General features: G+C 49.3%; 2 protein-coding genes across 3 annotated transcripts in view; both read left to right on the top strand.

Moving 5' to 3' along the window:
* Positions 1-20,026, top strand: part of IQGAP1 (IQ motif containing GTPase activating protein 1) — a 101,554-nt gene extending 81,528 nt beyond the window's left edge. The window contains exons 27-38 of the mRNA XM_039256899.1: positions 1,046-1,186; positions 1,291-1,375; positions 2,453-2,685; positions 3,284-3,416; positions 4,426-4,528; positions 5,006-5,141; positions 5,534-5,621; positions 8,042-8,254; positions 9,227-9,393; positions 11,207-11,329; positions 15,741-15,849; positions 17,769-20,026. Of these exons, the coding sequence (XP_039112830.1) occupies positions 1,046-1,186; positions 1,291-1,375; positions 2,453-2,685; positions 3,284-3,416; positions 4,426-4,528; positions 5,006-5,141; positions 5,534-5,621; positions 8,042-8,254; positions 9,227-9,393; positions 11,207-11,329; positions 15,741-15,849; positions 17,769-17,882 (1,645 nt within the window). The 3' untranslated portion in view covers positions 17,883-20,026. The remainder of the gene's footprint in view (positions 1-1,045; positions 1,187-1,290; positions 1,376-2,452; positions 2,686-3,283; positions 3,417-4,425; positions 4,529-5,005; positions 5,142-5,533; positions 5,622-8,041; positions 8,255-9,226; positions 9,394-11,206; positions 11,330-15,740; positions 15,850-17,768) is intronic.
* Positions 20,027-36,609: 16,583 nt separating this feature from the next.
* On the top strand, positions 36,610-134,445 carry CRTC3 (CREB regulated transcription coactivator 3). 2 transcript variants are annotated; one of them, XM_039257521.1, is made up of 15 exons: positions 36,611-36,840; positions 47,312-47,410; positions 93,416-93,534; positions 101,738-101,800; positions 103,405-103,467; positions 105,777-105,877; positions 111,492-111,527; positions 113,519-113,604; positions 115,146-115,195; positions 119,773-119,990; positions 123,262-123,560; positions 128,290-128,490; positions 128,574-128,654; positions 130,658-130,760; positions 131,207-134,445. In XM_039257521.1, exons 1-15 carry the CDS (start codon positions 36,709-36,711, stop codon positions 131,413-131,415), a joined length of 1,860 nt encoding a protein of 619 aa, XP_039113452.1. In that variant the 5' UTR covers positions 36,611-36,708; the 3' UTR covers positions 131,416-134,445. The 2 variants fall into 2 exon arrangements, with proteins under 2 accessions (XP_039113461.1, XP_039113452.1); XM_039257530.1 differs by lacking the exon at positions 111,492-111,527 and having other exon boundaries at positions 36,610-36,840.
* The last annotated feature ends 7,476 nt before the right edge of the window (positions 134,446-141,921 follow it).

Raw genomic sequence — 141,921 nt, 5'->3', positions numbered from 1 at the left:
CCCTCCTGTCCTTCCCATTTTAGCCTTGCACGTCTATTTTCCTGCCACTTTGTTCGGACTCATCCCTCTCCTTGAGGGATCTTGTCAGCTCCTCAGGCTTCAGTTCCCATATGTAACTGTCACTTCCGTCACCAGAACCTCAGGGGTCACCAAGTGCCACTGATTGTGTCTCCCTAGTATCTCTCATATCTGTTCCCTTAGTCCCCACTGCTGCATCCTTGTTCATGACCTCATAATTTTTTAATATATATTTTTTAAATGTTTATTTGTATTTGAGACAGAAGGGGAGACAGATTGCAAGTGGGGGAGGGGCAGAGAAAGAGGGAGACACAGAATCCGAAGCAGGCTCCAGGCTCTGAGCTGTCAGCGCAGAACCCAACATGGGGCTCAAATCCACGAACTGTGAGATCATGACCTGAGCTGAAGTCAGGCACTCAACCAACTGAGCCCCCCAGGTGCCTCATGACCTCATAATTTCTTCATCAGGCTGTGGCACTGGCCCATCTCTTTCATCTGTGACTATCCATCATTAATTAATTCTTCATGGTGGGCCAGAGAAATCTTCCTCAAATTCAGATCGCGTATCTTTTAGTGGCCCTCTGTGGTTTCTAGGAAAATTCCAGACCTCTTAGTATTTTATTATGTATATTATGCAGAGGGCCCTCCACAACCTGGACCCTCTTTACCTTCTCATTTCTCCTTCTCTGCCTTTGCTTTGCATTTGATCTTCTTTCCTGAAAGAAAGTTTTTCTCCCATTTTCCTTCCTGCTTGTGTGTCTCTCCCACCAAACGAAGAGACTCGGGAAGCTGTCGTGTCTCATACTCCTTTCACCCTAAGGGTCTATCATAGCGCATGGCACATAGTTCTAGGTGGTCAGTTCACAGCTAGGACCTGGGTTCAGATTCTGGCCCCCTATTCTTCTTCTCTACGAGCATGAGCAACTTAACCTCATCTCTCTGGGTCTCTCTGTCTACGAAAGACGCAGCGGTGACTCATGCTGTTTCTGGCTATTGGTCTAACACACGGGGATTTTTGCTTTCCTAGCAAACTACCCTATGACGTGACCCCTGAGCAGGCTTTGGCTCACGAAGAGGTCAAGACGCGGCTAGACAACTCCATCAGGAACATGAGGGCGGTGACGGACAAGTTCCTCTCGGCCATCATTAGCTCTGTGGACAAAATCCCGTGAGTGCCATCAGTCGTGACCCCGGACAGAGCCCCGTGTCACTAGTCACTGACTGCCCTTCTGCTCCCCAGCTGCTCTCATTGAGTTTGTGTCCATCCCACAGTTACGGGATGCGCTTCATCGCTAAAGTGCTGAAGGACTCGTTACACGAGAAGTTCCCTGATGCCGGTGAGGATGAGCTGCTGAAGGTAAGAGTCTGCACGCCGGCACCGTCCGTGCCCTGCAAGCCATCCTTTGACGTGAAAGTTAGAAAACAAGGCCGACCTTAGACCTTCAGTAAGTGTGCAAGCATAGTTTCTGGCAGTAGCTTGCCATTGGTTGTGAGCTCTTGAAAGTAATTGTAAATAGCAAATGACACCTCTCTTACTACCTGTAAAGTTTCTTTACTGTTTGGCACACAGACCTCAAACAAGTAAACAAGGTGGACTTTTCCTGTCTTGAGATCAGTTTCTCCAAGTCCTGTCTTTTCGCTGAAGAGTTGCTCCCTCTGCTGGTGGCTGGGTGAATGGCAGCAGGCGCCATGGTTTCTGCTAAGGCTGAACTGATAACTCTTTCATACTTGGCTGTGCTCCTTCCTTTTTTTTCCCCCCCCTTAATCTGAACACTTTTTTCTTCTCTCTCCTAGTTCTGTGCTTTCCTACAATGAGGCCTCGATTCTAGACTTTCTATTCAGGTGAATTAAAATTTTTTTTCTTTGAATGAAACTCCAGGGGAAGTGCTGTGACTGTCCTTGAATTCTTCTGTGCAGGAGATGTGTGTTGAGTGACTTTAATTTCAGAGGCATGAACTTGTCCACCATCGAAGTCTGCAGCATGAGGCTCGTGGGGTTGGGCAGATGGCACTGTGCTAACTGGGTCGTTAGCTCTGTTTGTCCGTTTCTCAGAATGAAAGCCCAGCTATGTGATATAAGTAGCGCACGTGGGTGCAGCAGCCTGTTTGCTGCCGTGATATGTGAACCAAGGATGCCCTACATCCCTTAGCATCTATCCTTAGCCTGTCGTTTCCCCTTCCGAGGCTGCTCTTCCATTGTACTGTTGTCAGTTCTGTTCTTCTTTTCTGTTGCTCTGCATCCAACCAAGGGATGTTCGGTTCTTTTAGTTCGGACCTTGAGAGAAAGGGCGTGTGCATGCATGCATGTGTGTGTGCATAGTGTTTATTTTTCCTCACAGGACTGCCTTTTCTGGTTTTCTTTGCTAACAAAATCATCTGTGGCTTACGAGGAGGAGTGGTTTTTAACACTGTCTTTCTTCTTTCTCTGTTCCCAGATTATTGGTAACTTGCTTTACTATCGCTACATGAATCCGGCCATTGTTGCTCCCGATGCCTTTGACATCATTGACCTGTCGGCGGGAGGCCAGCTCACCACAGACCAACGCCGGAATCTTGGCTCCATTGCAAAGATGCTGCAGCACGCGGCTTCCAATAAGATGTTTCTGGGAGATAATGCTCACTTAAGCATCATTAATGAGTATCTCTCCCAGTCCTACCAGAAATTCAGGTAGGGGAAATGAACAGGGTATTTGAAAGGTCCTGTGGGCATGTTTCTATCTCTGAGAGTCAGGACAAGATTAAACACTAGAGCAGAGCTGCCCTGGGGCTCTGCTATATCGAGGACTACACGTTTGATGTGCCCAGAGCCCCTGGAGGTGATGAAGAGGATTTTGAGCCGTTAAATGTGTGCCAGTGAAATAGACTGCACTTAAGCTAACAGCAGCAGCTCCTCGTTAGGCTCGGGTTCCTTTGTCATCGGAGAAGAATTGGGGAGTGCTTTTAATATTTCTCAAACAACCAGTTGTGAGTTCAGGGCATTGCCTTAGAGATAAAATTGGTTTGCCTAATGACCTGGGTGTTTTCAAACTTTTAAATTACAGTTGAGCCATTCTTGTGGATGGAATTAAAATTGGGTGGAGGGAGAAGTTGTTAGAAGCACCCACCCCTAAGGCTGTGAGGCAGAGCAGACACGTGGGAGCTTCTGTACAGTCAGCGGCCTTGACTGGCTCCTCTTTGAACTCGTTGTTGTAGGGGTTTGTGAGATGTCCTCTCACCAGCTCCTCATGGATGCGTCACTCAGGTCTGCTTCTGGTGTTTACTTTCAGACGGTTTTTCCAAACTGCTTGTGACGTCCCAGAGCTTCAGGATAAGTTTAACGTGGACGAATATTCTGATTTAGTCACCCTCACCAAACCAGTGATCTACATCTCCATTGGTGAAATCATCAACACCCACACTGTAAGTCTTTCTTCTTTAATGACTTAATCTCATCGCCCTGTCCCTAATTGTCTGCCCTAGCTGCTGTTTACCATCTCTGGAGAGCCGTATAGCTCGCCTTCCTTTGATCTTACTGACTGTACATCTGCCTTGTTTCTCTTTATTTGTATATTAACTGTATCTACTAAGCGTCTCAAGGTGGCCCCCAGACCCCCTGCATCAGAGCCATCTGGGCTAATGGTCACAAATGAAGTTCCTGGTCCCCACTGCAGGCCCGCTGTAGCAGAGTCCCCACTGGTGGACTCCTGAATCTGACCACTGATCTAGGGACCTGATAAAAACCTGTTTATACTGTCCCTTTGGTTTGTCCTGGCCCTCTGTGTTACTTCTCTAACATGTAAAATACCCACTTTTTCCTCTGTGTCCCTTGGGTGCCCCTTTTATCCCCCCAGATTTTTATAATTAATTTCTTTCCTCTTTGAGGGTGTATAGAACAGGAAATGAGGAAATATATAAAATGTAAAGGAAATTTCAGGTGATATCATCCCTGCAGACATGCCCGAGGGTAATAGCATCTTCAAGGCTTTGCTTGAGTGCCCCTAAGATCATGACATTGACCCGATGCCCTTTTCTCTGAATTAAGAGATCCTGTCTACTAGACACTTACAGTAAGAGTATGAATGGTTGGAGGGTACACTGATGACTTTGGATATTAAAGTCTCTGGGGTTGTTATTCTCTTCCTGTGCAGGGAACATTTAAATCCCTTCTACCCACAAGGTAAAGTGAGTGCCAGTGTTTCCTTTCCATGGATTATACCAGAAGTCATTCAGCAGAGGCCGGTGTGATGCTCTTTGTATATTGCATTGTTTACTTGGGTTAGTTTGCTGAGGGTTGGCCTGTCAGTTCTTTAAACGTAGGAGCTTTGTTACCTGACCACTTCTGTGCTGTTAGGCATTGTCAGTGGGGCTGAGGGCTGAGGCTGATGGGCTGTTGTCGTAAATGGACTTGACTCCTGGGTGTTCCGCGCAGCTCCTGCTAGACCATCAGGACGCCATTGCTCCGGAGCACAACGACCCGATCCATGAGCTGCTGGATGACCTGGGCGAGGTGCCCACCATCGAGTCCCTGATAGGTAAGTTCTGACGTAACTGTTCAGAAGGCGACAGGGAAGATGACGGAGGGGTGCTGAAATTGCCACCTCGTCCGTTTCTGTACTGTTCCTGCTCCAAAGGTACGTTAGGGAAGAAACAGATCTGATCCATCCCTGTCTAGTGGAAGAAAGAGTTTTAAATGTATATATTAGACACATAACCCTATAATTATAAGTCCTATAAAGGAAATGAGCAGAATATTTTGAGAGGGAATTATCATAATTACTGTAATGATTTGTCAAATATGTATGAAATTATTTTATTATGAATCCTTTGCTTTTATCACTTAGCATATATTTCCTTTTACTTTTCAGTAATAGGTATCCTTGCCACAGTGTACGTGTTGGCTTAGTCAAGTATCTCCTTCAACCCAAATTATCTTTTCTTTGTATTAATGTCTCCTCTCTAGTATCTCCTCCTTTGTTATACTGATCCTCTGTATCCCCCCAAAACTATAGGAGAGAGCGCTGGCAATTTAAATGACCCCAATAAGGAGGCGCTGGCCAAGACAGAAGTGTCTCTTACACTGACCAACAAGTTTGATGTGCCTGGGGATGAGAACGCAGAAATGGACGCGCGGACTATCCTCCTAAAGTGAGTGCAGGAAGTGAGAGGAATGAGGTGAATATGGTGCAGTGGTGCCTTGGCCTTGGCAAACACGTCCACTTGCTCGTACCGGAAACCATCATCTTGGCATTGTAAGCCTGTCGTAATTCTGTTCACCTTGTCCATTGTATGTGGCACAGGCCTTACCTGCCTCATTTGCTAAATAAGACGCGGAAGTGAAATTTACACCTTAGAAATCCTGACCCTGGTGCCCACGCCATCGTTGTCACATAAGATAAGTCTGAGGCCTCGGTGCCTTGTGTTCACAGCGGCCCAGTGGGACCTCTGTGAGGTGGTGTGTGCGCTGCCGCCACTTAGGGCCATTCGAGAGGAAGTGGGACATCTGGTGATGTTTCATCACTTGCCCCATCTCCTTCCAGCACGAAACGTTTAATTGTGGATGTCATCCGGTTCCAGCCAGGCGAGACCTTAACTGAAATCCTAGAAACACCAGCCACCGCTGAACAGGTAAAACTTATGGGTTTCACATACGACAGCAAGGCACACGGATGCTCCCGTGATGGGCGCGTGCCAGGGTGGAGGGAGGGGCGTGGGGAGAGGGGAGAGCCAGGAACTGGTAACCTGGGGCTGTACTGGAGGGTGGTGATGCGGGCCTGCCAAGAAGGGTGTTGACCCCTGCACTGCCACACAGATGCTCTTAGGGCGTAAGGCTCATGGCCTGTGTGTGTGGCTTTGCATTTTAATTTAATTAACTGAGGCTGAATCGGTGAGTCTATCTGGTAATCAAGGGAACGTTCTGTCATTAGAATTCTGGCAAGTGCCTTGGTAGATAAAAGGAAAGTGCAGAATGTGGCTCTTAAACTCAGTGAACTCATGATCTGCTTGGGGAACTATGGTGTATATACCTGAAATAATTAGAAAATTATTAACAGTGGACTTAGGCAATGACTAAAAATGCCAGAAATTGAGGAAAGTGGCCAGTGAGGAGCAAGCCACGAGGAAGGAGTGGGACTTGAGCTGCCCTCGGGGGCGTGGCTGGCATCGGGTGGCAAGTGCAATAAGAGGCATCTTGAGCAAGGGGAGTCCACACAGACAGAGGCACAGTGTGACCTGGTGGACGTGATGTGACCAGACCGACTTCTCTAGAATGAAGGTGTGGGTGAGGGTGAGGGTGAGGAGTAAGGCATGGGGACACACCGTGGAGCCCCTGGTTGGCACTAGGGACACATGAGCAGAGCGATGTTGCCACCCTGGAGCCGTTTAGTACTGATCAGTTAGGCAGAGCTAGCCGAGCAGGCAGTGCTTGAGTAATCTAAGCGGGGGGTGGAGTTCCAGGCCCCGTTGGTTGGGGGGTGCTCGGCAGTGGGAAGGGACAGATGGGGCGCTTCGTGTTAAGACCCCTCATTTGCATTTGTAAAATGTAAAAAGTATGTCAAGCCATTTGTTTCAGATTTTGAGCATAGGAATCCTTCTTGATAAACAACAGTTGACTCAGAAGCCCAAATATAAAGCAGGAAATATTGAGGCTACTCTGTGAGCACCAGGAATGGGGCCCATTCCTGTGGGAATCCCTTAAGGCTGCACTAGGACTGTTTGAAAACCACTGTTTTTAATGAATTCTTGGCTTTTCAATTCTATGATTGATGACTGATTAGCTGTATTTGGGGGGCAAGAAAAGAATCATAACCAATACCTGCGCCTTGTTTAACCTGGAGGGAAGTTTGGGGTAGGGAAGGCGGAAGCAGCCTTCACTGAGAGCCTACTGGTAGTTTGGTGGTTTCACCTGTGTTCTTTCATTTGCTCCGCCCCCTGTCCTTGTAGGTGAGTCTTTTCAGCCTCATCTTACAGAAGAGGAGGCTAAGAGCCTTAGAGGTCACATAATTTGCCTAAGATCCTCTGCCTGCAGTGGATCAGGTTTTGTCTGATGCAGTCTTGGATCAGGTTTTGTCTGATGCCAGGGCCTATGTTCTTCACATCGTGTGGTGCGGGGTGGTCTGGACATAGCTAAAAAGGGCATAGGAGAGGGAATCACTCCAGTTTGAGAGGAATTACAAGCCATTCCAAATGTGGGCATCCTGAGAAAAGCAGTTCATAATGTAGCACCAGCACCTTAGCCACGAAGATGTGGGATCCGTAGCACAGAGATGGTCGCTGAAGTATTGAGAATGAACAGTTGCAGAGAAACTACCACGGGTCACTCGGAGGTAGCAAACCCGTGCCAGGGGCAAGGGAAAAAACGCAGAGGGTACAAGCAAGGTGAGAGCCAGGAAAAGGCACTGGATTTGGGGGAGGGGTGGTGATTGGCCATAAGGGCAGAGATGCAGAAGCCACACTGCAAGAATCTAGAGGAGGAAGGCGCCAAGACAGTGGGCCAGCAGTGCGGGCCACGTCAGGCAGGGACAGAATGGGCAAACACTGGATGTCAGCTGGGAAAGAAGAATCATCGGAAGGACCTCTCTAGATCCTGGCATCTGCAGCGTGCTTGAAAGCAAAGGGAAGCCTTCAGCATGATCCAGCCTCGACCGGGTGGCAAGAAGAATTTACAGAGCTCTGGTGTTGCGTTGGTGTGCTTTTAACATTCACCAGTGAATGAAGCTGTGTTTCAAGTGAAATTAAATGGCTTCCATGTCTCAAAATGTGACATGGGGGAAAAATGAGGGATCTTGGAGCCACTTGGAGCCCCGTCTCCTAACCACATGTCAGGATCCAGGGAAGAAGCGCTACGAGGCCATGTGACTGCCTCGGCGTGATCTCTTGTGGACGCGCTCTGTGCGGGTTCCCTGCCTGTTGGCACAGGGCAAGTTTGTTCCCTCTCTTTCCAGAATGGAGTCTCAGAGCTGTGTAAGCTCAGGCGTGGATACACTGTAAATTCAAGTTTGGGTGTGGTAAACATGCCAGCAACTTCTGTCTCTTCTCTGTCTCTATAGGAAGCAGAACATCAGAGGGCCATGCAGAGACGTGCCATTCGTGACGCCAAGACTCCTGACAAGATGAAAAAGTCACAGTTCGTGAAGGAAGACAGCAACCTCACTCTTCAGGAAAAGAAGGAGAAGATCCAGTCAGGCCTGAAGAAGCTAACGGAGCTCGGGACGGTGGACCCGAAGAACAGATACCAGGAGCTGATCAACGACATTGCCAGGGTACGGCTCATGGGGGCACTGGTGGCCTGGCCGTGGATAGAGCCGTCTTGGGGCTTGTGAGGTGACAGTAGCTCTTCACGTGACAGCATGCCTTCAGGGCACTGGCAGATTTGTGTCCTCTCCTCTGGGGAATCTGTTCTGCGTTTTCCAACATGAGGACCTCGCCTGCCCTTTGAGGACTTACTCCATGGCCCAAATCAGCAGGGAGAAGGCTCCAGTTAGAGCTGCCTGTGTGTTAGTTTGTCTTTGGTCTTAAAGAACTCCTCTAGGTCTTTTTAATGCTTCCTGTGAAACATAAATTCACATCAAGTTGGTCATGCAGTTGTTGTTGCGTGTGAATCTTCACAAGTAAGGGGCACTCGTGCAGGCTCAGAGGGTAGGTGTTCGCTGCCGGCCCACAATAGAAATACCATGCACATCGGGGAGCTTGATCACTGATACGGTAAAGTTATCTTTTCTTCCCTCTCCTGACAATGTACTTAAGGGGTTTAAATCAGCTTCACAGGTGAATTTTAACAACATGGAAGTCTATAAAAGTAACACATTTCCGGGGGCACCTGTGTGGCTCAGTCGGTAAAGTGTCCAACTCTTGATTTCAGCTCAGGTCATGACCTTGCAGTTCATGAGTTTGAGCCCCGCATCGGGCTCCGTGCTACTAACAGTGAGGAGTCTGCTTGGGAATCTCTCTCTCCTTCTCGCTCTCTGCCCTCCCCTGCTCACACACACATGCACATTCTCTCTCCCTCTATCTCTCAAAATGAATAAACCTAAAAACAAACGTTAACACATTTCTATACCTCTGAGTACAGGAGGAAAACTTGACAAGATCTGAATGTCTTTGCTAATTTTTGAACATCAGTTGCTTCCTGTTAAGGTGTGGTCATGCCAAGTGGAGTGAAGCACTAGTGTGGATGATTCAAGAAGCACGTGACACTGATCATTATCTTCCTGACTTTAACCACTGTGTCTTAGGATATTCGGAACCAGCGGAGGTACCGACAAAGGAGGAAGGCCGAGCTGGTGAAACTACAGCAAACATACGCTGCCCTGAACTCGAAAGCCACTTTCTATGGAGAGCAGGTGGATTACTACAAAAGCTATATCAAAACCTGCCTGGATAACTTGGCCAGCAAGGGCAAGTGAGTATGTTTTGTGAGAAGAACGTCCGGGGGAAAGGAAGGAGAGGCATCTCAGGTGACCTTGGAAGTTTTTACTTAAAACACGCTGGGTCTGTTTATTGCTCTCGTACTTTATCTTGTTTCTAATTGTTTGCATGACTTCCTAGATCCGTTTGTTGTTGTATGTTGTAAGTAAATAACATAGCGGGTATTTCAGGGATACTTATTTGTGAGCATCCCTTGTTCCAAAATATCCTCGCGGGCCTAGAGATCAAAGAATCATGGAAGGAGGTTAGTTAGTGCTCCCCAAACCTGGATGTCCCTTAAGATCACTTCAGGAATATACTGGACATTTTGATCCTCTTGTCTCTCTTTTACACCTCTTGGGGACAGGATCCCAGACACCAGCTTTTTCCCAGCTGCCAAAGAGGGTCTGATGCAGCCTTCCTGGTGCGGCTGCAGCCAGCGGTACACCCATTCTGTAGGGAGGGAAACTGAGAACTCAGAGGTGTGAGGTGGTAAGTTCTATTTGTAGGGCTGCTTTCCTTTCCACCTCTCACTCTTCAGTGTAAGAATTTTTGAACCTCAGAAAGGTTGAGTGAACAGAACAATAGACACCCATACACCCTTCACCCAGATTTACCTGTTTTAAACATTTTGCCGCACCAGCCTCCCTTCCCTGGCTTGCTTGCTCTTCTACCTGCTCTCTAGCTGTCTCTGTCTTTCCCTCCCTAGAATGCTGAGGTGAGGCAGGGCTGATGTGCCAGCATAAAGATCAGACCCACCCGACCCAGCTTGCGGCACTGGCTCCTGTGACCTTTTGGTGTGTCCCCTCATTCTTCAAGCACTTACTGACTTGGTCTAGGCACAAGGTGTTCCTGGGGCAACTTCTGCTTTCTCCCCCCAGGCTTGGAATTTGCTATTTCTTCAGGCATTCCTGATTCCTTCTAATGAGGAACCGTGTGTAGAGGCCAATATCTAGGCACTAGATGTGCTCATTCCCGCAGGGTCGTCATTGTTTCTAGGCGAGTTAGGGCCTCGTTTTCTGTTTAATGGCTGTGTGGTGTTCCGTTGCATAGATGGATGTAACAATCAATTCTCTAATAATAGACATTTATGTTGTTTCCAGTTACTTAAAAAATTCTGCACCAGATAACCTCTTGTACATAGGTTACTTTGCAAATGCAAGGATATTTTTGAAGATAAATATCATACAGTTGTAATTTCTCTACGTGTTGCAGTTCCTCCCATAGCAGTTACTCCTGTGCCAGCATTCCTGCCCGTTTCTTGAGAACCTTCCTTTGGGACCCCCAGATCCCTGGTCCTCACGTGGGTCTCTATTCTTCCCTCGCTTACTTTTGAAAATCACGTATCTTGATTGTCCCAATAGCCTCCTAAAGTCTGTTTCTTGTTCCTTGTCCCCACTCCTGTGTGTTTGCTACACTGGCTTAAAATTTTTTTTAGTTACTTATTCTGAGATACTTTTTTCCCTGCACAGCTAAGGGCCAGTACAGTTCCTTCAGGAAGCGTTAGTACCCTGCACACTTATAGGCACGGGGGTGTTGAGAAGGACCCAGAGAGATGACACAGACTGTCAAATTCACATGGGTTTTCAAATACAAATAAATTGAAGGCCAAAGCAGTTTAGTGATGTTTCACCTGTTTCTGTTCTGCAGAAATATTACTCGGGCTAATCCTAACACTTATTTGACATTTTAGAATCCATGTTACTTCGGCTTGTGTAGGGGAAGTCTGTTTTCTGGCCTCTTACCCATGAATTACCAACAGGCTTGTAGTTACTGATAGAAAGTGACATGAGGTGATTTTCTTACAGGGTCTCCAAGAAGCCTAGGGAAATGAAAGGAAAGAAGAGCAAAAAGATTTCTCTGAAATACACAGCAGCAAGACTACATGAAAAAGGAGTCCTTCTGGAAATTGAGGACCTGCAAGTAAACCAGTGAGTACTTACTGTTTTGTTTTCTATCTTGATTTTGTCTCTGCACTTATCACATCTAATTCCCTTTCTTTCTATTACCTGCATAGTTGTTTTCATATCTTCTATTTATTTATACATCTGTTTAGGTGCAGCATTCCTAATGCTCAGAGTTAATTTGTCTGTCACAGAAGAGAAAGTATTAGTTCCTCTTTGTTGTGGAATATTTGCCTGAAACCGTGTTCACACCTACTTCTGTTAGCCCCATCTTAACTTTTTTTTTTTCCCTTATTTTTTTCTTTTAAATGTTTATTATTTTGGTGGGGGCAGACCTCAAGCAGGCTCCGCACTGTCAGCACAGAGCCCAACGCGGGGCTCAATCCCATGAACTGTGAGATCATGACCTGAGCTGAAATCAAGAGTTGGACGCTTAACCAACAGCCCCTAGGCGCCCCAGGTTTTCCTCTTTAGAGCAGGAAACCATTTTGTATTCCTTTTCTGTCTAAACCAAGAATAAAGAAGAAGAACAAGAAGAGGAGATTACGTTATTCCACCTGAGGCTAGGAGTCAGGGACTTCCCCTGATTCTCTCCCCTGGGAAGGGCCAGCCAGCGCTGCACAAAGCTTCTGGGTCTGGCCTCGCTGTCGCTGTCGTTAGCAGGCGTTTGTTGAGTGTCTGCTCAGTCGGCCCTGTGACCTTACACAGCTGAGCCTTCTGATTTTGTGTCTGTTGACACAACAACAACTTTGTTTAAAAAGAAACTTGAAGTTTTTTGATCCTAAAATAATATGCATTCATTACTGAACTTTGGAAATTGGTGAAACATAAAGAAATAGAATAAAAGCATTTCTAATTTCACAAGCCACAGATAGCCACAGAAATAATTAGTGCATGCATGTTCTATGCCTCTGTTCACCGAAGATTATCTAACTATCCACTTATTTATCTACCTAGTATTTTTTTAACATATATTGTAAAAATAGTGATGTATCCAATTTTTTCTCATAACATTTTGAGAATTTTTCACATTCTTTGAAAGCCTCCTTTATTTATTTATTTATTTATTTATTTTACAAACAGTTTATTGTCAAATTGGTTTCCACATAACACCCACTGCTCATCCCCACAAGTGCCCTCCTCCATGCCCATTCCCCCCCCCCCCCCCACATCCATCAGTCCTCAGTTTTTGTCAGCATTCAAGACTCTCTCATGGTTTGCCTCTCTCCCTTTCCCCCACCATTTCCCCCCTTCTTCTCCCCCTTGTTCCTCAGTTAAGTTCCTCCTAATCCTCCTATATGTGCAAACATATGATATTTGTCCTTCTCTGCCTGACTGATTTCGCTCAGCATAACACCCTCAAGGTCCATCCATGTTGCTACACGTGGCCAGATTTTATTGTTTCTCATTGCCATGTAGTATTCCATGGTATAGATAAACCACATCTTCTTGATCCATTCGTCCGTTGATGGACACTTAGGCTCTTTCCATGTTTTGGCTATTGTGGAGAGTGCTGCTATGAACATTGGGGTACATGTGATCCTGTCCATCAGCATTTCTGTATCCCTTGGGTAAATTCCTAGCAGTGCTATTGCTGGTTCCTAGGGGAGTTCTGTTGTTAGTTTCCTGAGGAACCTCCACGCTGTTTTCCAGAGGTGAAAGCCTCCTTTTAAATGGCCACACAATGCTCCATATTGTAGTTGAAAACCATTCACCTGTACGACATTTAAGTTGATTTTACTTTTTACGCTATTACACTTGTGGTGTGTCTTTATATGTAAATCTTTGGTTTTTATTTCTATTTTTTATGATAGATGTCTAAACATGGACTTTCTGCTCAAAGTATTAAAATTATTAAGTTATTATTATTATAAAAAACACAAGACCTAACCTTGACTATTGTAACTTTTTTTTTTTTAATGATTTATTTATTTCTGAGAGAGAGAGTGAGAGGCAGCGTGAGCAGGGGAGGGTCAGAGAGAGAGGGAGGTACAGAATCCAAGGCAGGCTCCAGGCCCTGAGCTGTCAGCACAGAGCCCGACGCGGGGCTCGAACCCACAAACTGTGAGATCATGACCTGAGCTCAAGTCGGACGCTTAACCAACTGAGCCACCCAGTCGCCCCTATTGTAACTATTTTTAAGTGTCAAGTTCAGTAGTGTTAAGTGTATTCACGTTGCTGTATAACAGCCGTCCAGAACCTTTCATCTTACCAGACCAAAACTCTACCCATTAGATAGTAGCTCCCCATTTCCTCTCCCCCAGCCCCGGACAACCACCCCTCAACTCCCTGTTTTCATGTATTCGACCCCTCTAGGCACCTCATATAAGTGGAGTCATACAGCACTTGTCTTTGTAACTGGCTAATTTTACTTAGCACTGTGTCCTCATGGTTCATCCATGTTGTAGCATGAGACAGATTTCTTTTTAAGGCTGAATAAAATCCCACTGTACATAGATGTACCACATTATGTGTCCATCAGTGAACATTTGGGCTGCTTCCACCTCTTGGCTACTGTGAATGATCCGCTGTGAATGTGGAAGTATAAATATCTCTTTGGGATCCTGCTTTCAGCCCTTTTGGATTTATACCCCAAAGTAGGATTGCTGGATCACATGCTAGTTTTTTGTTTTGTTTTGTTTATTGTCAAGTGGATTTCCATATAATACCCAGTGCTCATTCCAACAGGTGCCCTCCTTCATGCCCAATCACATGCTACTTTTAAGTTTTTGAAGAACTGCCATACTATTTTCGATAGCAGATGAAAAAATATATATAGAATTTTGCAGTAGTGTCAGAAATGTATATGGAAATACTTACTACTTTCTTGCCATTATTGAATAGTAAAATAATTTTCAATGTTTTTGAATTCAGAAATTAAAAGACAATACCTAATTTTATTTAAAATTTTTGTTTAAACATTTTATTTAGTTTTGAGAGACACAGACAGAGCGTGAGCAGGAGAGGGACAGAGAGAGAGAGAGAGAGAGAGAGAATTCGAAGCAGGCCTCCAGGCTCTAAGCTGTCAGCACAGAGCCTGATGCAGGGCTTGAACCCACAAACCATGAGATCATGACCTGAGCTGAAGTCAGATGCTTAACTGACTGAACCACCCAGGTGCTCAATTTTATTTTTTTAAATAGAGGGTTTTTTTGGGAGGTGGGGGGAGAGTGCACGCAGGGGAGAGGCAGAGGGAGAGAGAGAATCCCAAGCAGTTTCCACGCCTAGCAGAGCCCATCTTGGTGCTCGATCCCACAACCCTGGATCATGACCTGAGCTGAAATCAAGAGTTAGATGCTCAACTAACTGAGCCACCTAGATGCCCCTAGTATCTCATTTTAAAACTTGGCTTTTCTTAGAATCTAGGTGTGTGTGTGTGTGTGTGTGTGTGTGTGTGTGTGTGTGTGTGAGAATCATGGCTTATTATTTGTATTTTCTCTGGTCACTTTTCAGTTGGGGATCTTGGTCTTTTTGAGGTTTTTTGTGTTGAACACTTTATGCACTTTTCAAGTCTGTCTCACATTTATTCTCTTTTCTCTTTTTGTCATTATTTTCTACTGTTCAAATGCCATCCATTTTTTTGCCTCTTTCTCCTTTTTAATTTGTTATGATAGGCTTAGAAACCAAATAACAAATCAAACTGGTTAAAATAAAATTACTTATCACACAAAGTGCCTTTAAGGAATGACCCCGGAGGACCTCCTGTTGAGTAAGATGTGCGTGTTCTAGTGTGTGGACTTTGTGACCCCTCTCGCAGCTTCTTTGTGGCCGGTTTTGCATCACTCATGCCTCTCAGCTCTGTTCCTAGTAGACAGGTTTGCTCCGTAGTTGAGTTCTAGAAATTTGGGCTGATGCACTTGATCACCCAGGGAACAATGGGCTCCTACCTTCCTCTGGTGCCATGAAATTCGCAGGCATGTGACATGTTAAGAATGAGCGGTACCTTCAGGATTTTCCAAAATGCTGGCACTTGGTTCGTTTATACCTATAGCCTCTCCTCTCACGGTTCTTTTTGTTCTGACCCTTTTTCCTTACGCTCTTCTCGTAACCCTCAAACACGCCTGCATTGACACGCACACCTTTCATCCCTCTCCTTCCAGGACAGTAATCTGTCGTTAGGTTTCAGCAGTGGCCACAGGGAAGGCCGAAAATTCCTGTGACGTCATGCCTTCGGCAGCCATCATGGCATTCCTCAGGGGTTCCCCTTCAGTGGTGTGCGAGGCTGCGGGGGCGTTGCCTGCCTCTCCCCAGGTCTCTGGCGTGTGGCGCTTAGAGTGGCAGCCCCGCGCTCCTCCACCCACAGAACTTTTGGACCTACTTGGACCTTTATTCTGTACCCCCGTCACTCTTGAAGATTGTCAATCTCCTTTCTGCGTTTCATAGAATATTGTTACCGAGAATGTAAAACTCATACCCTCACGATGTTCTGTTTAAACAGGTTTAAAAATGTTATCTTTGAAATCAGTCCAACAGAAGAAGTTGGAGACTTTGAGGTGAAAGCCAAGTTCATGGGCGTTCAAATGGAGACGTTTATGCTACATTACCAGGTGGGTGTGCGCCCCGCAGAACCAAAAGCTCTGTGGGCGAGCCAGTTGTGCTCTCGTTGGGGCAGGGGACCCGGGTGGGGACGGCCATGCGCTGGGCTCCATACGGGAGGGAAGGAGCCCAGGGGCCCCGTGCTCTGCTGTCCCTGGTCTGTATACTCTCCAGGCAGCTCCGGCAGATGCCTACGTCTCCGGAAAGCTTTTACCTCAAGCCTCAATTTGTGTTGCCACTAAATCAAACTGATGCCTTGACCTTGAACAAAATGCTTAAGTGTTGTTTAAGTGTAGAAAATTGTAAGCCTACTCAGTAACTTGAAATCTTTTCTCTCATTTTGATTTGAGGTAGGTGCTTACATGTGTGTTTCTGACAAGGCGTGTGTCAATTGTATCTTTGGAAACTGAATCCCATTTTAAATTCGGAAAGAGCGGTGCAGTAAATCATTTTATAACGTAATTTTACCTAATTTTTATTTTGAAATATCTCTAGTTTTTATGCATTGGAAAAGCTCTGGGCAACGCGAGGCCTCCTGGGTGCTGCCCTGAGTCCTGCGGCCTGTGTGTCCGGGCCGGTTCCGGCCCGTCATCACACTGCCACTCACTGTCACGCTCTGTGGGCCTGGCAGGCACCATCTCTGCACGTACTGACCCCGCATCCGCTCCTTTATTCCTCTGTCATTTCCGGGGGGCAGGGGTGGCTTTCACATGTGTGCCCACCTCCAACCAGCAGCCCCAGCTGGTTCCTCCTTCGCCTTCATAACCTTTGGAGGTGCGTCTGTTGACTCGTCAGCTGTTACCCCTCACCCCGCAGATGTGGGCTCCCCACAGGCCTGCAGTGTGTCTTTGTGTCCTTCTCAGTGCTGAGACCCTCGGCATGTTAGCCGAGCCACGGTGAACGGTTGTGGGAGGCGCGTGCTCTAGTTCTTACACAGAGGATCCTGTCCTGCCTTCACCTCACCAGACTTGCGCGGGCCTCAGGGAGCGCGTTCCTCCGCACACATTCACGAAGTGTGGAGCGAGTACCGGGCGCCGGGTGTTAGGTCGGGCAGTGACGGGGCGGGTGACACACCAGGGCCTTGGTTCTCATGGAGCTGCTAGGATTTTTCTGAAAGATGAGTTGGTTGATCATCCGGGTCCTTCCAAGCTCTTTGACTCTTACTTTCTCATCACCTCTGTTCTGAAGTTTACAGGTGAGACCACTCAGGCTTCCTAAATTTGCTGTGGACAGTGGAGGGTGCTGGGAAGAGCAGGGGCTTGGCCCTCAGATCAGATCACTCCGGCCGCCTCTGTACTGTTGGACAAGTCTCTGAGCATCTCTGAGCCTCACCTTTAAACTTGGGATAATCACACCTATGAGATTTTTATCAGGACTTAAAAACACACTAATGTGATTACATAATGATGAGCACATAGTAGGCACAATAAACATTTTGTCCTTTTCCTTCTTGGCCTTCCGAATATAAAAGCTTTCTCATGTGAGATAGAAATGAAGACTGTACCATCGAGACAACATTGGTGGCCTCATCTTGTTTTCAGTGATGAGTTTATTTTATCGTAGACTGAAATGCCTTCACCTTCTCCAGGCGCCCCATCGCTTAGACAAACTTAGAGACACGTTAATGTAACTTCTGAAAGAAGTAGCATGTGTGATAAATGAGCCTGCTGCTTTTTCTTTCCATGTTTTGTGCATTTGGATATGAACCACGTGACCTCTTCACTCCAGTTTAGCAGAAAATTCTGTTGACCAGTGTGCCCTGTTCCTTGAGCTATGGGGGTGGTTGTGCGGTGGACAGGCCCGTCAGCGGGCACTTCTTCCTCGCGCCATATTCCACATCTGTCCTTCCTCACTCATTGTGGGTCCCTTCCTGCACCGCGTCCTTCCGTGTTCCACAGACCTGACTCACTGTGCGTGTTTTCCCGAACAGGACCTGCTGCAGCTTCAGTACGAAGGCGTCGCGGTCATGAAATTATTTAACAGAGCTAAAGTAAATGTCAACCTCCTCATCTTCCTTCTCAACAAAAAGTTCTACGGAAAGTAACCAGTTGCTGCCGCCGGCCCCAGGGGAGCCAGCGGAGAAGCTCGCCTTCCTCGGCTCCGTCTTTACTCAGCGGAAGCAAAGGCCAGCCCCCAACAAAGCCTCAACCCGATGTGCTCCCAGCGCCACAGTTTTCCCTCCTCCCGCTCTCCTGGGACGCCTGCCGCCCCTTTCCCGTAGTGAAATTGTATTTCAGGCTCAGTCTGACCCTCCCGTTCCTTCCTTCTCCTCTGTCACATAGGAAAGAGTGGGAGCCCCGCTAAAATCTCCCTCGGTCGCTCCCGTCCCCGAGCCCGCATTGCTATATCGTACGCTCTGGTGTCTGTCCGAATCAGCAACAGGGTTGGTAGGGTTTGATTTCTCGTTGTTTGGAAGTGGGAGCGTCAGCACTGGTGAGACACATGCTGTAAGGCACGCGACCAGCACGTCAGGTCATCTAGAATTCATAGGTTGTCATTTAAAGGTGCAGTTCCTCTATGTCTCCATCCCGACGGTCAGGTGGAAGGACCCGGGGGCTCCCTGGGCCTCCTGTCTGTTTTCCTCTATGCGCAGGAGCTACAGAAGTCACCATTCTGTGCTCAAAGGAAACGTTTCTAGCAAAGGGGAGATACGGTGTTCAGATTGCACCGTTACGTTTGAGCAGTGCTGTTGGGGGAGCGCTCTCGCTAGTGGGTGGGACGGTCCCGCCGATACAAGCCAGCTCTCCGGGCAAGTTCCCAGGGCTCTGCGGCACCCGCTGTCTCCGCTGGTGCGCAGAGGTGGGCTCCGTCCCCTCCGTCCCCCAAGGCGTCCCCTTTGTCCCCGTGGCCAGGGGACAGATGAGCCCTAGCATAGAATGTAATTGTCTTCAAAACTGTTTTATATCTTGAGTGCCTTATTAAAGTGTAGATTTATTTCTTAAAATGTGGGTGATCAGAATTTTGAAGATTTATATAATGCTTTAAAAGCCTTTCGAATACTGTAAGAAAGGGGTTTTTTAAAAATTGGCTTATCTGTATATCTGAACTCTTAAAACTTATAGCTAAAACACTAGGATTTATCTGCAGGGCTGCAGGGAGATAATTCTGCTTTAAATAGACTGAGTCAAAACCAAATGAAACCAACCAACTGATGTTAACTTGGTATTAACATCTTCTTTTTCCCATTTCTCTCTCTCGTCCTGCTGCCCACGCTGCGCCTGTATCTTACGAGCTCCCATTTTCTGGGGTTAGTCAGAAACCATTGAGTTCTAAACTTTGAATTTAGGAAGCTTTTATTATTAGGTAAAAAGTCATGTACTTAAACAACAACAATAACAAACTGTTTACCCAGGAAAATACATTAGAAATCATGCTAAAGTTTAACAAAATAAACTTACATGAAAAAATTTACAGATGTATATTAAAAGCCAATAACCTGTTTCGTTAATAACAAATTATGCGGTGTGTCCCTGTTACAAAAGGAGCCGCTGGAGATGTGTTTCTCACAAGAGACTGTTTACACGGTCAGGTCAGCCGTCGTGTGAATGTGAGTTGTCCAAGCCCGCACGCTCCAGACGGGAAGAGGTGAGGTGTGGAGCGCGTGACCCGAGACTCCACCGGCCCGACCTTGTTTCTTACTGTATTTTGGAAACTCATTTTTTGGTAGACATTTTCCTCAGATCAAAACCAGATGCTATTACAAGTAGCATCACCTCAAAACCTGGGACCAAAGTGTCCAGCCTTTTCCCTTAAGAGGATGCCCATCCCAGGCGCTCTTTGGGCCTCACAGGCCACACGCACCATAGACCATGAGCAAAGTTTACAACTCCTGTAATGACATACAACGTGTTAACTGTTTGTAAAGATGATGGTGCCCTCGAGACAACCTCTAACACAAAATAGCACAAAAGGCGCTTGGAGATTTTGCTGGTGACCGTGTAGAATTATGGTCACAACAGCATCAAAAAGGCCCCGCGTGAACTCAAGTCAGGCTCCGAAGACCTTTTAGCTCTTCCTACTTCTATTTATTAGCTGTGGCGCCCTCTGCCCTGTCCCTCCTCCCCCTCGTCTGCCGCCGGCTGTCGTGACATTTATCATGAACATACTTCCAACAATTTGGACTGCCCATCAGATTGCTGCACACAATTGCCTTTGTATCTCTGTATGAAATAAAAGGTCATTTGTTCATGTTTGTGTTTATTTTTCTCAGTTTCATTGTTAGTAGTTCCTGTTGAACAGCGTTGACTGGAGCAAGACCTAATGGATTGAAAACTGCCTCGGTCTTTCTGAGGGAGCAAAGCCAGGTCAGCTGTCAGACCGCTGGCTTGTCTCTAAGTGGCGTTTGCCAGGGGAGTTTAGCCTTTTTAAGGTGTAATAACTGCTTCACGTAGCCTGGACCTGAAACGACGTGGGGGCGGGGAGAACACGCACCACCTCTGATTGGGGACACTCGCTGCAGCGTTTGCCACTGTCCTGTGAACACGGCACACCAGGTGTGGCCACGCGGTCACAGGAGACCCCTCGGGGCCCTGTCTGCTCCGTACCGGTCACCAGAGGGGACTGGGGGAAGTCGCGTATGGACAAAGTAAACAGCAAAAGGGGAAACAAGAAGTGGCTTCCTTTTAAGTAAGGCCCCAGGGGACAGCCTCACTTAAAAACACAAATGTGTATGTAAGCATCCTGTTGTGTTTATAAACTGTGGCCAGACTCTATTGGAAAATTAGGGACTAGGAAAGAAGAGAAAAACCAGAATAATTCCCCAGTAAACAAGTGAAAAATGGGAGAAGATGGCATGATGGGGACGGTGATGTGCGCGGGCTCCCCAGCCAGCAGCCTCCGTCCTTGAAACCACTTCGGCTCTACGTCGTCCTGCAAAGAAATCAAGGGAGCCGGGTGCTTGTCAAGACCTAAGATGTTAAATAAGGAAACCACACAAAGGGAAATAGGACGGGAAGCGGGCACCTCAGGTGATGCACTTGATCTTAGCCAAAAGGCCGAGAAACGATCGTAGCCCAGGTGATGCAGGTGGACGCACGTGTCCCTGGAGGCCCCGCGTCTGTGCCTGTGCAAACCCACGACGATCTGGGGACAGCTGCACCCCTCCGCGAATTTCAGGTTTGACAGCTGCTTTATTTATAATGTTTAGATTATGAAGTGTGTGATTGCCAACATATTGTGGGTTTCAAGATCAGTTATTTCGCTTTGAAACCTATGAAACAGAACCCCTGATCCTCTTTTTTTTTTTTTTTTTTTTTAATACTCCCTGCTCACCGCAGCGAGGGTGGCCACACCTGTCGCCATATGTCATGACAGTCTGTTGCCTATACTGTACTTTCCGTCCCCATGGCTGACTCGAGCAAGTTTGTACCTCTTAACCCCCTTCATATCCCCCACCTTCCCTCAACCAATTTGTTCCCTGTAAGAGTCTGATTTTTCTTTATTCATTTGTTTTCTTTAGACTTCACATGAGTGAAATCATAGAGTATTTGTCTTTCTCTGACTTATTTCACTTCGCATGATACCCTCTAGGTTCATCCATGTTGTCTCAAATGGCAAGATCTCACTCTTTTTATGACTGATATTCCATTGTGTATATACCATGTTATCCATCTGTCGATGGAAACTTGTGCTGCTTCCATAGCTTGGATATTGAAATAGTGCTGAATAACTGAATAACCACCTCTGGGTTCTCTATTTTGTTTCATTGATCTGTCTATTTTTGTCCCCTATCCATTTTTTAAACTTTCTAAAAAAAAATGTTTAGTTTTTAGTTTTTTAATTTTTGTTTTATTTATTTTTGAGAGCGAGAGAGAGACAGTGTGAGCAGGGGAGGGTCAGAGAGAGAGGGAGACACAGAATGTGAAACAGGCTCCAGGCTCTGAGCTGTCAGCACAGAGCCCGACGCGGGGCTCGAACCCACGAACCGTGAGATCATGACCTGAGCCAAAGTTGGACGCTTAACTGACTGAGCCACTCAGGCGCCCCGTGTTTCCCCATCTTGTAATTGCTCAAATAGTTCATATGTTTGAATCGGGTGCCAAACAAGATATACACATATTACATTTACTTGACAGGTCTTTTAAATCTTTCATCTATAACTTCTCTCTCTTTACATTTATTCATTTTTGAGAGACAGAGAGAGACAGATTGTGATTGGGGAGGGGTAGAGAGAGAGGGAGACACGGAATCCAAAGCAGGCTCCGGGCTCTGAGCTGTCAGCACAGAGCCCGACGCGGGGCCCAAACCCACACACCGTGAAATCAGGACCTGAGCCAAAGTTGGATGCTTAACCAACTGAGCCCTCCAGACACCCTACTCTCTCTTTTTAAAAATCTTACAGTTTGATGTTGAGCCCATGGAATTTCTACATTCTGGATTTCTTATCTTTGTGGATATCATTCAGTTTCAACATTTTGGCAGGAATATTTCAGAGTTCTTACTACATCACACCACAGGCTTATCTTTTCATGATGTATATAAAGACTGGTCATTGGGTTCAAAGTTGCCCATTTAGCCTGTTTTCTTAATAAGTTTCCCATCAGCTTTTCATCATATATCCCATGGATTTGGCCAGCTCTGGTAAAGATGGCCTAGATTTCTTATTTACTAGGAGTTATAAAATAGTGATATTCCAAGTCCAACATTCCTTCTTCATTTATCAGTCAGAATTATTCTAAAAAGAATTTTCTGTCATCAACTATTTGTTTACCTTGAAGAACATTCATACAAGAAAAGATGATAAATACTTGTTTCTCTCCCTTTATTTACCAGTTTTCCCTAACACCTTCCAAAGATGACCGGTGAGGGGTTTTGTTTTTTTACTTTTTAACTTTTTATGATTCCTGGAGTTTTTATAAGATTACGTTTATTGATTTTGAGAGACACATAGACCGTGTGAATGGGGGAGGGGCAGAGAGAGAGAGAGAGGGAGACAGAGAATCCCAAACAGTGTGGAGCCTGATGCGGGGTTTGAACCTATGAGCCATGACAGTTGCCCAACTGACTGAGCCATCCAGGTGCCCCGAGTTTTTATACATTTGATGTCTTTCAATCCACTGTAGATTCTTTTTAATGCTCATATTGTCTCCGGCCAGTAGAAGTGCCTTCGCGGTGACGGTGACTTGTCACTTTTGGCATGACTCCAGTAGCCTTTGGTGGCTCCTTGCTTTCTGGATATGTTTCACTCTCATCTTGTTTTTCTCACCACAGACCTGGAATCAACCATTTCTCCAGGGAGCCCCGGCAACGTTTAGTGGGAAGCGAAAGTAGGGAACACGGCCTGGGTGCTGGGAATGCTCCCCACTCTTACGTTGTCCTTGTTTCTAAGCTTTTTCAATGAAGCAGTTACTTTCGTTTATTTTGTTTGAATAATCTCTCTGTCCAACGTGGGACTGAAACTCACGACTCTGAGAGCAAGAATTACATTCTCTACCAACTGAGCCAGCCAGGTGCTCCAATGAAGTAGTTAATTTTTTTAATGTTTATTTTTGAGAGAGAGAAAGAGCATGGGGGGAGGGGCCGAGAGGGGGAGAGAATCCAAAGCAGGCTCTAGGCTCTGAGCTGTCAGCACAGAGCCCAACTTGAGGTTCAAATTTGTGAACTGTGAGATCGTGACCTGAGCTGAAGTTGGACCTTAACCAACTGAGACATCCAGGCACCCCTGAAGTAGTTACTTTTAAGAGAATATTTCCTGAGGTGCCTGGGTGGCTCAGTCAGTTACGCATCCAACTCTTGGTTTTGGCTCAGGGTCATGATCTCTCAAGGTCGTGAGTTCAGCCCCGCCTCAGGCTCTGAACTGACAGTGCGGAGCCAGATTGGGATTCTCTCTCTATCCCTCTCTTGCTATACTTCTGCTACTGATGTGTGCTCTCTCTCCCTCTCTCTCAAAATAAATAAATAAACTTTAAAAAGAACATTTCCTGAGTTCATAACAAGTTTTTAAATAAAATGCTTTTAATATATACAGCTTTCTGGGGTACCTGGGTGGCTCAGTCGGTTAAGCGTCCAACTTCAGCCCAGGCCATGATCTCACGGTTCATGGGTTTGAGCCCCGCATCAGGCTCTGTGCTGACAGCTCAGAGCCTGGAGCCTGCTTCGGATTCTGTGTCTCCCTCTGTCTCTGACCCTCCCCTGTTCACGTTGCCTCTCTCTCTCTCTCAGAATAAATTTTAAAAAAACATTTGAAAATATATATATACAGCTTTCTGAAAGGGAAAAATTGATGCCCTGATTAGTAGCATTTGCCAATTCCGTGGAGTCAGTACTTCCCTGTCGATGACTTTCAAGCTTGCTGACACTTGTCACTGAATGCAGAGTTTGGAAAAGAGGCTGACCCTCAGTTCTCATGAGCTAGTACTAAACCACCAATCTCATTCCAGGAGTAATTGGGAGTAATTATGGATTTTAAGAAGAACAAGAAGAAAAAAAAAAGAAGAACAAGAAATATTCAGATAAGTACTTGAGACACATGGAGGAAGAATGGGGATGAGGAGGCAGGACTCAAGACGGCGTGCGCTAGGTACAGTTCGTGTGCCCTTCCAGACCCTCTCTCCACCCTCACTGTCCTCTGTGTCTGGGGAAGCTGGCCACAGGGGCTGTGTCACTGTTTCCTGCCGCTTTCTGGTTGTGTTCGGCCCACAGCGGGCATCACAAGGAGATGGGAGGCTTAGGGGGCCGCAGGGTCTGGATTTCTTCCAGGTTACATGCATGGCCTGCCTCTCCCTACCCAAGGCTGGAGCTCCTGTCAGACAGCTCTCTCCAAACACCCACCCTCTGCCCTGGGCAGTAAGCAATCCCTTTCCCAGTTCCTGTTCTAAATAGCCGCAGGGGAGCATTATCCCGAAACCCTGCTTTCTTTATTAACTTTCCTCCAAATTGCCAGTTTGTGTGTGCCTTCTGTTTCCTGCTGGGACTCTGATACACAAGTGGGCCAATTAAGGTCTCAATTAGCGAGAGATTGGGCGGCCTGAAGTGGATAATGATCATTAGGATGGACAGACATGAGAGAATTCTGGGGGTAGTTAGGAAGTAGGGGTGACTTACTGGCTGTCAGGGACATGAACCCTGTGGGACAGTGCCCGTCAGGGCTCCACCCGCCATATTCACCATCAGGAGGGTTGCGGAAGGGCTATGTTCCATCATCCTACAGGCAAGTCACAACAGAATCATATCAAAAAATTTTGAGAAGTCCCATGAGAAACCTGTCTAACTTCTTGTTACCTGGCTTCCCCCAATGTATTTGACATTGGAATCTGATCCCTCACTTTGCAGGAAACTCCTGTGTTAGCCACCTGTGAAATTCGTGTTCCTCAGGCCACACTCGGAAATGCTAAGCTTTTAATAACTAGTAAATATTACTTCGGAAACAAAAAAGCAAAGATGTGCATTTGTATCCCACATTTGCTAATGGGTTTTGGATTCCATTCTACATTTCAAGTTTGATCAAATTATGTCTTAAACATGTTTGACCTTAAATTGTACCTATATATTCTCTATTTTGCCCCAAACTGTCTAGGAAATAACTCCCATGTGAATATGTAAGCATTTGCACTTGATAAAGATTGCACTTATTCATGGCCACTGACCTTTGCCTCTGAAGAAACACATTCCCAATTGCAGTAGGTCCAGACACAGATCTGGATGGTTAACGGAAAAATCTGGAGGAAGGGGTTGAACAGACACATAATAGAAAGGATGACGTGCTAGGAATTGAAGGGTAACTCCTCTCACAAAAAGACAGCTAAGAAAGAATGAGCTTCTGAAAATAGAGCCAGCGCTCAAACACCTGTTTCCATGAGAAGAAACCAGTATTATTTGAAGAAATGGCTGATTCTGGGCCTGAGCAGAGAAGTGCTAGATGAGCCTAGATCATCTTGCTGTGTCCAGAAAGGAAAAAAAAAAAAAGCCAACAACTAAAAAATGGATGGGGACGTGTTAAAAGGACACAGAAGCCAGCTTGAAGGTCAAATTGGATAATTTAAGTACAAAAATAATAACAGTAGTGGATCATATCCTACTGGATAAAGTAAGAATTCATTAGCCCATTCTGAGATAAACACATAGGGGAAGGGCAAGAATCACCAACAGATGCTAAAACTAGTGAGTGCGCATTGAATAATGAGGTATTTATCTAGTGTCAAAGTCTCTCCCTTCAATAGTCTTGCTGATACAGAGGGAAAAAATAGAAACTGACGGTGGAGAAAACTGGCAGACGTCACCTTAACCAAATGATCCAAGCTTGACATCAGTAACAGGACAACTTGACATCATCTGCCTTCTGACTGATAAATTTGAGAAGAACACAACATTGTCCCTGTGTTATTCCTGCCCAAAATGCAGAATCTGAAACAAACCATGAGAACATACAAGATGAGCCCTAATTAACGGACATTCTACACAATAGCAGGCTCGTCGCTTCAAAAATTTCCAAAGTCATGAAAGACATAAAAATGGAACGACAGTTCCAGATAAAAGATGCTAAGAAACATGACAACTGAATATAGTGGGTGATCTGAGATTTCCATTTGCCATAAAGAGTATTACTGGGACGGGCACCTGGGTGGCTCACTCAGCTAAGCATCTGACTCTTGGTTTCAGCTTCAAGTCCCACATTTGGCTTGGTGCTGACAATGTGGGTCTGCTTGGGATTCTCTGTCTCTCTCTCTCTCTGCCCCTCCCCCTCTCGCAAAATAAATAAACTTTAAAAAATAAGTAAACTTATAAAAAGGAATATTACTAGCACAGTTGGTAAGCATTTCAATAACATCTGTAGATTAGATAACAGTACTGTATCAATGTCAATTTCCTGGTTTTGATAATTACACTGTGATTATGTAAGAGAATATCCTTGTTTTGTGAAATAAACACTAAAGTATTTAGGAGTAAAGGGGTATATATCAACTTACTCTCAAATGGTTTAGAAAAAAATAGAGAGAAATGATAAAGTAAGTGCAGTAAAATCCTTACGGGATCTGGGTAAAGAATATATGAGAAGTATTTTTTTTTAAGATTTTATTTTTAAGTAATCTCTACAGCCAACGTGGGGCTCGAACTCACAACCCCAAGACCAAGAATGGCATGCTCTACCGAGAGCCAGCCAGGTGCCCTTTGAATTCTTTATTTTATTGCAACTTTTTATTTCTTTTTTAAAAATATTTATTCATTTTTGAGAGAGGGAGAGACAGCATGAGCAGGGGAGGGGCAGAGACAGGGGGAGGTGCAGAATCCAAAACAGACTTCAGGCTCTGAGCTCAGCACAGAGCCTGATGCAGGGCTTGAACCCACAAACAAGAGATCATGACCTAAGCCAAAGTCAGATGCTCAACTGACTGAGCCACCCATATGCCCGTCTTGCAACTTAAAAAAAAAGTGTTTATTTTGAAAGAGATCACACACTAGCAGGGGAGGGAGCAGAGAGGGGAAACAGAGAATCCCAAGCAGGTTCTATGCTGTTACGCAGAGCCTGATGTGGGGCTCAAACCCATTAACCATGAGATCATGACCTGAGCTAAAACCAAGAGTTGGATGCCTCACCAACTGAGCCACCCAGGCGCCCATGAAATAGAAATTGACACAGAAGGGCGCCTGGGTGACTCAGTTGGTTAAGTGTCCAACTTCAGCTCATGATCTTGCAGTTTGTGAGTTCAAGCCCAGCATCAGGCTCTGTGCTGACAGCTCAGAGCCTGGAGCCTACTTTAAATTCTGTCTCTCTCCCTGTCTTTCTGCCCCTCCACCACTCACGTTTTCTCTCTCTCTCCCTCTCTCAAAAATAAACATTAAAAAAAAATTTTTTTAATCTCCACTTTATTCAAATTTCCCATTTTTACCTTTTTTCATTTTTCTGATCTAGGACTTCACATGACATTTAGTTATCATGTCACCTTAGGCTCCTCTTGGCTGTGACAGTTGGAGTTTCAGTTTTTAATGCCCAGAGAGTCCCAAGCTAGGACCCTCAGGTCCTCAGGTGTGTTGGGAAAAGCAATCTTTTATGGGACCTGAGCATTCTCGGACATTCTGGTCGGTCGTGCTGCAAATGCAAACCTCTGATCCTTCTGTACTGGCCCATTTCTCAGGGATGTGTTTGCAGCAAGCAACTTTGAGAGATCAAGTAATGCCTTCTTCTGGCCGAAAGAACAGGTTCTTTCTACTGTAACAGAACCTGCTGCGTGTGGGGGCACCCATGTGGGCCCTCCTGCAACCCCCCTGTGGGGCTTGATGGGTAAGGGGAATTGACACAAAAACGATGCTTGTGCTGTTTGCTATGTCGTGTGTCTCACCCAGGATCTCATGCATCCTAGTGAATCCATGAAACAGTAACAGATTACTGCAGCTTGTAAGCAAGGTAAAATTTCAGCCTGCAAGAGTGAAATCTACCCATTGGCAAAGGTAACAAAGAAGCTTGGCTATTTCTGGCTAGGCTCCAGGGAAAACAATCCCCTTAAGAAACCAAAAACGTGGGGGCACCTGGGTGGCTTAGTCGGTTAAACGTCCGACTTTCGCTTAGGTCATGATCTCGCGGTTCGTGGGTTCGAGCCCCGCGTCGGGCTCTGTGCTGACTGCCAGCTCAGAGCCTGGAGCCTGTTTCAGTCTGTGACTCCCTCTCTCTCTGACCCTCCCCTGCTCACGCTGTCTCTCTCTCTCTCTCTCCTAAAAATAAATAAAACATTAAAAAAAAAAAAAAGAAACCAAAAACGTGGATCTATATGTGCGTGGGGTCTGCATTTATAGTATCCATGTAATGAAATCCCCATGTCTAGTAACTGATTCTCCTATATAGTTCATGGAACAAAGCAAAACATCTCAGTCATATCCCCATTCCCTAGGATTCCCACAGGAAAAAAAATAAAGCACCCTATAGATGAAAGCATAGTAAAAACTTTAGGAAACAATTTACCATAAGCAAGAGTGAGCAGATACAACAAACAGAATCAGAGCTCCCCACACTTGAGCTAATAGAACTACATGCTGAAAGAGAATATAAAATTAGTATAAAGCCATAAAAGGAATAAAAAATAAGAAAAGAACAGGACTCTAAATAAAGATCAGGCAGACTTGAAAAGATTAGATGGGAAACAGTTTTTAAAAATGATAAAATTAAACGGATGGGTTAAGCAGCAGGTTAGATAGAGCTGAAGAGAGGAGTTACTAAAGTGGAAGATAGATCTGAGGAAATTACCCAAAATGTAGCACAGAAATAGAGTGGAAAAATGTGAACGGGAGGTAAAAAGAAATGAAAAACAGAATGAGAAAGTTTGATACGCATCTAACTGAACTTTGAGAGGGGAAGAATAGAGAATATAGAGAAGAAACAGTGTTTGAAGAAATTTTTAGAAAATTTGCGAGCACATTTGAAAGGTGGGTAGCAAAGTCTTCCAGTTGTTCTCCAGTATATGTTCTCCCCTCATCTAATGCAGTGGTCCTCAGAATGAGGTCCCAGAGCAGGCAGCATCAGCATCACCTGACAGTCGTTAGGCACATTCTCAGCCCCATCCAAGAACTACTGAATCATACACTCAAAAGTGGGGCTCAGGAATCTGTGTTAATAAGCACTCCAGTGATTCTGATGAATGCTAAAGGTGAGATCCACTGTTCCATCATAATAGAATCCTGATTTTTAGCCTGGAAAATGGCTTTCTTGTATTTAGATGTGGCCATGTAAGTTCTGTTCAATGGGATGGATATAAAAAGAAGTTCATGTAGCAGCCTCTGAGAACCTTCTTCTAGAGACACAGTGCATATGCCCTTTCCCCCATTCTCATGTTCCTCTATCTTGCTCTTAGAATGTTGATGCCACCACATTGCACCATGAAGTTGAGGTTGTGAATGGCAGAACAAGATAAATACTTTGACTTCCTTCCTTCCTTCCTTCCTTCCTTCCTTCCTTCCTTCCTTCCTTCCTTCCTTCCTTCCTTCCTTTCTCTCTCTCTCTCTTTCTGCCCAATGTGGGGCTTGAACTTGCAACCCCAAGTTCAAGGGTCACATGCCCTACTGACTGGGTCAGGCAGGTGCCCCAATAATACCTTGACTTCTACATGGGAGAGAAATACCTTTCATTCTGTTTAAGGTCACTTTTTGGGAGATTTTCTGTTACAGTGAAATCTAATCCTGATACAGGTCTTCAGATAGAAATATATGGAGTTCTAAATAAGATTAACAAAATCCACAACTCAGCATATTGTAACAAAGCTATAAAGTAACCAAGACAAAGAGAAAGATTATCTACACAGGAACAGCAATTAAGCTAAAAGCACCAGCACCAAAAGAATTCAGAAGATTTTTTAAAAGTCTTCAGAGTTCTGAGCTTTTGAATAATGGATACCCATAAATCCGGAGCAAGGCACTTACGAACTTTATCAAACATGAAAAGGTATGAGAATAACTTAGACCAGGGTCAGCAATCTACAGTCAATGGGCCAAATCTGTCCCACTCTCTGTTTTTATAAATGAACTTTCATTGGAATGCTGCCACATGGATTTATTTATGTGTTGTTTATGGCCGCTTTCCTGCTTCAATGGCAAAGGTGAATAGTTACAAGGAGATAAGACCCTATGGTCTGCAAAACTTAAAATACTTAGTATTTGGCCCTTTTCAACAAGAAGTTTGCTGACGCCTGGCTTCAACAAAGGAGACATCTTAGTGACTGTGAATTCCCAGTGTTTTCCTTCTGTTCTTCATAGGGAGATGCTTGGGGAGGGCAGGGGTGGTCAATAGGCCTGAGGAGCTTCAAGCTCCCAGGTTTGTAATTACACTTCCGGTGGCCACATGAGCATCTGGAAAAAACTTGGGTTACAGCAGCACACACTATCTGGGTCCTGATTCTGGGTCCAGGTTCAGGTCTTGAAATTCTTTTTTTTTTTAGATTTATTTATTTATTTTGAGAGAGAAAGCATGAGCAGAGGAGGGACAGACAGGGAGACACAGAATCAGAAACAGGCCCCAGGCTCTGAGCTGTCGGCACAGAGCCCAATGATGGGGCTCGAACTCACAACCCGTGAGATCATGATCTGAGCTGAAGTCAGAGGCTGAACCGACTGAGCCACTCAGGCACCCCCAGGTCTTGAAAATTTTGGTGTGCCCAACTTAACGCCACCTCTCCTTGCCTGTGCCTTATCTTGTCACTTTTGTCCAGGTAGGGGCTTTCTGCTGGGAGGCCTGGCCATGGCCCACCACACATGGACCAATTGTAAGTGACAAAGGGAAACAAAGAAAGCTGAAACCAAAGTGCCTGAGAACCAGGGTAAAGGGGAAAAGCTAAAAAGAAGCAAGAGGATTTACATCAAAGGATCTCAGACTGTGGACCAGAGGCACCAGAGGAGGGGAGGGACAGGGCTGAAAACACAAATATTCCCTGAAAGTGTGTACAGGGAGTAGTGAGACGCCCAGATCCCCTCCCTGATTGCTCAAAGCTAAGTGACTACTCCTTTCCTCCGTGACTGTAGACAGGAGGTTATACTTCTAGGAAGACTGAGCCAAAGAGATTCTAGACTTTGGGCAAGGAGTGAGGTGCCATCTGAAAATGGGTTGAGAGCAAGTCAAGTAGTGAGACCCTATGTCATTTTCCCCACTGGGTTCTCAGAATGCAGCAGCCAGGCTTATTGTCCTGAAGGGTAGACTGGAAGATTCCTCAGGCAGGAGAAACTGACCATCTAAGATAAAACAAAACAAAACCGATCCTACGGGTACTGTTATCTGGGAGACAGGCAACGAAAACTGGATTTTACTCAATTTCCCTATGGTGAGTTCACAAGTCAAGAAGCCCGGCACATGCACAAAGAGCTTACAGTCAGTTGTTTAAAACCAAATGGTACTTGTTCTTTCTTATTTTTTCCTGATGTTAATAGTAATACATACTTGTTTTTAAAAATTGGTATCATTTAGAAATGTGTAAAGCCAGGGCACCTGGGTGGCTCAGTCTGTTAGGCGTCTGACTCTTGATTTCGGCTCAGGTCATGATCTCATGATTCATGAGTTCGAGCCCTCAGGTGGGCTCTGTGCCGACAGCATGGGGCCTGCTTGGGATTCTCTCTCTCCTTCTGTCTCTGCCGCTCCCTGATCTCTCTCTCAAAAACAAATATTAAAAACAAAAAGGAGAGAGAAAGGAATGTGTAAAACAAGATAATTTTCCCAGTGGTCCTTACATCCCCAAAGGCAACTATTATTAGCCATATCTTGATATGTTTAGACAAATTTTTCCATTTAAATATAACTGGTCCTGGTTTGATTCCTGTAACAAAGGCCAGAATAACAAGGCTTTAAACAAAACTGATGCTTATCTCTCAGTCACATAATGGTCTAGAAGCAGTCCAGAGCTAATAACTGTGATTCCACAGTGCTGGGGTCCCAGGTCCCTTTGCTACCATTGTTCTGTCATTCTCAACATGTAGTTTTTATCTAATGGTCTAAGATAGCTCCTCCGGATCTAGTTACTACATCCATACTGCAGCCAGTGAGACGGTGAGGAGAGTCCACTCCTTTGTCAAGTAACTGCTGGAGAAAGTTGTCTATATTACTTCTGCTCACACTCTATTGGATGGAACATAATCACATGACCACACTTATTTGCAAGGGACACCCTATTGGATGGAACATAATCACATGACCACACCTATTTGCAAGGGAGAGTGGGAAATGTAGTCTTTAACTGGCTTTAGTTGGGTGATGCTAAAAAACCCTAAAGGTCAGGTTTTTTGTTTTTGTTTTTTAAATAAAGGAAGCAGGGGAGAATGAGTATTGGGAGACAACTGGCAATCTCTGCTACAGAATATTTAAAAATACTATTTAAAAACATGTTTATTGGGGCGCCTGGGTGGCTTAGTCGGTTAAGCGTCCGACTTTCGCTTAGGGCATGATCTCGAGGTTCGTGGGTTCGAGCCCCGCGTCGGGCTCTGTGCTGACTGCCAGCTCAGAGCCTGGAGCCTGTTTCAGTCTGTGACTCCCTCTCTCTCTGAACCTCCCCTGCTCACGCTGTCTCTCTCTCCTAGAAATAAATAAAAATATTAAAAAAAAAAGTAAAAACATGTTTATTTCCAGAAACAAGGAATCTATACATATTTAACATCTCTCTTTAAATTATGAATTTGGAGTAAAAGATCACCAGATATTTGGGGAAAGCCTCTAGATGAAGATCAACATGAACAAATTAAGAAACCGAACTCAGGCAAAACAGAGGCAGACAATGGAAGGAGTAGAAGAAAATGTAAAAGCAGAAACAACCTGTAATTAATAGCACATCTATGACATGAGTTCAGGATGCTATCAGAAAAGAAACATTAAGAAACCAAAAAAAAAACCTCTTAGAAATTAAAAATATACTCATAGAAATAAAAGTTGAGAAAATGTCTCAGGAAACAGAACAATAACAACAAAAGGAAAAGAAAGAAAAAATAGAAGAGAAAATGTAAGAAAATTAGAAGAGCGATGTAGAAGATATATTAACTGACTGATAGATATTCCAGAAAGAGAGAACAAAGTAGATGAAAATCATCAAAACACAAGAGTTTTTCAGAACAGAACGGCACCAGTGATGAGTTTCTGCACACATACCGCTGCCCGGCGCAGCGGACAGCGAAAGCCCCGCACCAAAGCACGTCGTCGTAAAACATCGGACTACCAAGCCTGCAAAGAATGGGGAGGAAGACAAAACAAAAACAATACCGGCCCTCAAAAACCAGGTCAGCCACAAAGAAAACAGAATGTGAATGGCCTTCTCAATAGCAACCTGAGAAGTGAGAAAACAGTGAAGCCATACCTTCAGAGATCTAAGTGAACAGGCTCTCCAGCGACCCAGACGGTTCTTAACCAAACTGTCAATCAAATATGAGAGTAAAATAAACACACACACACAGACGCACAGTTGCAAGGATTTTATCTTTCTTCTTATTTTTTTAAATTTATTTCTAGGAGAGAGAGAGAGAGAGAGAGACAGCGTGAGCAGGGGAGGGTCAGAGAGAGAGGGAGTCACAGACTCTGAAACAGGCTCCAGGCTGCACTGGCAGTCAGCACAGAGCCCCACGCAGGGCTCGAACCCACGAACCGCGAGATCATGACCTAAGCGAAAGTCGGACGCTTAACCGACTAAGCCACCCAGGCGCCCCAACAAGGATTTTATCTTTCATGTGCTTTCAGGAAATTATGGGAGAATGTTCTCCACTAGAATGAAGAAGGACCTGAAGCAGAGCACATCTCAGGGTGCAGGAAGCAGGTCAGAGGACGGGGGTGATGGGTGATGGGACAGGGGGGACAGTGTCACCACGACGACACTCAGTAGACCCACAGAGCAAGCAGTGCAGGGTGGAACGACATGACAAAGTACTCCAGGAGAGAAGCACCCCCCAGACTGGCCATCCACACACTCAGTGATGTCTTTCACTGTTCTACTGGAGAGTTTGGTAAGGAATTTGCAATGGGTTGAGAGAAATGTAAGCAAATAAAAAACAGAGGCTGTAATTAACTAACCCCCCCCCAACCGTATAAAAATGGAATTATAGTATGCTACATAAACACTGACTTATCAAGAATGATCCATCATATAACCACATTGAAAGAATGTGAGCAGGGAAGATCATATTTTTGTTGAGGATACAAAATAGCCAGGCATCCCTTTCCATAATAGAAAATGAATACTTAATATCTAACACTGAAAAAAAAGAAACTCACAAAACAGCAGGACAAACTTACTTACAGTGGGAATTGGGAACTGCTTTTTAAAATTATAGGCCTTGTAAAACTACTGCTAAACAATGCACAATTATTTGTTTGATTAAAGAATTAGAAGTGATCAGGCTAACCATAATAAGAATAGAAATGGAATAGAATACCTTCCAAATGACATAAGGAAATATGGAAATAAAAACCAGTCATTCTGCACAATAAAATGGAGGTATGGTGGAGAACTGCCTTGGTGAATTGGTGGAGGACTATGGTGGTTAGTTCCGTACCCATTCATTCCAGTGTTCGACTGCGCCTTCCTGCATTTCAGAAGCTGGGATTCTGGATGTCACTTTGGGCTCTTCCAATCAGATTTTCTCTCTGATTTGATTTCTAAGGTGAAAGCGAACCAGGGCCTGGGTGTGTGCTGTTTCTGTCTGTGAGTACGGCTGGGGAGGTGTCTGATTTCTCGGCAGTGGCGTCTTATCAAGACAATAGCTGTAAGGGTTTGGCTATAGGGACAGCTTTCCAATTCAAGTCGGTAGCTTCCAGATTTCAGGCTCTTTTGGTGGCCTAGTTCTGCTCTCAGAGTCTCAGAGTGGCTCTCAATATCACTCCTGAATGTCCAACCTAGAATCTTCACCCTCCAGGGAAATCCTTAGGCCATTTTATACCCTATAGTAAATCCTTTTGTACTTAAAGTTTCTAAAATGAAATCTGTTCTCTGAAACTGAACCCAGAAAACATAACAGGAATGCAGACTATAAGAAGAAAAAGTATGGTCAATGCCACAAAATAAGTAGAAGAATTCAGTTATAATTAAAATCAATCCAGTCATAATTAATAAAACAAGTTAAACTCTAGCTAGTAGAGATACAGTCTAGTACTAAAAATTCTAAACAATCCGGCTGGCTATATGCTCCGAGACATGAAAAATCGAGATACTACCACACAACAGTTAAACAGAAATGAATGTCAAAAACATAATAGGAAACGACAAAGGTTGCAAAAGACTATTCAGCATGATGCCATTTTTAAAAATTAAAAAACAGAAATTGGTACTCAGTGCGGTTGGCAGGTCCGCGTATCATACGTAATAAAACTATAAAAACACGAGTAGAATGATACGCACGACATGACCAGGGAGGAAAGAGAAAGAATGAGGGTGGGGCCTTCGTTAGAGCTAAATTTATATTTCTTTCACGAATACCAAGTAAGCGGAGCGAAACGTGTTACGTTTAATCTCGAGTGGGGGGTGGGGGGGACGTGGGTGTCAATACTGTTTTCTGCACGCGCCCGCACGTCTCCGGTGCAGCCTGGTTGACAAAACACAGCCCCGCTCGCAGCGCTGCCCGGGCCAGCCTTCTGCAGGCGACGTCGCGGCGGAGCAGTCGCGGACGGCGGAGTGGGGACAGCGGGGAGGCCGGCACCTGGCTGCAGCCGGGGGTGGGGGGTCGAGAGGGGCCTCGGCGAGAGCCCGGAAGAGGGGCGCGGAGCCCGCACGGGGCGAGGACGGCGGCTCCAGGGTGCGCACCCCGCCAGGTGGCCGGGCCAGCGGGGATGCAGTCGGCGGCCGTCCCTGCGCGCGCCCGGGCGGACCGCGAGCGCAGCCCACGGAGGGCGGGCGTAGGCCCCGCGGCGCCGGAGCCGCCGGAGGGGACGCTCCGGCTCCGGGCGCCCAGGCGTCACCCCGGCGGCGGGGGTGGGGGGGGTGGGGGAGGCAAAGCGGCGGAACCGGGCGGGCAGGGGGGGGCAAAGGGTGCTGGAAGCGGGCTCCCAAATCGTAACGCGACCCCCGAGGCCAGGATGCCCCCCTCCCCCCGCGCGGCGGCCCGCCGGTCACGCCGCCGCTCGCACGCGCCGGCGCCGGCGCGCTTTGCAGCCGGGGTTCGGTCCGGGGCTCCGCGCGCCCGGGCCCGGCCGGGAGCGCCGGCTGCAGCGCCCGGGCGGCGGGGCGGCGGGGCGGCGGGGCGGCGGGCCCGGGGCCGGGCGGCGGGCGGGCCGCGGCGAGGGCGGGGCCGGCCGCGCGGGGGCGGACCTCGGCGCGCTCCCGGCCGCTCGCCGCCTGCGGGGCCGCGGCGGCTCCTCTGCCGGGTCGCGCCGGAGGACGGGCCTTCGGGCGGCTGCTCGGGCGGCCTGCGGACGGACGCGCGGGCCGAGGCGCCGGCCCCGCGCCCGCCGTCTCCCCCCCCCACCCCCTCCCGCCGGGTCCCGGGCCCGCGCCATGGCCGCCTCGCCGGGCTCCGGCAGCGCCAACCCGCGGAAGTTCAGTGAGAAGATCGCGCTGCACACGCAGCGGCAGGCCGAGGAGACGCGGGCCTTCGAGCAGCTCATGACCGACCTCACCCTGTCGCGGGTGAGGGCCCCGGGGCCCGGGGGGGGGGGGCGGCGCGGCCGCGGCCTCGGCGCTTCTCGCGCCCGCCGGCCCCTGGCGCGGCCCCGCGGAGGCGGGAGGGCGGCGGCGCGAGGGCGGCCTGAGGGGGAGGGCGGACGGAGCCCCGGGAGGAAATCGCCAACGGCTCGGAGGCGGCGGCGCGGCTTCGCGGGGCTCCGCACATCCTCCGCCAGGCAGCCCTGGTGGCCGGCGGGGGCGGGGAGGGCCGCGGGGCCGGGGGCCGGGTGCGGGGAGCCGCAGGGGGGGGGGCTGGGGGGGGAGGCTCGCGTCGGGGGCTCACGGGGGGTGTGTGTGTGTGGGCGCACCGCGTGCCGAGTGAGGCTCCCCTCTGCCCCCCGTGGAGGCGCCGCCTCGGGCCGCTGTGCCGCGCTCAGCCCGGATGTGCTCGGAGGACCGGCAAGGTGCACGGCGTCGCTGGTGACGGAGGAGGGTCCAGGCGGAATGAGTAAGGCGCGGGCCGCGACAAACACCCGGAGGTTGGGAAACCGTGGAGTGAGGCAGTGGAGGATGGAGAGCCAAGGGGAGTGTCCGCGCAGGGCCGCGGGGAGGAGGGTCAGCGGGAGCCGGCCAGGCCTTGAGGCTCCCGAATGCTGACCTTGAAGGATCATCGCGAGCGGCGGGGAGGATCCGCGGATGCGGGGCGGGGGGCGGGCTGGCGGCGCAGCTGAGGGCCGAGCGGCTGCGCTGCGGGTCCCCGCTCGCTTCAAGCGGCTGCAGACACGTTGTTCTTTTGGCCAGTACACTGTTTGGGAAAACTTGTTGAATCTGTTGCCAGAACTTTTTTTTTTTTTTTTAATTTTTATTTATTTCTAGGAGGGAGAGAGAGAGACAGCGTGAGCAGGGGAGGGTCAGAGAGAGAGGGAGGCACAGACTGAAACAGGCTCCAGGCTCTGAGCTGGCAGTCAGCACAGAGCCCGACGCGGGGCTCGAACCCACGAACCGCGAGATCATGACCTAAGCGAAAGTCGGACGCTTAAGTGACTAAGCCACCCAGGCGCCCCTGTTACCAGAACTTTTTAATTGGGAGATTTTCATATAAAATAAATCCTTCTTTTTTTTTTCTTGCTCTTCCTTTTTTCCCCTTCCTTTCTCTCCTTTTTTTCTCTTTTTTTTCCTTTTCTTCCTCTTCCTTTCTCTCTTTTTCTTCTTTCAAAGAACCTTCCTTTTTTCCCTCTTTCTTTTTCTCTTTCTTTTTTTTCTTTTCCTTCTTCTCTCCCGTCTTCCCTCCTTCCCCAGTCCCCTTCTCCTTTTCTTCTTTCCATTCCTATATGTTTCTATTTCTATTTTTTTAAATTTCTTTTTTATTTTTGAGAGTGAGAGAGACAGAGCATGAGTAGGGGAAGGGCAGAGAGAGAGGGAGACACAGAATCCAGAGCAGGCTGCAGGCTCTGAGCTGTCAGCACAGAGCCCAACACAGGGTTCGAACTCACCCACCGTGAGATCATGAGCTGAAGTTGGATGCTTAACAGACAGAGCCACCCAGGCGCCCTTCTATCTCTATTCCTGTATTTAAAGTTAGGAGAGCTGGAAGCGGCCATCCTGAATCCCCATATGACAGCTGCCAGCTGGAGCTGGGCGGTGGTTGCCCCTCAACGAGCTGGGCTTCCCCAGTTGGTCAGGTTCACACCACACCCCGTCATGAGCTCCCACGCCAAAGCTAGGTGTTGTTTGCCACGTATATTTTTGATGGTGTTTTCTTTTCATGAAGTGAAAGGGAAATGAAATATTTCTTACATTTTTATGCTAAGAAAAATACACAGAGAGAGAAAGAAGGCCGAGGATTTCAGTAAATTTTTTTCTCATGCCCTGACTGGCTTCCCTCATTTATTACCCGCCTGGTTTCCACAGGCACATACATGTGTGACCTTGGTTAGACCCAGGGATGGGCTGATGAGCTGAGAGCACATGGAGAATGGTTGGGTGAAAGCTGAGGCTTAATACTGTTGTGTGTTGTTCAGATCCAGAGTGTGTGTGTACAGATACATGCACTCTGCATGTCCGTGTAGCTGGGGTTGATCCAATCTCTCATCCGGTTCATGAATCCTCTTTTTTATTTTTATTTAAAAATTTTTTGTGTTTTTATTTGTTTCTGAGAGAGAGACATGGCGTGAGCAGGGGAGGGTCAGAGAGAGAGGGAGACACAGAATCTGAAACAGGCTCCAGGCTCTGAGCTGTCAGCACAGAGCCCAATGCGGGGCTTGAACCCACGAACCGTGATATCATGACCTGAGCCGAAGTCAGATGGTTAACCGACTGGGCCACCCAGGTGCCCCCATGAATCCTCTTTAAAGCATTCCTGATAGGAGCGCCTGGCTGGCTCAGTTGGCGGAGACTGCGACTCTTGAACTCAGTGTTGTTAGTTCTGGCCTCACGTTGGGTGTAGAGATTACTTTTAAAAAATAATAATAATAAAAATAAAGGATTCCTGATAAATGAAGCCATGAGTAATATGTAGACTCTTTTTGTTTGTTTGTTTGTTTTTAATGTTTTATTTATTTCTAGGAGAGTGAGAGAGAGGCAGCGTGAGCAGGGGAGATTCAGAGAGAGAGGGAGTCACAGACTGAAACAGGCTCCAGGCTCTGAGCCGGCAGTCAGCACAGAGCCCAACGCAGGGCTCGAACCCACGAACCGCGAGATCATGACCTAAGCGAAAGTCAGACGCTTAAGTGACTAAGCCACCCAGGCGCCCCTGTTTGTTTGTTTTTTTAAGTTTATGTATTTATTTTGAGAGAGAATGCATGTGCAAGAGCAGGGGAGAGGCAGAGAGAGACTGAGAGAGAGAATCCTAAGTAGGCTCCTTGCTCTCAGCGCAAACCAGACCGTGAGATCATGACCTGAGCTGAAACCAGGAGTCGGTCAACCAGCTGAGCCACCAAGGCGTCCCTGTATGGACGTTTTAAGGCAGATTTTTTTTTCACAGATCCTCAATGTTCATTTAAATGAGTTTGGTTATGTTACGTAAGTATATTTAAACACAAACTTGTACATAAAGCTCTTTGATTATAGCTGTGGTTTAACCATAACTAAGAGACATGGACAAAATAAATTCACTCGATATTAAAAATGCAGTAAATTCAAATTAACATCATTAATTTGATGTGACAAATGCTAATTTGCTGAACTTAGTTAAAGCTCCCAGTATGAATATGATGCTAACCCCTAACAGTTCAGATTTTCTTGGGTTTAGCAAGGCTGATCAGGTGTGCCCATTGGGATACCCAGTTCACCCACCTCTTTTCCCTGTTCTGATCACTACAGAATTATGTCACTTTGCCCTTTACCTGGGACAGTACATCATTTACATGTTAGTTCCTCCTGTGTTCTTTCTCTGGTACCAGTTTTCAGGGAAAGTAATACTACTTGGGTCCACTGTGTTTATTTTTTTAATATATATTAAAAATTTTTCAAAAGTAATTTCTATGCCAACCTGGGGCTTGACCTCACAAACCGGAGATCAAGAGTTGCATGTTCTACAAACAGCTAGTGAGGTGTCCCAGGTCCGATGTGTTTATTAACACAAAGGCAAATGATAACACTGAATTTGCCAATTGATATTTGCTTATTTAAAAATTTTAAGGATTATTTTCATAGTGAAATTTATAAAACTAGACACTTCTCATAGAGAACTCTTAGATTCCCCAGGCGTATATCTGTAAACCTCTAAGGGCCCAAAGATCCCAGATGGGGAAGAATCCATCTAGTTCGTATTGGTCACTGGATGGCAGATATACTGACTTTCCATTATCAGCGCATGGCAGACATCAGTAGTGAATCTAGGTATCCTCTCCTCTCTGAACCTGTGTTGGGCTCCAAGGCATTCTCTGCATTATCAGAGCCAGTCCTTCGAGTTGGCGTTAAATCCTGTTTGCCTAGTAGGTGGGATAGACTAGATTATGGAGAACATTTCACTGTAACTGGGGGCTCAGCCTTATTAGGAAGCAGTGGGACTATTTGGAGAGGAGAATGCTATAGGAGGATTACTTTCGTGGTGGTCCTTGGGATGGTACGAAGGATTAAAACGCGGAGGCAGGTATGCCTGGAAAGAGGCTATTCCTTTGTCCATTCATTCATTGGTCAGTACTGGAGTCCCCACCACGGTTAATGGGGTGGGGGATGGAGGTGAAGACTTGGCGCTTTGCTTCAAAAATCTTATTAATTTGTTCATCAAGTGCTTATTGCATCCCTCGTGTGTGTCGGGGTTTAGGATGGACGCTGGGCATATAGTAGCGAGCAAGCAAAACAGTCTCCTTGTGGATTTTCGGGATTAATGGAGAAGATGTTCCTCTGACAAGTCAGGACACGTTTTGGTGAATACTGCGGGAGGGGAAGCAGGTGTAGCTCTGGGAGCGGATGGTAGGGCGTCCTTCCCCCCTCTAGTGGCCTAAGAGATTAGTGGGGTGGGGAAGCCATTTGAGGTATGTGCTTGTGTGTTGAGGGAGGGAGAATGTTTCAGGTGTAGGGAACAGAGGCTCAGCCAGGGGACAGAGATGGTGATTTGAGATGAGGCGTTCACAGGGACCAGCTTGTGGAGACAGGATTTGGGACTTGATACTAAGGACAGTGGCAAGTCAAGGAAGGGGTTGAAGTAGAGGCGATTTGTGATGCCTCTGGCTCCAGAGTGGTGGATAGAACAGAGGAGAAGGTGGCAGAGAAAGCATTTGGAGGTCGTGATGGCCCAGGAGGTGTGAGGATGGCCTTGACACTAGGGAGGAGCAAGAGGGAGGCAGAGAGGTGAACAGATCGATACTTAGGAGCTGGAAATGATGAGACATGGCGGGTGGTTGATCCCCAGCTTTCAGACTTGAGCCATTTCAGCGTATCCTCTATAAAGGGGGGCATGGGAGCGAGCGAGGTGGGGGCAGAGGCTTCAGGGTCAGGAGGCGGTGAGGGTGAGGTGCCTGCGAGGCACGGAGGTAGAGCCGGGCCGGCAGGCAGTTGTTCACATGGTCCTGAAGCCACATGAGGGTCTCCGTACAGGGGGAGTGTGGACCACTGATAGAAGAATGGGGACCTTTGGAGTGTAGTTGTGGTAGTAGATTCAGCCGCCTAGGAAGAATTTCTAGAACACGTCTTGCTAATTGGTGAACTAAATTCTAATTTGATCCTTGCACGGGTAGAAGGGTATATGTGTGCCCAAATGTGTCTTTTTTTTTTTTTTTTTAAAGCTTATTTATTTTGAGAGGGAGAGAGTGCGTGCATGAATGGGGGAGGGGCAGAGAGCAAGGCGGGGAGAGAGAGAATCCCAGACAGGCTCTGCCCCATGGTCAGTGCTGGGCCCATTGCAGGGCTCAGACTCATGAACCACGAGATCATGACCTGAGCCAAAGTCAGATGCTTAGCCAACCGAGCCACCCAGGTACCCCCGGAATGTGTTTAAAAAAAAGAAGAAGAATCGGAACCAACAATGAATGTGGGATTTTACATGAAAGTCCGGATTCCAGCTTATTTTGAAAAATGAAATCTTCTAACCACACTCGCCGTACATTTCTGCCTGGAGCTGTGCTGTGGCCTCCCCCACTAGGAAGGGCATGGACACGCTCTTTGCCACAGTCCGCACCGCTCCCTATGGTGCTCCTCACGGCAGCGCCGGCCACTTCCCCTCTCTTCTGCACGTAGCACCTGCAGGCATATGGTGTGTGAGGCCTGCTGTGGAGGGAAAGGCGGAGAGGGGGCCAGGAGAAGCCCCGGGGGCTTACAGGGAAGGTGGAGGAGGGGAGCTGGCATAAGAAGACTGAAGAGCAACCAGAGGGGAAGGCGAGAAAGGCAGCTGAGCCCAGTGCTGCTGACTCAGTCTGACATGATGAGGGACGTGTCTTTTGGTCCAGTCAAGGGGAGGTCACTGGTGATCTTGGCGGGAGCCACTGCATTCACAGGGTCCTGGTTGGAAAGGAGGCTGTGAGGCATTGAGGACCAAATGGAAGGAAAGAGAGACAGGATTGCAACCTTGTTCCAGAAGTTTGACTTTGAAGGACAACTTGTAGGGCTGAGAAACCACAGGGTAAACACGGCCCATCAGCCTGGAGCATTCATTTAGCTTGAATGTTTGGGGAGAATAATTTTTATGTCAAAAGCAAACAAATATTAGACGTCTTCTGTAAGCAGCAAGGCCTCTAAGGCGGGAGTGAAGACCAGACATACTGGATTGGGGCTAATATTGAGTGCTGTCTGTTTGCCAGGAACTGTGCTGACTCCTTTACATTCAGTATCGCCTATGGTTTTCACAAAGACCCTATGGAATGCATGTCTAGAATAATCTTTAGTTTGCAGATGAGCAAACAGGCCTGAGAGGTGCGCTTGCATGGCTGGTTAGTGACGGAGCTGGGATTTCAATATGGCTGTTCCGCTGAGTGTGTCTCCGCTGCTTCCCCCCGCCACCCCCCGCTCCTCCCCGGGGAAATGATTGCCCTGCTTGGCTGCATGTGTTGAAAATGCTTTCCACATTGAACTGCTATGATCCTTTTGTCAAAAATCAATTGGAAAAAAAAGTCAATTGGCCATATATTGTGTGGGTCTATTTTTGGACCCTTCTGTTTTCTTGCTCTACACGGCTCTCTCTTTGACAGTAGCACACTGCGTGGCAGTAGCACTGCTTTATAGTAAGTCTTGAAGTGAGGTAACTTCAGTCTTCCAACTTTGCTCTTTAAATTTTTTTTTAATGTTTATTTATTTTTGAAAGAGAGAAAGAGAGATAGACCATGAGTGGGGGAGGGGCAGAGAGAGAGAGGGGGAGACACAGAATCCAAAGCAGGCTCCAGGCTCTGAGCTGTCAGCACAGAGCCTGACGTGGGGCTCAAACCCACAAACCATGAGAACATGACCTGAGCCGAAGTCAGACTCTTAACTGACTGAGCCACCCACGTACCCCTACTTTGCTCTTTTTAAAAATTGCTTTGACTACTATAGGTTGGACATTTGCACATCTGTAAGTTTTAGGATTCTTTTGTCAGTTTCTATAAGAAGGCCCACTGGGGTTTTGTTTGGGACTGATTGTTAGGAGACTTGGCTCTCGTTTCATACAGATGTAGAAGGGCAGTCCACCCAAGCGTGTAACTGTAAGCTAGGGGCCGCTAACCTACAGGGTGAGGCGTGTCCGGAAAAGGAATGACGTAAGTGGTAGCCGATCTTGGGCCACAGTCGAGGAATGGCAGGGTGCCGTGAGGTCTTGGGCAAACACGATAACCCAAGCCCTGCGTAGGGAGGCGGTCGCTTCTCAGCTGCGTGCATTGTGGCCACACAAAAACGCGCACTCAGCGTTGTTTGATCTTTCAGCCAAGAGAAGATGGAAATCCAGATGTTTATACAGTCTTCCAGTGGGAAAGTGAATGTTTAAAGTATTGAGTGGGTCAGTATCCTGTGGGTCCACCAGAACTCTCTAGGCCAAACGTGGACCCTGGCCTGCCAGTGTGTGACCTCTGCCTTAGGCTACTCATTCTTTGGTGCTCATTTTCATCATCAGTGAGCATTATGGTGTTGAAGACAGTCTCCAAGGCTCTTTCTAAATCATTGACTCTGGATTTCAAAAGAGGAAAATAGCAAAGTTACTCACAGGTTTAGGAGGTAGTTGAGACTATCAACAGTGATGATAATTCTTTGAGAGGTTGTCCAGAGCATTACATTTTCTATCCCACTGTCATGTCTGTTCTCTCAATCCACACATTGTCTCTGTGAAGTAGACGGCAGAATAGTTTACCCAACCACGTGGGAGCTTCGGGTCACACAGCCAGGCCTCCGAACTCCAAACCCAGTTCTCTTTACTGTGGCGCGAAGTCTCTGAAGGCCGTAATAGGCGCTTGGGGCTGGGGACCCACCGTGGGAGATGGTGAGAGGGCCTGAGGCTCAGTGCGAGGCATGCCTCTAGCTAGATTCAGAACTTAGCTCGTTGAAGCGTTGTTGAAGCGTTGAGGCTTTCGCGCAAGAGTCAAAGCCTTCGTGAGCCCTCTCTGCAGGCGAGCACTTTGGCACATACTCATCTTGGTAAGACTGTGACTGGTGCGGTGACACACAGTTCAAAGTTTTTGTGTAAGTGAATAAATGGATGGATTGACGGAAGAAGGAATCAAAGGCTTTAGATCAAGAGGTCCAAGAGTCTGGCCTAGAGACTATCGAGGATAGAGAGTCAGGTGCTTCTTGGAAGAGTTTCGAGAATGTTAAGATCAAAAGCGGAGACTTTATTCTTGTAACTCAGCTGATAGATGGAAAAGGCTCACTGTGTCTTGGCGCTCAGATCTGGGTTTTGATGACTAGATTACAGCTGTCTCCCACTGCAGTATGTTTGAGAAAGTGAATATTGTGGGTATAAGGAAGTTAAGGCCACCAAAGGGTTTTGTATGCCTTTAAAAGGTCCAACCAGATACAGGCTTTTATCTTTTGGGAATGCATGTTGAAATATGGAATGATACGACGTCTGGATTTCTGTCGGTGAGGGGCGGCCTGAGTCGTGGAGCTGGCAAAGGTCAATCAAGACTGGATTCGGATAATCGTGGGAGCTGGATAGATGGGCTTTCCTTGTACCCATGTCTATTTTGTGTATATTTGAAATTTTTCATAATAAATGTAAAAACTAAACAAAACCTGTAAAAAACTAAAAAAAACTAAAGAGAGAGTGAGCAGGGGAGGGGCAGAGAGAGAGAGGGAGAGAGAGAATCCCAAGCAGGTTCCACACTGTCAGCTCAGAGCCTGACTTGGGCGATAAAAAATAACTTTATCTGTAAAAGCAGGATAATATGGGCTTGGTGGTTGCGGAAAGAGTTAGGGATGAAAGGGGCAAAGCACATGAGGACAGCATCTGGTACTTGTCATTATTATTAGACAAAGGGCCTCATAATGAAAGGGTAAAACCCTGCTTGAGGGTTCCCACCTACTGTGTCTTCTCTACATGAATTCTAAGCGCCAAGGGTTATATAACCACAGAGGTCATTTATTCTTTTAGAAACAGAACCCTTACAGACCAAATTGGTCCACCTTGGGGTTTCCAAGAACTGTAACCAGTTCATTGCCTTTGGGACTATGACGCAAGGAAGAGCTTGCAGAGGAAAAGGCGCATGAAATCAGTGGGGTGCCATTTGATACCTGTCGAATTGGCCTCCACATTTGCCCAGTTAATGATGATCTTCACCATTAGTGAGTTTTGTATGTGGAACAGTTTTCTCACATACACGTGGGCTACCCCGTGGGAAATCATTGTGGCATTCTGTACTGAGGGCCGTCTAAAGGCCCGTACCCAGAGACTTAGTACCCACTCTTTGGCATGCATCTAAAGACATAATGGAAAAGAAGAAATGTAATATGGCCGTTCAAAAAGGTTAATATTATAGAAAAGATTTCAGATGTGGGCCTGCAAGATCGTAGCTGATGATTACCACTATGCAGCTATCACACATGGAGATGGAGACTGGAGAAGAGCATGTAAAAGGGAAAATAGTTAGATTCACAGAGTGTGGCTTAGTTTTCCTTTAAGAAAGTCTTTTACTGGGGCGCCTGGGTGGCTTAGTCGGTTAAGCGTCCGACTTTCGCTTGGGTCATGATCTCGCGGTTCGTGGGTTCGAGCCCCGCGTCGGCTCTGTGCTGACTGCCAGCTCAGAGCCTGGAGCCTGTTTCAGTCTATGACTCCCTCTCTCTCTGACCCTCCCCTGCTCACGCTGTCTCTCTCTCTCTCTCCTAGAAATAAATAAAACATTAAAAAAAAAAATTAAAAAAAAAAAAGAAATTCTTTTACTGCTGTTAAAAGATTGTGCCTGCGCACCTACACACATATTCAAAGACCTTGCAAAGAGCTTACTATTACAGTGCATGAGACATTTGGAACATGGGTGAATCCTTCCCCAAAACAGGCTAATCAAAAATCAGAAAGTGGGGCACCTGGGTGGCTCAGTTGGTTAAGCGTCCAACTTCTGCTCAGGTCATGATCTCACAGTTTGTGGGTTGAGCCCCACATCGAGCTCTCTGCTGTAAGCACAGAACCTCTGTCTCCCTCCCTCTAACATTAAAAAAAAAAAAAAGAATTGGAGAACCTGAGTGGCTCAGTCAGTTAAGTGTCCGACATCGGCTCAGGTCATGATCTCATGGTTTGTGAGTTCAAGCCCTGTGTCAGGCTCTGTGCTGACAGCTCAGAGCCTGGAGCCTGCTTTGGATTTTGTGTCTCCCTCTCTCTCTGCCCCTCCCCCGCTCATGCTCTGTCTCTCTCTGTCTCAAAAATAAATAAACATTAAAAAAAGGATTAACTGGATGTACATACTGTGGAATATTACCAAAAAAAAAAAAAAAAATCAGAAGGCACCCGAAACCTGAAGGTTTTAGGTAGAAAAAGGTAGAAAAGAAATTGAAACCAAGACTTTTGCCCTTGAGCCTTTTTGCTACAGAACAACAGACACTGATGCTCCTTCCAGATCTTTGCTGTCCTCTCTTAACTGCCTTGAAATCTCTTTGTTTCCAGGTCCAATTCCAGAAGCTTCAGCAGCTCCGCCTTACACAGTACCATGGAGGATCCCTACCAAACGTGAGCCAGCTACGGAGCAGTGCACCGGAGTTCCAGGTACCACCAGATCTTTCCTTCCTTCAGCCTGCAATGGGTGTAAAAAAAAAAAAAAAAAAAAGAGGTTGTCCTTAAAAAGATTAGATCTCGAAGGCTGGAGTTCAGTGTTCTTTTGGGAAGTCCACCATTCTTTCTCCTGGCTTCCGCAGCATGAGATAGTGTTATCTCACGAGCTAGTGGTTTAAGGCTGCACTGTCTCATAGAACCATGAACCGTGCCATGAGCCACACATATAATTCAAACCTTTCTAATAGCTGCAGTAAAGAAAAAGAAACAGGTGTAATTTTAATATTATTTAAATGTCTTCGTTATTTAACCAGTATCTCAGAAATACTATCTCAACATATAAGCAGTGGAACAAACACAAAGGAGATGTTTCACATTCTTTTTTAAGTCAGTCTTTGAAATCTGGTGGGTGCTGTGTGCTTACTGCCCATCTGCGTTCAGACTCACCAAGTTCACTGCCTTCATGTGGTGGTCTTCTGCCATCTTGGACAGGACGGATCGAAGGCACAGATACGTGGTCTCCTTTGCACTTAGATTAGTGCAGTGTCACAGGTGCGTTCATCACTCCTGTCGGTGGGGAGTCTTGTTCAAAACAGTGTGGAACTGATACTTCAGACAATGGTATGCGATACTGTTGTTAAGATCCAGGGGAGACTTAACTTAGATACCCTAGTCTCTGAGAAATCAGGAGCCTGTCTAATTAGACAATTTAAGATTTGGTGTTAAAGTTGGAATATAAACCTTGAGACAGAACGAAAGTTGTTTATTTGGATGCCTCTCGATTGTCAAAGTACTGTCTTCTTTCTTTGTTGTAAAAGCCGGGTTCACTTGTTTGATGATGTCCCATAAGGCGAAAGTATTATTTAAAATAGAGACTTTCATTTTGAGAGTGCTAATAGGAGCTCTTAAATATGATGGTTATTAGAAAAAGTACAGTATGAACATGTTGTACCTTATTACACTGGAGTCTTGTTTTTACTATATTGACGTTGGAATCTCGCTGTAGTGTTGCCCACTTTGGGGCATCTACCTCTATAGATCACGTGATCTTCTACATGGGGCCATTGGATTGTTCGGTATCCAGATGAAGTGGAACTGTGCTTTATGCTGGGTTTCATGCTTCTGAAAATAGAACACTGTTGAGTGTTTTGATTTGGTTTTGGTTTGGTTTGCTGTGTCTGAGATCCTGGTTTTGTGGTACTTTATAGTCAACTTTAGAGGAATACAGAACTTCCTAGCCTGCCCCTGTCCTGTGGCCATGGGGAATGAATAGGACAGAGTAAGAGCCCTTGACTTTCTTAAGATTCTTTCTTTGGATACTGTCTTTGCTTTGAAACAATCACAAATTTACAGAAAAATTGAAAGTTCAGTACAAATAACTTAAATTTTTTTTATGTTTTTATTTTATTTTTGATAGAGACAGAGTGCGAGCTGGGGAGGGGCAGAGAGAGAGGGAGACACAGAATCCAAAGGCTCCGGGCTCTGAGCTGTCAGCACTGAGCCTGATGCAGGTCTCAGACTCACAAACTATGAGATCATGACCTGAGCTGAAGTTGGATGCCTAACTGACTGAGCCACCCAGGCGCCCCACTTTTTTTTTTTTTTTTTTTTTTTTTACACCCCTTGAGAGGATAAGTTGCTAACCTGATCCTCTATCAACCCAAAATATTTCACTGTGTATTCTCCTTAAGCAAGGATGTTGTCCCTCATAACTAAAACGGAGCCATCAAAATCAGAAAATGAGCAGTGGCACGTTCTTGCCATCTGCTCCCCAGACCCCGTTTGCGTGTGGTTTCAACGCATGGCCTATTATGGCCCTTCTAGCAAAAGGATCTGGTTCAGACTCACATGTGTTTAGTTATTGTCCTCCGTCTCCTTCAGTTTAGAACGGGTTTTTAGTCTTTTATCTTTGACAATTAAAAATGTGTATTATTTTATTTTATTATTTTTACTTTTGTGACCTGGCCACTTTCGAAGACCACCAGCCAGGAATTTTGTAGAATATCCCCAGTTGGGGTTTGTCTGACGTGTGGTTTTGGTGGGAATGGCATGGAAGTGACCCTCTTGCTGTATCCCCTTGAGGGGGTGATTTTCATCTGTCCTGCTACTAACGGTGTTCACTTCGATCTGTGAAGGTGGCATGTGCCCAGCTTCTTCGCATTAAAGTTTTCCTTCCCCTTTGTGATGAATAGATGCTTTGTGAGGAGATACTTTATCCTGCTCCTGATCAAACTTCTTTACATCTTTTTATTTATTTCTGTTTATCTGGTTTTGTGGCTTCTTTAATTCACTGTGTTAGAGTCTCTATTACTGTTACTTTGCTGCCCACATTATCCCCGGTCGGGCCAATAGAGGCCTCCTTCCTGGGATTCTTGACAAACTGAGAAGAAAAAGGAATCCCAGGAACACAGATTTAAAAAAAAATTTTTTTAATTTTAAGTAGGTTCCAGACCCAGTGGCAGGGCTTGAACTCATGACCCGGAGATCAAGAGTCACATGCTCTGCTGACTGAGCCAGCCAGGCACCCCCAGGCTTTTTTTTTTTTTAAGTAAACTTTTTTGAAGTGTAATTAACCTGTAATACAATTGACCTGTCTTAGGCATACAGTTCCGTGGTGTATAATCACCGCCGTAGTCAGGATTCGGACCAGTTCTGTCATCCCCCAGAAGTTCCTTCATGTCCCTTTGTGATCTGGCTCCACGCCCCCACCTCCAGCCTCTGGAAACCACTGCTCTGTCGCTTTGCCTGTCCCAGGGTATCCTCTAAAGGGAAACAAAAGCATGCAATTTTACGAGTTCTTCTTTCACTGAGCAGATTGCATTGAGAAGCGTCTGCATTGTGCATGTGTGAGTTTTCCAGAGCTGCGGTTACAAAGCGCCGTGAGCTGGGTGGCTTACGGCAGCAGACATTTCTTCGCCTGCAGTCCTGAGGCTAGAGGTCCGAGCTCAAGGTGTCAGTGGGACCCTGCTCTTGGAAGGCTCTAGGAAGGGTCCTTCTTTGCCTCTTCCTGGCTTCTGTTGGTTCCCAGGTGCCCCTTGGCCCATCGCCGTTCACTCCAGCCTCTGCCTCTGTTCTGCCAGACCTTCTTCCCTGTTTGTATGTGTCTCCGGGTCCAAAGCTCCCTCCCCCTTCTTTTTTTTAAACGTTTGAGGTTCTCTGATTCTGTTTCTTTTATTATTATTGTTATTTTTAATGTTTCGTTTATTTCTGAGAGAGAGAGAGAGGTAGCGTGAGCAGGGGAGGGTCAGAGAGAGAGAGAGAGACAAAGAATCTGAAGCAGCTCCAGGCTCTGAGCTAGTTGTCAGCACAGACGTCAACGCGTGGCTCGAACCCACGAGCCGTGAGATCGTGACCTGAGCCGAAGTCGGACGCTTAACTGACTGAGCCACCCAGGTGCCCTCCGCCCTTCTTTTTTAAAGATACTGTCACTGGGTCAGGGGCCCACTCGAATCCAGTATGACCCCATTTAGTTTGATTATATCCGCAAAGATTCTGTTTCCAAATAAGATCACATTCACAGGTACTTAACCTTATCTTTTCAGGGGAACTTAACTCCCTGCATTGCATTTATCTGGAGTTTATTGCTTTTAATTCCATTATATGGGCGCTAGGGTTCCTTTATCCACCCATCAGTTAACGGGCATTTGGATTACTTCCATACTTCGGCAGTTGTGCACAAAGGTATTCACATATAGTTTCTGTGTAAATCCCTGGAGCGGAACTGCCGGGGCACATGGCAAGCATAGCTTCAACCTTACAAGAAGCTGCCAAACCGTTTTATAGTGCGCCTGTGCTGTTTCACATTCCCACCGGCAGTGTACGGGAGGGTGCCAGCGATTCTGCCCTGCTTTCCAGCACTTTGTACTCCAATATTTCAGTGGGTTTTTTTTAATGGTGACAAAAACACAACATAAAATTTACCATCGTAACTGTTTTTAAGCGTACAGTTCAGTAGTGTCAAGTATATTCCCGTGGTTGGGCAACCAGTCTCCAGAACTTTCCATCTTACAAAACTAAAGCTCTGTTCTCATTAAACAACAGCTCTCCGCTTCCTCCTCCCTCCTCCCCCCCCCACCCCCCCGCCCAGGCCCCCATAACCAGTGTTCTCCTTTCCGCCTCTATGGATTTGAGTACTCTGGGCGCTTCCTGTAAGTGGAATCCTCCAGTACTTGTCTTCTCCCGATTGGCTTATTTCACTTAGCACAGCGTCCTTGAGGGTCATCCATATGGTAGCACGTGACAAGATTTCCTTTTTAAGGCACAGTAGTATTCTGTTGCATGTAGAGAGCACGTTTTGTATATCTGTTCACCTGTCACGGACATTGGGTTGCTTCTGTGTCCAGGCTGCTGTGAATAAAGCCTCTGCGAACAGTGGTGTGAAAATGTCTCATAGACACCCTGATTTCAGTTCTTCTGGGGGCACACTCAGGAGGGCCTTGCTGGATCAGGTGGTAATTTGATTTTAAACATTTTGAGTAACAGCTCTGTCGTTTTCCGTTGTGTCTGCACCGTTTTACGTTCTGTCCCAGCAGTGCACGGGGGTTCCGGCTTGTCCACAACCTCCCCAACACTTGTGTTCTGCTTCTGTTTGTTTTATAGTCATCGTCCTGATGGCTGTGAGGTGGTGGGATTGCAGTTTAAAAGATTTTTGTCATTCTAGTGCATATGTAGTGGTATATTATTATTATTTTTTAATGTTTATTTTTGAGAGAGAGAGCAAGCTGTGGAGGGCCAGAGAGAGGGGGGCCAGAGGACCTGAAGAAGGTTCCCTGGACTGACAGCAGGGAGCCCAGTGCGGGGCTTGAACTCACGAACCGTGAGATCATGACCTGAGCTGAAGTCAGACGCTTAACCTGCTGAGCCACCCGGGTGCCCTCGTACCACCCAGTCTTGATTGAAAGCCTTACCTTTACAGGCAGGCTTGGAATCCGATCGTGAGAGTCTTCCAACTTTGCTCTTTTTTAAAATGTTGTGTGGTTTATTGTAGTTCCTTCATTTATCCATAGCACTGCAGGGTCAGTTTGTCGGTTTGTACAGAGAAAGCCTGCTGGGAATTAGACGGGGTTGCATGCGATCTGATATCAGGTTGGAGAGAATTGACATCTCAATGATAATGAGTCTCCCAACCCATAAACGTGGTGCAGAAGCACAAATTTTGATTCGAGTTAAGTTGCTTATAATTATTTACTTAGACACAGTTCTGTCCCTTTTATGTCTGTAGATCATTTGGAGTTTACCAGATGTTTTCCCATCCATTATCATACTTGATCGTTACTACAACGTTAGTTCGGTCACCACAGTACTGTTTTAATATTGGCGACAGAGCAGTTTTCTATCCCAGTGGAAGATCTCAAACACATTCTTTTCCTTTAACGCGTTGGGCCATTTTACAGAGAACAGAAGCGCATCGGATGTGCAAACCAGACCTGGCTTCTCAGGCTGCCCCTGATGGTCCTCAGCAAGGGGCGGGCCGTCAGTGGGGGGGTGGCTGGAGTCAGGGCTCTAGGCAGGGCCTGGGGTCTGTGCCCCGAAGGCCTAGAGGAGGAGGTGGCACTGTCTTCTCCGAAGGCTCGGCCTGCGTCTCTGGGTTAGGGGAGAACCAGCCGTTCTGCAGCTTGGGCCCAGCCTGCCTCACAGCTACGGCACCGCCTGGTGTGGGGCCCAGCCGTCAGGTGGCTGCAGAGGGGGCTTCAGTCTGTGGGGGTCCGGCCATCCAGCCGTGCTTGCAGCATCTCCTAGCCTCTGTGCCACCTGCCTTGTCCTTTCTAATTGCATCACTAAAAACTCATGGCGCTTTTTACATTCATTTTAACAAAATTGCATCATCTTGTTGATAACTGAGGGTTTAAAAGTTCTAGCTAATTCAGGGAACAATCTGATAGCCAAAGGGAGAAAGCCGTGCTGCATGGCAGTAAAGGCATGGAGGGCCAGGTCCAGGCCGGCGATTTCCTTGAGGCCTGCTGCCCATGTGAGAGCGTATAATGAGGCCTTGAATGTGCACAGTAAGTATGGGAGAAGAGCAGAACTTCTTTGGCTGCTAGTTCAGTTTTCATGGCTTTCTTTTCAAAATTTTATAAGATTCTTAAAAAAAATTACTAGCAAAAGATACTGTTATCAGTCAAATTCCAACAAATGGAAAACATCAGTAGTAATATTAATCTAAAATACTATTGATAATAGCCAGCATTTAGTGAGGACATGCTGTGAACCATACACTTCATTAAACTTTGTGTAGGTGATTTAATCTTCACAAAACGCTTTGGGACTATTGTTGTCTGGGGCTCATCTCTTCATTTTTCTAGGAGTTTTTGCTTTTTTTTTTTTTTTAATGTTTGTTTTTGAGAGAGAGATAGAGGGAGAGAGACAGAGTGTGAGCAGGTCAGGGGCAGAGAGAGAGAGAGCGGGAGACACAGAATCTGAAGCAGGCTGAGCTGTCAGCACAGAGTCTGATGTGGGACTCGAACCCATGAACTGTGAGATCATGACCTGAGCTGAAGTGGGATGCTTCACTGAAGGAGCCACCCAGGCGCCCCACGGAGTTTTTGCTTTTGATGATCTGTTGCTCTGTCACTTCAGCACATGAAACTTGAATCATGCCCAGATACGCAGAAAACAGGTAACATCCCTCTTCATGCTGTGGCTTTCTCTTTCGGTACTTTTTGCCGAGACCATAAATATTTTTAAGAAAATCAGCATGTTTACCGCATATGTAGTTTCGTATCTTGTTCTCTCACATCATAAACACTTCCTCACATGTTTCAGTGGTCTTCAAAAGCATAATTGCTGGTGACTTAACGATATTCTATGACACGGATGTCCCACCGTTTACCTGCTCCTTCATCATTGGACATATTGTTAGGTTGTTTTCTCTATTTGTTCGTAGGACGTGTGTGTGTGTGTGTGTGTGTGTGTGTGTGTGTGTGTTGATCAGTAAATGGAAAAGGGAAAAATTGAATTCAAACATAATTGACTAAATTGTAATCAATAATTTAAAAAAAATCCAGCCACTTGATCAAACATTTAAATCTTTATTTCATATGTTATCAGTGCTAAGTTAGAATACACAAAGGGAAAAAAAGATTGCATTTATAATAGCTTAACAATATGTAAGTAGGTATGTATAAAACATGTTGTTTTACTTAAGAAACTTAAAAGAATTGGATTTAAAAAAAAGTAAGGCATGAGAGAATATTGCCTTCACTTTGAAAATCTATTGAAAGTTAGGAGTCCCTCCTGAGACAGATATATCCACACATACACATGTTCTGGTACACTTTCTTTCTTTCTTTTTTTTTTTTTTAATTTTTTTAATGTTTATTTTTGAGGGAGAGGGAGAACGCGTGAGAGTGAGCAGGAAAAGGGCAGAGGGAGAGGGAGACACAGAATCCAAAGCAGGCTCCAGCTCTGAGCTGTCAGCACCGAGCCTGATGTGGAGCTCGAACTCATGAATCTTGAGATCATGACCTGAGCTGAAGTCGGACGCCTAGCCGACTGAGCCCCCAGGCGCCCCTGGTTCACTTCTTAGAAAACGTGTCATTAGGGAAGATTTCAAACATCTCAAACACTCATTTTTGCATGCATTTTGATCCCATGGGAACACTGTTGGCCTAAGATGATTTATACTTATTTATAAGTTTGTATTAAATATTTAAAAAAATCACTTGCCCTAACTTCCTGTGCCTGGTTTTCTGAATCTGTAAGATGTATCCATAGGAAATCGTGGACAGCGTTTCAGTTAACTGGGTACAAGGCTGAACAGGCAGAAGGAAGTTATTTGAAATCTTTGCCTTTGCTCCCTTAATCCTCAAGCAGCCTGTTAGCAGCTTTTGAAACCTCCTGTGTCCTCATGTGGAAAATCCAGTCCTGTCCACGTATCTGAATGCCAGATCTTGAGAGCTGCTTCTCTGAATTTCAGAGGAGTAGCATAAGTAGGGTACGAGTTCAGCATGTATCATCCAGACACCTTCACTTCCTACAGCCAGAGCTCATCTCTCAGCTCTGGCCGCTCTGCTCGTCCTCACTGAAGGCTGGGACGGCCTGAGAAGACCTGGGGGGCAGAAACGGGTTTGGATGGAGCACTGAGATCTACCCGCCCACCCCATGGCACGAGGGACATTCCCGGCCTCCGGAGCTGAACTCCAAGCAGGTGAGAAGCTAGGCCATGAAACAAGACAGATTGATTCTCACTGAGTCTCCTCGCAGACTGCGTAGGGCAGGATGAGTAGATGAACATCTTGTGTCCTTCGTTCCGAAGGGAAGAGCTGAGGTTCCTCGCTGCCACCGTGAAGGCTCTGGAGCGGCTGCAGACCACCGAACCCTGGGTCCCCCTAGGCACAGCACAGAATTCCCTGAACTGTGTGATGATAATGAGGATCACTTGATGAGCATTGGTACATGGATTTAGTGAATGCAGAATATAAGCAGAAGGGCTTTGGAAACTGATGTCCAAATCTACTGTCAGTCATTAACACAAGTAGTGCTTAGAGACGCTTTCGAAGGAGGAAGTTTGTGTTAACCACTTTCTACTCTTTTTGTTCAGGCCTCTCCTTATTTCCTCTCCCCACAACCCCAAGGCCTACCCTCTCCATGTATGGTAGGCACTCGCAAGAGGTGGCTATTTACGTTTAAATTAATGAAGATGAAATTTCAGAATTCATTTCCTTAGGCACACAGCCCTGTGGCTGGTGGCTCCTGGCCTGGTGGGAGCATCCTCATGCTGAGCTCTGGGACCCAGTCTCAGCCCTGGCCAGCCTCCCCGCCCCCTTCCAGCCCGCCCTCCTCTCCTTCATCAGCCAGGCAGATTTCTCTGCCCTGGCTAAAGTGCTTATTTGGATTATAAGAAAAGCATTCAGATTAAATTGCATACAAAAAAAATTGTAGCCTTCTCTGAGGCTCTGAGGCGCGTGCATTTCAAAAGAGGATGCTTGGGGGTGTCCTGGGTGACTCAGTCTGTTAAGCGTCCCACTCTTGGTTTTGGCTCAGATTGTGATCTTAAAGTTCGTGGGTTCAAGCCCTGCATCGGGCTCTGTGCTGACAGCATGGAGCTTGCTTGGGATTCTCTCTCTCTCTCTCTCTCTCTCTCTCTCTCTCTCTCTTCCTCTTTCTCTGCCCTTCCCCTGCTCAATCTCTCTTTCTCAAAATAAACATTAAAAAAAAAAAAAAGAATACTTGCCAAATCAAATCTCCAGTGGGCAGAATTTCTCACAATGAAAGGTGGCAATTAATCAGAAAGCCTGTGTGGAAGGGCTCATCCTTGAATGATAGCACGTGTACACACATGCACACACACGTGCACACGAGTGCATACGTGCGTACACATGTGCACACACACGGAGCACATGGGCATCCAAACGAACAGACCCACCTGGGGACGGCTTTGTGTTCTGCCCCCTTCCCCCTCCAGAGAGCAGTTCACTACTCTTCCTTTTCACTTCTCATTAACTGACCGGCCGATAAATGATAAATAAATTCAGCACATATTTCCCATCCAGGTACTAACCAGGCCCAATGCTTAGCTTCTGAGATCAGATGAGATCGTGTGCATTCAGGGTGGTATGGCCGTAGACGATTCAGCACATACATATATATTTTAAATAGTTTATTGTCAAGTTGGTTTCCATATAACACCCAGTGCTCATCCCCACAAGTGCCCTCCTCCATGCCCATCACCCCCCTTCCTCTCCCCCTGACCCCCATCAGCCCTCAGTTTGTTCTCAGCATTCAAGAGTCTCTCATGGTTTGCCTCTCTCCCTCTCCCCTACTACTTTCCCCTTCTTCTCCCCAGTGGTCCTCTGTTAAGTTCCTCCTAATCCCCCTGTACGTGCAAACATATGGTATCTGTCCTCCTCTGCCTGACTTACTGCGCTCAGCATCCATCCATGTTTCCTTCTTTCTCACTGCCATGTCGTATTCCATGGTATAGATAAACCACATCTTCTTGATCCATTCGTCAGTTGATGGACACTTAGGCGCTTTCCATGTTTTGGCTGTTGTTGAGAGTCAGCACATATTTTTTAAGCACCTGCTACGGTGCTTCTGTATGAGGCGCGGGAAACAGAAGTGACTACGTCGTCCCCTCCACCAAAGATTGCCGCCCGGTTAGCCCTCGCTTGGCCCCGCCAGCTCTGTGACCTGAAGGTTGGTGGCTTGCATCCGACCACTGCCCCTCGCCCATAGCAGGCTGCCTGACCTCAGCCGTGAGTGATCCCAAAGGGTGATGTCTTGAGTCACAGATGAGGGAGTGTCCACAGAGGCCTTGAAGCTGCCCCTCGTACCACCTGTCCTCCTTCAGACAGTCTGTCTGTCTCTGCCTTCAGCCCCCGGCTCCTCATATTTCCTGACCATCCCTCATCACTTCTTTTGCCCCCTAGAGCTTGGGCAGTGACACGCGGGGTGAACTGGCCACCAGCCTCTGCTTGTGCTGGGCGCTCCCCAGGAGAAGGCTCCGGTGTCAGGAGGGGCCTGTGTCCTGGCCTGTGACCCTGGGCACGCCCTCCCCTCTCTCGGCCTGTTTGTTCACATGGAAAGTAGGGACAGTCGTATTTACCCATAGATGATGGGGGCATGGAGGCATCACCAAGGGCTTTGAGCTGGAGTGAGCCAAGGAAGCTGGGAGGGAGGGCTGACTCCTTCCCAAGTCCCTCACCGGCCCCTGGTTATGTGTGCGCATTCGGTGCAGCCCCGTGGCCTCTGTGGCACAGTCATCGTCGGCTCAAAAGTTAAAAGTGGGAAGGAATTTTGTTCCCAAGGTCATAAACCTTAGCCAGCGTGGCTCTTGGGTACAGCACGCTCTCTGCCAGCCATGGAACAATACCCTTTTATCCCCATACCAGCAGATATAACGGGACAGGGCTGTGACCTTCTGCATGAGAGATAGGAGACGTTCACACATTATTTTAGCATGTTTCATTCCCAGGAAAGATTTCCACAGATGACTAATACCTATTTTATGTTATGTCTTAGTTTCTTTTTTGGAGAATGACATTTTTCTGACCTTGTCCCTAAATTCTGCTTAGGAGTCCGAACCTCAAACTGCATGCATTTTGCAACCATGATTTTTTTTTTTTAACTATTTCTGTGTTTGATTTGCTCACTGGTTTACCTTTGACTTCTGACTCCCCAAATCATCTCTTCTGCTTGAGGAAATAGTGAGACACACAGAAAGGGGCTTATTTAATAGCTTTGGAATGCACATCTGTCCCAAAATAGGAACTGTGACCAAGACTATGGTAGCCGTATTTTTAAAACAGACTTCGGCAGTACTTTTCCCTTCCTCTTAATCTAATGCAACGTATCGAATAGCAGACTTACGAAGTGAAAGAGGAAAGTATAGAACTCATGAATCTCTAGCCGTGGGTAACGAAGGTCTTTGAAATGGTGCAGGGGGCAGGGAACCGCGGCCTCACACACCAAATGACAAACATCCGCACCCAGGGGCACTTGATCACGGAGGCTGGAGCTTTGCCGCGTTCATTCCGCCCTTCACATGCTCCTGGTTATTCACGCCCTGGAGGGTCAGGCATAGCACGGGGCTCCAGATAGCGCTTTTAGCGAGCACTTGTGTGCCGGTAGTTCATTTCCGTGCCAGAGAAGTTGCAAGAGATGGAAACTTCTGAGAATCCATCTGTGGGATGAAACAGCGGAAAGTGCAGCGAGGACTAAACGCGCCAACATGAGCTTTGTTTACAAATCCAAGCTCTAGGGCAGGGCCGCCTGGGTGGCTCAGTCGGCCGAGCATCTGACTCTTGATTTTAGCTTAGGCCATGATCTCATGGTTCGTGGGTTTGAGTCCTGCGAGTCTACACAGTACGATGGCTGGAAGGCGAGACTCCGATTTTCAAATCCGCTGCCTCCCTGCTGTGCGGCTTTGGGCGGATCACTTAACGTCACCCACTGCCTCAGTTTCCTCAGCTATGCAGGGGGGATGGCAACAATGCTAACATCAGAGTTTTGCTGTGAGGAATAAACGAGTTCATGTACCTAACAGTCTTAGGGCAGAGCCCAGCGCAGGGGGGACTGTGTGGGGGAGTCTGACTCTCAGGATTATCACCGCCCCATGCACCCCCCCACCCCCCCCTCCCCGCTAGCCTCACCTCTGGAGCTGCTCCTGCACCGCCAGGCCTGTTCCAACCCCTTGTCTCTGCATGGGCAGAGTAGGGGTGCGGGGGGAGCTCCCTCAGGGGTGGTGAAGGGGGGAGGCGCTGGGCCTGGAGTGGCAGGAATGTGCGGTGGTCACTGCTGCCGCCACTGCGGCGGCTCCCAGCCCGGGGGCGCGCCACGCTGTGAGACGTGTCACAGGTTAACTTGTTCCTACTGACCGCGGAAAACCTGCAAGGTTAATGTGAGTCAGGAGAACACGTTTTCAGAAAGCCATTAGAGCTACATCAAGGTTGTCCCCACCATATCGTCCCTGCTGGTCACTCCCATTTTGGGAAGCGGAGAGTGCCCACGGAAGGCAGCTCTGCGCCCCCAGGGTGGGGCACAGCCCAGGGACACCGGTTGGAACACGGGTCCAGCATCCCAACGCTGAGTGCCCTGTGTGGTGGCAGAAAACGTGTTTGAGAACCGCTGGTCATGGGGTGCCGAGCTGTCCGCCACAGAGGGCGCTGCACACACTCTCTTGGTCATGCTGTTCCACGTGACGAAACTGTTCCCACTGCTTGCCAGACTGCAGTACCCAGAGCCGAGCCTTCTTATCCTGTCCAGACATGTGTCCATGCAGGGAAAATACGTATTTGACTGTTGAAATCACTTTTCTGTTATAGTAAACAGCCATTGTAACTTGTCCTGATTTTATTCATTAAGTAATATTTATTGAGTGCCTGTTATGAATGAGGTATTATTGGATTTATGAGGATCATTAAGAAAATATCCATTTAAGAAGCTTATAGCTAAGCTTGATGGACAGGTCACAGACACGGGAACTGCAACTGAGAAACATTGATTCTAGAATTCTTTTTCTTCTTTAGCTTCAATGTTTAAACTTTTACATTCAGGAAAAGTAATACATTGTATATATTTACAGCTTGTTCTGAAAGTCTTTATTCATTATAAAAGCAATACATGCTCATTGCACACCATTTGGAAAATATGTAAAAATTAAAAAGGAACAGAAAAAATACATTGTCAACAAAAATTACCACTTTAATGTGTTTTTTTTTTAAGTTACTTTCAGGGGCTCCTGGATGGCTCAGTCGGTTAAACATCCAGTTTCTGCTCAGGTCGTGATCTCACAGTCAATGGGTTCGAGCCCCACGTTGGGCTCTGTGCTGACAGCTCAGAGCCTGGACCTGCTTCAGATTCTGTCTCCCTCTCTCTCTGCCCCTCCCCCGCTTGCATGTGCTCTCTCTCTCAAAAATAAATAAACATTAAAAAAAAAGTTATTTTAATGCAACTTGTACATAGGTAATCTCTATATTTATACCGTTTTTTTTCATTTCAGCCATTGTGTAATCATTATTTCTCTATGTTATTAGAATAGTTTATAAGTATAATTTTAATGGCAAAATATTTCATCATATATGATTTATGACCACTCCCTCTATATGTTGGACATTTTGGGTTGGTTTCAATTTTTCTTTATTATAAGCAGTATAATAACAAACACCATGGTGTATAAGTCCTTTGTATTTGCGATCGTAGATTTCCACAGGTGGGACTGTTCAGCCAGAGTAGAAATATTTGTGAGGTCATTAATACACGTGCCTTTGGTGCTTTTTGGCACAGATACTTAACCTAACAAAAACATTTTTTTGCTTTGCTTTGAATATTCATTACCTTAACTGTAAGAGATCCTAAGCCTTTGCACATGCAGCATTCTGCGTGTTGACTATTCCAGAATGACTCCAAAGTTCATGACATAAAGCAGTTTGCGTATTTACTGAAGCACAGAATCAATCCCATGGGCCTTGGGGCTGGTGTGGCAGTCCAGCGCCTCGGCCGCCAGCGCCTGTGGATGCCCGGTTCCTGCTTCGTCGGGCTTCGTGGTTTCCTGCAGCTGCTCTCAGACATCGCCTTATCAATCTGATTTTATTTTTAATATGGAGAACTTTTGTGAAAGCTGAAATGGCTGTTCATCGATGGCGTACACAGGCATAGATCTGTATCAGAGAAACGGGACCCAAGGCAAACCCAGGAGTTTGCACAGGTATTTCCATGTTAACAAGCATGAAGATTTGCAAAAGTCCTCTCCTCTCCAGTTGCTCAGTAGTAGGTGTGAAACTGTCATTTCGGGTAAAGAAGTGCACTTTCATCTTTAGTGCCGGTGGAAGAAATTATGCTCTCTACAGTAACTCGTGAAATGGTTCTATGTGCCTTTATAAGAAAGCATGAAAATAAATACTCAGATGAAACCCTCAGACGGTGAGCCGCTCGGGATATTGTCCCCTTCCTTGCTTTAATTTTAAAAGAAGTTCTTTGTATTTGGGTGGGAACATCTTATCCTCCAGCTAGGAAAAACAGAGCGTGTGTAGAATGCAATTTCATCAACGTCGAGGAGTCTGAGAACGAGCGCAGGGAAGGAGACATTGCTTAGGCCGATCACACTAATTCTGCTTAACCTTGCACTTGTAAGCGCCCACCTCCCAGGCCGCAGACCAAGAGCAGCCTCCCCCTCAGCCTTTCATCTGGGCTGTTGCTCCCTGAGGTTGCTTCCCCCCCTCTTGTCGGGCCCCCACCACTCTTCTGGCTTTTGTTTAGCAGTCCGCTGGAAAACTGGCACCCCAACTCTTCTCCTCCTGGGACCTGCCCTTCACCCCTCCCCATGAGGGTCCCAGACACATGCAAGTCTCTTTTGGAGGGACTCGGGTTTTTGTTCACCTGCACCTTTCACAGGGTGATTGGCCTGGTGGCCTGCCTACGTTCAAGGCCTAGAATCAGTCTATCATACCCCAGCGTCACCTGATGACATGGCCGTGGGTGCAGATGGAGTCAGGTCCGTCTGGGTTCTGGCTTCCGTCCCAGCCTGCTGTCCCAGCCGGCCGGGTCCCCTGCCCCCTGCCCCCTGACCGGCCAGCCTGTCGCCCGGCCATCTCTAGGACCCAGCCCCATCTGAGGGAGACCCGCTCATCTCTAAGACCCGGCCCCATCTGAGGCAGAGGGACTGAGGCTGCCTCCCACTCAGGAATTGGGCTATGAGGCCCCGTGTTGGCTTGCGCCTTGGCTCTGACAGCTGGACTCTTGTCTGGTGCCAGAATCCCATGGTAACCTGCTCATGTCCCTGTGCCTGGTTTTTTATCAGCTTCCCTCCCAGGGACTGACGTCCTGATCCAAAACACAGTGACCGATGCACTTTCCTGATTTTGCCTCTCCAACTGGAGTCCAGAGCGTGCTGGCCCTCTCACTCGTCTGCAGGGCCTGTGGTCAGGAAGCCTCTGTTCTGGACACTTCTCCCAGCAAATGGCAACTCCGTTCTCCCAGCTCCTTAGGTCCAAACCTTGGAGTCATCCTTAACTCCTCCCCGAGTGTCCCACTGCACATCTGAGCCTTCAGCAAGTTCTTGGTTCCACATGAAAACTATGCCCAGACTCTGACTGCCTGTGGTCTGAGCCACTGTCTTCTATTCCCTGGACTCTGGCACAGAGCCTCCTGTCTGCCCCCCTGGCTTCCGTCCTTGTCCCCTTCCACGTCTTCTTGACAGTGCCATCTCAGTGACCCGTTTAAAATAGGAGCCAGGGGCGCCTGGGGGGGCTCAGTCGGTTAAGCATCCAACTTCAGCTCAGGCCATGATCTCACTGTCTCTGAGTTCGAGCCCCACATCAGGCTCTGTGCTGACAGCTCGGAGCCTGGAGCTGCTTTGGATTCTGTGACTCCCTCTCTCTCTCTGCCCCTCCCCTGCTCACTCTCTCTCTTATTTTTGAGAGAGAGAGACATCAAAAATAAATAAGCATTAAAAAAGGTATCTTAAAATAGCCAGACCATATCACTTGTCTTTCCAGAACCCTCCAACGGCTTCCCCCTCACTTGGTGCAGAGCCAAAGTACTGAGTGCAGCAATACCCGGAAGGGGGCCCGCTCAGCTCCCTGCCCTCACCTACTGCATATAGGTCTGCCTCCTTCCTCGCTCTCTCCCCTCGAGCCACGCTCACCCTTTCCTCTGTTTGAAGCCTCCCTAGGATCTCTCTGCCCAGAACACTCTTCCCAGGACAGTGGACAGCGGACAGCGCGTGGCTCCCTTCCTCCCGTCTTGGGGCTTTGCTCCGCCGCCTCCCATCAGCAAGGCCTCCTCTCTCTCAAATTACAGCCCCCTCCCCGCTTTCTCCCGCTCAGCCCTTTCTCCTCCTTACTGTCTGACACACCGTATGTTTCTTTTATTTTATCTTCCTGATACCCGTCTCCTCACCAGTCTGCATCAGAGTGTAAGCTCCATGCGGGCAGGGGCACTCCGGTTCACTGCCTGATTTCCCAGGTCTGGACCGACGCCCGGCCAGGGTACGAGTTCACTGACTCTCTGTGGAATGAATGCGTCAGAGAGTTGAAGATTTGCCAAGTGGCAGCACTGACCACCCCTCCCCCCTGCATTTTATATGCATTACCCCATCGCGTTCTCACTGCACCCTTGCAGGAAGGTCCTTTTGTGATTCCCGTTTTGCCCGCGAGGAAAGCTGAGTCCTTGGTTAAGTGGCTTGACTTAAGAGGGTCCAAGCTATGACACAGCTCTCCCGGTGGGGCGGCGCCATCGGAGTAAACACAGGCCTGTGTTCAAGTCCCAGACCTGTCAGTTACTGGTCCAGGTAGAAGCTCTTCAAGCTTGAGTTCAGTCAAGAAATATGGGTGGTTCTCTCTTAGGTGGAGTGAGATCCTGGTATCTTCATGGGCACTTTCTTGATTGGTGGTCTGAGGATGCTATTTTTTTCACATATTTATTGGCCATTCATGTTTCTTCGGGGAGTTTCCTGTCCATAACCTCTGCCAACCTTTCTCTCTCTTTCTTTTCTTTTTCTTGTCAAATTGCAGGAGTTGTTTGTACATCAGAGATACAAGTTGTCCTGTGTGTTACAGAGTTTCCCTCCCACTAACATTAGTCTTTTAGTAACGTTTTTGGAATACTCCTTTTATTCATATAGTTAGAAGCCCAGCGTTGGTGATTGGTCCCATCAGTGAGAATACAGATTATTCATTCAACAAATATTTACAGAGTGCTAGAACCTTGTGGGCTATTCCCTCAGCGGGGACAGCTGTAAATCCTTTCAGCTTTTAGTCTGCGTCACTGATGGTGGCTCGCGGCTTCAGTTTTAGCAGATTCTTGAAAGAGAATGTGTTTTCTTAGAGTCAAGTAGACCCAAACATTTCCCAGACTTTGGCCACATAATCAGAAATTTCAAAAGAGTTCTGGAATTTATGGGCTTGGCTCCAGATGGTCAGGCATACGTTGTCTTCTCTGCTGGGCTCACCCCACCCTCCCTGCAGCCAGGCAGCGTGAGCAGGGCGGCTGATGACTGCCTCGGACGTGCCCTGTGGGGCGGACCGCGGGGCAGCCTCACAAACCAGACGCACGATTCGTGCAGTCCGAACCCGAGAGGCTCTGTGCAGTCGTGTGACGCGACGGGCTGCACGTGCGTCCTCTGAGGCCTGGCTGTCGCAGCCCCCGGGGAGCAAGGCCGCCCGCCTGCCCGCCCTGCAGGTCCAGGGTGGGTCTGAATCACGAAAACATGTTGACTGTCACCTATGCTCAGCCTCCACTTCCGTCTGTGGGGGTGTCTCACATGAGAACCATCCCGTTGGCCACCGGGGTCGCAGCACAGCCAGTCCCTCGCACACCTTTAACACCACACACGCCCTTGCTCTGAAGAAGCAGCTTCAGGCAACCTCTTCCACGGGTCTCTACAGCCTGCTGCCCGGCACGTCACAGCAGACGCAGTGTTCACGTTCACGCCGTGTCCCAGCACGGGGCTTCAGGCGTCAGGCCGGGGGGTATGGCTCCTGGGGTCACCACTGGCTTAGCACTGGGACCGTAGACAAGTTCCTTGACCTGTGTCTGCCTCCACGCACCCATCTGCCGTGTGGCCGCTCCGTGGTACCTCCTGGAAAGTTGGCGTGAGGATTAAACGAGTTAATGCGTGCGTGTCCTCAGAACCACACCCAGCACGTACTTATTGCTCAATAAATGGTGCACAGTTCCTGCTGCGCGCTCTCCCGTCGGGCCGACTTCTGGTAGCTGGGCCTGCCGGCCTTCTGATTTCGCCTCAACAGGCCGTCGGTACCACGTTCCTCCATCTCCCTGCAGGCACCCCTCCTAGGGCTGGAGACCTACGCTTTGGCTATTTTTATAAAGCTTCTTAAATTCCAGACAGGCCGCTTAGATCCTACCCATTCTTTTCTGACTAGCTGAAAACACGTTTACTGAAAGTCCTCCTGGGCCCGTCGTGGGGTCAGCCGGGCTATGCATCAATGAGGGAATCCCTGGAGACAAGGCAGGCCCGGGGCAGGGGTGTGGTCGGGAGGGGGCAGCAGAGCAGCCCCCGTCCCTGGATTCCCTCACACTTCGGCTCTAGGTGAAGCTCAGATCATACTGATTCCCTCTTCCCCAGGCCACCCGTGGCCGGCCAGGTCGTACTGGAGAGGGAGGAACGCTATATGTAGAGCAGCGCTGCGTCCAGCTAAACCGGCTGCACGTCCTCACCTCTTTATGGGGAGGCCCGGGAGGCTCAGTCAGCTGAGGGTCTGACTCTTGGTTTTGGCTCAGGTCGTGATCCCAAGGTCTTGAGATCAAGTCCTGCGTCGGGCTCTGTGCTGAGCGTGGAGCCTGCTTGGGATTCTCGCTCTCTTTCCCTGTGCACCCCCCTGTCCCCCGCTTGCACATATACACACACACACTTTGTCTCTCTCAAAAAAATATTATAAAAAAAATAAAAAGATAAAAAATTAAGTTCTCACAATTTTTTGGCCGTGGAACCCGCCAGAGTTTTGTCCCAGTTCCCTGCAGTTTCACAATCATCAGGACCAGCATCGGCCCCTCTGTTATGAAACAGCCAGTTTTCGTACTTTAAAATGAGGCCTTACTTGTTTATGATTACTTTGGACGATTTCCAGGAGTCACGGTAACATCTGTGGAAGATTCTCCACCGCCCTTGATGCCAGACACCAAGAGTGGTTCCCTCTTCAAAGGCAACAACGGTCTGTGCTTCAAGGAACTCCCAGGGATGGGAGTCGGCTGCCCGGACGGCAGGGAGCTAACTAACGCCTGGCCCTTTTCTGTCCTTTCCCCCAGCCTCCGGGGGTGTGACTGCAGAAAGCGCTCTCTCCGCCTCAGAGGCGGTCACCTCGGTAACCACCTGCTTTTATGCTGGTTAGCCGGGGTGCAGGGGTGCCGCAGGCCGTGATGCGACAGTGTAGCGGCAGGAAGGAGGACCCAACGGCGTGTGCGCCCTGTCTCACCTAATCCTCCTGTCAGCCCTCTGACGTGAGTGCTGCTGTCCCCATTTCACCGCTAGTTAGGAAGGTGCCCAAGGTCACACAGAAGTGACAAGAGTCAGGATTCAAACCCAGATTCATCTTTCCCAGGCTTTTGGTCTTTCTGCAGATTAGACACGTACGGACTCACAAAATCACAACGTGTTCACTGAGGAAAAGTGTCCTGGACGGATACCTTTTGCTCGTCGCCTGGGGCCATCAGATGGGCAGCTCAGTGTGACCTTTGCTTGGTTCCTCTAGATGACACTCTGTTCACTCCCTCAGCCACCGGAGATGTCTTTTTGCTACTTTAATCCTACTTTCGGTCCTCTCCTGACTAGCAAGGAAACCTCTCCTCAGGGAGCCTTGCTTCCTGCTGAACTAGGATTTTCACACTGGAGCTTCGTCAGGAAAGGCCGGTACTGGGGCACTAAAACCGGGGTGCGGGGGCGGGGGGGAGGGGTCAGCAGTTAGCGAAGGAAGGAGCAGGCAAGTGGGGTCCAAAAGATTGGAGTCAGAGTGTGTGCGGGGGTGTGTGTGTCAGTAGAGCAGATGTGGCCACACAGGTTGTGACTCGTCGTCGACTGAACCTGCCAGGATGCCTTTGGCCTCAAGAGCACAGGGACCCGAACTTGAATCAGAGGTTGTGTTATGTCTTCTTAGAATCTCTCACCCACCATCTTTTATTCATGGAATTGCCCAAGAGAAGCGTGCAACTCGTCTGTGCCTGTTGGGTCTCAAAGTAGTTTTGGGGGCGTGAGTTTAGAATTAATTAAGTTAGAGCTATCATTTAGAAGGTTTGAACCAGCTTGTAAGTTAAAATATAACTCAAAACAAAGCAGAGAGAATATTAAAGGGGAAACACTTATGGGAAGCCAAACAGCCTCGGCTGGCCTTCTGCCAATAATGGACGGCTCTAATTTAGAACAGAGATCTTTCCAGGACTACTTGCCCTGGCAGATGAATCAGAATTCTTAGAACCAGAATAGACCCTGTAGCTCTTTTGGTGCAGTACTCTCACTTTATAGGTCAGAAAAATTGAGAAGTAAGAAAAATTAGATAATTAGTTTAATGTTAACTTAGCTAGTATAGTAAGTGCCTGGTGCTAGACTCAAAACCTGCTTACTTTTTGGCAAGTTTTTCAACCACTTCATCTCATTTGAGCAACACGTTTGTCCTTTGTTTCTTTCTTTTTCTTCTTTTTTTTTTTTTTGATATTTTAATGTTTTAAATTTATTTTTGAGAGAGAGAAAGAGCAAGTAGGGGAGGGGCAGAGAGAGAGAGAGGGAGACACAGAATCTGAAGCAGGCTCCAGGCTCTGAGCTGTCAGCACAGAGCCCGATGTGGGGCTCGAGCTCACGGATCCGTGAGATCGTGACCTGAGCCAGGGTCGGACGCTTAACCGACTGAGCCACCCAGGCACCCCTGTCCTTTGTTTCTGAATGCATTGGAAAAGGAAATTTATCCCTCCCTCCCTCCCTTCCTCCCTCCCTTCCTCCCTCCCTCCCTCCCTCCCTTCCTTCCTTCCTTCCTTCCTTCCTTCCTCCCATCCATCCATCCATCCATCCATCCATCCAAACAGGATTACCACTGTTAGTATTAGTGCTGCTACCACTTCCACTCCCACTGTTGGTGAAAATGTACTGAATTCGTACCATGCACCAGGCACTATGACTAAGTGCTTTGCACACGTTATTTAATCTTCCTGGTACCCCCTCCCTGCCTAGAGGTAGGTTCTGTTACTGTCCCTATGTATGGGGGACACAGTGGAGGCTAAGAAGGATTAAGCAACTTCCTTAGATCCCACAGCCAGACTAGAGCCAGATTTCACGTCTGGGCCCTTCGATTCTGGAATCCACGCTTGTAACCACTGGCCGCCCTACTGGCAGTTTTTGCCGCATCCTTCTTCAGTTGGGTCACTAAAACAGAACACTTTTGTCCGAATGCAGAAGTTGAAACCTGTTGAGGAAATTCAACCAGAGTATTTCTTGAAGAAAAAAGAAATCATTTCCTGGATTTCTTCATTCGTTAGCCCTGTGACCTCATGAGGGCTGGGACTAGCTGCTCTCTGGCCTCCGCAGACCGGAAGGCGGCGGGGATTGTCCCGGAGGATCTCCGGACGCTCTCTGCAGGACCAGGCGCTTGACCATTCTCTTCGGTTCTCTTTGCGCCACATCAGGCCTTTAAGCCTGTGGAGCTGACCATCCCAGCTGTTGAGGACAGACAGGCTGCAAAGGGCCCAGGATGCATCTCTGCAGTTACCGTGGGCGTTCTTTTCTTTCTTTTTTTTTTTTAAATATATTTTATTTATTTTTGAGAGAGAGATAGAGACAGCGTGAGCAGGGGAGGATCAGAGAGAGAGAGAGGCACAGACTCTGAAACAGGCTCCAGGCTCTGAGCTGTCAGCACAGAGCCCAATGCGGGGCTTGAACCCACGAACCATGAGACCATGACCTGAGCCAAAGTCGGACACTCAACCGACTGAGCCACCCAGGCGCCCCTCTTTTCTTGACTCCAGTCCGCTTTCACCCTGTCCTGTCCACTGTCAGAACCTTGGCCCGGAAATGGCAGCTCACAGGCTGTCTCTGACCTTTTGAACTTGGGAGTATCTGCCGTGGGTAGAAAAACCAGGAGATGGGGATTCACCCAGCGAAGAAGTCTCTGGGAATATGTTCGTTGCCGCTATAGCCATGACACGTGGATTAAACCATGAATGAGGTACCCGAGCAGGCTTGGGCAGCAGATGGACACGGGTTAGACAGCTTGGGTTCGAAGCCTCCTCTCCACCCTCCCTGAGCTTTGCACCGGTTCACAGGGTCATAGTGTTTAAATGAGATGGTGCATATGAAGTGCCTGGTGCGATACTTGGCACATTGTAGGTGCTGATAAAGGTTGATTCTTATCAAAGTAACCATTTAGCCTTTTTGCTCATTAAATCAGGAAGAAACTTTGAGTTAAAACTCAGGGCTGGTGAGGGAATTTGCACTGCGCGCCTTCCTACAGCCATTGCCAATTGGTGGACACCTTTTTGAAAGCAGTTCAGGAATGAAGAGTGGTTATTCAGCATGCAGAGTGTCCCAATAGCCTCACCCCTCTGTGAATCCTGCTTATGGGACTCCATCCTGAGGGAGTATTTTGAGGTGGGGAAAGGAAACTTTAGGCCTGATAGTGTTGCAGAATTACTTTTCATTGTGAATCACTGATCGGAGTAAAATACCTCAGTACAGTTTAAAAAGTTTAATGGCAAGGCTCTGCAGCTACCCAGGAAAATGTTAAGCCAAAAATGTAAAAGGAGGTAGAAAATTGCTGTAGCCAGTGGCTATAGGAGCCTACTGAGTTTTCTTTTTTCTTTCTTTTTTTAAAAAATATTTTCCAATTTTTATTTCTAGGTGTTTGTGTTCCTCTTCAGTATTTGGAATTAACAGAACATTTCTTAAGTGCTTTTATTTATTTTTGAGAGAGACAGAGACAGACAGACTGAGCGAGAGTGGTGGAGGGGCAGAGAGAGAGGGAGACACAGAAGCTGAAGCAGGCTCCAGGCTCGGAGCTGTCAGCACAGAGCCCCCCCCCCCCTTTTTTTTTTAACACCATGAAAAGAAAAAGTAGTCTCAGAAAGGCACCTGTCAGAAAGACCCTGGAGATGAATTAGCCATGTCCCAGCAGCTGTATAACACTCTGTAGGCTGGGGACACCTCGGAGGGGGCTCTGTCTGTTAAGCGTCCGACTCTGGCTCAGGTCATGATCTCACGGTTCTTGAGTTCAAGCCCTGGGTCAGGCTCTGTGCTGACAGCTCAGAGCCTGGAGCCTGCTTCAGATTCTACATCTCCCTCTCTCTTTTCCCCTCCCTCACTTCTTCTCGCTCTCTCTTTCTGTCTCTCTCTGTGCCTCTTGGTCTCAAAAATAAACATTAATTTTTTTTTTTAATCTAACAATGAGCAAACATAGAAGCTCATCCCATGCGTTGGTCTCTCTCAAGCTCTACTTTTGGGTGGGGGGTAAGGGCCAGGCGTAGTGAGGGATGAGGCAGGGCTCTGAGGATTCACTTGTATCTTATGTGGGTTTCTCTTCAAACTCAGTAGGGAGGTGGGAAGGATGTGTGGGCATCAGCGTGATCGCTCTCTTGCCCTCACTGCTGTTATGAGGCCTCCTCCATGAAATCCTTAGCAGTTTCTTCAGTAACGCAGACACGCCTTATATTAATGTTCTCACGCTGCTTTATAATGGTAATTTGGGGAGTAGAACAGTAAGTTTTCAAAAGGCACCCAGTAGGCTGTAAACTAATTAGTAAGTGCGGAGTGAAAGTCCCCAGGGAGGAGAGGTAGGTTAGTGACGAGAAAGGTCCTGGGATGTCTGTGGTCTGTTGGACATGTTACTTGATTGCAAAAACAGTAATCTTTACTTTGGCTGGTAAAAGCCTCATGTTTTCACAGGGTGCAGCAAAATGTTCTCTAACCAAAATGACTGTGTCCCAGGGGTCTTGTCAAAATATCTGGCTTGGGAATACAGCCCTGAAAAAACACGCCCAGGGAGCATAACTACTGGAGGAACACTGTGGTTGCGTTTAGATGGTAGGATTGAATTCCCCCTTCCCTCTTCTGTGCTCCTAAATTGTCTGTGATGTGGTTATATCTCCTTTCTAATAAAAGTCCAATGTGACAAATAATTGCTGAATATCATCTGTGTGTCAGACTTGATGCTGGAGATTGGACAGTGACCCGGACAGGCGTGGCTACTGCGGGGGTTGGGGGCACTTCAGTCTGGTGGGAGGGGCAGATGGTTTTACAAGTCATTGTGAGACTGTGTGATAAGCCCGGGGCAGAGGGGTTCTAGTGGGCCCGACGCATCTCTGTGGTGCCTAAACCGAAGGTGGGGGTGGGGGGAGCACGGGGAAGGCTTCCTGGAGGAAGAGGTGTCTGAGCGGGGACCTGAGGGCCATATAACTCAAGGCATGGAGTGGGTGGTGTTCCAGACAAAAGCAGCAGCGTCTGGCAAAGCTGAGAGTCAAGACAAAGTGTGTCCTGTGTGACAAACTGGAAATTGGGTGAGACTGGAACAGAGAGTGAGTGTGAGAGGAACCATATCACGAAGGACCTTTCTTTGCCCTTTTTTTTTTTTTTTTTTAATTTGAGAGAGTACAGGCGAGGGTGGGAGAGGGGTAGGGAGAGAAGGAGAGAGAATCCCAAGCAGGCTCCCTGCTGTCAGCACAGAGCCCGACTCGGAGATCACTCGGAGCTCAATCTTGAGATCATGACCTGAGCTGAAACCAAGAGTCACAGAGCTCGACCTCAGAGTGACATCATGACCTGAGCCGAAACCAAGAGTTGGACACTTAACCTACTAAGTCACGCACGTGCCCCAGAACCTTGTTTTGTTCCTAAGGAATTCAGATTTTGTTCTAAGGGCTATGTAAAACTATTAGAAAATATTTATTAGCTGGCCTGCTTGTTCGCTTATTTATTCTACGAAATTAAATTTTTTAAAGATTTTTATTTTTAAGTAATCTCTCCGGGACCCAAACCCACAACCCCAAGATCAAGAGTCCCATGTTCTACCAACTGAGCCAGCCAAGTGTCCCCCAAATTAATTTTATATGAAAGTAATAACATGTTTGTTACAAAAACTCAAATAATATAGAAGCATATAAAATGAAAAGTACAAATTTCTCTTTCTCTACTTCACACCCTCCCTTAATCCTAACCCCAGAGGTACATACCTAAGTGTTTCTTTAGCAGCCTCCCAGAAGTTTCCTGTGTATACGCAAGCATATATTGTATGCATATATATGCTCTTGACACAAAGTGGAAGTATGCCATTCTAAATAACTTCCACTTTAAAAATAAAACATGAATATCTTGGACATTTTTTTCAGATTAGTACATAAAGATGTATATTCTTTTCAATGGGTGTATCATAAGTCTTTATATAGGTATCCCATTATTTACTTAACTAATTTCTCATTTATTTATTACTATCTTTTTAATGTTTATTCATTTTTGAGAGACAGAGACAGAGAATGAGTGGGGGAGGAGCAGAGAGAGAGGGAGACACAGAATCAGAAGCAGCTCCAGGCTCTGAGCTGTCAGCACAGAGCCCAACGTGGGGCTCGAACCCACAAACCATGAGATCGTGACCTGAGCCAAAGTCAGACACTTAACCTACTGAGCCACCCAGGAGCCCCTCATCTTTACTATTTTTAAGTGTACAATTCAGTAATGTTAAGTATATTCCTATTGTTATATAGCCAATCTCCAGACATTTTCGTCTTGCAAAACAGAAACTTTGTACCCATTAAACAGCAGCTCCCTATGTACCTCTCCCCACCCCTGCCACAACTAGTCTACTCTTTGCCTTTGAATTTGATTCCTCTCGGTAACTCACAGAAGTGAAATCCTACAGTACTTGTCTTTTGGCGACTGGCTTATTTCACAAAGCAGATCCTCAAGGCGCGTCCATGTTGAGGCATGTGACAGGATGTCCTTCCTTTTTTAAAGCGGAATAGTGTCCCTTTGTACATACCTGTCACGTTTGGTGTCTGTTCGTCCAGCCATGAACATTTGAGTTGCTTCGTGACTAATGCTTCCATCAACCCAGGCATGCAGATATCTCTTCGGAATTTTGCTTTTAATTCTTTCGGATGTGTACCCAGAAGCAGGATTGCTGGATCATAATGAGAATTCTGTTTTACGTTTTTTTGAGGAGCGACCATACTGTTTTCCATAGTAGCTGTACCATTTTATAATCCCACCAACAGTGCAGAAGGGGTTGAATTTCTCCATATCTTCACCAGTACTCATTATTCTTGGGGGGCGTGGGGAGCATCATAGCCATCCTACTGTGTGTGAGGCGCTACCTCACGTGGGCGTCCGCAGTGAGTTGTAGTCCTTTACTGATCACTGACACCGAGCTTCCTTCCATGTGCTTGCTGGCGCGTGTGTGCGTATTGTCTTTAAGGAAATGTCTGCTGTCTGTTCAGGGTGTATCCATCTTTTCAGTCTTTGCCAGTCTAGTGGGTAAAAAATGGTATCTTGTTTTATTTGGCATTTCCTTAATTATGAAATAAATGTATTAATTTATTCAGCAAATAATGTTGAGTGGCCCTTATGTGTCTGGCACTGTTCTAAGGACATCCTAAAAACCAGGTTGACCATCTCTGTATGATTCTTTGGCCGTTTGTATTTCCTATTCTGTTTTCAAGTTTATGTTTTTAAGTCTCCTGCCTCTTTTTCTGTTGAGCACTTTGTTTTTTTATTGGCTTGTAAGAACTCTGTTCTATATTGAGGAAATTGGCTTTTTGTATATTAGTTTTCTCTTGCTTTGTAACAAATTGCCACAAATACAATAACAATTGCCTTTTGTTATCTGATGTTCTGTAGGTCAGAAGTCAGGCTGCAGCTTATATGGGTTTTGTGCTTTCGGGTCTCCCCTGGCTGCAATCCAGACGCTGACTGGGGCTGTGGTCTCATCAGAGGCTGAATGGGGAGTGTGCTTCCATACTCCTTCAGGTGGTTGGCAGAATTCATTTCTTTGTGGTGGCAAGACAGTAGCATCACTCTAAAAAATTTTTTTTAAGTTTATTTACTTTTTTAAAAATATTTTTATTTATTTCAGAGACAGAGAGAGAGAGAGAGGGAGAGAGTGAGCGAGCGAGCGAGCACGAGCAGAGGAGGGTCAGAGAGAGAGGGAGACACAGAATCCAAAGACAGGCTCCAGGCTCTGAGCTGTCAGCACAGAGCCCGACGTGGGGCTCAAACCCACAAACCGTGAGATCGTGACCTGAGCCAAAGTCAGACACTCAACCGACTGAGCCACCCAGGCGCCCCTAAGTTTATTTACTTTTGAGAGAGAGATACGAGGAGGGACAGAGAGAGAAGGAGACCGAGGATCTGAAGCCAGCTCTGAACTGAAGTCAGCACAGAGTCCAATGTGGACTCCAGTTCACAAACCATGAGATCATGACCTGAGCCAAAGTCAGACACTTAACTGACTGAGCCACGCAGGCGCTCCACTCATATTTTGTTCCAATGCTATTATTACTTTGGAGTTTATTTTTTATTTTTTATTTTTTAATATTTTTTATTTATTTCTAGGAGAGAGAGAGACAGCGTGAGCAGGGGAGGGTCAGAGAGAGAGGGAGTCACAGACTGAAACAGGCTCCAGGCTCCGAGCTGGCAGTCAGCACAGAGCCCGACGCGGGGCACGAACCCACGAACCGCGAGATCATGACCTAAGCGAAAGTCGGACGCTCAACCGACTAAGCCACCCAGGCGCCCCTGGAGTTTATTTTGATGTGAGATTTGAGACATAGATCCCACTCTTTTCCTCTAGGATTAGTCTACTGTCTCAATTCTTGAATAGTTTGTTCTTATATGGTTCTTCCTGTTTTCTTGCTTTGTTCCATTGATATGTCTCTTTATTCCTCCATCCCTTTCACATCAGTATAGTTACTATGGCTTTGTAAAACTGGTTTTAACTTTAATATTTTTAATAGATATATTCATAGGGTTCAAGGTTAAAGAGGATCAAAAGAGTATATAAGAAAAATATTCCTTCCATCTCTGTTCAAGATACTCAGTTCCCTCCATAAAGGCAATCAATGTTGTCATGTCTGTTTATTCTTTCAGGGGTATTTTTAGACATCGGCAAATGTGAACCCGTAACCCACTTAATCTCACCCTTTTTCCCAGAAGGTAGCTAACCTACACATTTCTGTACCTTGCTTCATTCAGCTAATATTAATATATCTTGGGGACTTTTCCAGATCAGTTCACAAAGGACATTTTTATTCTTGTTTTTCTTTAATACTCTGTTTATGGATCTCTTTGTGGATCTACCATAATTGATTCTACTATTTCTCTAACTATAAGCATTTAAGTTATTTACGTACTTCTAAAAAATACATACGCTGTGCTTCAGTGAACAAGTTAAAAAATTTTTTTAATGTTTATTTTCTGAGAGAGAAAGACTGTGAGTAGAGAAGGGGCAGATAGACAGGGAGACACAGAATCCAAAGCAGGCTCTAGGCTCTGAGCTGTCAGTACAGAGCCCAATGTGGGGCTTGAACTCACAGATCATGAGATCACGACCTAAGCCAAAGTTGGACAGTCAACTGACTAAGCCCCCCAGGTGCACTTCAGTGAACAAATTTATACACATACGGTTTTATTACATGCAGATACAGCTACAAAAAAAAATTCTAGAAGTGGGATCTCTGGGGCAATGAGTGTGTGCATTTTTTAGTTTTGGTAGATGGCGACAGGCCTCTCTCCCTGGACGCTGTAGCAATTTACATCCCTGTCTGCTGCATACGGGAGTGTGTGTTTGCCCACATCCTCCCCAGCTCAGTGTTTTATCAAACTTTTTGATCTTTGTCAGTCTTATAGATGAAACATCATGTTTCTGTGTAGTTTTAAATTGCATTTCTCTTTTTATGACTGAGATGCATTTTTTCCATATTTATGAGTCACTTGTATTATCTTTTCTGTGAGCAATCTAAATCTTTTGCCCCAAATTCTTTTGGGCGTTTGGTCTTTTTCCTATTGAGTTTTTAGGAGTTAAGTATTTGAAAAAGGAGACGTTTATCTATGATTTTTATCTTTTGGCTTTCTTTATATCGGATGCTTTTCCCAAGCAGACATCTACATTTTTTTTTTTTTTTGCTTTTATATTTATTTTTTGAGAGGTGGTCGGAGGAACAGAGAGAGAGAGAGAGAGAATCATAAGCAGGCTCTGCGCTGTCAGCATAGAGCCCAATGGAGGGCTCGAACTCACAAACCGTGAGATCATGACCTGAGCTAAAGTCAAGAGTCGGATGCTTAACCAACTGGGCCACACAGATGTCCCATACATTTTATTTTTAATGCAGCAAAATCTAATGTTTTTAAATGGCCTCATGCTATATTATTCTTTGTTTCTTGTAATACTTTATGCCTTCATTTCTAGATTTAAAGTCTTTGATCCTTGAGGTGCTTATGCCCATGCAGGGCAGTCATGCAGTGTGGACCTGACTTAATTGTTTTGCTTCGCCTACCAGCTGCTCTAACACTGTTTGTAATCGTCTTTTCTCCACTAATTTATAATGCCACTTTTGGGGGCGCCTGGGTGGCGCAGCCAGTGGAGTGTCCGACTTCGGCTCAGGTCATGATCTCATAGTTTGTGAGACTGAGCCCTGCGTTGGGCTCTGTGCTGACAGCTCAGAGCCTGGAGCCTGCTTGGGATCCTGTGTCTCCCTCTCTCTGCCCCTCCCTTGCTTGTGTTTTGTCCCTCTCTCAAAAATAAACATTAAAAAAATTTTTTTTTTAATAAATGCCACTTTTATCACATACTAAATTCCCACGTGTTTTGATTATATTTTGAGACTTCCTATTCTTTTTTTATTGATTTATATGTCTATCCATACACCAGAATCTCACCGTTTTAACTGATTTTTGCAGATTTATGTTACATTAAAAAAATCTGGTAGGGTTAACTCACGCTCATGGTTTTTTTTCAGTGATGTTTTCCAGGCTATTCTTGCATGTTTATTTTTCCGGGAGAACTTTAAAATCAGCTTGCTGGGATCTTTTTTTTTTTTTTTTTTTTTTTTTAAATCCTGTCATTAAGGGGTTTTACGCAGCTGAATAATTTGATCAGATTTGTATCATAGGAAGATTACTCTGACAGGACATGGAAACCGGCTTGGAGGAAACAAGATTAGAAACAAAAAGACCAGTTGCAAGGTAGTTGCAATAGTCCTGACCAGAGTGGAGGGAGAGGGAATTGAGGAGGGAGAGGGAATTGAGGATAGTTGTGGGCCTGGGAGGTGTTGAGAGGGCCAGGGTGTCTGGGCTTGGATATGTCTGGGGTGGGAAGGCTTGAGGGGTGGTGCTTAAGGATGACCCCGAGCGTCCTGGGTCAGACGGCTGGGTGGTGCCATTTCCAGAGATTCAAAACAGATGAAATAGGGCTGGTATTTGGAGGAAGATGACAAATTCACTTCTTTAAATATATTTTTTTTCCTAGTGTTTTATTTATTTCTGAGAGAGAGAGACGGTGTGAGCAGGGCAGGGTCAGAGGAAGAGGGAGATACAGAATCTGAAGCAGCTCCAGGCTCTGAGCTATCAGCACAGAGCCCAATGCGGGGCTCAAACCCACGAACCATGAGATCATGACCTGAGCCGAAGTCGGACGCTTAACCGACTGAGCCACCCAGGCGCCCCAACAGATTCACTTCTAAACATGCTGGGTGTGCAGTGCCTATAGGCTGCCCTCGAAGAGTTGCCCCGGGGCTGTGGAACACACACTGTGCAGTGTGCAGAGAGCTCTGCGCTGGAGAGAGAGCTGGAGGCAGCTGTGAGAGCCCCAGCGTGCCGAGGGTGGTCAGGAAGCCCGGGAACGGCAGAGTAGACTGCAGAGAAGCTCCCAGAGAGCCAGGAGGCGTCACAGGGAGCCTGAAGAGTGTTTTTACAAGAGAGTAAATTGTCACTACGTTCAGATGCTACTGAGAGGTGGAGTAATTTAGGAGCTGAAAAGTCTAGTTGGATTTAGTAACAAGGAAAGTCCACAGATATCTGGGGATAAGTCAGCGGGGTGAGTGGAATTGAGGGAGTCCTGGGGGTGACCCCTTCTTCTTGAAGCTCGGCTGCAGAGAAGAGAGGAGACCCGGGTGGATAAGCCAGTAGAGGGGTGGAGGGGTGGCATTCTCTTTGAGGACCAGGTAATGCTGAGATGGTTGTAAGGGCTTCGAGAAATCGGCCAACGAGAATGGTCTAAAAGAGATGATCCCGGTACAACGTTGGAATTTGTTCTCTGACAGTTTTGACTTTTTATTTTGTTGAGTTTTCTAATACCTGTGTTTGGCTCCTACTCTTAATTTTTAGAACGTAGACAGAGAACAAAGAAATTGGAATCAGGTTTAGAAATGTAATTGGAGGGGTGGCTCAGTTGGTTGAGCGTCCAAGTTCGAGCCCCGCGTCGGGCCCTGTGCTGACAGCTCAGAGCCTGGAGCCTGCTTCAGATTCTGTGTCTCCCTCTGGTTCTGCCCCTCCCCTGCTCACACTCTTTCTCACCATCTCTCAAAAGTAAATAAACATTTTTTAAAAATGTAATTGGAGATTAAGTTTAAAAGCAAAGTACAGAAAAGTGTACAAATATGCCACCGTTTATGTAAAAAAGGAAGGGCAGAAGTAATGCGTATTCTTATTTGCTGTGCATGTGTAATCCATCTTTGGAAGGCATCCCAGGAAACTAATAATCAAGTTGTGCATTTGGCGGCAGGGACCAGACAGAAGGGGATCAGGAGTTGGGGTGGCCTCTTCGCTGTCCATCTTCATATGTCTTATTCAAGAATGTGAGCATGGTACTCAAGTCATTTGATCTAAGCTGCTTGGTTTCTTTAAGAACAGCGGTTCTGGCGGAGTCTGAATTTTTAGTGACTGACAGCTCTCTTGTCTGTGATTTAACTGTTCCTCTACCTCCCAAACCCACTAGGAAGCAAACTCTTGCTTTGTGCTGTGAGGTGTGGATCTTTGCCCTTTGTCCACTCTTCCCCACAGAAACCGGCACCCTTGGGGAGGTGGACGAGGACTCTTGGGTCAGGGAAGAGGACTGTGGCCTGGCACTGCCTGGCGCTACTAGCCACAACTTGACCAAGTGGACTGTTAAGGGTTTTGCACCCGATTCCACCCTGGGCACCAGGGAGCAGTTCTCCTAGAATTCAGTCTATTCTGACACTGCCTACCTGCAGACGCCATCAGATCCCACAGGATAGGGGCTCCTTCCCACCAGACCGCCTCCCCCCCGCCACGCACATACTTCAGATGCTAGCTGCAAGTACAGGTCTGCAAGTTACCTACAACTTCTGTCCAACTTGGCCACCAGTCTGAGGTTCTTATGACCTCCTCCCTCCTTGGATTCAATTAATTTGCTAGAGGAGCTTCCAGAACTCAGGGAAGCACTACTTATGCTTGCCGGTTTATTATATAAGGATATGATAGAAGATACAGATGAACGTCCAGATGGAAGAAAGGCACAGGGCGGGGCGCCCGGGTGGCTTAGTCGGTTAAGCGTCCGACTTTCGCTTGGGTCATGATCTCGCGGTTCGTGGGTTCGAGCCCCGCGTCGGGCTCTGTGCTGACTGCCAGCTCGGAGCCTGGAGCCTGTTTCAGTCTGTGACTCCCTCTCTCTCTGACCCTCCCCTGTTCACGCTGTCTCTCTCTCTCTCTCCAGAAATAAATAAAACATTAAAAAAAAAAAAAAAAAAGGCACAGGGCAAGGTGTGTGGGCAGGGGCCAGGAGCGTACGCCTTCTCAGAGCGCTTCACTCTCTCCAAGTCTCTATGTGTTGAACCCCATCCTCTGGGATGTGTACAGAGGCTTCCTTACTGGGTATGATTGATTAAATCATTGCCTGCCGGTGACTGATACGACCCCCAGTCCCTCTCCCCTCGAGGGAGATGCAGGGGAGCACTGAAATTTCCAGCCCTCCAACCACCTGGTCGACAACCAGCTGTCACCCTTGGGTGTGTTCCAAAAGTCACCTAATTAACATAAGAAAAGACACCTTTGTTGCTCTCCTTAGTTAGGAAATTCCAAAGAGCTCTGTGCCAGGAATAGGGATGAAGACCAAAAATCTGTTATAAATCAGAATATGGGTTATGAACCTGGTTTGTAGGGAAAGGAAAGGAAAAAGCAGGTCAGTCATTGTCCTGACTATCCTGATACAGGCACAAGTCTCACACTGGCTCTCCCCTTCCCAGCTGTGGCACATCCCAGTGACAGTCCTGTGACTCTCCGTCTCTCAATGATCATTATAACACTATTCCCCGGGAAATGAAAACAGGATTTTTAACAAGATATCTGCACCCCCTATGTTAATCGCAGCATTATTCACAATAGCCAAGATGTGAAAACAACCCAAATGCCCATTCGCAGATGGATAAAAAGATGTGGTCCATGTGTGCAATAGAATATTATTATGCTAAGTGCCGGCAGTCAGAGAAAGACAAGGACCACACGTACCACTTCTGTGTGGAACCTAAAATAATGAAACTTGTGAACAACAGAGAGCTAAATGGTGGTTTCCAGGGACTGGGGGTGGGGAGGCCAGAGTGACGGTGTGTAAGGCTGCGCTGTAACGGCAGTACATGAGGCCCGGAGCTGTTCCATGCAGCCTGATGAGTGTAGGCAGTGCTGTCCTGCAGCTCTTAATATGACAGATAATGGCCATCACGTTACAGTATATGAAATGTATCTGAGTAACACGCTGTATACTTTGATCTTACACAATGTTAGCTGTCATATTTACTCAATAACAAAATAAAAATAAGTGTAGACATGAAACAGATTCTTCCCTGGGACTCCAAAAATTTTCAAAAGATCTCAGAAAATTTCCCAAGAACAAACAAGCAAAATACACAGCAAATGGAAGGAAAAAAAACTCCTGTAGCATTGCTTAGTACGTTCATTGTGGCTTTACAGCAAATATCCTAATTAGTGCACTGGTTAAACATATTTTAGTTTTAATCTCGAGTTTTACAGTCCATGCTGATCACACACCCCTGCTGTGGAACATCAGATGAAATACAAAAAATCACCTCAAATGTTGAAACCCCACAGAAATAACCAAGGTTTCCTTTTCTGCTTTTTAAGGTACCAGATACTGAAGGATATGTTTATTTATTTTTAATGTTTATTTATTTTTGAAAGACAGAGTGGGAGTGGGGGAGGGACAGAGAGAGAAGGAGATGCAGAATCCGAAGCAGGCTCCAGGCTCTGAGCTGTCAGCACAGAGCCCGACATGGGGCTTGAAGCCACGAACCGCGAGATTGTGACCTGAGCTGAAGTCAGACACTGATTGAGCCACCCAGGCGCCCCACCGATAGGTTTAGTTAAGGCCGTGTTAATGGTGCCTAATCTGAGTCAGCTGAACTCTGTCACTCTTCTGGTGCCTGAAGAAGCCAGTCGATGGCCATGTTCTTCTCCGGGTTGCACAGATGGGGACCCCGCATGGGATCGGATCATTAGCTTTATTAGCTTCATTGCTGGCCACTCCTGGGAACACAGTGGGACATCCATCCCCACTCTCCCCAGGAGCGAGCCCGTCGGAGCCTGCGTGGGCAGGGCCAACCTGGCTGACCCCTTCCTTGGAGGGGACAGACCCTCTGCTAGGGCTGAAACCTCGAAGCTGTGGGCGCGGGCGTGGGCTGGGAGCACCGGCAGGGAGCACGGCCGCCCATCCAGAGCAGGGGAGAGCACCTCTCATCAGGTCAGGCCCCCACACTGGGGTTTCCCCTCCCTGTCTGTAGGCAGAGGCGGCCACTTGCACAGAAGAAAAGCCTTCCTTTTATGAGTCCTGCTAAGCTTTCTGTTCGGTTGACAAAGGGAACCCAAACCTGGTCAGCTCAGTCTCCCAGCGAGCCGCCCAACTCATTTGCAACTTTCACTCAAATTAAATGAAGAACTTGCGCGTGTGCGCGCGCACACACACACACACACACTCCCTGATATATTCTTCCACTTTTGTGGCTTGCTTCCTTGTGGAGAAGAAAACCGCCTTCCAGTGATGAAATTTTAGAAACGTCTCCTCTGGGCAGATTCCCTCCAGAGATTACCCCAGGGACGGCCCACAGCTCAACTTGAGGGGGAACATACCAGAAGCCTGGCTGCTCGAGCGGGGAATGGCTGGCCTGGGAAAGTGGCGGTTCCAGTCTTCCGAGTGGCTGGTAGGGGCCCCAATGCCGCGCTGTGGCCACGGCTGACCTAATACTGATGACTGTGAGTGCGGATGGACGGATGGACGGATGGACAGGATGCCGCGTGTGCCTCTTCATGAGCAAGTGATCAGATGAGGAAAAGTACCCTAGTAGGCTCTTTGAAATTGAAAACAGGATGTCTTTTTTTTTAAATTTAACTCCATATGCTTTATTTAGAATTGCCTTGTGCTATTAGAGCTAACTAAATATACCAGATTATTTTATTTCCCCCCAAAACATTTTCTCATGATATTTTTCTAGTTTCCTTGTGAAATTATACACTTATTTTGTCTTTTAAAGTCATGTAGAAACAGTATTTTAGTAATGCTTTTTGCTGGCTGTGTGGTAGAAAACCTAGCCTCTTGCATGTCTCTAGAAATTCTTGAGGTAAAGCTAAAAAAAGGCACCCTTAATTTATTACAGGGCCACCTTATAAATTTTTAAAAATTAAACTTTTTATTTGGAAATTTTAAATGTACCCAAAAGTAGGAAATAGAATAACGAGGCCCTCCCCCCTTCTGCTCATCACCAGTTTCAGTATTCTGTCCAGTTTTATTGAGATACAGTTGACATATCACATTATATTAGTTTCAGTGTACAACATAATGGTTTGCTATCTGGGTATGTTTTGAAATGGTTACCACAATAAGTTCAGTTAACATCCAGCGCTTCACAGTTACATTGTTTTTTCTCGTAATGAGAACTTTCAGGGTCTCTCGCAGCAACTTTCTGATGTACAACAACTTTCAGATGTACAACACAGCGTTGTCAACTCTAGTTACTATTGCTGTACATGAGATTTCCAGAACCCACTTAACTAAAACTGGAAGTCTATACCTTGTGACCACCTTTACTCATCACCCGCCCCCCCCCCCACCTCCCATCCCCTAAATAATTTCCAACATTTTGTCAGCTTTGGCTTATTTACCTTCCTCCCTTTTTTTAAATTCCAAATTACAGATTTCCTCTAGACTCAGCGATGTGTCTCACCAGGTTTCGTCGCGGGGGGTATACGGGGTGTGGTCTGGGATGCAGCCAGACTGAGGGGAAGGGGAGGAGGGTGGTTGGTAGTGTCAGGTAGTGGTCCATTGGTTACTTCCCTTCCCTGTCGCAGGAAGAGGCCCTTGATGGGATGCAGCGAGGGCCAGGTGCCTTGCCCCCTTTCCTGCTGGCTCTGAAGTACCCCCCTGCCCGTGTGGCCTCTAGGCCAGCCTCCTTTGCCCCGTCGCTGCTCGCGTCTTAGCTCGCAGAAGTATAGTTCTTTGTATCGTTGTTGTCATCAGAAGTAGCAAACGAACTTTTTCTGGAGGAAATCAACGGGCAGACCCAGTGTGATCACATCAGCAGCAGAGTTAAAGGTCAACCTGCACCCAACAGAAGCCCCCCGCCCCCAAACACACGCCACCAGGCAGGAGGGTGGGGTGGGAACGCTTAAGACCTCTCCCCATGTGGGGGCTTTCTGGAAAGATAGGAAGAAGCTTTTAGAGACTTGAGCTCTGCATTAGCCCTCGTCATGCCCGTGCTCAGCGCTGAGACCCAGCGGGGAAATTCCTCACCTCATTATGGAAGGTTGTAGCCATCCGCAAGAGCAGAAAGGACACAATGACAGGCTCACATAGAGCCGGCACCAGTATCCGTAACATTCAATGTTTTGTCACTTAAACTTTCTGATCCTGCAGACTAGCAGTAAGAGAGTGTCGTAGCCCCAGTCTGGGCACCTTTGTAAGTTACGTACACATACACTCTGCTGTTCTGTCATGTTCACAAAAGGGGGAAAGCAGAGGGGGAACAGCTTCCATTTTCTTCTATCTCCCCTGTACACATCCAGTGTACCCTCCATGTCTTCTCTCTCCTACAAATCCTGCGTACCCCCCAAGTCTTCTCCCTCCCCGTGCGCATCCTGCGTACGCCCCGTGTCTTCTCCCTCCCCGTGCGCATCCTGTGTACCCCCCGTGTGTACCCCCGTGTCTTCTCTCTCCCCTGTACACATCCCGCATCCAGTGTACTCCCCGTGTCTTCTCCCTCCCTATACACATCCTGTGTACTCCAACAGCCCCCCCCCCCCCCCCCCGCCGCAGAGGCCTACATTCTACTCTGGAGCCCAGTTACTTGGAAACAATGACAAGCAGAGCAGACATGTAATGGACCCCCCTGTGGGGGACGCTGGGATTTGAGAGGGAAGACACTGGGGACAGGTGGGGGGGGGGCAGGATGAGGGAGCTCACTGCATCCGCGGGACGTCATCCCCGCCTCTCTAGATGAAATGTGTCCGTGCCCGGGACCCTGTCCCATCTGCCCCTTCGAGCCCCAGCTCCACACTCTGCGTGTCTTTTAGGCTTTGCTACTTTGACAGATTATTTTGCCTGAGACCATTTTGGTTGGTTTCCTTTTCTGTGTATTTGGACCTTTGCTGCCTTAAAAAATGTTTTTTTCTGTCAGTTTTTAGAGTAATCCTTTAGCTTCATTTATCTTCCTAACTTTACTCCCCTTTTACCTTGGATTTAACAATAAGGATGAGGAAGCACCCACACGAGGTCCATGTCCAGCTCCGCCCCCACGCAGCTTCCTTTCCCTTCGCCGCGGGGTTCGCTTGGTCCTCTGGAGACTGGATCCCAAATTTGTTTGGTCAAAAAAGGCACAGTCTCCATGTTACAAGACACACAAACACCGAAACCCCCTACACTGATTCAGGGCTCTGAAGGTCAAATGACCCTTCCAGCCTGGATGGGATGAGCCCGAGGACGGGGCAGTGCTGGCCGACGGCTGGAGTTACCGTGTCCTCAGAAGCTAGACGCTTCCTGGGGGTGGACTCAGGACCTCGCCCTGCGGCCCGTGTCTGAGCGCCAGCTCCTGCCCAGCTCTGGCTCCGCAGAGGGCCGCGGAGGGGCGGGGGGCTGACCCTGGAGATTTGTCAAGTAGTTTGGTTTGCTCTTTAAGCAGTTGTAGGCTTTTTTTGTGTTTTGTTTCTGTTTTTGTTTATGGTGATATAATAGAGTCGCTAATCCAGCTACGAAATCCTTTTCATTCTCTTCAGTTTATAAGGTAGAATGAAAATGGTCCCTTGAACCCCAGGCAGTGAACTCATAGCCTCCTCTTTGCTGTGGGCGGGCCTCCGGGACTCCTCATTACGAGAACCAAGGGGGGCGCAGGCTGGAACGGTCCCCGGCCGGGTTCCCAGGAGACGCACACTTGTCCTTTTGTTAGACTTGCCCTTTTAAAAGAAGACGCCCGTCACATCTTCCATTAAGGGCACTGAAAAGCCCTGCAAGCCCACGGAACCTGCCTCGCCACCCCCATGCCCTGAGTCCCCGCTCTTCCCCGAGAGAGCGGTCTGTTCCGTAGGGGCCAGGCTTTCCTGCGTTCACCAGGAAGCAGAGAAGGACTGAGCACCGTGACGGGCGGGCGGAGGTGGTGCAGAGCTCAGCAGTGGGTGTGAGTGTGACTCCAGGCCAAGCACCAGCTCGCCTATCTCGGTTAAACTGCCAGCCCGTCTGCTCTGCGCTCTGCTCTGCGGGGAGGAGGAAAGAACTCTGCTCGGGAGGAGGGACGCAGATGTGAGCTCACGTAGGTGGAGGAATTTAGACTGACTGAGGAGGCATTTTCATCCCATTGGAGGAAGCTGTGAGATGGTCGGTAGATAGCCTCAGGGCTTTTAGCTGACCTTGTAGATGACAGGAAGTTAGACACCTCCCCAGATGACACTGCCGGACTGAATAGCTAGTTGTATGTGGTCTTTATGCTGCAAGACGGTCAGATATCTCAGCAGCGCTGTCATTCTTTAATCCAATCTTAGTTCTTCAGTTGATTTATTTGAACGTAATTTCATCTGGAAAATCTCTCAGTAAAATCTTTTTTATTTTTGGCACGCCTGGGTGGCTCAGTCGGTTAAGCATCCAACTCTTGATTTCAGCTCAAGTCATGATCTCACAGTTCATGGGATTGAGCCTCACATCAGGCTCACTACTTGTCAGTGTGGAGCCTGTTTGGGATTCTTTCTCTCTCCCTCTCTCTGCCCCTCCCCCTGCTTGCTCTCTCTCTCTTTCAAAATAAACATTAAAAAAAAAAAATTTTTTTTTTTAATGTTTATTCATTTTTGAGAGTCAGAGTGTGATCAGGGGAGAGGCAGAGAGAGAGGGAGACACAGAATCTGAAGCAGGCTCCAGGCTCTGAGCTGTCAGCACAGAGTCCAACACGGGGCTCGAACCCATGGACCACGAGATCATGACCTGAGCTGAAGTCAGACACTTAACCCACTGAGCCACCCAGGTACCCCTCAAAATAAACATTGAAAAAAATTTCTTGTTGACTTCTTTCCTGTAGCATGCCAGCAAAAATCCAGTCACACTCGCAAACCTGATTTCACGTAGGCTACTTAGCAGAGGAGGCAAAATGGTGAGATAAGGATCAGGATCCAGACTTCAGCTTTCCAGCTAGTTTGCCACTAGCTGTGTCGCCTTGGGAACATCGTCTCCTCCTTCTGGGTCCTGGCTCCTCCTGTGGAGAAGGAACACGTGGAACTGGGGGCCACTGTGGCCACGTGGCCAGCATCCCCTGTGTCCTTACTTGTGAAGCTCGCTCTGATGAGCCGGCAGCCCCGGTCCCCTCCTGTCACGCATCCCCACTTCATTCCTGCCTGCTGCGGGGGGGGGGGGGGAGGAGAGGGGGGGTGTTCATCAGGCTTGAGTGTGATGGGAGACCCCGGGGCTCCCTGCTGAGTGCTCCCCTTGAACTGCTTCCTGGTTCGCCGCTGAGGTGGCTAAGGCTGCCGCCCGGGGCACCCCTGGTTTAGGCAGGTGGCTGTCCTTGTCTGTCTCCGTGTTGTGGGAGCTGCCGGCCCAGACATACTTCTAGTGTTGACAGTGGTGTTCCAGAAAAATCCATGCTGCCCTTGCAGGAAGTTTACCTTTTCTCCCACAGTCCGTAGCCACCACACGTGCGGGCAGAGTTGTCGGATCGAAAGCTGTCTTACTTAGCATTGTTTCTGTTTGGAGACCAGCGGTGCCCCCCTTGCTAAAGACGCAGAGGCTGCAGCAGCCTGGGTCAAGGCTTGTCGAAGGGACCATCCTGGGGTTCTGCATGTTTTAAGTCATTTTTTAATGTTTATTTTTGAGAGAGAGCAAGCGAGCACAAGCAGGGGAGGGGTGGAGAGAGGAGGAGACCAGAATCTGAAACAGGCTCCAGGCTCCAAGCTGTCAGCACAGAGCCTGACGTGGGGCTCGAACCCACAAACTGAGAGATCCTGACCTGAGCCAAAGTCACTTAACTGACTGAGCCACCCAGGCACCCCTTAAATACATTTTTTTAATGTATTAAAACTTCTTACAATGCAAGAACATACTTGGTCATCCAGCATTTAGGAATTCCTATTTCACTCGAGAGAATTGGCAAATTCCAATTCTCCTGTTTTTAATAATATTGTACAGAAATACAGCCCTAAGCTAGGATTGATCTTCATTGCAAGAAAGAAGAAAAGTGTGGCTTAGTCCTTCACACATAAAGAATACACTGTAACATCTACAGAACGTGTGTGTGTGTGTGTGTGTGTGTGTGTGTGTGTATAGAATATACCGTGGGATACTTTTACTAATGATAATCCCCTTGAGGGGACAGTAAACAGCTCTCAGACTTGAGCTCAGGTCATGACTAATCAGGCCTTAGTAGGAATCTGCTTGTGGTTTATTAGTCACGTGGAAAGATCCGGGGTTTCTGATTAACCACGAGCTGCACGCTATGCCAACAATGCGGTACAGCTGCTAAAAGAGTTAATGCAAATACAGGTCACACTGATAGGTCAGTAGTGCCTCCTCAGAGGAAGTAATTTTCCCCCTAGGAGGGGTAAGGAAATTCTGCCGCACCTTCTCAGCCAGTCACCCCCGCCGCAGCTCTGAGAGGGAAGTGAGGTGGGCAGCAGGTGCGTGCTCACGCCCACCAGAAGACACCTAACTGAGGTCTTTGTCGCTGGGGGGGCCGCCCAGCCTGGGACTCCCTGCCATTGGCCCTGGACTTCTCCCCAGAGACGCGCAACTCTGCTTCCTCTGGAAGATTCCCACGTCCTGTGTCATCTCAGCGAGCATCGGCCCCTGCTCCCCACGCCTGCGGCCGCCCAGACGCCTGCACCCCTGCTCCAGTTCGCCGTCCACGTAGAGGTGCTTTCGGGAGCAACCGGGAGCTGCGGTCCTGCATGGGGAACCTGAGGCCGAGGGTCCGCCCGTGGCCGAGCACTTCTCAGCAGCACCTCAAACTGCTTGGGGGCTGCCTGCCTCCTTCCCCCCACAGCCCAGCCACAGGAAATAGGCAAAAGTTGGCTATAGCTGGTCTCCTTGCCAACTCAGGAGCCATCTTTACCCCCAACCTCTGAACTTGAACCCACCTCATCGCCCTTGGCCTTCGAGGTCCGTGGAACCTCCACCGTGGTCTGCCTTCTTTCTCTCAGATGTGGCGACTGGAGCCCAGAATCCACCTTTCCCCTGCCTTGCGTCACCGCTCGGTCCCTTCCTCCTCCCACACGCAGCCCCTGGCAGTTAGGTCACAACGTGGAGCGGGATTGATGGCTGACCCCTTCGCTGCTAAGGTTCCCAGGGGAGCCTCCCAGGGCTGAACCTCGTCATCGGGCCATTGACTCAGGCACACCTCTACGTTGTGTCAGGCGGCCACCGAGAGCGTGGCCGTCGGCCATGTGCCCTTCCCACCTGCTTTCTAGTGCCCCAGAGCAAACCATCCCCAAACAAACAGAAAGGTAAGGAAGCCCAGCTAAATTCTGAATTTTCCCACCACGAGCACTTGGAACGTTATCAGACATCGTCTCAAATAGATTCTCCCCGTTGGGTGTTTGCCCTTGCCTTGCTGGGGCCCTCGGCGCGTGCTCGGCCCGCCCGTGGGTAGCCCGGCACCGGGCCCCCCGCGTCAGGGTGGAGGTCTTCTTCCTTTAGTGTCTGCATCCCGTGTTCTGAGACAGGATGGTGTCAGCAGAGCCCAAGCCCGGGGCCGTCCTCAAACCACGGGGACGCCAGTTTCCCAAGTTGGGAAGGAAAATGAGACTCCGCACCTCACGGTGGCCTCTCTTCACTGTCACTATCATCTTAGCTTTGCTGTGCTAACGACCGCTCCCCTAACTCTGGGATTTGGGGCTGGCGGCTGCTTTCCTACACATTATCTTCTCCTTGATAACTGAGGCTGAGGGAGCAGCCCTGTTTGGGTCGTGAAATTCTCAGAGCAGAAGGAAGAGAGTAGGGGAGTGTCTGTTTGGACAAGTGTGTATCCTGTCTGCTCGTGAACCGTGGGCCAGAGCCAGTCACATGGGGCCCTGCCGGCGTTCTGTCTGTCCAGCCGTTCGTCCCAGGCAGCAGCTTGCAGAGGTGACCCACGTGGGCAGCAGATGGGTGCCTCACGAAGATCTCGCCCCTTGGGGGTGCTTTGGGAGGCTCAGAGTGGCGGGGAAGCCCCTACCAATCGTGCTGCCTGTGCTGTCCAGAAAAGGACTCTGGGGGGTGGCCTCACCTTTAGCAGGATGCTTCTCAGTGCCCAACCACCCAGACATACTTCTTAATTAATCGTCCTTCCGGTGCCCAGTATTCTTAGGCTGCTTGGGTGTCCTAAAACACCACAGGCTGGGGGGCTGACCCAGCCGAAGTCTCTTTTCTCACAGTTCTGGAGGCTGGACGTCCAAGATCAAGTTGTGGGCAGGGTGGGTTTCTGGTCAGACCTCTCTTCCTGTCCTCACACAGTCTTTCCTGTGTGTGTGTGTGTGTGTGTGTGTTCCTGCTGGCTCTTCCTCTCATCAGGACACCAGTGCCATTAGATCAGAGCCCACCCTCAGGACCTCACTTAACCTGTATTTCCTTCTGTGTCCACATGCAGCCCCTTTACGGCTTAGGGCTTTAGCCTGTGCATTGGGTGGGGGAACAGGTCGGCCTGTAAGGCCCAGTGCCTGGTGCCCTGGGATAAGGCAGCTTTCACACGCATCATCTCATTTCGTTTTCTCGACAGTCCTGTGAGGAAGTTATCAGCAGCATCATGTCCACGTTACAGATAAGGCAATGACTTGCTATTAAGTAAAAGATTCTAGACTGGAACTGTTTCTCTGACTCCAAATCACATGTTCTTTGAATTGCAACATGGAGCGTTGGCCTCAGTGAAGGTCGGAAGTCAAATACTGTGCACCTGCTGAAAGGTTACATATACAGACAATTGTGTACAAAGTAAACAGTAAATAGGTACAGGAAGTAAACCACAAGAACGTATGTGCTGTGTGGATACAACCCTTGTTAAAAAAAAACAAAAAACAAACACAACCTATGGATAAAACTTGAAAAGGAACTGAAAGCATGAAGTACTTGGCCTTCTATTTCTTTTTTGTGTTCAAGCTGACCTAAGGAATACATTTTTAAATCACAGACTCTCAGCTCTCAGCAGGCATAACACCATAGTGTTTCACAGGCTTCCTCTTCTGAGTCTTCTTAGCCCCCAGCTTCCCGCACGGAACACCTGCTCGGGCTCATTTCATGAGCAAGGCGGGTACCTGTGAGTCCAGAAGGCTGAACAGCCCAGTGTAGTTGGGAGGAAGATCAGCTACTCCAGGGGCAGGGGACTGCAGGGGTGTGGCGCTGAGCACGAGAAGAAAATATCAGATGTTAGCAGAGACCATGCCAGGCAGCAAGACAGGACTCGGGCTCATGCATTTGGTTAATGCAGAAGAGGCGAGTAGGTAGCAAGTATGTGTGTAAGAGGAAGGCTGCAAGGCGTTCCAAGAAGTCTCCGCTTTTTTGGAACCCCTTCTAAGGCTCCCCAGCCCCTCCTCTGTAAGGTTGGGCTCCGTGCTCTGAGCCTCCCAGCTGAAATGTGTCTCCAGGTACATTTAACATCATTGTCGTGAATATCGGTCCTATTACCAGAGAATCCTCCCTTTTACCCTGGAACAAAGTCATCTGTCCCTCGTGTTCCTATGCTGTGGGTATGCATCCTCGTGATTAACAAAGGTATTTCAACCTGTCACTCCCTGGAAGAATGTGCTGTATTGTCCGAGATCAACACCCAGCTTACCCATCACAGTGGCTGTTTTTCTTGCCTTCAGAAGTTGTTCCTCACCAGGGCCTTTTTTTAGGAGATAACAGATTTGGGTTTAAAAGGAAATTAGACGGGGCACCTGGATGGCTCAGTCGGTTGAGCGTCTGACTTCGGCTCAGGTCATGATCTCACAGTTCATGAGTTCCAGCCCCACGTCGGGCTCTGTGCTGGCAGTTTGGAGCCTGAAGCCTGCTTCAGATTCTGTATCTCCTTCTCTCTCTCTCTGCCCCTCAAGCGCTCTCGCTCTCTCTCTCTCAAAAATAAATAAACATTAAAAAAGAGAGAGAGGTTAGAACTCTTAGACTCAATTAGCTTAGACATTTTATCAGCCCACTCAGGAGAAATAAGGGGCTTTCCCAAGTCCAATGTGAGAAAGTCCATGTTTAACAAAGAAAAATTAACCACCAATTCATAGCTAAAAGAAGCAGCTCCCCTATGAAAACATCGTCTGTTTTAGGATTCGTTTCAGAGCAAGCTATTTATATATGATTCAATTTACATTAAAGAAAATCTGTTTTCATGTATTTCACAAACACATACCTTGCATAATATTGTATATACATTGTCCGCACATCATATATGTGATACAGTGGTCAAACCTAGCACTTGGTCTTTGACAACCCAAAAGATTGCCTTTTATGATGCCAGTCTCAAAAATGTAGAGAATGTACACCCAAGGATGCCTGGGTTGCTCATTCGCTTAAGTGTCTGACTCTTGATTTCGGCTCAAGTCATGATCTCATGGTTCATGAGTTCAAGCCCCATGTCAAGCTCTGTGCTAACAGTGCAGAGCCTGCTTGGGATTATCTCTGTCTCTGTTTGTCTGTCTGTCTATCTCTTCTGCTTGCTCTCTCCCAAAATAAATAAAGTTTAAAAAAAAAGAAGAATGTACCCAAGCCTCCCTTAAGAAAGGATCTCGGATTTATTGACGACGGATTTATCTTGAATCTGTTTAAATTTTCATTTATGCCATTTTTGGGAGTAATGAATTGCACATTTTCCACTTGTTTTGAGGTAGCATTCTTTTTCCAGAACTGAGGGATTGCAGACTCAAATGTCTAAAGTAGTAAGTCAGTCGGTGGTCTGGTGTAAGCATTAGAAGCACGAGAATGGGTGTCCTGCCTACGGAGAGCAGCCACTCTTGGTTTCAGTCCATTCTGCCACGTGGGAATGTGGGACTGGTGTGGCCAAGGTGTTCTGATTTGTCCCTAGAAGTCTCAGACCTGAATTTTTAAACATTGTCAATTCGATTGGAAATTTAAAAAGACTCTGTGCAGAAGAAATAGCCCCCAGTCTGTAGGTATCCTGTTTTATTTCTGGATACTGTATCTGTATTTCTGGATATGATATATATCCATGTCTCTGATGCTTGTATTACTGGATACTGTATCTGTATTTCTGGATGCTACACACACACACACACACACACACACACACACACACACACTTCTGGATACTGTATTTCTGGATACTATAGGTATCCAGCTTACCTCTATCTGAAATAGACCTCTTTTGCGTGTCACCGTACTTCCGAGTGTCTGGGGTATGATGTATGAACCTGTGGTCCCGCCTCCTAACTGTGACAGCTTTTAACATATCATCAGCTCAGCTTTCACCTTCGCACATGGAAGGCTGTGATCGGTCACTCCGCACTCCTGCGGAAACAGCCCCATGTGCTCTGCGACCATGGTTACCTAGACTCGAGGCACGGTCAGAAACTCTCGTAAAAGATCCGGAATCTGCCTTGTCATTGGTTGCTGCTGCTGGGGGTGAGTGGCGATTTCATGGTCACAGGCCGACTCCTGTCCCTTCTCTCCACAGCCGTCCCTGCACCAGGCTGATAGCACGCGCGGGACCCGCCACCACGGGCTGGTGGAGAGGCCCGCCAGGACCCGCTTCCACCCGCTCCACCGACGGCCTGGGGACAAGCCAGGACGACCTATATCCTTTCTTGTTGTCTGAGGGGAGCGTGGCTCCTGAAAGGTCTGAAACGTTTTCAGGGTTTCTCTTCCCTGTACTTCCCCTTTGGCCTCCAAGCCTTCGTTTTATCTGATGAAAGGAGGCAATAAAAATAAACGAGTTGGAAACTAGAAACATCTCTACAGCTAAAAATCGTGGGTGTTTACTTGATGAAAACGGTGACAAAGCTGAGTTGGGTGACGTAACTGAACATAAAGAAAACTTGTAACTCGGCCCCGTTGTGAGGCCCCGTCAGGATTTTCTCCTGAGGTCAGCCACAGCAGTTAGACCCGACTTTGAACCAGGTTAGAGAGGCTTGGTCTGTTTAGTTACAACAGATCCACAGAAATGTGACTTATTTTTATTTCTGCTGACCCGGGGACCCCGGTGTGACAACATACGGAAGAAAGTTCATATGATCTTCTATTTATGGAGTTCCAAACTCAGTAAATGACGCCTACAGTATAAAGTTAAGAAAATTCTCATGCAGTGTCTACGCCAAGTCCTGCGCTGTTAAGTAGGAATGAAGAAGAGGGAGATTTCAAAGTCCCCCGATGATTTTGTTGATCAGGGGCTGGGGGGTGGGGGGAGCAGTCACCGCGGGGCCACCAGCGCTGTGCTCAGGGCTTTGGGGACACAGGGCCGAGCTGGGTTTTGTGGGAAAGGACGCGGAAGCAGCGTGCCGGGAGGCCCCGAGCTCTCCCTGCGGCCCCCGTTCTGGGGTGGAGGAAGGCACAGGAAGGCGGGGTGCGTGTTGCTGCACAGCTGGTTCCTGGCAGTGATGGTAGAGCTGGCTTCTCGAGAAACCAGGAAGTGGGGGAGGGCACGCGTGTTTGCCGAGCACCTACCCCTGCCAGGCACCGCGCCGGACCACTTCTGTGTCATTTCGTCCTCACAACTCACTGAGTATTTCATGCTTTTTAACCCCTGTTTTCCGAGGAAGCCGAGCGTCAGAGTCGCTTGTCCCAGATCCCCACTGCCGACGTTGGATTGAGCCCAGGTCAAGCAGGCTCCCGGCCTGGGCCTCTTCCCTCCCGCCAGCACTCGGTGGGTCGGCCCCGGGACCTCCATCGAGAGAGGCCCCGTTGGCGGGGTTGTAGGATGCACAGAGGGGACGCACTTCTCTTGCCCCCGGGGTTCCTCCAGCTTCCTCTTTGGAGGCAGGGATAGCGACCCCAGGGAATGCTCACATCTCCCCCCTCTCCGGCCCCTGGGGATGCCCCGCATTTGGTCCACGACAGACCCTGACTTCTAGTTTGTGTATTATGTGACGGCTGTCAGGGAGGGTGCCGCTGACGGCTGATTCTGCGGATTCCCTTCTGGGACGTGTAATAACCCCTATGCAGAACACGAGAATCCAGACGATTCTTCAGCTCATGTGCTCGTGTGGGTGGAGCAGGGACATTGACCCTCGCCGAGGCTGCTGGGAATTTTCAAGCAAAAAACTTTTGAGTGTTCCTTTGCTTGATTTAACAGTATGTCTCCTTCCAATTTCTCCATTCTCTTTTCCTCCTGCACGTGTTCTCTGTAATTAGTGTAATACGTATATGACATATTTATAGCCATATATATAAACACATATATACTTGCAACTATCTCAGAGCCTTTTTGCAGCAAGTATGGTCTAAGTGTATACATATGCTTACAAGGGAATAACTTAGGGAGGAGGGGATTGAAGGACAGTGACAGAGGGCACTGGTCATTCACTTAAAAACAATGGCGTCTGACTTTGGCTTAGGTCATGATCTCATGGTTCATGGGTTCAAGCCCCGCGTCCAGCTGTATGCTGACAGCTCGGAGCCTGGAGCCTGCTTCAGATTCTGTATCTCTGTTTCTCTCTGCCCCTCCCCCACCTGTACTCTGTCTCTCTCTCAAAAAAAGTCATATACGTTAAAAAAGTTTTTACTAGTGTCAGGCCCCGCTGAGACAATGTAGGTATAATGGCGAGCAGAATATGGTTGCATACGGTGGTCACTGCACAGTGGGCTGAGCTGTAGTCGAGGCAGCTCGTAGGAGAGCAGCCGGGACCAGTGATGGGGAGGCCAGAGAAGGCAACTTGGCGGTAAATCTGAGGCTTGCAGGATGAGCCACCAGTAAGGGGTGGCTCATCCTGCAAGGATGTATTCGTGATGTATTCGTGTACACGGCAAATATCTACAGAGTCCCTTCTCTGTCCGAGTACTATTCCGCGCACAGGGGAACAGGCACTTGAACAAGACATGTCCCTGCGTTGGTGAGTTTGCAGTCTGGCGGGTGGGGGGGGGGGGCGGTCGACAGCACACAGGTGAAGAAACGATTACAGAAGATAATTGCAGACGGTGGTAGGTGATGCAGAGAGAAGACGACGGCTGGAGAGGGAATGTTCCAGGCAGAGGGTGTACCCTGTGCAGAGTCACGGAAGGGGGAGGCTGCACCATGTGTTCAGGGAACTCTGTCTCCTCCCAGGTGACTTATCACAGCGTGTAACCTGACCTCATATATGGGTCCCCTTGTGAGAGCAAGCAGCAAATACAGGTCACCTTCAAAGGGGAGGGGAAGCAAGAGCTAAATTAACACACAGATAAAGATCATCACACAGTACAAGTCTGATCCACAGACTGAGAGACTCTCTCCATATTCTCTTCTTAAGCGCCACCTAACTAGGGTCCGGGGACTGGGCATCTGCTGATAACAAAACATTTTCGAGCTCAGGCCTGTCCGTTGGTGGACAGCGCGTCTCTTCTGCGGTATCAAGGGACCATGAGCAACTCGTGAAATATAGGAGAGGGATCATCTTACGTCGAAGGTACTAATATAAATCAGAAGAACTTGGCCTTTCGGGCCACATTCAGTTGATTTTTAAATAACTTGCTTAAAACGGTGGCCTTTCACACAGGTCCTCTGTTACCTCCTTAATGGCTGTTGCCCATTTCTGTCATTTGAAAGTGTTAACACCAGTTTGAACCTTTGGTAGAACACAAAGGAAAAAAACGTGTCCAGAATTCTCTTCTTACAGCTGTTTCTTGGCTCGGAAGTCGTTTTCGGACAGGCAGACCAGCCTAGACAAGGGTTCGGCACTATGCTACGATGAGCTCACACAAAACGAACATTGTTTAACAAATATTCCAGCTTCCTCCCCGAGTGGGCAGCCAGCAGAGCTCCGGCCCGGGGAGATTCCTCTTGCAGCGGGCGGCTGTGGCCTCAGAGAAGGCTGCTGCGGTGGGCTTTGCCGCTGGCACAGGCAGCCACCACAATCACAGACCAGGGCCCCGTCCAGCTGGGCTCCCGCCCGGGGCCGCACTCAGTAGGCGGGAGAGGCGCCGCCTGGTCCCTGGCTGGGGCCTGGGCTCGCGAGTCCGCACAGAGGCTCTTCTGCGTCTCCGCGGCTGCCCGCGCCTTCAACAGCCCTTCTCACTCCTCGGGCAGCGGACACGATCCCGGACGCCAGCGTGTTGCATTTCTGAACAACTAGCATAAATTTACGGCAAATATAATATCATCTCAGACCCATCATAACGTCGAGAATGCAGGGGACACGCTGAAGAATCCTGGAAAATGCCTTCCTCTAAATGTGTTCTTAGAGAGAAAAAGAGATGTGTGGAAAGTTTCTGATTTAAATTCCCAACAAGGCTCAGGAGCCTGTCGCATCTGGGAATCTAGCGTGAATGGCCGTGACGGGGCGCCTTAGGACCTGCCAAAGCTGGGAATGGCTGTCCTCGGACAGGCCTTGCTTTGACTCTTTTCGTGCAACGAGACAAGAGTTTTAGGACGTTGGTTTATAGAACACTGTTTTTTTTGACATGCACGGCCTGTTACCTTTGAGGAAACACTACACTCTCCCCTGCCCCCTGCCTCCCAGGAGCTTCACAGTTTCCATTAGGGCCCTAACAAACCCTGCAGTTAAAAACCTTCTCTTCGCCCAGGACTAACAAAGCGTATTTGATCACAAAACCCAGTTTTTACCCAATACCCACTAGTGATTTCCATCTTACGGGACAAGGAACTGGCTGATGTTTAGAGTTTTCTCAGGGGAGAACATGCAGACTTCACAACTCCACATGCCGCCTGCCCCTTGTGTGTCAAGGGAAGCGGTGCATGAGGACTTGGAAAGATCCCCCTCAGATTCGTTCCTTCACGTGTGATTGAAGCTGCGTCCTAGCAGGACATAGTCGCAGGCAGAGCAGCACAAGAGGAAGTAGCCTGCTGGCGAAGATGTGGTCGAGAAATTAGGAAGGAACCAAACTGTCCCGCATCTGACCCTGGAAGTCGTCGTGGTGGGTGGGTTCCGTGAACACGGACGGCGAGCGCACCTGCCCCGCCGGCTGCCTGCCCCCCATACCCTGCTCCCTCGTAGGCCCTGAGCTCCAGAGGCTAGGAGAGAAGATGGCCGGCCTCCAGGCTGCCTCTAGAAGGCTCTTCCTGAGCCCGCCCCCAGGTGCGCTTACCACATGGGAACAGGAAGCCAAAAGAAGAAGCCGGGCTGTGCTTCTGAGCCACGAGGCGGGGAGACAGGGTGGACGTGTCTGGAGCTTCTGCGGCTGGGTGACCCCACCCATGGGTAGATGGGCCAGCAGATGTCCTGTCTTATCAGCAGAAGAGCTACTCCCCTTCCTTTGGGGAAGAGTGACTAAGAAGCTTCGCCCTGACGCTGCCCACGTGGAGGGGGAAGGGGTCCCTCTGTCAGCGGACTGAGGCAGGAACGCAAGGAGCTTCCTCTCGAGGATCGCAGGCACGTGGGGAGCACGTCGCGAGGGTAGACACGGATGGAGGAAGACAGGAGCCGACCCGAGGGAGGAGCGGGATTGGGGTCCCGATAGAGGTGGAAAGTACTTTTGGTGGCAGAGCCAAGCAGGCCGTGGGAGACTTGGACTTGGACTTGGCGAACTGTTGGCAGCGGGCGGGTCCGGGTTTGTGGGTCACTGGACCATGGGTGCCGGGTGCTGGTTGGAGCCAGAGGCCGGGGCGGGACTGACCCCCAGGCGAGCTTGGGCGGGCCTGGTCTATGTGTCCTGGGCTCTCCTCCCCCAGCCTCCCGCACTGCCCTCCTGCATGACACCCTGCGCAGTTCTGAGGCCCTTGTCCCCGTCCGGTCCCTTTGCGAGCCACGTGGGCTGAGAGGCTGTGAGGCCATGGGACTCAGGGAGCATCAGGGTCGGAGGCGGAGGAGCAGGAGGAGGTAGCAAAAGACCTGAAAAGGAGTGCGCGGGGAGGGGGGCAAATAGAAAGGGGCACAGTAACGTGGGGACTTTTTAACCTAGGCTGACTGGCTGGGGGTGATGGCTGAGAGGCTGGTCTGGCTCGTTCACATCCCGTTGCCGGCTGCTTCTCTGTTGGCAGCTGGTAGGGACACCACAGTCGTTTCTTGAATTCATGGTAAATTCAGGTTTACAAACGAGGGTATTTTCCCATCTTTAAGTTGTCCTGTAAGACACGTCAGTGCTGTGGACCAGTCAGAGCAACCTGAATTAAAGCTTCTGAAATCTTTTTTTATTTTTTTTTTATTTTTTATTTTTTTTAAATTTTTAATGTTTTATTTATTTTTGAGAGAGGGAGACAGAGTGAGCAGGGGAGGGTCAGAGAGAGAGGGAGACACAGAATCTGAAGCAGCTCCAGGCTCTGAGCTGTCAGCACAGAGCCCAACGGGGGGCTCGAACCCACGAACTGTGAGATCATGACCTGAGCCGAAGTCGGACGCTTAACCGACTGAGCCACACAGGCGCCCCTATTTTTTTTAATGTTTATATATTTTTGAGAGAGAGAGCACAAGCAGGGGAGGGGCAGAGAGAGAGGGAGACACAGAATCGGAAGCAGCTCCAGGCTCCGAGCTGTCAGCACAGAGCCCGACGTGGGGCTTCAACCCACGAACCATGAGATCCTGGCCTGAGCTGAAGTCAGGCGCTTAACCTACTGAGCACCCCCTAAAGTTTTATGTGCCCCTGAAGCTCCTGAGATCTTAAGAAGTGAGCCTTTTCTGGGTGTGCCTTCAGTTGACTTCAGCTGTGAGCCAGTGATACTAGCAGTTCTCTTGATGCCAAGTAGCTCTTGAGTTGTTAAATAGTCAATAAATGATATGCACCAGCGAGAACTAAGAATGCTCAGAGGGCACATCTTTTGACTTCTGCTGCCTTAACCTCCTCATATTAAAAATCCCAGCTGGGCCCGGTGGTGGTGCGCCTGGGCCCCGGCCCTTCGGGAGGCTGAGGGGGGCATGGCTGGAGCCCAGGGTTTCAGGGCTGCAGCAGCCAGGCTGGTGGGGCGTCCACGCTGAGTTCCGCATCAGTGCAGGGCCTGCCCAGGGCGGCGCGGCGCCGATCCGTAAGGGGATTGCATCCGTCAGCAGCCTCTGCACCCCAGCCTAGGCGAGGTAGTGAGACACCTGTAAAAATTAATTTCAAGAAATCACTGCATGCCCATGCTGTTAATACACATCAGAAAAGTTAACATGCCAACTTGAACCTCACCATTGAAGTAATCGGTGGCGGTCGTTACGTTACTCTTAGGCCACCGCGTGCTGAGTTGTATCAGTGGCACGGCCTCGAGGACCTAGGACGGCGGGCCGCTGAGAGAGACGGGGACTTCCTGCGTCCTGACACTACACTTCTCCCAGTGGAGATCCATCAGACTCCGTGGGAAGGGGAAAGACAGGTGCCCGCAGGTGGGGAGACGCGGTGCCTCCTCGCCAACAGCTCCGTCCTCCAAGGCTCTCATGGCCTTCGTCTCCCAGGGGGCCTTCTTCCTCGCGGTGGCCTCCTGTGGCATATTCTAGCCTGCACTTGTGTACACGAAGCCCCATCGTTACTGTTGAGGAAGTGTCTCTCTTTTGAAAATCATCTCTTCTACCGTGTTGACTTAGGTTCAGAAAGAGGCTAACTGGAGACGACAAGACGAACCTACAGAAAGTGGATCTTGTGATCATAATGCCTCCCCCGGCCACGGAGGCCCTTCACATCTGGTCGTTCACTGGGGACGCCCAGGCCAGGCCTGCATGGCAGCCCCCCGCTTCCTCCTGAGCCCGCATGGGTGACAGCTTCTGTACAGAATCATTACGGAGTTTGTAGCAGAAGAGTGTTATGAGTGAAGGTGTTTTGAAGAGACTGTTCTTTTTTTTTTTTTTTTTTAATAGTTTATTTATTTCTAGGAGAGAGAGAGAGACAGCGTGAGCAGGGGAGGGTCAGAGAGAGAGGGAGTCACAGACTGAAACAGGCTCCAGGCTCTGAGCTGGCAGTCAGCACAGAGCCCGACGCGGGGCTCGAACCCACGAACCGTGAGATCATGACCTAAGCGAAAGTCGGACGCTTAACCGACTAAGCCACCCAGGCGCCCCTTGAAGAGACTGTTCTATGGGTGTAAATGAACTAAACGCCTCTGCCACCTTCGGCGTGTATATTGTCGTGTCACATCTCTTTCTCTGCTTCTCCGTGCATCCGGAATATGTCCCAGAGCATGCTAGGCCCCAGGAAGAAAACAGAATTTAGAAAACAGAGCCCCCAACCACCCAAGGAAGTTAACATTTCTCCATAAATCTAGTGCAGCTCTCTTTTGGTTATAAGTAATAGGAACCCTCAGCTTGACAAAAAAGGACACTCACTGGCTTATGTCCCTGGAGGCCCCAGGGCGCTATCCAGGGGTTCGCACAACAGCTCTGACACTGGATCCGCGACGTGTCACCTCTGTGCTGACTTCCTGCGTGTACAGGCTTTCTCTCCCTGCCGACACCGACGCGGCTCTCGCGCTTACCAACTGAGGGCACTCTGTTTTTCTCCTCAGAGGCAGCCTCTGGCCTCGCTTCTGTCAGGAGCCCATCCCTGAGCCAGTCACTGTTGCCAGGGCAGTACCTTGACTGGAAGTACTGAGCCTGGGTACCATCTCATGGCACAGAGGGGCTTGGGCACGATGACAGCCTTACCAGGTTTGGGGTGGAGGGTGGAGAGAGAGAGCTTTTGAAAACAAAGGATGCTATGCAGGCCAAAAAAAAAAAAGGCACACAGACCCCACACGTGAATCGTACAAAGACTGCACTGGCTGGAGGAAGAGGCTTTCCAGAGGCGGTTTAGGAGAGAAAGCCTGGAGGAAGAGCTGTCGGGGTAGAGAAACAGACGAGAACCAGAGCAGAGCCCCCTTGTGTAACTCTCCGCGATTCTGGCATCTATCTTCCTTCTGCTTCAACCTTCCATTAATTTTATTTTTCCTTTATTAAAAATTCCACTTTGATGGTAGTCCTCTCGGAGCCAGTTACTCCCCACAGCCTCTGGATGAGAGTTGGCCAAGGTAAGCCATCCGTATTTAAAAAATGTTTTTAATATTTGTTTATTTTTGAGAGAGAAAGAGACAGAGCGTGAGCGGGGGAGGGGCAGAGAGGGAGACACAGAACCTGAAACCGGCTCCAGGCTCTGAGCTGTCAGCACAGAGCCCGGCGCGGGACTCAAACCCACGAACCGTGAGATCATGACCTGAGCCGAAGTCGGACGCTTAACCAACGGAGCCCCCCAGACACCGCAGCAGACCGTATTTTAAAAAGATTTGATGGGCACGTGTTTTTTGTCGATGGTTCCACTTTATTTTATCCACCTTGAATATTGTAGCGATTTCTAGTATAAATCCTAGAATTTTGTTTTCTCTTACAAAACTTAGGTCTTCCAGGAACAATCATAGGCTTTGTGGAAGTCTAAGATGAAAAGTAATTTTAAATAAATCTAGATCTTCATATTTAAAATCCAACAGAAACACATTTGGACTACATCTACCAACAGAATATTCTGATTGGGTATTCTTCTGTTGGAGATGTGGAAAAATAGGAGAAATAAGCACCTTTGCTCAGGGTGTCCTCATAAGCCATTGGAAGGAATAAAAGACTTAAGAGGCTTTTAAACTGTAATTTACACAGTGGATTTGGTTTAGAGTCTCTGAGTATTTTTGTATACAGAGGGCACATACAAAACAAAATAGAGTGTTTTTTAATATAGCAAGTAACAGAATATGAAACCAACTGAAAAGGCTGGCATATCCATTGTGTATGTGGTATCATTTCAGGTTACCGGGTCAGATTTAGGAGACATTTGAAGTGTACACATAAAAAAAAAAAAAAAAAAAAAAAATTCAGCTCTCTGTGTTGAGGTTGACTCTCCAACTGCCCTCTGGGCAAATCCTGACTAAGCTCATAACCGTGAACAACGTAGTCAGGACCCGGGAAGTCCACATGAAGATGAGTAACGGGGAGGGGGCCGCTGCCCCCAGGAGGCTTTCAACTGCCCTCAAGAATTCTGGGATGCAAGGTCATGGATAAATACAATACTACATTTTAAATCATAAAAAGGCATTTCTGAACTGATATTTTGAAAACTTGTATCTGAGAAAAAAAAATGTCTTCAGCTTCCCAGAGCCCTGGGATTAGTTAGATTGATATTTTCATACACTGGGCAGCTGTGTGTTCCTCTTCACGGCTGTCTTCCTGGGAATAGTGTTTTTGCTTCCAGAACTGCCAGGTCACCCCCTCCACAGACACTCGGGGGGTGTGCTGAGCAACACGTCTTTTCCCCCAGAGAGGAGTCGGTCATAGACTGGAACTATTTCAGAGGTGCTTATTTCCCCTTTTTAAGATAAAACAAAACAAGACCTCCTTAAATGCCCAGGGGATCTGTGGTAGTTTTTAATCATCGAAATCAGGAGTCCTAGGAAGTGGAGAGATCACTCGGTCTGACCTCATTTTAACGCTGTTGAGCAAAACGAACAAGTCACGGAGCCTTTGAAGTGACTGTCCCTGAGGTTGTACAGCCAGGTGAGAAGACCCAGTTCTCAAACTTGGGCCCCAGGCTCTCCTTTGCTCCTGTGGATTTTGAATGTCTTTTCTTTCTGTGTCATCCTGTTCTTTAAAGGCAGCAGCATCTTTGGAAAGAAGAAAAGCACCCTGGGTTCAGGCTGACCTCTGCACTTAACAGGTACCTGGGTCGATTGCTGGTAGAAATAAAGTTCAGAGAAGACCAGTTGATTCGATTGTCCTGCTGTTCATTAGATACTGTCCAGTTGCTGGAGGATATTCGCATCAGATGTGTTTGTGTGAAGTATTAAAAAAAATGTTTAAGGTCTAAATCTCCCACCATTTATTGAATGTCTGCACAGGCAGCACCGAGCACGTAGACAGTGTGAGAGCCTGAAGTCCCAGGCGGGCTGCAGGATTGGCTCTTGCTGTGCGACCTTGAGTGAGTTATTTAACTTCTCTGTGCCTCAGCTTACTCACCTGGAAAAGGGAGATTATAATACCTGTACCAGCAGCTGGTTGTGGGGATTAAACAAGATAAATAAGAAACCCCAGGGTGGGGGGTGGCATTAGCATTCAGCCAGAGTTGGCTTAGCATCGTTGATCGCTTTGCGCCAGACTGCAGCGCTAAGGGCTCTACAGAGGTCATTTTCTTCAATCCTGACAGCATCCTTCAGGAGTGAATATTATTTTCTGTTTTAAGAAATTAAATGACTTATCCAAGGCAACATAGCTAATGTGTGGTGGTACTGGGATTAAAGTTAAAAGTTCCTAGTGCAAAGTATAACACATATACCAAAGAGAGAAGAGTGACGGGAAGTCCGCGTGCCCACCCTTCAGCCTCGGCCTTCGTCCGCGTGCTGCCCGGCTCCTTTCTTCTGATCCCGCTCTCCTGCCCCCTCCCACCACCGCTAGACCGCGTATGGCATGTGTAAATATCTCTAACAGGAAAGGTTGAGACGAAGAACCTCTTTTAAAGAAAACACAACTGCACTGCCATTTTTATACTTAACAAAATAACAGTGATTCCCTGATATTATCTAATACCCAGGCTAACTTCACATTTTCCCAGTTGACTCTGCGTTTGACTGACATTCTCTTGAGCCTCTCTGACTCTGTAAAGGAGCCGGAATCCGCACCACGGGGCGGGGGGTGGGGTGGGGGGGTTCTCTAACCCCAGGGTCACGCTCCCTGATGCATCCTGCAGGTTCCGAACCACCCGTGCCCTCCTCTGAGCACAGCACCGCCACGGCGCCCAGTCAGGCCACGTGGCTGTCTTGGCCACGTGAGCCTGTCACCCGGAACAGACCACAGAGAAGCATTTTAGGCTAATTGGAGGTCTGTCTCAAGCAGCAGGTAGTTTGACCCTTGGATAAGTAAATAATCATCTCCTAAGAGTTAAGCTATGCAGCCCCTGGAAATGTCTGGGAGCATTTTAGAAATTCACTCTACATCAGGGGTCTCCAAACTGCCTGTCTCAGGGGTCCTTTACAATCTTACAGACCGGTAAGGTCCTCAGAGAGTGTTCGCATAAGTGGCTGTGCCTGTTGACATCAACCTATTGCTACTGGACATTAAATTGAGAGATTTACAAAAGATACTTGTTAATGTAAAAATAACAAAGTAGCAATAACGAACTCCTCACGCGTCTACATAAAAAGATGCCTTCTTCTAGGAGGCACAGTTATATGTATATTTTTAATGTTTTATTTATTATTTTGAGAGTTAGAGAGCAAGTAGGGGAGGGGCAGAGAGAGAGGGAGATACAGATTCTGAGGCCGGCTCCAGGCTCCGAGCTGTCAGCACAGAGCTGGACTCAGGGCTTGAACTCATGAACTGCGAGATTGTGACCTGAGCCGAAGTCGACTGAGCCACCCACACGCCCACAGTTACCTTTTCTAAACCAGAGAGGAGTTTACTGAGAGGAGCAGCATTGCTGTGCCTGTACAACCCTCCCCAAGACAGAGCTAGCTGGGTCCTCTTCATGACCCCACAGCTGCTGCGCTCATGACGAGAGCGAGGGCGGAAGGGCAAAGAACATGTAGTATTATTTTCAAAGTCATCTTGGCCCTGCGTTGTCCCTGGAAGGGCCGGAGGGACCCCGCGGTAGGAGGCCCTTCACACAGGAGGAGTTATTTTCAGAAGAAGAGGCTCTGGGTCCCAGCGGTCTCTGAGTTGCCAGGGAGAACAGGAAGTTCCTTAGGGGAGGCGATGAGTCCAGGGTCTGCGTTGTCGAAGTAGACCGTGACTCCGTGACCCCCGAGTGGCAGACTGTAACGGGTACAGACTGCCATCTTTTTGGGCGTGGGCCATCCTCAGAGGCTATAGTTTGATGTGAGGGACTTCAGGTAGGTTCCAACCCCTCATCTTAACGGATGATTGTAGATTCCTCATTCCTGCCTTCTCTCCTGTGGGTAATTTTCAGCAAAGAATATTGCCTTCTTACTAAGGAAAAATGGATTTTCAGTCAGACTCTCTCCTCCCCCTTAGGACCAATTCTGATTCTGCCCTTCACACGAGTGCTCTGAGTGCCAAGCCCCAGGACCCCTATGGAGGAGGGGGCCAGTCGGCCTGGCCTGCCCCATATATGGGTAAGACACTGCGAATAGCCTCTGTGCTTTCCCATTCTGTCTGGAATGACACGAGCTCCAGGTTGGCCTTCATTCACCTTCCTCCACCACGTGAACCACTCTGATGTGTCTTCCTGTTCTCTTCTCTTCTTCTCTCCCCTTCCCTCACCTACCCGACCAACTCCCTTGGCTCTGTCGCCATTTCTGTGGAGCCATCCTTGACCTCCCTCCCTTTGCCAGCCCACAGCTACCCATGACCTTCTGTCCAGAGTTCCTCCATGCGGATGCCTACCTTGGCCTCCTGACTGCCTTTCTCATGAGTGTGCCTCTCCCTCTCTGCTCAGTGTAGGTTTCTCGAAGTCGGCATCTTAATGCTCTCACCTCCAGCACGGGGCCCTCCGTGTTGAAGTGTGGGAGAGGCTGCACATGCACAGAGCACTTGCTGGAACAGACTCTAGGTGCTGACACCCCACCTGCCGGGTTCCCCTAAGACACTTTCCAGGCCTGCCTTTCCCTCCGGGGTTGATGATCAGGTAGGAACAATGGTCTTGAATTGCCGGTCTCCTGTGCAGATTGGCTCTTATCCACAAGCGGTTAGGGCCGTATGTTTGGTCTCCAAACAGGAGCATAAATAAACCTTGGTCAAGATAATACCAGCTTTTCTGGTTTTCTTTATTTTTGAGACCACGTAAACCCAAGATAGTCTCTCTTCCTTCCAAAGAGAACGCTCAAGCTCTTATTTCCTTGCACACAGTAGGGATGGGATTCAGTTAATAATAATCGTTGCCATATTTGCTCCCTTGGTGCAGTTCACAGATGGCTGCATTTGCCCAAACATTCATTTACATTTCAAGTGTGAGATGGCTGAGAGGTGCTCTGGGCCACCAGGCCATGTCTCCACCCCTGGGAGTGTGAGCATTGAGCTGGCGGTAACGTGGGGACTGGATGGGAGCCCAGTGCTTACAGCTGAGAGAAGTGGGGCGCACGGGGAGATGCGGCAGTTTAGCCCCCAGAGAGGCATTGATGGGAGCAAATAAAGCCCAGAAAGGCAGAGGCTGTGACCAGCAGGGGTGCCAGCAGGTACGACAAGGTCCCGGTCCTCCTGGACCGAGAGGGGCCAGAGTGATGGATTTTCGCCCTCGCAGTGTGAATAAAGTGCTGCACTTCTGCCCCGTTCCTTCATTTATGTCGTCGTCCTCTCCGCGAAGTTTATGCTTCCGCAGAAAGGGCCGAAGTTCTTGAGAAAAGGAGGAAATTGTAGGTAATTTTAAGGAAAGAGCCTCTCAGGCCTGCGTGCTGAGAGGAAGGAAAGTAAGTGAAGAAGGTGGTTAATTGAGTGGGGTAACCTGGGAGGGAAGAGGTAGGAGATGTCCAGATCCATCCGAGGACGGAAAGGCAACAGAGTGGAAACATTGATCCTGGGTAGACAGAGCGAGAGGGAAAGCAGAGAGAAAGAAATCCTGGAGCAGAATTTCTCGGTTGACCTGAGAATCAAGGTGGCCACCCGTCTGCAAATCAGCAGGTGGAAATGGTTGGGCCCTGGTGCCTGACAGCGGGGAAGGCGGGCTGACCGCCGGCGCGAGCCTCTGAGCTGCGTGCCTGCTGCTGTGGCGGCCTTGCAAGAATGGCATCGCTCAGAAACACATCCAAATAAGGATGTGTTTACATGGGAAAGCCAGTGTGTTTAAAGTATTCTTCAAGTCTCCAAGGATGGGGCTTATTTCTGGAGAATTCTATTTGTTGGTGGGAGCTATTTTAAATAGTTTCATGTATTTCTCCCCTGTAATTCATTAAAGTTTTTCATTTTCTTTCCTTTTGGATTTTAAAAATATCAATTAGCTTTGCAAAAAGGTATTTCTTGGTATAGGAGCAACCAAATAAAGTAAAGGTTTAAGAAGTGATGGGAAACTGTAATTGAAGCCCAGGATCTTAGGCTCCGTAGCAGAAGCAGTAATAAGTGCTCTTTCCCTGGGAATCCTTCCTGAGCGTAATGATGTAGCCTCAGTCCATGTTCCCACTGTTTTTCTTTGTTGGTTTGCTTGCATGCCGATAAGGGAGCATCTGCTCTTACTTAACTACATGAGCAATAAACTATGATCCATCCATGAGCAGGAGTTTTGTCCCCGGAGAATGAAGCCGTTAGTCTGATACATGCTTCGTAATTTTCATAATGGTTACTGAGTTGTATGACAATTAGGCATCAATGGTAAGTGGTTGATGTAAATGACAGAAATAAACTTATACAACCAGACAAGACTTTTACAGTTTCTCTCTTCGTATTTAATTATCCAGAACCTATGAAGAGAAGCGTGAACCATTTCTCTGGCAGCAGGTGTGCTTTGCCATTTCACAGGCACACAGCCTGGCAAGCAGAAAAGCCTGGCTCGGTCTCCCTAGCCTAGGACTGTCCCCTAACTGCCTTAGGCTCCCTGGCTCCCATGTTGCTGGCGGGGGGGGGGGGTGCTGGAGCGGTCCCTGTCCTTTCCGGGACCCAGGAGTGTGTGGGAATCGTCTTCCATGCACCCACAGCTATAGATAGATGCTGAGTTGTACCAGCTTTGGGAACTGCAGCCCTGAGCCCCTCCCCTGGGAAAGAGGCATGGCTTGGACCTCCGGTGGCCTTTCTGCAGGCAGATGCTGTGAGCTGCTCCGTTTAGGAGAAGGTCTCAAATGCAGATAACCCTGAAGGAAGTGAGCCTGTTAATGACCCTTTATGCTTGGGGAGGAGGGGCAGGGCGCAGCGCCCCAGGCCTGCAGAGGGGCGGAAGGCGGCACCCAGATGGCAGGAGTGTCAGGATGGACGGGGAGGCGGCAGGGACCCAGCTTTTGCCGCACCTGCCACATCCCTGCTCAGCCCGCCTAGCCGGTGCCAGGAGTTTAGATGCGTCCGGCGTGGGCGCGGGCAGAGGAGCGCGGCCTGGGTTGCCCTTGGGAGGTCAGCCCTCCGTGGCTCTGAGGCCTCCAGGGTGCCCGGAGCACAGCTTGGGCCTCGGTCATTGCCATCCCCAGTGGGACCGCTGTGAGTGTCCTCTCTTTCCAGATGTCCCAGTCACAACGCGTTCCCTTTTTCAGTTTTAGCGCTTTGTTTATATCCTACGGTATTTTTTTATTCCTGTAATAAAAAATCCAGGCTTGGGTATTTTGGTTCCGTGTTGGGCTGGTGCTAACACATCCATTACTGCTGCCCCCGTCCTTCCCGTTACCCGGACTCTGAAGCCGGAGCCTGTCAGTAGTTTCCCCCATTCCCGCAGCCCGCGCACCGGCCCTCGGAGCACCTCTCCTCTGCTCCCCCTGCCCGGCCCCGCTTCCTGCTTGCGTGCGCCAGTGTCTGGTTTCCCGCCTGGCTCCCCGCCCGCGGGCTCTCTCCGTCCCAGCCTCCTGCTCTCTGCTGCCAGGACGCTCTCCCCAAAGCACGGCCGTGATCCCGCCACTCCTGACCCCTGCATCGCGCCCCGTCACTGGCAGACTCCTTTCGTCCAGCCTCACCTGCCGTCCCCCCATCTTGTGCTCCGGCCGGACACCACGCTGGTCCCTTTTGTGCACACTGGCCTTGCCTCCCCTTCCCACGTCCCTTCTTCCCTGTCCTCCCTCCCCTCCCCTCTTCGTCCCGTCTTTACACTGGGGCGTCCCCTTTGCCCTCACTCCCCAGTGTCAAAATCCCTTCACAGGCCGGAGTTCTAGCCCCAGAACTTGCTAGCAGAGCCATCTTGGGGCTGCTAGTGGCGGCCGTCTCCTAGGCTGCTGTGAGGACGGCACAGAGTACCTCACGGCGCTGGGATGCCCAGCACCTAGTAGCTGAATAGTAGTGTTTGCTCTTAATGTTATCATCCTCGTCACTATCCTTCAGGGCCTTCAGGTGCCTCCTCCTCCAGGAAGGCTTCCTTCTGTTTCAGTCTGATGGAGAGGAGTGGTACCAAGGATAGCAGGGGGGTGGTATCTCCCTGCCACTCAGTCTCACAAGGTAACCCTCTGTCGGTTCCCCGTGCTCGAGGGCAGGTCAGCCTCACTGATGGAGCCCAGGGTGGTTGGCGTCTTGATGACAAAGAGATGTCGCAACATAGCTCACCAGGTTGCCGCATCAAGCTTGGTTTATTATTTGTAACGGGATAGTCACTGCTTCATGGCCAGGATGGTCAGGTTCCCGGCCCTCTCCCAAGATGAGGGTCCCCAAGGAAGCCAATGTATGAGTCAGAAGGTTCTCTCCCCTCCTTCTGACACTGCCAATTTAGAGCCACACCTTTTGTGTCTCTGCACCGCATTTCCCAGTGCTCTGCTCACCTGGCTTCCCTTGGGCGTGTCCAGTGGGGATTAAGTGTAGCCTACTCCGCGTCCCTCAGAGAGCAGGTGAGGGACTGTCCGGGGAGGTCCTCGGAGGTGATCGTTAAAACCAGATTCCTGGGCCCATCCTCACACCCTCTGAATCAGTCTCCGAGACGGGCCCAGGAATCTGCCTTTGTAACCGGCTTACCCAACTCTTGCCGTGCACCAAAATAAAGTCTTCAGTCACTAACCTAGATTCTGTTTCTGTGGGCTGAGAGAGGCCCTGTCTCAATGAGTGAGCTCGATTTGTCCACCTATCCGCGCTCCTTGGGATTCTCAGCGTTGCCCTGCCCCGGGGCCCCACCGAAATCGGCCGTCTTCTACCTGTTTTGGAGAACTTGCCTCCACGTTCCAACTTCTCCCCTCCACTCTCCAGCCTGGCGGCGCCTAGCCCTCACTCAGTGCGGGAACTTGATGGATGCAGGTTGAATGCATGATCATCAGACATTTCCTTTAAGCTGCAGAGGCTCATCAAGTTAACTGAGAGATTGAACTTTCTCCAGAAACTTAACTAAACTTGATGCACATAAGCCTATTTAAAGACTTTGCGCTTAAAACTCTGTCCTGATTTTACACTAAAAACTCAGTCTATTTCATTACTCCAGGGAGCATGGTAACCTGCTGTTCTTGGCATGATTCGTGGGTTTTTGCTTAGAGCAGTGGGAAATACTGTAGTTTGTTGTCTATGCTATTTTTTATGGATTAGAAATACTGGACTTAGCCAGAATTTATTCCCACTCAAATGTTTTAAAACTTTGTGAATAGCTGTTATATACACTACTTCAATTGAGACTCCAGATAAGTCTCTTCTGAAAATAACTTGACTCTTTGCAAGCAATATGTATATAACAACGCACAACGTGGAATTTCTGGTTTCTCCCATTAGGTACACGTGGTAAGTGTGAAACAGTCCCGTAGATTTTTGGATTTACCTGCCCATCTCACACTGCCCCACCCACAACATGGGTGAATTTTGATCTGTATTTCTTTACTTTGTGATTTGAACAGAGGTCCTCAGACTTTGTACTTGTCCTTCTTTCAGGATAGAGGCAGTAAAAAAAAAAAAAAAAAAAAAAAAAAATTAAGATGGAGATAATTTTAAAGGAAAAGAAAAGTAGAAAGGAGCCAGCTTAAATAACTCCTGTCTATTTTAATTTTAGTATAAATGCGAATGCACCTTGGGAGGCGCATGGGTGTACCAAAACTGCCTTAGAGTTTTCAAAATTCTATTTCAAATCAGAAGGAGTCACTGATTCTTAGCTACATAAAATTGAAAGTACCACATAAAAGTGTTTTTTTTTCCCTCTCCCACCAGGTTTCTGTGACGGTGAGAACGATGTACACGGGGAAGGTAGGAACTGATTTCACCTGCTGGTGCTGAGCCAGCCACTGCCCGCAGTCTGCGTAGCCTCCTTTCCCCTCCGAGCTCTGCCTAGTCCTGTGTCACGACTTCCCCAGACGCTGACAGCAGCTGATCGGCTTTCTTTTCAGGAGGCTTTATAAAATCAAGGCGAGCCACGAACAAGGGCAGGACAGGGGGCCATGTAACCCTGTGACCGTGTAGGTCACAGCCGTTGTAACCACATGAAAACATTAATGAGTCCGTCACTGAAACCACTAGTTGTCCCAACCCTCTTTCTCAGCTGTCTCTTTGTATTCAGAAAGTTCTGCAAGCTTTGAGGCACCTGGCTGCCTCAGTCCATGGAGCACATCTTGATCTAGGGGTCGGGAGTTTAAGCCCCACGTTTGGGGTAGAGATCACTTAAAAATAAAATCTAAAAGGGCGCCTGGGCGGCTCAGTCGGTTAAGCGTCCGACTTCAGCTCAAGGCCTTGATCTCGCAGTTTGTGAGTTTGAGCCCCGCGTCCGGCTCTGTGGTGACAGCCCAGAGCCTGGAGCTGCTTCGGATTCTATGGCTCCCTGTCCCTCTGACCCTTCCCCTCCCCACTCTGTCTCTGTCTCTGAAAAATGAATAAACCTTAAAAAAATTTTTTTAATAATAAAAAAATGTCTAAAAAAAGAAAGTTTTCAGATAGGTGCAAAGAATGTGAGAAAAAGGCAAACTGCAAAGTGAAATTGCCAGTTTTGCAGAAGATACTGAGTTTCACAAAGCCAGCTGACCTTGAGATCTACTGACAGAGGAGAGTGTGACCCAGTTCATTGATTCATTGAGCACCAGGCGCTGTTTTCTTTCTCTGAACCTTTTTAACCTGAAACTTAATTCGACCAAATAAGCTTGTCAAAAGAGAGTGGCTCGAATAACAGGATTAAGAGGGACAGCCTCCCCCCCCCCCCCGCCCCCGAACACTGGTTCAGCCTAGAATATCCAAGCCGATATGGCGGCCGTGTTTCTGGTACCCAGGAGGTCGCCTGTAAGAACCTGCGTCATTCTCAGGATTTACTCTGCAAGTTTGGTCTCTGTTTTGAGTGACTTCTTCCTGGGGCCTCTTATACTCGGGTGCACAGCCTGTCCTGGTGCGGGGCCACGATAGTCACACGGGAGCCTCTGTGGCCACCGAGAACAACAGCAGTTGTAGTTCTGAGCTGACATCAGCGGCTCTCAGGATGAATCCCCTTTCTGACATCAGATCCCTCAACCCCCGTCTCCACTGGCCAGACTGAGGGTGTTAACCCCCCCCCCCCACCCCCGCCCTGTGTGGTCCCTGCTCCCAGAGCTGTTCAGCGCCTCTGCCTCAAACCCTCTGGACTCTCAGTTCCCCTCCACCCACCGCCCCCAGCCCGCAGGGGGCCTGCTGGTGGGGGGGGGGCCACCTTCCATGCTATGTCCCTCTTCTCTTTATCACCCTCATTTCGTCCCCCTCCTGGGACACTGTGGCCTCTCCTCACCTCGCTGCCTGCCGGCTTCCACACTCTCCTTGCCCAGCTCTCAGGGTCTCCCCTCCCCCACTCTGACCTTGACCTTCTGAACTTTATTTCCTTACGCCAAGCTCCATTGAGAAGAGTAGCTCCACTCTGTAGCTGCCCACTGTTTCCTTGCTTCTAGGCCCTTCTTCTCATCTCTCTCTCAGGAATGCCCTTTCCTGTGCCCCCCAAAGGCTCTGCTGGGTGCCCAGCTGCAGAGGCCCGCACTGTCCCCTTCCTGTCTGCCCGTCAGCCACTTGGCGCCCTGGCTCTCACAGGCGGCCCCTTGCTGCACCTTGCAGTCCTGGGTTGAACCGTGTCTTACTCATCCGCGGGGTCCCCGCAGTAATGGGCAAAACCCCTTCTTCAGTAGTCAATACATACGTGTTTTATAGATCATTTTTTGCAAAGATGATTAATTTGGCCAAAGGCAGCATGGTTGCCTTCTAAACACAGCAAGTATTCCTTTTTCACCTTTTAGTGCTGTCTTTCCCTGGCCCACTGAAGGAAGAGAGCCTGCTAAATGTCCCCAAGCCACTGCCCAAACAGCTGTGGGAGACCAAGGAGGTAAGGGCTCGTCCTTGGCCGTGTGTGTTGTCGCTCAGTATTTGCGCTCCCGACGTCAGTGTCTGGTCCTGCAGTGGGGAAAAGAGGAATTGAGACAAAAGGAAGAGAGGACATCAGGGGGCAGAGATGGAAGAGTATCTTAGGGAATGGTGGCTTCAACGGAACCACAGTTGTGCTGATGAGCCAGGTCCGCGGTCTCCTGGCTTGTAGTTTTCATTCTGAAAAACCTGTGTGTCCTTCTCACCTCATTCGAGTTCCTAAAAGCACAGGCACCTGGTTGCTGCTAGTCATGGCAGATACTTCTGTTTTATAGCCAGACCTCCTCCCTGTCACCAGCTTCTGTCCCCCTTTCTTGAATACAGGGTGTTTGACCTGAGTCCTCAGGGAGTCGGCAGATAAGTCCCCTGTTTTGTGATTTCTGTGAGCCTCTGAGTATTGGCGTGCGCAGCTGTGCTCGCCGACCTCGGCGCGGTGCTCGCTGTTAACTGCCCTGACTGTGGAAGCGGGGAGTCCCTGGGTACCTTTCTTCCCGTAGGGAGGCGGTGTTGCCTTTGAAAGAAAACAGTTCGTCTGTCCTGGCCGCTAGTGAGACTCTATTCCCACTGCTTGTACTGACCTAACTCTCCCCACCTGTTCAGGGTCCCCTGGTCCAGTTCCAGTTTCTTCTGCCAAATCTATCAAAGTCTTCGTTAGCATTAAGGGTGGGCTAGAAAGGGCTTTTGGTGGGGGGGGGGGGGTAAAAGCAAGATGTACATGATGTTTCATCTTTTTTGGGATATAATTTAAAATTCACATAACTTAGAGGAGAAGCAGCCACACTGTCATCATGGCTGCGGGGAGGCACAAGCGGGTTTGGAGGCTTTTATTGGAGGACAGGCGTGGCCTCTCCAGCAGAGGGACAGCGGTACCCCCTCTCCCCGGAGTTCTGGGGACGGCTCTCTCTGGACAGGGGTCCTCACCCTGATTCTTGGGGCTGTGCAACCCTCTGTAAATCATTTCTGGGACAAGAGCAAGTCAACAGTGACAGATGAGGTTTTTCCCCAGCATCTATTTATCGAGCCCCTACTGCCAGGCATCTGCTCTGTCTCTGTTTCTCAAAAATAAGCAAACATTTTTTTTTTTTTAATTTTACTAATGTTCTGCCTCCTCTGTGCCGGGAAAAATCTAGTCAGAACAGAAATGTCTGGGGGTCCCTGGGTGGCTCAGTTGGTTAAGCCCGACTTCAGCTCATGTCATGATCTCACAGCTCGTGGGTTTGAGCCCCGCATCGGGCTCTGTGCTGACAGCTCAGAGCCTGGAGCCTGTTTCAGATTCTGTGTCTCCCTCTCTGACCCTCTCCTGCTCATGCTGTCTCTCTCTCTCAGAGATAAATTTAAAAAAAATTTTTTTTAATTAAAAAAAATCTGCCATGTGAGGGTGCTCCTCAAAGCACTGGCTCTCCTTGCACTGACTGGAGCCCCAGGACACTTGACAGACACTTTTTAAAAACTGGCGTCTGACTTTACAGTTTGTAAGCCCCGATTTCCATTGTCTCTCCCCAGATTCAGTCCCTGTCAGGGCGCCCTCGGTCCTGTGATGTTGGAAGCGGCAGGTAAGTAATGTTCCTCCAGTTCGTGGCTCAGAGACTCTCCGGAAGGTTCTCCCGGAAGGAGAGTCTCATTGCTTGGTCACAAAACCCTGGGAAACTCCACTTGTCATGTGCGAATGGAAGTCCACTGAATTTTCTTAAGAACAGCACCTCCCTTTGGTACTCCCATTTCATATGTTAAAGTCATTAAGTTACGTAACTGTAATAGCAAGTAAAACCCGCCCTAAACGCGCTCGGGAGTGACCAGCACGTGTTGGTAAGCACCCGGCCCCGCTGTAGACGCAGGAGCGGAGGCCTGTGGAGTCGGGGACAGTGGCCAGGGAAGGGGACAGCCTCCGTCAGCCTGGGGGCCTCCTTGCACAGAAGGTGGTTGAGAGAGTGTCTCTGAATGCACTTTGTGCCACTGAAACGTATGTTTATGAGGGATAAATTTCACGTGAGGTGCATTTTACCCCAATTTAAAAAATTAACCGGAAGATGAATGCATAGGAATAATTTGTGTTTTTGAGACCACTAATTCGTTAGTGTATTTTGAAGCGTACAGCTTTACCCCCTAAAAGGTTTGAGAGCGCTCACAAACACAGGTAATGTAGCAGCATTAATGCAGGAAGTTCATGAGGAAATGGGGGCTGTGGACAAACAAGGGTCTGAGAGGAATAATGAACCCCCCACCTCAACAGGCGCCCCTCAAACTGGCCCACGAGATGGGGTCCCGGGTGCACACCGGCAGACCCCAGGGGACCCAAGAGGCAGTGTCCCCACAGCGCCCCTCAGTGCTGTCCCACCACTTGGCACCAAAATCACCTGAGAAGCAGCAACTCTTTCCGGGTCTCAAAATACTGTGGTGTGAAAACGGGACCTTTGCATGGCCTTCCTGAGCACGAGCACACGCTTCAGGGTCTGTGGATGGAGTAAATCTACTTCAGGCCGTCCTTCATCATTCCCTCCCCAGCGAAGCTTTCTGTGTGCTTTTCATAGCAGTTCATTCAAGACACTCCCTACAGAGTCCCCGGAGTGCGGACTTTTTTTTTTTTTTTTACTTTCTTTTTTTTGGCTAGTTAAACATAAACTCGTGTAATTAGCAGTCCACTGAGCTGAGCTGAGGATTGACCTTCTCTTCAAAAAGTCAAAAAGCTTTGCAGGACCCATACCCGGATGGAAGACCAGCACCCCTGAGGTGCAGGCCGTCCCCACAGAGAGGGGGCGCTTAGAGTTTTATGGAAAGGGCCAAGACTTTCTTCAAGAACCAATTCTGGCTCACCCCTCAGACAGCCGAGTGATCAGTACCCCAAAGGCCCACGGTACAGCACGAGGCTGCGGCGTGTTGGCCACCTCGCCACCCCCACCAGAGCTTTAGAGCAGGTGTTTCTCAGATACAGTGTTGTTTTCTTGCTCTTACGTTGGGGGCAGAGTTCCATTCGGTGACTCTTATTCATTCAGGTATTTGCTGACCCCCTAATTCTGGGTGCCGGGCTAGAGCAGTGAACAAAGCACGTCGAGGAGCTGAGGCCCCCGTGCAGAGAGACAGGCAGGGACAGTCGGGCAGATAAATATGTCACGTGTTGGTAAGCACACGGGGGAGGAAGACAGGGTCGGATCGGCAAGCCCTTTCTTGGCTAAGATGCTGTGCGGCAAGAACCTGGGATGAGCTGAAGGGGAGCATGTTCCGGGCAGAGGGAACAGCCAGTGCAGAGACCCTGAGGCAGGCCTGTGCCTCGAGGACACGGAGGCTGGCGTGTTGCGTGGGACTTGAAGTCAGAGTGGTATCAGCAGAGGGTTTTGAGCCAGGGATGCCCTTACCTGCCTCCTATCAGATTCCCAAGAGGACTGCGGCCGGTACTAAGAGTGTTTGGAAAGTTACGACTTGTATTTCCCTCAGCCAGCGAGAGAGTGCTTTGAATGTCACCAGTGACCTGCTTCACGCCAGCCGGTTATTCTCTCCGTCCCCGTTCCGAGCCACGGGGCCTGTTCCCCACTTCCTCCCACTGCCGTCACTCCCCCCAGCCACCGCCCATGGGTGTCTCTTCTCTCCGCCCCAGAGCCCGTCTGCTCTCAGGGTGATCAGCTCTGGGTTCCTGAGTTCCTTCCTAGTCTGTGACCTTTAACCCCATGACCGGTCTGCATCCAGCCATCTGAAAGACAAGGTTCCACCGTCAGTCTCTCTACAACCAAAATTACCTTCCCTCCTCATCCATCACATTGGACACCTTTCCTTCTTCCCCATTTCTTTCCAGGCCTCCACAGTTAAGCCCCCTACCTGTACCCAGGAAGGGAGGCCACCCAGAAGGAACGCTCAGCCTCCCTCCTGCCCCTGATGCCCCTCGCCGTTCTGTTTTCGTGGGGTCAGAGACACCGGAGCCCTCCTCTGGTTCAGGGCACGGGCCTCTCCGAGGCCTCTCCCTCCTGCTTACCCTTCCGTCTCCTAAGTGTTCGGCCCTTCCCCAGCCCTTCTACTAGGTTTTTCTGTCCATGTTTCAATGTGCTTATTAAGGAGTCTGCACTGAAAAACCCTTCCTTAGCCCTGAGCTCCCTTTCCCTCCCTCCCATCCTTCTGTCCTTCTCATTTCCAGAATTCTTAGCCACTCTTTTGAAAGAGTATTTACTGTTGAGTCTTCTTACAGCCAGTCCGCTCCTCAGCCCACTGTGGCCTGGCCCCCGGCCCCGCCCTTCCTCAGGAGGCATCTCTAGTACATGTCCTCTTACGCTGTGGCGACTCCGCGTCTAAGACAGAATTCGTTATCGTCCCCAGAGCACCTCCCCTTACCCCCAGCCTGCTCGTACACCCCAGTGTCCCCAGGCCAGCGCCCCCGTGCCGGAAAATCCGGAGTCCTTCTCGAGGACTGCCTCAGGTGTCTCCAGACTCCATCCGGGTCTCCCCATCCCCACGGGCTCTCTCAGTGTCGCCTGGGACCACCCAGCAGCGGCCACCACTGACCTCGCTGCCCCCAGGCTCTGCTCCTTACGCGCTCTCCCTCCGCCGTCTCTCAGCCACGCCGTCCTTGGAATGATTAGGTCCCCCTGCCGCCCCCACCCCCACCGAGCCTTCCACTGGCGGCTTGTCTGTCTGAGCCTCCTGTGCTCTCTGCCTGCCTATCCAGTCCTGCCTCCTGTCGCCACCGCCTCTCCTGAACTTGACCTTCCTGCGGTATTTCCTGGGGTATCTAAATTCCTTGGGCAGCTGTGTGGTTTCATGCTTCCCTCCCTTGCCCAGGCTGTGAACTCTGCCAGAAATGGTTTCCCAACCAGACGCTCTGAGTTCCTGGGCCTTCGAACTCAGCCAAGAGCCCCCCAGGGAGTCCCTGCACCCCCCCCCCCAGCCTGCTGGTTTCCCCTCCACACCTTATGCCACCAGGCTCTGTCGCTGCACTGCAGATTTGTGTTATATATATGGCTGCGTCCCTGCTTTGTCTGAGCCTCTTGAGGCCCGACGCCCACGGCTGGCCCCTGGGAGGTGACGTGTTGACAGTGCCTTCCCTGCTCTTGCCCAGCGGCGCTGTCCTCCAGCCGGTCTCCTCTTCGTCAGCCCACGCTGGACCTGGACCACGCAGGAGCTTTCTCACCGGCTCTCCCTGCCCTGCTCCCCACTCCCCTACGCCGTCCTCCACATGGTAACCACGGTGGCATCTCTGAGGTGGCATTTCTGCAGCTTATGCTGGACTCCCGACTTCTCACAGACCCCGGTCCGGACTCGTCAGCACATCGTCTTACCCTCGGGCACTTCACTCCCCTCCTACCTCACCTGCCACCCACCCGTTCCCAGCCTCTGGCCTGACTCCCCAGCCCATCCCGACATTGACAGCTCCCGCCTCTGTGTCTGCCGTGGCACGTGTCCCTAACGGTCCTCCCCACCCCTTATGAGCCCCGGCCCCGCATGCTTCCCTCCACACGGCAGTTGGTGGCTTCCCCCCGGTCTGTGTCTCCTGCCTGCCTGTGAGCTCCCAAGAGCGGTGCCCTCAGACCCGGGCTCGCAGCCGCTCCCGGGGCCCCACACTTCAGAGACCCCACTCCCATGGAGTCTGGCGTCCAAGGGGCCCCTGGGGAACACGCCGCCTGCCTCAGGGGCAGGGTGGGGGCGGGCATGTGGAGTGTGGCCGGGGCTTGGCCTGCAGGCAGGGATAGCCCCACGGGGGCCTGCGGTGTGGACCAGGCCGCAGTGGACGAAGGAGCACAGCCACCGCCCGTGTGTCCCCTGCATCACTGCAAGGAACTGGGGGATTCTCTATTTGAATCTGACTTTCCGGGCTGTCGAGGTGTCATCTGTCAGGACAAAAACATAGAACATAGTTCATGGAAGAGTTTGTTCGCTTGGGCGGGGTGGTGCCTGGGTGGCTCAGTCGGTTAGGTGGCCAACTTCAGCTCAGGTCATGATCTCTCTGTTCGGGAATTTGAGCCCCGCGTCGGGCTCTGTGCTCACAGCTCGGAGCCTGGAGCTGCTTCGGATTCTGTGTCTCCCTCTCTCTGTCCCTCCCCCTTGGATGTTTGATACCCACTGCCTTCATTCGACAAGTATGTTCTATTCCCCAGCAGCCAAATGCACTTTAGAAAATAATCTCTCTCTCTCTCTCTCTTTTTTTTACCAGTGCTTTTCCACATAATGGTCAAAACATAGGCCTCTCACCCTTCCTGGGGACCCTGAATACCGGGGGGTCACTGCCAGACCTAACCAACCTCCACTATTCCCCGCCTGTGCCAGCCTCGCTGGACACCAATGACCACATCTTCGGTAGTATGAGCGTGGGGAATAGTGTGGGGAGCCTGCCAGCCGCCATGACTCACCTGGGCCTCAGAAGCTCTTCCGGTAAGTGTCCTCCGCTCAGTAAGAGCCGCGCCCACGTAGGTGCCCTAGTGGCCCCAGTCCTAGGTGGTCCCCAGCCAGGCAGCCTGTTAGTGAGTCGTTTGATGAGAATGATTGCTTCTAAGTTAGAGATAGTTATGTATCTGTCCCAGTAGCTGGGACAGCTGGCATTTCCCTTTGGTGGTCTGTTTTTGCCGGATTGGCTGGGCTCTGGGGCACTCGGCTAAACCTCGTCCTTTACCGTCTTCACCAGCCCGGCTGTCCCTGGACTGGGAGAGTAGGCGGTATGAGTCCAGAAAAATGTGTGCTTTCCTTTCTGTGTTCACTGAACAATGTTAATGGCTCTTAATCAACATGTGATAGTGTTTTATAATTACGGCTTTCTCTCTCTAGATCCCTCTAATTTCCCGTTGGATTTCAAAAGAGAATACTTTGAATTTTATTTTATTCATTACTATTGTTTTTTAATGTTTATTTTACTTTTTTTAATGTTTGTTTATTTTTGAGAGAGAGAGAGACAGAGCACAACTGGGGGAGGGGCAGAGAAAGAGGGAGACAGAATCCAAAGCAGGGTCCAGGCTCTGAGCTGCCAGCACAGAGCCCGACACGGAGCTCAAACTCACAAACCACAAAATCATGACCAGAGCTGAAGTCAGATGCTGAACTGACTGAACCACCCAGGTGCCCCTTTAATGTTTATTTTTGAGAGAGAGTGTGAGCTGGAAAGGGGCAGAGAGAGGGGGGAACAGAGGATCTGAAGCGGGCTCTGCTGACAGCAGAGAGCCCGACGCAGGCCTTGAACTCATGAACCATGAGATCATGACCTGAGCCAAAGCTGGACACTCAGCCCGCTGAGCCACCCAGGTGCCCCAGAGAATATTTTGAATTTTAGAAAACCTGTAAGGGATACAATGAAAATATTTGATACTAATAGATAAATATACTAAATAGAAATCCACCACAGTTTAAAATTATTGGTTCAAATTTTCAGAGGTGCTTAAAGATGCAGGATGTGGCTCTAGTAAAATGTTGCCATCGGGGTGGGGGGGGGCACCCGGGTGGTTCAGTCTATTGAGCGTCTGACTCTGGCTCAGTTCATGATCTCACAGTTCCTGAGTTCAGGTGCCACATTGGGCTGTAGGCTGTCAGCGCAGAGCCCACTTCAGATCCTCTGTCCCCTCTCCCTGCGCCCCTCCCCTGCTCTCTCTCTCTCTCTCCCAGAATAAATGAATAAACTTTTAAAAAAAGGATTAAAAAAATGTTGCCATGACGTGACTTGGGTCACCGTTCAAGTTTGGGCGCCCGCGGCTCAGATCCCCATGTTGGAACATGACTAACTTTACTTGAGCCTCCGCAGATGCTCTCATCCACATCTGAGGCGGGTGTTGACCCCGTACTCCCAGGGCCGCGCTCCAGCCTCCGGCTGTAAGGGTCCCAAGGGCTGTGGTGTGGACTGTCGCCTCTGGAGGGGATCCCCGGTGACGGCCCACCAGTGGGGAAGGGCTGCTGGTTCCCACTGTGCGTTCAGAATCCCCCGCTCGCAGGAGAGAGGTCCCCTTCAGGATGGGCGGCTGGAAGATTCTCCGATGCTTGTGGCAGTGCAGCCATTGTGCCCCAGAATTTTAGAATTGATTTCAGAGATTACCCTTACTTGCTTACTTAGGTCATTATCCTGCCGCTCTGCTTCCGCGTGCTTGCTGAATTCTGTCAGTACAAGGGTATCCAAGGTCACCTAAGTAAAGCAGCGTCGGCACTTAGCTCTCTGGGGTCTGGAGGCAGCCGGCATTCCCCGGGGCAGCCTTTGACACTTTGCTTCAGCTGAAAGTCCTGTGTTTACCACTATCTGCTGTTTTTCCCAAAAAAGCATTATTTTGTGCAGCACGTTATGAGAACCAGTATCAAGTTTTTATATAATTTCTAGGGACTCCTTAAAATGCGTGGTATATGAAGTTGAATATATATGTATATTTTTTAACATCTTTGAGCTTTGCTTCTGAACGAGTAGATTTGTTTTCTAACCCCAGTTCACATCTTTAGCTCTCATTCTTTCTTGAGCCAGCAGATCCCTGGCCTTTCTGTGGAGAGTTGCACTGTGGGATAGCTATGTAGTTTATCAGAGACAGCCTCTCTGTTTTTTTCAAAGTTTATTTATTTTCAGAGAGAACATGGGGGAAGGGCAGAGGAAAAGGGAGAGAGAATCCCAAGCAGGCTCCAAGCTGTCAGCACAAAGCCCCGACCCAGGGCTCGAACTCACGAGCCATGAGATCATGAGCTGAGCTGAAACCAAGAGTCGGACACTTAACCAACTGAGCCACCCCAAGCGCCTTTGTGGCGGGGGAGAAAAAAAGCATTTTCCAGCAAAGAATGCTTTATTCTGTCATTGCTCCATTACGGTAACTTATATCTAACACTGATTTTTTTTTTTTTTTTGAACATAAAAGAACACACAGTTACATTCACCCCGCCTACCGGTACCGGAATGATGTGCTGAACTTTGAAACGCGGCATTCCCATTTGAGATGCACAGTGGCATGGTTAAGTCACGGAGCAAGGCCACTCTGTGCCAGGTCCCATGCCAAGGCTCCGGCAGGATGCAGGACACAGTCCTGGCCTCATGTAACTCAGGCCTTGGCAGCCTGTGTCATGGAAATGCCTTTTCCCAAGCTCTCGCTCATGCTAAAATTCACTGCTCCTCCCCCCAAATAAAACAAAGCACCAGCAAAAACTTCATTTTCCCTACATGGGAGTAGACTGTCATGAAAGGTTTCTGGGGAGCCGGAGAAGCAAAGAGAAAGCAGGAGACGTGGGAGGGAGTCCCTTCCTATGCTCCTCTGGGGTGTTCGGGGTATAGACCGGGTCCCCGTCAAGGCGGCACCCCAGAGCCACAACTCAGGGAAAGGAGGCTCTCTCAAGGCAGCGCGGGGTCCGGGCAGTGTCTGGGACAGCGCGTCCGGGGCTCTAAACAGAATGTGTGCACAGTCTTTCCCCGGGTGGGGGCGGGGCACGCACACCCCTGGCCTTGCTCACCTCGCCCAGCGGCCGCCCCACGCTTCCCGGAGCACAGCTCACTGTCACCCTGCCGCCGCCAGCTCGCAGCCCAGTGCTTCGGTCCCCCACCGCGGGCACGTCAGACCCCAGTGCAGTGGGGGCGCCACCCAGGAGCTCCCCGCGGGCAGAGCCGGCCTCGGATACGCATCGCGGGCACCAGAGGGAGCTTTCCTGCATCTCGGGGACACGAGAGATTGTGGCGAGTAACTTGTGACTTGTCCCGCAGGCCTCCAGGGCTCTCGGAGCAACCCCTCCATCCAGGCCGCACTCAGCAAGACTGCACTTTCATCCTCCGCCAACAGCCACCCACAGACACCAGCCCCCAGCGCCTCGGCCCTGCACCCCTCCCTGCGGCTCTTCTCCCTCAGCAACCCGTCTCTCTCCACCACGGCCCTGAGCGGCCCCGCGCGGCGGCGGCAGCCCCCGGTCAGCCCCCTGACGCTGTCCCCGGGCCCCGAAGCGCATCAGGGTTTCTGCAGACAGCTGTCGGCCAGCAGCCCTCCCAACCCCTATCCTGCCGCCCAGGTGAGAACCAACTCTGCACCGAACACACCGAGCAGAGTGTAAATAACTCAGCACTGCTCGCTCCCTAATGGCTTGTTTGTTGTGAAGATCACCGTTTCCAGACGCACAGCCGGCAGTCACTGACCCCCAGGTAGGGCATAGAGAACACAGCCCAGACGTGTCTAAGATGGCTAGGGGAGACCAGGCTGGGGTGGTTTTGTTTTGTTTAAAAAAATTTTTTTTAACGTTTATTCATTTTTTTGAGAGACAGAGAAAGACCGAGCATGAGCAGGGGAGGGGCAGAGAGAGAGGGAGACACAGAATCCAAAGCAGGCTCCAGGCTCTGAGCTGTCAGCACAGAGCCTGGTGTGGGGCTAGAACTCACAAACTTCGAGATCATGACCTGAGCTGAATTCAGACACTTAACCGACTATACCGCCCAGGCCCCCCGAGGTTGGGGCTTTAAAATTGGTGTGGAAAATGACCAGTAACTGATGCTGTAAGTATTTTAAGCGACAGAGGAAAGCCAAAGGGAGACACTTAATACCTTGCTGAAGCTTTGATACAGGATTAGACCTCTTCCCTAATTATACTTACAGATTGGAAAATCAGTACTTTTATTGTTCATGAAATAACAGATATATAGAAAAGACCAGATCTCTGTAAAAGGTCCCAAGAAATCTGTGTAGAAAGAGGCACAGTTTGAAGTCATAGGCCTGTTACAAAAGTTTCGGTGTCAAAATGTCATATCTTGATTTGTTGACTTTGTTTTTGTTCTTTTTTTTTTTTTTTAACTTTGTTTTTATTTGAAACAATTAGGGCAGTTCTTACCATAATCACCGCTGAATATATTTTCAGCTGCGGTCACTCCCTAGATACACTGTGACATCATTGAGTCCCCACCTCACCATAAATGAGTCATGGTTCAGCAAGGAAGGGTTGACGGAACACACCGGAAGGAGTTAACAGACCCAGTCACAACTCCCTCTTCCATGAGTAATCCCTTTCCTGAGAGGGGGAGAGGGATTTCATAATTGTTTTTTTAGTGGTTCTTTTTATATCATTGGATTGCCTTTAATTTTAATTTTCAAGATTATAGGCTATAAAAAATATCACTCTTACTCTCTTGCTACATTTTAAGGAGACGGGAGAGAGGGAGAGCACCCTGTTTTGAATGTTTTCATTTTTGGTTTGCTTAGTATTTTGGTTTTTTAAAAATCAGTGTTATCCAGGCACACAGTTTTAAAAGTCACATAGTTCTAAAGGGCTTGTTGGGAAATATCAGTTGTCATCCCCTCCCTGACTAACCATATTTCCTACTCCCTAGAGATGGCTCCTTTCAGCCATGTTAGCTGATCTCTGTGGTATAACCATGTTATTTGATGCTTGTTTGGTTTTGGACTTCTGGCGTTAGGTGTCATCTGATGAGATGCTGCCATGGAGAATTAGGACGTAGCTCTCCCCAAACCCCGCGCACCCCCACACACATTTCCTACCCACCCTCCTCATTCACACTGTGCTGTATTGTAATTTTCGGTGTTTAGTGCATTCACAGTTCTATAGAGCAGCCAGGGGGTGCCCGGGTGGCTCAGTCAGTTAAGCGTCCAGCCTTGGCTCAGGTCATGATCTCATGGTTCCTGAGTTCGAGCCCCGTGTCGGGCTCTGTGCTGACAGCTCAGAGCCTGGAGCCAGCTTCGGATTCTGTGTCTCCCTCTCTCTCTGACCCTCCCCTACTCCTGCTCTGTCTTTCTCTCCCAAAAATAAATAAGACATTAAAAAAAAGTTTATAACAGAGCCCAGTTGAACCCTTTAGTATACTATGAAATTGAACAAAGTGAACGTTTTTTTCTTCACCCAGGAGTTCATAAATGTCTTACTTTTTTGTTAGTTCAGTTTTCTGTGTACATATTACTTATCACATCCTGGCTCTTGGGGTCTGGTTGGATCTCCTCTCTGTACATTGAGACACAGCCCACCAGTAGCTCTCCGGGCAAGAGTGTATGGGTCTGGTATGACTTAAACATGTCCTTAAACATGGCAGGCAGAATACCCATCATATAGTGCACAATTGGTTAGATACAGAATTCAAATCTGAAATAATTTTCTCAACATTTTGAAGATATTAATTCGTTGCCTTTGGTTTCTAGAGTTGCGAGTGAGAAATCCAGTGCCGTTCTGATTCTTAATACTTTGAACGAAATCTCCTTTTTTCCCTCTGGGGGCTTGTAGGATTTTCTTTTTGTCCCGCAGGGTTCTAAAACCTCTGGATCATGTGGCTTGACGTGAGTCAGGATATTGGTGGGTTTCCTCAACCTGGAAACTCTTAACCATCCTACATTCCTGGGAAATTCTCCTTAATTATTTCTTGGATGACTTCTTCCCTTTGACTCCTGTTCTCTCTTTCCTGAACTCCGTTGTGTGAATGTTGGGCTCCCATCCTTTCCCTCTCACGCCCCTATTTTTCCTCTCCTCCTCGTTTCACCCTGCTTTCTTTATCTTCCTGCTGTTATGCCGAATTTTCATTTATGCTCTCATACTTTGATTCTGTTATTTTATTTTATTTATTTGTTTTAAGACAGAGATGGGGTGGGGGGAGAAGTCTAAGCAGGCTCTGCACTGTCAGTGCGGAATCCATCACAGGACTCAAACTCACGAGCCATGAGATCATGACCTGAGCCAAAATCAGGAGCCGGATGGGGCGCCTGGGTGGCTTAGTCGGTTAAGCGTCCGACTTTCGCTTAGGTCATGATCTCGCGGTTCGCGGGTTCGAGCCCCGCGTCGGGCTCTGTGCTGACTGCCACCTCAGAGCCTGGAGCCTGTTTCAGAGTCTGTGACTCCCTCTCTCTCTGACCCTCCCCTGTTCATGCTGTCTCTCTCTTAGAAATAAATAAAACATTTAAAAAAAAAAAATCAGGAGCCGGATGCTTCACCGACCGGCCCCCCCAGGAGCCCCTGCTCCCGTACTTTCAAATTGCCAAAAATTCTTTTCTGTTCTCCAACTGTTCCTCGTTACAGCCTCATACTCATCCCATGAGTGCAAGAGCATTTTTTCATCCCTCTGAGGTTTTCAGTGGTAATTTTCATTCCAGTTTCTTTTATTTTTTTGTAACAGAAATTTTCTAAGTTGCGTAAAAGTAGAGAATACAGTGTAATGAATCCTTTTATTCTCTTCATTCAGCCTCAACAGTCACCCAATGTTTTGGTAATCTTGTTTCACCCACATCCCTACATTGAAAAACATGTATCTAGAGATACGTATTGCACATGTTTATTACACATATTTAATAGATAAAGATTTTTTTTTATAGCCGAAACAGTATAATGGTAATTTCGTTTTTCATGACTACTTCTTCTGCATAGATTTCTCCAAGTTTCTTTTCTTTGTATGTCTGCCTTGGTCTCTGATTTCCATTCAGATGGTTTCCTCTGATCACAGTCTGGTGATTCTTGGCCCTCTGCTCATCTTTTTTTGTTTTTTTTTTTTGTCTACTTATTTATGTTTGAGGCGGGGAGGGGCAGAGAGAGGGAGGGAGGGAGAGAGAGAATCTTAAGCAGGCCCCCCGCTGTCAGCACAGAGTCTGATGCAGAGCTGGAACTCACAGACTGTGAGATCATGACCTGGGCTGAGGCTGGATGCTTAACCAACTGAGCCCCCCCAGGCCTCCCCTGCTCGTCTTTAAGAACAGGACACAAAAATACCAATTGGAAGCCCTGTGTAGACAGACAGGTGAGCTTATTGAGTATGGTCTTCACTGTAGACTGACCTAGCTTGGCCATTTCTGTGGAGGGGGGGTCCCTGGTGTCGTGTAAGTTTCAGGATGGTGTCTCTGGCTGGTCAGATCCCCAGGGGACACTGGCATACACCTAGCGTCCAGTCTGCTGAGACCCAAGCTGGGGAAGAGAGGGGGAAACTTCAGGATTCAGTAGTGAGCTCTCTTGAACCCTGTGTTTTGAGCAGAGCACCTCACCTCCTGGCTCCGCTGTGCCTTGCAGGTCCCTTAGCTGGGCTCTCTCCAGAGCACCACCCCCCGCCCCCCACAGTCTCCCCACAGGCAAGGGCTAAGCCTGACCTCGCCTCACGCAAGCCCATGGGGGCCTTCTGGGTCTTCACCCCTGCTTGCTGTTGTCCCACAGCCGGCCGCGGGGACCCTGTGACGGAAGCCCGCCTGCCTCCTGGCTTGTGCCCTCTGCCAGCCCCGCTCTGGTCTTCCCAGCTCTGCGAGGCTGGTTCCTGCCAGCCCGTCCCTCTTCATTGTCCACGTTTCACGGCCACTTTCTTCCCTCTTTGTCCTTGTGTTGTTTATTATCATTTGTGTTATTTCTTTTTAAAGTATTAAATCATTAATGTTTCCTGTTGTGTAATGTTGTTCTAGTGTTTTAGTAGAGTTTGGGGAGATAGCAGGGCTGAGTTCTTTTTTTTTTTTGTTTTCCATTTTCCATCTTAAACCAGAAGTTATGGCTTTAAAAAAACAAACATGATTTTCACTGAGGACACTGGGTCAGTTGGTGGGTATTTAGCTCTGTTGTGTTGTGTTGTGTTGTGTTGTGTTCAGTTGTGTTTTAAGACAATAGAAATTGTCATTGAATGGGAGCTGTTTCGTGGGGGAGTGAGGCTTAAGGTCACATAGAAGGTGCAGAAGTAGGGCCTAGCACAGAGCACCCAGGGGAAGAAGACCTTTGACAGCTCCTAATCTGAAAGGATTTTCCACCAGAAACGCCACCGAAGCTAATTAGTGGCTTTGTTTTACAGATGGTGTCCTCAGATCGAAGCCCACTCTCCTTCCTGCCCACGGAAGCTCAAAGCCAGGTGTCCCCGCCGCCCCCTTACCCCACCCCCCAGGAGCTCCCCCAGCCCCTCCTGCAGCAGCCTCGTGCCCAGGAGCCACCCACTCAGCAGCCCCAGGTGGCCCCCTCCCTGCCTCCCTCCGGCTTCCAGCTCCTTACCGCCCAGGTGGGTCCTGAGCACTGGTCGGGAGGGAACTCCTAATTTGCCCCGAGCTCCAAGCTAAACGGTCCCTTCCTTATTCCAATAAGGGTTCACCTGTGACCAGCTTCTTCCCCGATGTGAGCTTTGACCAGCAGTCCATGAGGCCAGGCCCGGCCTTTCCTCAACAGGTAAGTGATGGCCCAGCCGGGCTCTTCCTCCGACCGGGAACCACACCATGTAGGCTGTTCAGGGTGTAGACTGAGCCATCTGGGCCATTTCCCTGGGGAGTCCCTGGCGTCATGGACTAGGTGCTCCACTGCCCTGGGTTCAGATGTGTTCAGGGGCCCGGGGGGCCTGGAATCTCCCCTAGCCCTCACATGCTGGGGCCAGCTGCCTTGTGTAGGTGCAGGCCTCTGCAGAACTGTCAGAGCAAGGGGTAGAAGATGTCTGAGAACAGTCTAGTCACACACTTGTAGCATGGCTCATGGCCGAAGGGACCACCAAGGCCCACTGATCTGTCCTGCTGGAGAGACTGAGACCAGGAGGGGCTCGGCCTGGAGAGTCTGGCCCAGGCGGGACCAGATGCCCTTCCCTAAGATCTTTTTTTCTCGTTTTTCTTTTTTAAATTTAAGAAAAGATTTGTTTTTTGAAAGAGAGCATGAGTGGAGGAGGAACAGAGAGAAAGAGAGGGAGACAGAATCCCAAGCAGGCTTCATGCTGTCAGGGCAGAGCCCAATGAGGGGCTCGAACCCACGAGTTGTGAGATCATGACCTGAGCTGAAACCAAGAGTCAGAGGCCTAACTGATTGAGCCACCCAGGCGCCCCTCTTCTTCTTCTTTTTTTAAAATGTTTGCTTATTTTTGAGAGAGAGAGAGAGGGAAGGTGCTCACATGTGTGTGCAAGTGTGGGAAGAGTCAGAAAGAGAGAGGGAGAGAGAGAATCCCAAGCAGGCTCCATGCTGGCAGCACAGAGCCCGACATGGGGTTCAATCCCATGAACTATAAGATCATGACCTGAGCTGAAATCAAGAGTCAGACACCCAACCAACTGAGCCCCCCAAGTGCCTCCCCAATATATTTTTATTCAACCACTTCCTTTTGCTTTTTAGGTTCTCCCTAAGGATCACTTAAAATATTTCTAGATTTTATCATGTTTATTAAGCGTGGATTGGGCTCTAGGATGGATTAAGGAGAGAAGGCGTTTGAGCATTTTACAGATCTTTTTTTTAAAAAAGATTTTTATGTTTTTGATTAGAGCGCGCGCCTGCGTGCAAGTAGGGGAGGGGCAGAATAGGGAAGGGAGAATGCCAAGCAGGCTCCCTGCTGTCGTGCAGAGCCTGACGCAGGGCTCTATCTCAACAAACCCTGACACCACCATCTGAGCCCAAATCAGGAGTCCGATGCTTAACCAACATAGCCACCCAGGCACCCCCTACAGGTCTTAATAATAATTACACAGTAAAACACACAACAGATGTTTCCCCAATTTGGCCACGAAGGCTCATGGCATAAACCAATAGTCCCTGCCTCCTCGTTTTCTGATTCTGAAGAAGCCAGTTTGGTTTAGATGAGTCAGAGAGTCTCCCTGAAAAATGATAGAAATGCCTACTTTTGAAAGATTGAAAAAACTGGTTTGGAATATTAATTTCTGGAAAGGCACCTGACACAGTCTCCAGGTTTAGCCATTCCTTGCGGAGCCTTTCTCATGGAGAGGCGCCTGCCTGAGGTTCCGTCCTCTGAGAAGGAAGGGGTATCACCTCCTCATTTTTCTAGAAACCAAAGGGGGAAAGAGTCCATGGGTCACATCACTTCCTTGGTTATAAATGGGACCTTGAAGGGCTCCTGCAGGCGGTGTGTCCAAAGGCCTTGGTGTGGTGGCTGGGGCGGGGGGGGCGGGCAGGGTGTGAGACCTGAGCTGCCACAGAGAGCGTGACTGTCCGTGGCTCATAATGCCTTCGTGGACCCGGCCCTTTGTGAATGGGGACGAGTTACCCACACTGTGGGCCTCGGGGACCCCCGCCTCCACCCCCGCACCTGCCTGCCTGCCTGAGAGGAATGTCCTGTGTAGGATCCTAGAGAGAAGGAGCCCGAAGACCACTTTCCTGTCTGGTTTTGCTCTGGGAGCCCCTTGCATGACTCACTCCTTGGAGGCAGCGGTCTTTCCTTACAGTGTGACCTCGGACGCTTACAGGTGCCCCTGGAGGAACAGGGTCCGCGAGAACCACAGGACGCGTTTCACTTGAGACCAAACCTGTATTCCAACTGCGGGAATTTCCCCAACCCCATCCTGACAGGTGAGTGGGGGCCAGCCCTCAGCCTCTTGACCGTGTTCATTCTGCTGCGCCTTTCCACATACCCTCGTGAGATAGTGCACACGACATCAGGTGACGCCAAAAATTAAAGTCTCCAGGCAACACTGCCTTTCTGAAATGCAGGTGCCCAGCCCCAGAGACTGCGAGCCAGTGGGGAAAGGGCCTGGTCCTCCAGGCCTTTTCCGAACTACTTAGTTTGAAGTGATGGGAACTGTTCAGAGGGAGGAAGCCTGCAAAAATGGGGGGGGGGGGGGTCATGGAACTGACGGAAAGAATGTAGTTTCCAGAGCCGCCCGGGTGCCAGGGAGTTGGGGGACGCAGGAGGTCAGTGTCACGGTGGGGAAGACGACAGGGATGGCCTTTGAGGGGTGTCGCCCGCTGTGTGTCCTCTTAACCCGCGCTGTCTCCCCCCTTGCTGCTCCCTCCAGAAGACTCAAGTGCCAGCCTGTTCAAAGACCTCAGCAGTGCGCTGGCGGGCACCCCCGAGGTCCGCCTGCACACGGACACTCCGTTTCCTCTGGAAGAAGAGCTCCAGATCGAACCCCTGAGCCTGGACGGACTCAACATGTTAAGTGACTCCAGCATGGGCCTGCTCGACCCCTCTGTTGAAGAGACGTTTCGGGCTGACCGACTGTGAACAGAACAGACCAGGACCAGGAGAATTTCTCTCTGAAGGAGCCGAAATAGGACGGCACAGAATGGAGCCAGCTACCCCCCTCCCCCCACCGGGCTTGCGTTATCTCGGGCTTCTGACACGGAAGGAGCCAGTTTTGTGACTTCTGGCTTTGCGTCTCCTACGCAGTGGCTTGTTCTAGACCAGAGAGCCGTGCACGGCCTCTCAGGCCTGTGGCGAGGGTTATGCTCTGCAGGCCTGCGCCCTGGGGCCTCCAACGACTCGGTCATGACCATGACCAGCGCCTCTCCTTCTCTGCCCTCTAGTCGGTCCACATGTACAAGTAGAAAAGAACCCTGTGACCGGGGGGGCGGTCGCCTGGTGCTGTGCCCAGAACCACTGATGTCAGTCGACACTGAAGAACAGCCCGGAGCGGTGGCGGCTAGGGGCCAAGGGCCTTCAGGAGCTGGCTCAGCTGCGAGCGACGGCACCACAGCGCCGCGATGCCACCCCCGCCCTCGCCTTCCGGCCAAGCACCTGCCAGCCGGTGGCGGCCGGTCCCGGGACACGGCAGACGGCCATCATCTCGGAGATGCCTTAATTCCAATATGAAGAATTCTTCCCAGGATTTCAAGCACAGACCCGAGTTTCACAAACTGAATGCTCATTTGTCTTCTCCAAGTATGTAATCTCCTTTCTGCTGCTTCGGGACACCTTCTCCTGTGGACGAGGGGGAAAGGGAGGACTATTTTATTCAGTCACTGAAAACAAACAAAAATCCCCTGGTAATGGACGAGCCCGAAAAGAGGAAGGTGCTTCCTCTTGACGGCTGAGGTGGAAAGCGAGGAGGGCGAGACATGCAATGTCTTCCAGACGAGCTCCAGACAGGCGCCGGCCTCCCCCTCCGCAGGAGGGAGCGGCTGGAGGTGTGAGCAGCGGGGATGGGGGGTGGGGGGGTTCTGTGTGCCGAGGGGGTGTGAACGTAGCCCCGCTAGGCCGTAAGCGCCCCGAGTGCGGGGACCGTGCCTTATTCATTATGAGACCCCTAGTTCCTAACAAGGGCCAGCACTCCGTAGGTGCTGCGTAACTGCGCATTGAATGCACAAACGACTGAACGGAGGAATGAATGAATCTGCCTTGCCGCGAGGCAGTCTAATCTTCCGCGTGTCCCCCTTCCCTGCAAAACCTCAGAGCTTTAGCTTTTTGGGGAACACTTGTGCCTGTGCAGCGTGCACTTTAATATGCTTTTAACACTAGGTGACCAAATCCACGATGAGACCGCGCGCCCCAGTCTCCTCGAGGGTGTGCACCGCAGCAGGTGGGCAGAGCCTATCTCCTGAGCGCCACCGAAACTGGGGCTTCCCATGCACTGGGACCTCGGGGAGCCCGGCATCGTTAGTCGTTAGTACCTTAGCATAAAGTAGCATTAGTGGGTTTCCACCACTGCCGGCCTCCTGACCCAGCCCCTGGCCACCCACCTGACGGGTGGGCTTGAAGAGCACCTCTGGGGACAGGCCTGGGCAATGGGGCAGAACGTGGGCATGGCAGGAGGGGCAGGGAGGGGAGATGAAAGACGCTGGAGCGTTTGCCGGGAGAGCCACGGCCTTCCAGGAGACGCCCGCAGAGTCGATGAAGATCGCCCAACTGCTCCCACCCGCGGCAGCACGGCCGCCCCACGACGAGAGGCGTCTGAAATGGGATCCTGGGCTGTTAACCTCTGCAGACCTCATCCCGTTTCTGTTTCTAGAAGGATCGCCTCACCTGCTGTCTTTCAAATAACCCGATGGCACAGCTCCCTCTGTGGGGCCCGAGTCCCCTGCTTCACGTTAGCGCTGAATCCTGCCGTTGAATTAGGTAGTGCACCAGGGTCCCTGCCCGAGCTCCAGGCCCCCTTCCCAGTCAAATTGGGATCCCCAGGGTCTCAGGAGGTGGGTGACTCTTTGTGAAAGCACGAGCCCTTTCCCTGTGATGCTCCACAGTCCCCAGCGTGCCGGAGAAGCCGGCTCCATGCTGCCTGCCCTGTGCCACAGGCCCCCCGAACTCTGACCTGGCCTCTCAGACGGGGATTGGGGATTGGTACCCATGTTAGGAGTTTGGTTTTTAGATTTTGGTTTTTTTTTTAGGTACCAGCATCACCCACTCTTGGCATAGTGCCTTACCTGTGGGGCTGGGGGCCCCAGCCCTCTGTCTGCATGGCAGTCCTGCCTTATAGCGGGGTGCCCGGGACCCCCTTGGTGCCAATCTGCCGTCCCTGGGGCACTCTCCCTGTGACTGGTGCAGACAGAGGCTCCCGGCAAAAGTGACTAGTCTGAGGAGCATAATGATGACAGTAAGGGTTAGCACTGAACTAAATTTGTCCTTCGGTCCACCAGCCCAGCCTTTTCCCATGAAAAGGTTTTGGGCATTCTACAACTCACTTGCTTAGTGAGCATCAAGGACACCCACGGGCAGGTGTTGCTCTGACCTTCCGCGCGTCAGCCCGCACTCATCGCTGCCTTTGCAACAAGCCAGGCGAGGCCCTCGGCATCTGAAGTGGCTGCGTACGTCAGATTGAACTATCTTCCAATATTTAGTCTCGTTACAGGAACCCGATGGCTGTACTCTTCTCATTTATTAGCAGTTAAACAGTGTAGAGCTAAAAACCTATCTGTGTTCCATTTTTTTTTCTTTCCATTACGGTTCTGGTTTCTAGGACACACGGTGTTAGGAGAAACAGTTTTTGATCACGGCAAGACCAACATGAATTCTCCTTTGTCCGATCTCACGTCTCCCAAGTCTACTGTATATTAGCCGAGCTGAAGCCTTGCGTGCCAGCCCTTCACACATTCGAAGACCTTTCCGGCTCCGCCTCCGGCTGGCTCTGCCATGCAGACCGTGCCGTTGCTTGGCAAAGGAGCCCTCACAGCAACTAATCAGACTTCCTGCCAGTGTCCTAACTCCCAGGTCCCTTGTTAAACAATATTTAAAGATTGGAATTTGTATAAAGTAGCTTCCAAGTTTTATAATACGTCGTTTTACATCTTTCGTAATTAAAAGCAGCACAATAAGGTTGTACCTGCGCTTGGTGTTTTCCTTCAGCGTCGGGCGACATGAACTTGGGGAAGGCGCTGTCTCCTGTGCAGCTCGGCCGGCCACCGGGCTCCCGGGTCCTTGGCTCGGCAGGCCCTGCACCGGCCCGCTTGTCAAGCACTCCTAACACACGCGCTGTTGCACCTGCGCCCGGGAGTGTGGAGAATGAAGTCGGGCACGTGGTTCCTCCAAAGCCACGGGTACCATGGGCAGAGGGTGGCCTGGCAGCGCCCCTTCCAGACCGCTGCTCCGGCCCTCACCTGACACCCCTCCCCTTTGGAGGCTCAGGTCACTGGTGCTCCTTCCCCCAGCGCTCTGCTCTCATGTCTGCCCCCCCCCCCGCCCCCAGCAGTTCCCTCCTCGCCAAGAGCTTTGGCTCTGTTCTCTGCCCAGCCCTGTCCACTCCATATTCCAGCAGGTTCCCAGGCCACTCCCCCACACCGACCCACCCATTCACCCTACCCCGGCCATTGCCTCCTTCAGACCCATCTCCTCAGCCACGCCCAGGGCTGGTCACAAAGGTGACTGTTCTGAAGGCTTACTCAGAAATCCTGTCTGAGCCACCATGTCTCCTCTGGTCCACACACTCCCTGTCCTTTGACCCCACTGACAATTCTCTCCCTTGTCCCTTCTCTCAGCCTCCCCGGCCTCTCCTCCCTTCCCTGGCCAGTGGCCTCCATGACAGTCACAGGCCTCCTCCCGCTCTGACCCTCGGCCTTTCCCTGCTGGGAGCCCCACAGGAGAAGGCCAGCAACCCCACCCCCTCCCCTGAGCCGATCCCCTCCTGGGGGGGGGGCTCCCACCTCTCTCTCCAGAGGCCCAGACACTCAGGCCCCTGGGGGCCGCTCCCTCAGCATCCCACCCGCCATCCATCCCTCCCCCTTGCCCAAACTACCCCAAATCTCTGTCCCTCCCGGCATGGCCCCCCTACCTTTACGTAGTTCTCGCTTGCCACATGGTGACTGATCTGTTCTTTCTGGGGCCGCCCCAGACCCCATCCCTCTCATGCCCTCCTTCCCCATCAGCCTGTACACGCGCTTGTGTCCTCGTAGCTAACAGCAAACAGAAGGAACAGCCCCCCCCCCCCCCCCGCCTTCCCCTCGCCCACCACCCTGACTGCTCTCCCTCCCATTCATACCCTTCTCTTCCCACCCCCGGCCCCGGTGGCAAAGCCCTCGGTCCAGCACCCCGTCCCGGCCCCTCTGGCCTGTCCAGTCCCTCTCCTCCTGACCTTTGAGCCCTGTGGCCACTCGCTTCCCCCCCAAACCCGCTCTTTGGTTCCAGCGAACCCCCTTCTTGTTCCCTCGGGTCACACGTCCGTTTCCTCCATGCATCCTCTTCCTTGGCCATCTTATCTTCCTCGGATCAGCGGTCCCCAGGCCACCTGTCCAGGCCTCCGAGCAGATGACCCCCACACGCAGCCCCCCAGCCCCCACCTGTTCGCTCAGGTTCGCCTGCACCCCCCCATGCCCCAGCTGCCCTCACCCTTTGTGGGTGTGTGTGCACCGAGAGCACCCCTCATCCGCCTCGGACGGCCGCCTTCCCCGCGGGACTCCGGACTTCCAGGTCGGGGCCACACCTGCGCACGGAAGCCCACGTCTCCATGCCTGGCACGTAGCGGGTGCTCAGGAAATATTCTCAAACTCCCGTAGGCTCCCTCCAAGACCACAGCCTGCACCCTGACACTAAAGCTGGATGCGGGCCTTCCTGCGCATCCCTCTCCCTTCCCCTCTCAGACCCAGCCTGAGCCCCAGGGCCGTCTCAGCCCCCATTCTCTCCTCAGCCTCTCAGCCGGGCTGCCTCCTCATCTCCAGCCCGGGAAGACGGCCTCTACCTGCCCTCAGAAATCAACAGAGTAACGAATTTTACTTTTTATCTGGGTGCCTCAGCATTCCTATCTATAAAATGGGACAATAAGCACCCGCCCCCCACTGAATAGCACCGTAGAGGGTAAAATGAACTCACACAAAGGACCTAGAATTGTGCCCAGCACCTGACAAACATTGAATAAATGTCGATTTTTATAAGTAGTATTTGTTGTGTGAATATGCTATCCTTTCAAAGGCAGGAGGCACAAACCGTTAGTAGCACTGAACTTGTATAACGTTTGCTTTCAAATATGAAATCCTAGCAGAGAGGAATGGTTTAACTCGATCTTATTTACGTCTTAATGGCCTGATGAATGCTGTGCCCTTGGCAAGTATGGAAATTAGGATAAGGGGCCATGTCCCAGTGTGGACGCTAGATGGAGCTGAGACCATAAGAGTGGCTGCTAGGACCCAGAAACAGCTGGATTGAGCCACTTAACCCTCTTAAATTTAGCCTCTGGACCGGGTGGGCGCCACGCTGGTTCCAACCGGACCCTCTGATGGCAGCGTGCACCGAGAAGTGTGTCCAGTGCCCACTCAACGGCCGGCGCCAGACACTGCCCGCCACGTGTCCCTCGCGGCCACCTGAACGTAAGGCTGGGCAGGGGTGACTTCCTGGGTTTGCAGAGGCGCCGGCAGTCCCCCGGCTCAAGGTGGAGCACACGCTCCGCGCCCCCAGGCCGGGCGCCTCCCACTGGCCACAGCAGCGGCTCCTGAGGCTCGATTGTGCAAGCGGAGCTCCGGAAACCGCTCGCCTCACCCTCCCGCGGTGACCTTGCAGCTGGGGGCCGGGCCCCTCCACCCGGCCACCAATGAGACAACTTGCGAGCCCTCACCGCAGCTGGAGGGTGGGGCGGGGAGGGGGAAGGGGGCAGGGGAGGTGCGGGGAGGGGGCGCGGGGGAGGGGCTCGGGAGCCACCCCCTACCTCACTTCTCTTTTCCAGAAATGTATTCTTTTTAGTGTAACACTCAAGAGCACTAACAGAAAAGGCTCAGGTGGAAAGCCAGCGCCCCCAGAAACCTCGGTGGCAACATCTCCATCCATCTTCAGAGAGAAGGACAGGTGGATGGCTGGAAATCATTCCCGAAAAAGGCGCGTGCAATAACACATGCTCTTTGTGGGGGGAAAGTACTTAAATTTAACGGAACAAAAGGAAGCCTAGAAGTAACTAAAGAAATTGCCGAACAGCAAATAATTGTGCTTCTTATGTTTCTAAATTATTTCCCTAAAAGGAAAGAAAAAATTCCAAGAGGCTGGATTCATTCTTTAAACGTGTTTCCACTGTAGATGGCATCTCTCGACAGCCCGTGATTTAGGATGAGGAAATGAGCTCACCCACTTCCTATCTCCTTCCCCTCCCAGAAGCTGTGGGTTCTTATTTTTACATTGTGGAGTTCTGTGCTCTTTGCATCCTGTCCATCCTTCCCACCATTGTTTGGCTCAATTCCGTGGGAGCATATGGCTCTAATGCTCACGGCCGGTCCTTTCCAAATGAGCTCCCCAATCCTCGGTTCCCGAGTTCTTTAGTTCGGAGCTCCTCCTGACCCCTTGACCTTGCCTTCAAGGAATCTATTCCCCGAGAGGGTCATGTGGTTCCCAGCCTCTGGGCTGCGGCTGCAGACCTGAACTCCAGAATGGGGGTAGGTGGACTCTAAAATCGGCTGAGTGATGCGCGGTGAAGCTGGCACAAATCCCCAGTGTTGGGTCGAGCACTGCTCTCTCCAAGATGACTCCTTGCTGAGAACCGAGTCTTGAACTTGTAGGTGGTGATACACAGTTGAAGTTTTAGATTTTGAAAATAAGGGAAGTGACTGGGGGTGCGGATGGGGAGAGGGGTGTGGAATATTGTGTTTAGAGAAAGGGCAAGACAGGCTTGTAGCCCAGGGAACTTCCGTGACCATGCTTCCCATCGCTACCCTCACTCTGTACCTTTCATCCCTTTAACACCGGTGCCTATCCTATCTGCCTAGGTCTTGGAGAAATCCAACTTCTTCAAGGCCTAGGTCAAATGACACCTCCTCTGTGAAGCCCTTCTGTGATGTTTCAATTATTATTTGGCAAATACTTACTTCCCTCCTCTCCCACTGTGGGAACAGGTACTGTTGTGCCCGATTCGCGAGTCCCCAGAGACCTCCAAGGAGCCGGCACCGATGCAAGTACAAAAGGGTCTTTATTACAAGCTCGAGCAGGGGCTCATCCGCCTACCGGTGTCATGGCAGCAAGATGAAGTGAAGAACAATAGCGAACAGGGTTTTTAAGGAGTAAGGGATGGGGGTGTTACAGTACATGTAGCATCATCACATAAGCACCAATTACAATTACAGCTTTGACCATTCAGTATCTGTGAGGTGTTCGTTACTTTTGGTGGGACCCAATCATGACTCTTGAGAATCCTTTGAAAATGACTATTTTTGATGTGAGTTCAAAGGGCCCACGTGGGGTTCAGACAAGCAGTGAGAAATTGGCTAGTTTGTATCTGCAGTTCCCAGCCTTGACTCAGACCATAGGAATGTTTTTTGATTAGCTGAACTGAGGGCTGTCCGAGGATGGCTTTGCCTTGAACAGTCTGAGGCTTTTCCTGGAACTGGGTCTGGAGATACGTGCAGCCCGAGGTTGCTCTTAATGGAGGACTTAATTTTTGTCTCTTCAGTACATCTCCAGCCCCTTTGGCCAATGAGATATTTGAAGACCAGACCTGGAGCCCAGCCGCAACACAGGCTTGGTGGCAGAGCATGCCCACTTGGGCTTCCGTCATTGCTATGAGCACAGTTTCCCCCTGCAGAGCCCACTGGTTCTGAAACAGACCTCAACCAAACCCCTGCCCAGGAGCCAATCCAGCTAGGCCCAGCTAAAACTGGCAGTGCTGCCCCAGTCAATCTATAGACAGAGGAGTCAGAAGTACATGCTTATAATGTAAACCATTGAATGATGGGGCCATTTGTTACACAGCATTGCTGTGATGAGAGTTGACCGATACACTTTCTCTTTGGTGCCTGTGTCCCACCGCTTTACTTTAGTACCTCTAGGGCTGATTTTGTTGCAGAGTCTGGCCTCCCTCTGGTCTATGAGCAACTTGAGGCGAGGACGGTGTCTGACTCAATTCTGACACCCCAGTGCCCACCTGAATGGCCCCTGAAGTCATTCGTTCCATCTGCACCCTCTCCAGGACGTCCCAGTCTGAGTGGAGAGCCCAAGGCCTCTGCTCCCAGGACACATCTGCAAATTTGGACAAGAAGTTTCAAAAGCCCCACGCTTTGGTACCCACTGCCAGGGAAACCAAGCAGAGTACAGCTGCCCTCACCTGGGTGCATTGGGACAACGGCCTCTTTGAGAGATGGGCTAAGGGATGGAAACAGGGAGAAGACCTGGTAAGTTCATATGAGAGGGGTGGGGATGGGGAGAATATAAACAAAGAACCCCGGAGCCATGGAAACCTCAGAAGGCCAGTTTGCAAAGTGTCTGAGTAACCAGGGGGGGCAGTGATGGCCGCTTCCCTGGCACAGCGGAGGTTGGCCCCAGGAGGATGGGCACCGGAGCCAGAGTTCTGTGGTTGGGAGGGGTCGCTGTGAACTGGGGTTTCCCAGCTCTTCCCACCAGCACTTGCCATGACCATCTAGGTCTCAGCTAGCCTAGTTTCCTTAAAATTCATCATCCAAACCAGGACGCTTTTTGAGAGTGAAAGCAGATACCATTAATAACTGTGCCAGGATGGGGGCGCCTGGGGGGCTCAGTCGGTTAAGCGGCCTACTCCGGCTTAGGTCATGATCTTACCGTTCATGCGTTCGAGCCCCTGTGTCACGCTCTGTGCTGACAGCTCAGAGCCTGGAGCCTGCTTCGGGTTCTGTGTCCCCCTCTCTCTGCCCCTCCCCCACTTCTGCTCTGTCTCTCTCTGTCTCTCCCTAAGGAGACGGTGGAACTGGCAAGCCTGGCCAGGGTGTGGTGGCCCTCAGAGCTCTCCCGGTCCCAGAGCCTCAGGACTAACCTCAGAGGATGCTTAGTCTTCACCTGCTCAAAGCCGGGCCTCGTAAGTACAACTCTTCCTTAACCAGTTTCCGCAGGGGCTTCATTTCCCCCCAGCAAGCCCTGCACCTTGCCAGGGCCGGGGTTACTCGTGGGGGGTCGAGGTGGTGGGGGGAGACTCGCAGCCCCACTAACCTCGTAAGGCCCCTGGAGCGAAGAGTTCAGTGGCCAGCTCGCAAAGACTGAACTCGAGGAGCAGAATGGGAGTCACTGCAGCTGTGTCTGGTCCCCAGCCTGGGTGGCCGTCCTGCCCCCCGGGGCTCGCGTTGCTGACCCTGCGTCTGGATCGGTGGTGGTGGTGGGAGCTGGGGAGACATTTCACTTCCTGCTCCAGGCTCCGTCTGCAGATAGCTGTCCCTGGCCTCGCTCCGGGGAATTCCCAGTGTCACACTGTCACACACCTCTCAGGGCCTGGCCATCACTGGCTCCACAGGGTGCTAATGAGGGGTGCACAGAAGAGGTCCTACAGGCCCGGGGTGGGCTGGCTGCTTGTGCCAGAGGCAGCCATGAGATGTCGATCTGAAGGACTTTCTAGAAGCTTTAAAGCGCCAACCCACCTCTGGGAGGTTGATGCAGCAGGACAGAGAAAATACCCTTTCTCAAGCGTATTTAACACCTGAATCCTTTTTGTTGGGAGCACCTTGTGATGCAGATGTTCCGTGGAACACGCTGGGAAGGGCAGGGAAATGGGTAGGGGTGGGTGAGGGCGGGATGCAGGGGAGAATTAGAGACTTTGAAAGGACCAAATGAAGAGAGGGGAAAGGATGCATCGAACAGGGAGACAGGGCACAAGAGGAGGAGAAAGCTCCCCGCATTTCCGACAAGCCCGCGGGCCCCGCCTCAAGGAAGCCTGGGAGATGCCTCTGACCTGCCCGTGAATCTTATTATTACACCTACTGATCACCGATGTTCATATAAATAGTCAGCCACACCTGAAACTTGAATAGGGAATGGAGACGGGGCCGCTGCCCACGCAGAGCGCCCCCTGGTGTTCTCTCGCTGCCTTTACAAGCACTTACGGGCCTCGGTCGCAGGGACGTGCGGGCCGGCTGACTCTGGTCCACAGTTGAATTTTTTTTTTCCTCCAGTTCAAAATGGTCTGCCTGGTCATCCAGTTTGTGTGAATGAGTGTGGCTTAGTAAGACTTTTTTTCTTTTTTGTAAAATGATCATTATTATTTCCAGGTAACATGATTCTAGATGTGAAAACTTGGGAGAAATTTTTAAATATATATATATTTTTTAGTATAGTTGACACACAAGATAAAATCAAATTTTTTTTAAATTTTTTTAATGTTTTATTTATTTCTAGGAGAGAGAGAGAGAGAGAGAGAGACAGCGTGAGCAGGGGAGGGTCAGAGAGAGAGGGAGTCACAGACTGAAACACGCTCCAGGCTCTGAGCGATCGAGGGTCAGAGAGAGAGGGAGTCACAGACTGAAACACGCTCCAGGCTCTGAGCTGGCAGTCAGCACAGAGCCCGACGCGGGGCTCGAACCCACGAACCGCGAGATCATGACCTGAGCGAAAGTCGGACGCTTAACCGACTAAGCCACCCAGGCGCCCCGAGACAAT

Source organism: Hyaena hyaena, unplaced genomic scaffold (genome assembly GCF_003009895.1).
Source record: "Hyaena hyaena isolate Hyena2069 unplaced genomic scaffold, ASM300989v1 scaffold_13, whole genome shotgun sequence".
Taxonomy (NCBI): domain Eukaryota; kingdom Metazoa; phylum Chordata; class Mammalia; order Carnivora; family Hyaenidae; genus Hyaena; species Hyaena hyaena.
Note: the sequence above shows the minus strand (reverse complement) of the source record. Positions and strands in the feature narration are given on the sequence as shown.

What these genes read in the sequence shown, in the direction of transcription:
- CRTC3 (XM_039257521.1), top strand. Translation starts at nt 36,709, where the DNA reads ATGGCCGCCTCGCCGGGCTCCGGCAGCGCCAACCCGCGGAAGTTCAGT. An exon ending in GAACGATGTACACGGGGAAG is followed by an intron (nt 111,528 to 113,518) that starts GTAGGAACTGAT and finishes TTCACCTTTTAG; the next exon opens with TGCTGTCTTTCCCTGGCCCA. An exon ending in CCCCAACCCCATCCTGACAG is followed by an intron (nt 130,761 to 131,206) that starts GTGAGTGGGGGC and finishes TGCTCCCTCCAG; the next exon opens with AAGACTCAAGTGCCAGCCTG.